We start from the raw sequence: 108,807 nt of genomic DNA on the forward strand, positions 1-108,807 counted from the left end.
CAAATCTAGTTTCTAAGAATATCCCAGCTAAAATATCAATGGTTACCACCCTGCACAGGTATCTTGGCTGGTCTAAGCACACTAAATTGGACATAAAGTGATCACTGATCTCAGTAACAAAATATCAGAGCCCCAGGTACAGCTGTGACTTTTCATCTGTCTCTGCCATGGTTTGTAGAGAAGCACAGAAGGTGAGCACATACACTTTTTTCTCTGTTGCCCTCAAGTTATTCCTGTGTTACTTCTAATTGTCTACATTAACTTCCAGGTTAGAACAAAGTAAAATTCTGGGATATTAGAGAAATAAAACCCCAACAATAAAAACAACCTCTGGTGCAAGCCTGTCCCACAGCATTCCTTGGGTGGCAGAGCAGGTGTGAGCAGTGGGATGGGAGTGCAGGAGAACTGGGGTAATTATACACTGTCTACCAACTGACTCGCACCTTCAGCTGGGTACGCCACTGGGGCATGACAGCAGGTCCTGTCACTGGTCATGTGTGTGTTTCTCCCCCAGACACAGCCACAGTGCAAAGACATGGACGAACTGAGTGACTTTTGAAGCTTTTTTCTTCCTCAGATTCACCAGAGCTACACAAAGGTAAGAGCTTTCAAATTACTTGGTGTCAATACTATGTTTACTCCTCAGGAAGTAAAGAAAGGGAGGTGGCAAGGACTAAGACAGACAGTGAGCCCGAGGAGTGTGATGGCTCTGGCTCTCCGTTGTAAATGCTAACTTAATATGATTAAATTGTCAGACTCTCAAATCTGCAAGCTTCTCTCATGTTCCTAGAAACTGAAGGCATGGATTTTTATCAGGATATTTTATGTTTCTCCTAGAACAGATCAGAGATGGAAAAGAGGAAAAGGAGTTTTCTGATAAGGTGGAAATGAGAACAGTAATAAGAACGGAAAGTCAAACTAATGAAACTATTTTCACTATAAGAAAGGGCTTAGCTCATACATAAAAGCAGGGCACACACCTGCTCTCTTCAAATGAATGTTTATTCATAATAACTTTGTAAGAGTTGCTAAACCAGCTCCAGATGCTGTGTGAGACATTACTTGAGCTGTTCTATCAGTTTTCAATTTAAGGACAAGTTATGGACACTGTTTTTAAAAGGGCATAAATGATTCAATGCTGTCAGTATAGGAATATAAATCTATAAAGGAATTAAATGAAAATATGGCAAACATCAAATTTTAAGGTAATGATGAAGTGCTGAAAACAATTGTGTAAGGCTGCCCTCAATTCTGACAGCTAAGAGGTTAGTGAAAGACAAAATTGTGTCAACAGAGGACAAAGGCTGAATCTAAAGTAGGCATTTCCTATCTCCTGTTTGCTCAGGTTTTAAGGCATAACCAAATGTGACCATGGCAGTGCAGAACGGACACAGTGTCTCCCTGATACAGTATTTCCATACATAACAAAGCAATGCAAAACCAAGACTAATTAATTTGCTCATCGTCACTGTTGCAGAACAGGAACTGAGCCCATCTTTTTTTCCCCCCAGTCCAGGTTAACGCACAAACCACTGGACAAGACTTCCCTTGAGTGGTTAGCATCTATTTTTGGAATGGTAATTAGGGAGGGACAAGTTCTAATGCAATCCCAGGGCTCAGCTGTGCTCACCCTTCAGCGTAAGTACCCTTTAAATGCGAGTGAAGTTGGTCATCTGAAGGGAAGAAGGGACTATACCTCAAACAGTAAATTAAGGAACAAGATTTAAGAGATGCATCTGGTTTGCATCAAAGGTTGACACAGGAATCAGTGATGGATCTTATTCAGTATTTTAATTAATAACCTTGTCAGAAATATAGGAGTGGCTAATAAAATGTATGACTGAAGAAACAAATTACAGAAGCAGAAAATCTATTACACAGAATAAGAACATTTAGAGACCTGCTGTGACAGTATTTGTATCTATTATAATGCTACAAAGCACTGCACTTAGAAAAGTGTATCAGGAATTTCAGCTCCAAGCTGGGAGTTCATTAGTGCAGAATGACATTGGAGGGGAAAACCCACTACTGGTTAATAACAGCACAAATACAAACCATCAGCACGTTGTGCCTGTGGAAAAGGAAGGATTGCTACTGGATTATCCTACAGACAGCATTTCCACTAAATACAAGATGATATTCATACCACTCTGTAAGCTGAGGACAGAGCTCTTTGGCCACTCCTGGACAAGAAGGATGAATTCACTGAAGAGAAATGAGGAGGACTCAAACCTTGCTTAGCCCTGTGAGGAAAAAGCTGCAAAGGGACAGGGATGCTCTCTGGGCTGTCTCAAGGGGAGTAGGTTTCTCTGTAAAAGCATGACAATAACACACAGAGATCAACTACCATTAATAATTTTAGACTAGAAGGCTTGTGAAAGTTTACAGTACTTTGAATTGCTTAAAGGTGAGAGCAACAGGAGCAGTAAACGTACTGAATTATAGACCAGAGCTCCCTTCATGAAGGATTAACCAAACAGAAATGTCTGATGTGGGACAGGACTACAAAATCCAGGGAGTCTCTGCCTATCCAGCAGCCCTGTGAGCCCAGGGAGGCAGGGCCAGGCTGCTGATCTGCCTGCACAGCCCCAGTCAGCAGGACACCAGCCCTCTGTGTGCACATCACAGCAAACAAACACTGGATTGCACTTTACAAAACAAACTAAAACAAACCCCCAAACCTTCCAAATCTCTGTGTGCCTGTGTCACCATCTACAATACCCTGGAGAGAAGGTTGTCTCCAAGGTGGAGAAAGCAAAGAGCTCTTTCTTTCACACTAAAGCTCAGTTCACCAACATTTCACTCTTCAGTAGATGCTTCCTCATGATTTTGTGAACAGTAGTTGAATTGATTTTACTCTAAACTTCCATGTAAGCCATGAGGACTCAGATTGTACACAAATATCTCCCTTTCCACACAAAAGCAAGAGAAACAGTATCTACACAGTGACTTTATGTGTTCTGCCCTGCTCCTTGGCTCAATGACAAAAGCATTCTGAGGACTTCTACAGATCAACAACCAACTTCTTTCACTGACCACTTCCAGTATCTTAAATATTGGGTAGTGAGTCCATGCAGTCAACAGACAAGCCAAGAGAACTAGGTGAAGAGTTTGCAGTGAGAAATATGGTGCATATTCAGTTGAATCCCACAGTTACATCCTCTCTATTTGAAGAGGCTGGTAAAAAGCCAGAATAGCTGTAGTATCAAAACTGAAATTCAAGAGTAAAGAATGGGGAATTCATCTCCTTGAAAAGCTTATCTACTTCAGACATCCTAAATAGTGTTTGATGGCCAACTTCTAATTTGCTGCCAGCAGTAATCTCTCTTAGCTTCTCTCTTAAAACCAAGAATAGACAAAAACCTGGATGCTGCTCCCCAACTCTGTTTGTCTGTATTAGAGCTGGAACTATTCCTTCTTGAATGTCTGAAGAGCCTCAGTACACTGTGAGTGTTACCATAAATGATCGACTCAGGACTAAAGGAAAATATCTCTCCATTAAGGAATTCAGTGTTTTACTGCTAGCCAAAAACTAAAATTAACTGCTTCAATCAATTAAAACAGACATTTGATATTGTTCAAGCCACAGATGCAATTTCATGCCAGCAATGGCATTTTATGGTCCCTCTTTAAAACACTGGAAATTTAAATTGTCTCATAAACCCAGGTGGAAGGGCTAAATGCCCAGGAAAACATTAAATTAATGATGACAGGAGAACAAGAACACATTACAGCAAACTGAAAGCCTTTGGACCAGTATCCTACAAGCCAACAGGTCACTGGTGAAAACTGCTATACCTCCATGGAATTACTATGACGTTTTAAAGTTAAACTTCCAAAACACAAAATTTTTGAATTTATTACCTTATTTTCTTCAAATACCTGAATCACTTCATGTTTTCTCCCAAATTCCATGTTCTCTTTTTTTCTGTTTCTGAACACATGCATAATGAATGGCAAATCCCACACTGATGTCAGCTGGAGCTGGAATGGAGATTAAACACTTTTCTTATAAAGTGCTTTCACTGCTTTCTGTCCTGCCTAAGATACTGAATACCATCCTTGATAGCCAGATATGAATCTGAAAGGAGAAAAAATTAGTACTGCCTAGAATTTCAAAGGAACCCCCTTTACAAGCACAGATGACAGTGCCTGTGCCTCTTTGCAGGCACACAGAACTAATCCCCCCAGGGATTATTTAGCCATGGGGCATTGAGGAGGGAACATGCAGAGGTGTGGGTGAGAGCTGGAGACGGGGCCTGTCATGGAATTTCGCAGTTCATCAGCTTTGCTTGCCTGCATGAGACTGCTCTTGACACCAGAACACAAGACCCTGGAGCAAATCCAGAGAAAGATGATGGAAACTCCCTGCCCAGTCTTCCCTAGGATATGTCATTCCTGGAACATAAGTGCTTTGTCATTTCCACTTTACTTTCCCTGAGTTAGCTCTTTATGTACATGCCTCAGAGTGTAATTTGCTTCTTCTTTTGTAAAATACTGATTTCCACAAGACTTAAAGTGAGTTTTATTTTCCAGTGCCAAACCAGTTATACCCATATGCAGAAGAGACTAAAATTTCAGAGAAGAGAAGGCACTGAATTGTTTTGGTGTCTCTGGCATTATACATTTCTGTCCACAAATCAGGCTGTTTGCAGTAGTTTGAGTCAATCTGCTTCAGATAAACCAAGGCCCCAGTTCAGGAGAGGACAAGGGTCTGTCTTGCCCTTGTAGAGAGCTCTGTTTGCTCAGTGTGACTGCAGAGAAGACAACTCACATCACCTCCAAGCTGGTTTCTGTAGGGAAGTTTATAGGGCATTTTTCTACTCTTCGGGAACTGCTGCCTGGTATTTCTCCTTATAACTTTTTCCTCCAGAGCTACCAACACTGGTCTCTCCCATACTTTCCTCTCCAGCAGATGATCACATCTGAAAGAGAGAACAGTCTCAAGCTCTAATCTATGGCAACAACACTTACAGGTTCGGAGGTGGCAGCCCCAAAGAGCATCACAGACATGATTGCAACCAAGAACTGAGAGTAACTACAGATGTGTCAAATTAAAGGATCTACTGAGTTGCATAAAACACTCCAGGAAATGCCTTTCCTGGACCTCTGGACTTCCAGCATTCAGGCCCAGAGGGTATCTAACCCCTGGTACTTTTCCCCAGATGGACTGAAGAGGCTCCTGCAGAAGCTGAGGCACAGCTGCCCATCCAGCTCTCGGGCAGGTCCTCCATCCCAACACACAGAGCTACTGGAAGCACTATCAGATGCACATAACAAGACACTGAAAGTGAGCAAATTCAGAGTACCAACTTTATCAACAGCCTGTGACCCAGAGCTCCCGTGCTTGATGGCTCCAATAGATCAAACACAAAGCCGGCATCCAGAGGGACTCCCACACCATTCCCGGCTCTGCTGCTTATTCACTTCTCTTGTGCTACACATTTAACTGGTGATATTATCCTAACACCTCACTGGGTGGAGCCAGGATTAGTCAGTGTTTGCCTGCACTCAGCAGTTACCTTGACGTGCTCTCACTGTGTTAGCCATTATTATTCCCTCCTACTCTGTGCCTCATGCAGCTCTTCTGCCTGGGCCTACAGTCACTGCATGGAATTCAAAAGCCCGTTCCTCTTTTTCCTCTTTCACAGCGAGTGAGATGAATTCTGCACAAGTGTCACTCAAACTGACACCACCCAGTATTTAGTGTGTGGTGTCTCAGCACCACGATAGCAATAAGACAAAAACTTGGAAACTCCTTGTAATTATGCCCACTAATCCTTGTCCCAGGGGAACAGCTCTTGGTCAACATTGGCTAATGCAACATTGTCTATCATCACACTCTTGAACTCACAGTTACTATTGACACACTGTCTTTCTTCTCTGTATGTGATCACTTCCCCTTGGCTCTCAAAGCTTCATTCCACCCAAGCTCCCTTGAGTGTCAGCTTTTCTTTCTTCTCAGTGGGATGCTCATGAAGCTTCAACGAAATCCTGTTCATACCTCTGACCTTCCCAATCACCTGTTTCAGCTCCTTTATAACTAGTGCCATGCACCTTTCTCCAACCCTTTTATCCAATCTATGTATTAGCAATTTTTTCCAGCATCTTTGGCCAATGCCGTATTTCAGATTTTTTCTTCGCACCATCCTACTTTTCCCCTTTATTATCCATTCTGCTACTATTTTCCATAACACTTCCCGTTCATACAGATTTGTGAAAATTATAGCACTTCTTCCCTAGGAATATTTTCAAATTCCTCCTTTTCTTCCTCCCTAAAGGACTGATGTTTTAACTCAGCACTATTAATCCACTGTCTTTTGTCCTCCCCCTACATATTGCCCTCCAACTCTCCTTGAAAACAGACCTGTTGAGACCATCCTGCCTTGTACAGCAATTCCTGACTTGCTCTGTTTTGACTTCACACCTTCGGGCACTTTGTGCCCACTTGTCAGATACCAAGCTTCTCAGTCTATTTGCATCTCCCCCAGTATAAGCCCTCAGTTTGTACCACCCGTGAGTGACACAGTTGTTGACCTGAACCTGCCCAGCTACACGGGACATTTAGCTGGGATTCAAAAACATATGTGGAGGTACTTTAGCAACCAGTAAACCTGCCCCAGGGTCATGTAGCAGCTCCTCACAACCATCTGTGCTCCTTTTTCTCCAGAACTTCCCTTCCTTGCTGACCCGTGCAAAAGGCTGAAACTTTCTCCTGCAAAGGACTCTTGCAGTTCATGTTAGAGGGAAATCAACTGGTTCAAGGGGCAGCTAGGAATAATTAACACCTTTCCATTTACAGTAACACACAACGTGGCCTCTTCCTCCTGCTCTTCATTGTGAGGAACAGCTCCTGCTAACACCTGCAAAACGCACATTTTGTGGCCTGATCTTGTTCAGAGCCTCAGGCAGTGCAGCCATAGGTAATAATGACATTTCCCAACAAAAGCCTGTCACCTGCCGATGAGACAATAGTTTCACAGAACAAAACTGGGCATGATAACAATGATGAGAAGGTTGCACAATAACCCAAGGAAGGACTGATCTGAATTGCCACTGATTGCACTGACTTAATGACATGAAGGTTTTCCACAGGTGCTGCAAAGTCTCCTCTTCCCCTCCTTAATTATTTTGACAATCTACAGAAAGAAAAAAAAAATTGTTAACTTTTCTGAAAAGGTAACACTTTCAGCCACACTGTGGGTGACGTGTTTTCTGGGAGACCATTTCTAGCTTTCCAGCAGAAAGAAATATGTAAAGATGGTATTTTCTGCTCTACCTTTCCATCATCCTCATCATGAAGTGTATGTAATAAGAACTGACTGCACTTCAGTCTACAAAAAGCCAGAATACGAGAGCTGCTAATTTGCCTCTAAGAAAAACCTGAGTGTGAGAACTAGGAACTACAGAGGCAGGCATTGACAAATACAGGGCACCGAGAGTCACAGACAGTAGATTTTAATTTGCACTCCTTTTGGCAGGTGAACTGCAGCCATGTCTAGTGAGAAGGGACTTGTGGAAATTCCTATGGTTATGTATGAACCGCCGCAGGAACGCTACAGGCAAGAACCTTCAGCGCCAGAGTTCTGCAGCCAAGAGGGTAAGGAGGCTTCACTGCGGGGGCTGGAAGGAGCATCCCATGGGGGCTGTGTCGCAAACTGGGAGTTGGTTTCCAGCACACGACTGAGCTGGATCATTCAAAACCCAGCCTTGCCAGGATATGATGGGTTTAGAAAGCGTCTGTGCTGGAGTATAAACCCCAGGGTTGGGGTAGGCAAGCTGGTAGGACCTCCTGACAGAAGCATCGCTTAAAATCGCAACAAATATTTTCGTTCGTTTAGTTAGTAATTTTTCAAACAACACATGCTTTACTGGAAAAGGAATTGCCGCTGTATCTCTATAATAATTCCATATTTCAAATGAGCAAATGCTCAGCCAGCAAACTTTGTACATGGATGGGCTGTGTCTTGCTTAAATTGACTTGTAGTTTTCCAGAGGACTGGCCTTTTCCCAAACAATCCTGCTGACCAGAGCTGTCCTCTCGAGGTGAGTCAGTTTTGCACCAGGTTCTCCAGGGGATGAACAACCCCTCCCCACGAGGGAAGTGCTGACAATTCAGCTCAAAGACTGCAAGTGGGTGCGACAGCTGCTGCTCTGCTGGGTTGGCTTTTCTCTTTGAAACCAGGCAGTGCTTTCACACCTACACAAGTATCTCACAACGCTCCTTTGTCTTCTGCCTGTTGGAGCCCAGACTCATTGAAAGACACACAGATATATCAGTGATTGTAACTTTGTTACCTTCCTGCTATTGAGGGCATAGCCATTTACCGGACAGGACTGGAGGAAAAAACCAGAACGGGAGGTGAGGTGTGACTAATAAGCCTCGATGTGTCAACACTGGGTCTCTAAACCCGACTTTTTTCAGCGCATTTAACTCTGATCAGCGTGTCTCTGTAAATATTTTTGTCTTCAAAGACATCTCTGTCCTCTTTCTAAACTGAGAAGAGATTAGAAGAAGTTGGGGGTAAAAGTCTCACTTATGAGCTACTCAGACAAGGGACAGGGACCTTACACATCTAACCCTGAGCTGCAGTGTCTTGTATTTATGCAGGAAGCAGGTCCTGCACAAAAACACATTGAGTGGCAACTCCCTCGTACTAAGCACATTCCTTTTCTAGATAGGAAGGAAATTCTTTAGTTTGTATTTTTTTACAATTTCCCCCCATGAATAACACCCCCTAAAAAGACCCCAAAACCCAACAAATTAAAAGCTCCCTCAAAGCCAAAAACTAAACGGCCCAACACGACCAGGAAACCCAAATGCCTTTGTACATCTCTATCACTTCTGGCAAGGCATTCAAGAAAACATTGCTAACTATTTTTTTCAAGTTTGCCATTGTATTTTGTCTCACTGTGGAAAATACAAGCTTTGTATTCCACTTGGTATCCTTGTGAACTTGACCAAACCAGACTTCTCCTATGGACTGTCCTAGTCTGGTAGTTTGATACCACATCCATGCTAGTTAGCTGCAAACCTTTTAACATTAATTTATTTTTAATGTATTCATGAATGTATTTTTATACAGTCATTTATTTCACCTCAGGTATGCTGATCACATTCTTAATTTGTAAAATGAGCAAAAGAACTAAAAAAAAATCAGGTGTCTTAGTCACCAGCTTTCCTTTTCCCCAAACAAAAGGACTTTTTCCTAGAAAAAAGAGTAACATGCAATTACTCGTCTGGAAGCTGAGGAAAGATAAAATTCAAATTAGAAAAAAGGTTTAAATACTAATAGCAAGGGTAGTTATCCCTGAAGTTAAAGGTAGTGTGGGTTCTTTATCAGTGGAGTCCTTAACTAAGACCAAGTATCATTCCAGCGTTATGCTGCAACAGAAATAGATTCAGTTATTGCCTTTGTGCTGAAAAAATTATTTGGTTTCTCAGCTTATGTTATAAAGTGAGACCAGCTAGTTGCTGCAGGCTCTTTTGGCTTTAGAAATCCATGAATCAGTTAAGCAGCTTTTTCTCCCTGTCCTGTAGTCTGTATTCCATGTCTGGCACCTCCTTGTCGGACTTCAAATGGAGCTTTCAGGAGCCAAAAGCTGTTTGCACTTTGACATTCTGCCCTGCTTTTCTTTGCACAGGGGGTTACGAGTATCCTTCTCCCCCACCTTACTCCTATCGAGAAACAACCACCATTGAGCAGCCAGGTAAGTGCATTTCTGACCACACCTGTGGTTCTGCGTGCTAACAAAAGTGAAACAGCTTTAGTTTTAAAATCGATAGGAAGATGGGAAGTTTCTGATTCAATCACAACCTAAGGAGCTTGAAAATTTCCCTGGAAATGTTGGATGATAAGCTAAGGTGAGAGACTCAGACTTGGCTTTCCAGCATTAGGCCATCTACAGAAGTACACAGTTTTTTAAAAACCAGCTGGAAGCCAGGACTTTCAGAATAAATAATTTTAAGCCCAGCATTCCTCCTCTAGTCACCTTTATGGAAGTGGAGAAGCTCAAAGGAGATGCCGAAGAAAGACTTCAAAGAATAGTCAATAACATCTCATAGAGGAGAAGACATGTATTTTTAAAAAATCCCTAAGACCAGAAGGCAATTAAACTCAGACATGCTATATCCTATCTATCTAACAGATGATACCTTCCCACTCCTCAAGTTTTGCCTCAGGCTACAGTGTGAAGTTGTACCCTAAACTTGTTTAGGATCATTAAAATATTTTTTTAAATGAAAACACTTCTGAAAAAATATCTTTCATGTACCTACAAGGGCCATGGCCCCCAAGGACTACAACAATCAAGTTCAGAATGAAAAAACATGAGGTAGAGACTTTTCTAACCAGCACCTGACTGATCACATTTGTATGTTAAAGTAGCTGCTTTGATGAATTTCTTATAACTACTGAAAAGTTGATCCAGAAAGTTCCTCTGTATCCTTTAAATCTCTTCTTCAGAGAAAACATGCTTTCATATGAAATGCTTTCATATTATTTTAAATATCAGAAGATAAACTCTCAATGTCAGAGTACATCCACCAGCGGGTGGGGTGGAGACTGCCTGACTGTGGGGATTATCCCATAGGTAATTCCCTGTATTTGGCCTTATCCCAGTAAATACTGGCTGCTTTTAGAAGGAGCATATTGGGATACACAGAACAAGCAGTACAGTGGCTCTTAAAAATATACTTGAAATCAGCAACAGTAACGTGGGTGCTGCATTAAGCCATGTTAAGAACCTGCATTCTCCAACTGAGACTTTATATCTTGTAAAATATTTCTTGTGCTTCTAATTTTGCTGCTTCTCATTTCCTCTTGAACTCAAGTTTACTTGGTGTCTCAGCCCCCAATCATCGTAGCAGGGATCTTCTCAAGCAAACCAACATCCACAATATGTCCTTCCTGCCGCCAGCACATCACCACCCAGGTCACCTACAGACTGGGCAAGCTGTCCTACCTCCTGTGCACCAGCCTGTGCATGGTTGGGTAAGTTTTTAAATATACTTTGCAATGTTGAGTAGCAGAAGGCTAAAAAAGAATCATTAAAAATAAAAGTTCTAGTTGTAGCTTATATAGTCTGCCCTTGATAAGAAATCACTCTCTCCCTTCTAGATACAGTCATCACAGCTACATAAATGCAAACTTGCTAAATTTAACCCAGTATGTTAATACTTTCACAAGATAAGCAAAAACTAGTACAACATTGTCTACTTCCCTATTGCAATTTAGAATCAGATTAATGCATAGGATGCCAGTGGCATAGAGGATTAACTTTTTGGAAGATACTTTAAACATTAATAGACTTGGGAGAGAAGTGGATTCATGCAATGAAATGACAGACAGAATAAGGCAGAGAAAAAACACAGACGTGACGAGCAGGAAAAAAAGCCAGTAATGGATTCCATGTGCATCCTTTGGCTGTAGGTGCTGTTTCGGATGCTGCTTCGTGCCTTTCTTTGTGAAGATCTTCAAGGATGCAGACCATTACTGCCCATACTGCCAATTTCATATTTATAGATACAAAAGACTATAGAAACAAAGTTTATGCAACCAGATGATGTGAAATGTCCATTTCCTAAGGACATAAGATTCTACACATAAAAACTACTGCTAGAAAATACACAGGAGTATGCTTAGGTTCTACAGCTCCACTGCTGCTGAATCCACATGGTAAACTCCAGTTTACCATCAGATGGTTGAACTGACTTTAAAACAAAGCTTTGAAGACTAATTTACAGTGTCACTTGAATTTATGCTCTACTTGATTTGCTGCCCTGATCTGTGAAGTTACCAGCTCTTGAGTACTTCAGTACTACTCGTCTCAAACCTCCAACCCACCTGGACACAGACTCCTCTGGACCTTCCAGCCCACCAGTAACCAAGAGGTTTGGACATGCACCTTTTAGAGAAGCACTTACCTTCTATGCACTGGAACTGACTGGTGGGGATTTCATTTCTCTCTGCTCTTCTTTGTATGGGACCTACCCCTGCAGGGCTGTGGGTGGTACAGTGTAGCTGATTATTTATTAACAAACACTGAGTTATGAGACTGTCTTTACTCTGCTATAGATGAGGTAAGAAAATAAACGTGTTATTGTTAACAATACTGGCAAAACATCTCCTGCCTGCATTTCTTCCATGACCTGGTGCACCCAGAGCAGGGATGCAGGTCACACATCGACACTCTGTTTACATTAACAAATCAAGGTCCAAAAGGCAAACACATAAATAAGAAAAATCAACACTCACATCTTGAAAAGAGTCACCACAACCACAAGGCCCTCATTTTACCTCCTTGCCCTCCCACTGCAGTGCATGATCTCCCAACCAGGACTTAGCAGGCTCCCAACTTTATAGAGAACATTCACAGTTCTCACCTTAAGTCACTTATCTTCTGAAATCAATTATGTCCAATTACATGCCCAGGAGGTGCCCAAACCCTGATCAACACTGAGAGCAGCAGCTGCTGCTCATTGCTGGCTGGAAAAACAAACAGAAGAAACCCCTGTATTTCAATATTTTAACAACATAAATAATTTCATGTGGGTACATAATTGCCACGGGCAGGTGGAATGTGTGGTGGCATCAGTGGGCTGCTCCCCAACCCTGCTCTGGACACAGACTGTGAAATACCAGGCACTTTCTAGCTTCAAAACTTCCTTTGCCTAAACTTAACATGACAGTGCTCGTTCAAACTCCTCGTTTGGGCTGGTGGGTCAGTTTAAGCCATGAACAGAGCACGATGCTCGGCCCTCGCCGTCTCTTCCTCGCCGCGTCTGAGCCGCCGGCACCGCACCCTGGCGGTGGGACCGGGGCAGGGACACCGGACAGGGACATCGGGGCAGAGATGGGAACCAGGGCAGGGACACTGGGGCAGAGATGGGAAACAGGGCAGGGACAGGGGACACCAGGGCAAGGTCGGGAGACTGGGCAGAGACAAGGAATAGTGGGGAAGGGTCAGGAACACCAGGCAGGGACCCTGGGTAGCGTCAGGGACACCAGGCAGAGACAGGGACACTGGGCAGGGTTAGGGGACATTAGGAAGGGGACCCTGAAGGACACCGGAGAGGGATTCAGGGTCAGGCCACCAGATAGGGCAGGTCAGAACTGGGCAGGGACCAGAGGCTGGGCATGTGAAGGTGGCGCAGAAATGAGCTCCAGGAATGGCACTGCCCACCAACCCCGTCATCCTAAAGCACGTGGCACCGTCCACATCGCAAACTGCAAGTTGCTGCCACAGCTCAGAATCCACAAACCACCCCTCTGAACTGGTCCCACATTTTAGCTAAACTTGGGTGGGTACCTGCACTGCTTTTTGCTTCAGTAAGTAAAGAACTGCAGCCTTTGGACTATACAAATTCTAGTCATCAAATTGAGATGTGAAAAAGCACACTCGTGTCAACATAAGTAAAGACTATTAAACAACAATTTTCCCAGCTCTAAATGACATCAAGAGCCAACACCCCCCAGACTCTTTAACCCAGGCAATGCCCAGAGCAGCTGCCCCAGCTTTCACTCCACACCAGTGCCAGTAACTCTCCCTCTGGTCACCCAACCTAAAATAACACCACAACGATTATCTCCACAGGCAGCCACACAGATGTCAGCCCAACAGGTTTTGTACTATTTCACACATTTTTCCAAGATGTTTTTCTCTATTTTAAAATTTATCTGTGAACAGCAAGCTCTGATGTTAAGTAGTGGTAAGTAACACATTACGTCAGTAACATTTACCAGGAAGGGTGAAAACCCAAACCCACATGAATATACAATGAAATTATATATATAATGTGCAGGAGGTATTTAACAGAAGTAGTTAGGTCATTTTTACACCACTCTTTACAGGTACAATAGTTTCCACAAGTATTTAATAAAACATAAATGCTTCCAGTCACAGGCTGGAGGTTGGCAAATTTAATTTCCTGCTGTGCTTGGTACACAGCAAACTTCAACATCACCTGGGTCAGAAATTAAGTTGAACACAGATTTGAAGCCAGATTCTGATATATGACAGGTGAACATTTCCCCCTTTTGTGACCCTAAAGACCAGGTGGTTGTAAAAGGCAACAGTAAATGACATCTCACTGATCACACACTAAATGTCAACAATCTCCACTTCAATATACAAATGTTTCAGTTCCTTTGAGAAAAAATGAGGGTTCAAAGCCTGGAAATTGATCAGAAAGTCAGTATTTACCTTCTAGCCAGCTCTTCCTACACTATTAATGTCATTCCTAACACACAAATTGCCTGAATTTTGCAAAATTTACCTACTTGATCTAAGAAAAAAATCACCCTGACTTCTCAGCGACTCATCAACAACCACTCCCAAGCTTTTCCAAAATGAAGGAGCAAGACACCAGTGCAGCGTTTACCCTGGGCTATTTTATTTACAATATATACAAGTTCCTACAGAAAACGACTTCTCACAGAGGATATTAAATAGCACAACCACGGTGTAGCTTAGTTTGGGCACTGCCGCCTGCAGCCAGCACGGCGCCTCGGGCTGCTCCAAGCTCCGGTGGGATGCCGGGCAGGATGGCGGGCGGGATGCCGGCACGTCAGCTCCGGAGGGGCAGCAGCTGAGGTAGATCCAGTATGCGGGAGGCACTCGCGCTCTGCTCATCGGCCGGGCCCTCCGACGTGTCCTGCGGCAGCACTGACTTGTCCCGGGGGTGCCACGCAAGCCTTGTCATACACAGGGTGCTTGAGCTGGCTGTCACTCTCTAGTCAGCAACTATGTCACTGGTGTGATTTGCTCAGATTTCACAGAATGCTTTGGACTCCTTTAGGATAAAAGGCACTATGTAAATCTACAGGAACAACGCTGGCTATTTGCGTAGGGAGGATTCAAGATGGGCCATTAACATCATGTTGCTCTGATGCTGTGTACCATGAAATTACATCCTTATTGCTTAACACTTATATTACCATTAACTTAATTTAATGCATTCACTGTCTATTATCCAGATAATTCCAAAATCTCAATAAGGAAATGGAAAACATGGCAATTTTGAAGACTGCTCTTGTAAATTTTTTAGAATCAACTCAACAAAGATACTGCACCTGAGAAAACCTCCTGTCTTCCTCTTCACTTCATAGGTGTGTTTCCACATTTGAATAACAAGTTTACTTGTGCTCCAAAAAAATGTTTTTCATACAATTCTTCAGTTATTGAAAACTGCATATGGAATGCCTTGAACTATTGGCTTCTTCAAACTAATGTGGGAATAGCACAAATACTGCAGCACATAAAATCTAGTCATCTAAAAACCAAAAGGCACCCACAATCTACTTTGTTAGTGGCATGTTCTTCTGAAATAGGAAGGATTGTGGTTTCTGAGGATATTCCCTAAAAACTGCCAACATCCCATAAATTAATGTGAAAACTTAATGACATTCATATAGAAGCTCAATTTTGTATCAGTCTACTAAATACACAAAATATAATTGGGGCTTATTACTGCTGACCAGAGCCTTTGATTTCACAGAAAAAGTCTGAAAACAAATCCTGACATTTACTGAAAGCCTGTAGAGACAATCCAAGTATCAGTAAAAACACCACTTGGATGGTGTGATTCTCACCAGCTTGATGGAAATACAAACCAAAGGAAAACTTTCTCCCCTTAAGGCATGTCAGTCAAGCACCTCTATCTAACCTACACACTCGGAGACAAAAAAAGTAAACAACTAGTTTGCTTTGACTGGAAATAGGAAACAGTTAAAAGCACTGCAAGATACAAACTAAAAAGAAAACCAAACATACCTAAAACTTGCACTTTCTGCTTTGGTTATGAATACAGGGAACACATTACGGAGGGAACCTATTACTCTATGAAGAGACCTTACCTTTAGAGACTCCAGATTTCACTTTACACCATTTATAATATTAGACTTGAGAATCTGGACCACAGAATTTTGTACAGGCAGGCAGAGTCCAGTCTACCACAAAGACTCTACTACAAGCTTTACAAATGAACTAGTAAAATAATTTTTCCATTTGTCTTATTTGTACATGGCTCCTTCCTGGAAAACCCTTTATTTGTTAAGCTCAAATGTGACTAGTTAGGAGGTAAAAAAACCAAACCCCAAAAAAACCTCCAAACCCCAAAACTATTAGACAGAAAACCCCACAAAATTTCCCCGAAACAACCAATGAGGATTATACAATTGTCAACACTTAAGGAAAAAAACCACACCTTTAGCAAAATATCATGAATGAAAACGTTTCCCAAAACTATTTTCAAGGAGAGGAGAAATCTTCCTCAATGTCCATGTCATCACTCATCAAAAAAAATTTTATAGAAAATTTTATTCAACATACAACATTTTCCAGCAAAAAAAGGCAATATACAGGAAGAGGAGTTGTACACTGCGGCTACAGAAACAAAATAAAATACTGAAAAAGAATGTAAAATTAAGTGTGAATTGCTGATTCTATCTTTACTGCACTCAAAACTAGACACGCGGCTGGCATTAGCTCCAAAAGAAAAGGAAGCAGTCTGGGGACTGAAATAAAACTACACACAATGAATATCAACATCAGTGAAATTCACTTGCAGACTCACCCAATAAAATTAACCTCCAAGTGTTAAATTGTACATGTTCATTCATTAAATATACAATTTCTTTTTTCTTTTTTTTCTTCGTTTTTCTTTTTTTTTTCCTCCTTTTTTATACAAAGTCAACAGCTTACTAAAACACTAGTGAGCATGCCCTCTGTGCTAAAAGGCTAGTTCTTGTGTTTTCCCCATCTCTTCCCATGGAAACTAAATTAATGATATTTATAATCTTTTCACTTGCTTTTGCCAACTTTTGAGTGTCATTCTATCTGCCAGAAGATGGCATAATAAACTGCAATGGTTTGAAAATTTTATAAAAAGATCCAAATATATCTGTTTAGGACTCAGGGCATCCACTTGGCAAAACGGGATGCAAAGTATCGACTAAATTAAATGAAAACTAGTTTATTAAAAAAGATTCTATGAAGCTGGAGGAGACAAAAATCCCAAATAAGTGCCAACAATGTACACAATGAAGTAGAGATTGCTATTTATTGATGATGTGAGTTTTCTTTTTGCATTTACAAATGCACAAAAATGTCATTTAAAGTATAACTGAAGGAAATAAATCTGATGTGAGTCTAAACATAAGACTTACTAGCTGCAGTGATGGTGAACACCACACTGGGAAGGGCAGCCAGTCAGCTTATGCCATCTATAAACGTACTACAGACAAATAATTTTGCCAATGTCAACTGTTTACTAAACTCTTCCCTCATTATGCTGACAATTGCCTTGCATTACGTTTACCATAAAATAACTCTCATTGGCATCCAAGCTTTTATAAAAACACCTTCATTTTGCTCAAAAAGGGCAGTCAATAGATACAGAGAAGCCAAACTGAACAGCCTCAACAAAATAAAATTAACATCAGCAGCAAATCCTCTTGCTGAAGACTTCAGATATAGTGCACGTGTACCAAAGTTCTACAGTTGTTAAAAAGGTGCACTCACACACTTATTTTTGTCCCTTGCCTTGACAATCTGGTTAAGTAAGTCAGTTATGGATTTTAATAGCTTTTTCAAGGTAAGTGTAGCGACTTCTCTTTGGGGCTTTATTGAAATGGTCAAGCCCTAGCCATGGCCTTGGATGAGACATGTTGCCTAGAAAAGAAAAGAGAGAAAAAATAATGAAGTTTTAAGACTAAATTGGAACTTTTCTGTTACATAAACACCTCCTGTGTGCCCTGTTCACAGTTTGCTGGGAATCACAGGGGAAGGGAGGAGACTGCAGAAGAGCCCTGCAGTCCACAGCCAACAGGGCACTTTCCTGACCACACTTTCCTTCCAACAACACATTTTACAGCTGTTTCTGGATCAGGTCGCTGGTTTGTCCCTTCAGTCCCTTACAGGAGTTTACAGCAGTGAAGTGTGTGCTAAAGCAAGAAAACTACTGTTATAACTTATGGCCACAGGCACATCAAGGTACCAGCTTTCACCAGAGTGCTGAAGCTGTTTCAGACAGGGAGGTTTCCATCACCGAAATGTGGCAACCTACAGCATTCACTGTTATCTCTGCTGTTTTAAACTGTTCCTATCACCTGGCTGAAGTGGGAATATTTGTTAAATTCACGTCAAATGCAAATATTGCTAAGAAAACATGTAACTGACTGTTGTCTGTATTTTTTGAGAAAAACAAAGCAGTCAGATTTAGATTGCGAAGAAAACATACAGATTTTTTTTACTTGTTCAACCCAATATGATTTATTCTATGCTAGTTCTCATGAAAAGCCACAGTCCACATACTTCTTGCAAATGGGAGAAACACTCTTCTAAGTACTCAGTTCAGAGCATGAAATGCTCTTTGTAGTGAAATGATAAAGGCAGAAACTAAAGAGCCCCCCAGCAAGAAAAGCACACTCTCACTCAAAGCCATCAACTGCAACCAATAAAGCATAAAACTCTTGATGTTGTTTGTTACCTGCAACTGCATTTTGGCATAGATTTTCTTCGACCAAAATGATTTGGTTTTTTGTTTAACATAATGGTCAATGTCAAATAAAAGCAGAACTGCTAATCTTACTGAGACCACTTGAATGTTTTCAGAGAGAGAAATTAAGTCCTACATGATTAGTGCCAGCACAATCATTTCTATAGTGCACCTTGGCAAAAGCAGAGGAACAGTATTGACATCAGCTATGTCAATCAGATTGAGAAATGCCAGAACTCTGGTTCTATCAGTCCAGCATGTGTTAAAATCTGGTATTTGTAGAAATTCATCCTATTGAAGTGTATTATATCAAAGGGGCAACTTCCCATGAACTCTAGAATTAAAACCTTTTACTCTTTAACATTCCCTACAATTGCTATAAACAGTTCAAGTTCTCCCTTTTCCCCTTTCTGACATGTTCTGTACTTTTGACCTGGTTACCTGGTTAGTTTTTTGCATTGTTTTGGCAATACTGGCTCTGCCTTGTTCACAAAGTCCAACAGTTCATTTCAGACTATTGCCTTTCCCTCCCCAACCCTGAAGAGATGACTCCCAGCAAACAATCTGGACTCTCCCTGCTCTGAGTTCACAAGAGAGCTTTTATCTGTCCATGGAGAAAGGTCACCTCTAAGTTCATCACCTGGAGACCCTTCCCAACTAGTGCAGGGAGAGAGGCCCCTCCAGTGCTCACAAACTCATGCAGCTGGAGGCACTCACAGCTTTGGCAAATCCCCTCACAGCCACAGCCACAAACCTGGCTGTGCAATACAGAAGAAGAGGATTTTTTGCTGGGTTCCTGCAAAGCACTCAATAATAGCACAGGTCTAAGCCTCTGCAGGTTTTGAATTAAATGGACAGTTAAAGGATTTCTTTACAACTGTCACATAAATCCAGAGCACAGCTGGAAAAAATCAGAGAAAGCCTGACCCTAGCAAAACCTCCCAGCAAAAAACAGTTCCTAATTGTAAGAAAAATAGAACTGCAGCGAGTAAGTTGTCCTCAAACTTGCTCCTATTAGAAAGAGCAGCTCATAAACAGGAACACTCAACTAAGCTAGGACAGAAAAAACGCAATGAATTCAAGGCTTTCAATGGATCTCTGACTGTGCATTCAAAGGGGCCATTCCCAACCGTAACTCTCAAAAGAGGAAAAGAAGAGATTTAGATTAGATGTTAGGAAGAAATTCTTTACTCAGAGGCTGGTGAGACCCTGGCACAGGCTGAGCAGCCTGGGCTGGTGGGTGGCATCCCTGCCCATGGCAGAGCAGTTGGAACTAGATGGTCTTTAAGGTCCCTTCCAGCCCAAACCATTCTATAATTCTATGAAAGCACTATTGTGGTGGAACTCCTGAAGGATGAAACTGGTTTCTCCCATGGGTAAATAAATTCCTCAGAGAATAAATCTTTCTGTCAAGTAAACAAGATAGTAGACCATCCAGAGACAAATTTAGATCAGAGTTGCATTTGTAGCTTGGGGAATCATCTCTCAAGAAAAGGTAAATGGGATCTTATTCACATAGGTAATGTCCTTGTTAGATTCTTCAGATTCACTGAAGATACCAAGAAAGAACAAGAAGAATGCTTCCATAAGGAACAAATGTATAAGGGAGAAGATGCAGGAATTCACTTCTGTCAAGTGCTATACTGATATTTGACTCATTTGGTCACACAAATGCAATTTTTAAACTCACAAGGAAACAGATTATTTAGTTATTTATATGCCTATAAAGTTAATATCCTTCTACTTCACACTGCTCAGTGTGCACACAAGTGTATACAAATACTGGATTAGTTACTACATATAATGTATGTCATGTACAAAGAACAAACTTTCTCTGCATCCTGAGCTAAGGATAATCATGTTTCAGCAACTGGCAGAGCAACTTCAGCTGGTCAAAACAATAGGAAGGCTGTCTAACAACTTACCAGGTTGGGACTCAAAATCTTTCAAGTTCACTTCATACTCATCTTCATTGAGATACTGGTGTCGGCCCATCATTACAATGGCAAATTTAAACTATGAAAAGAAAAAAAAACCAACTGGTGGGATACCACATTAAAATACAGCTTCAAGTTTAAGGTCATAGTCTAACTCACAGCTGGCTATAAGTAACATTCTTCAGGGGTTGTAAAAGGCCAATCCTCTTTAAAAGTCTCATCAACAACCTGAATAATGGGACAAAATGATTGCTTGGGAAGGCATGAACCCACACATGGAATGCTGTGTCCAGGTTCAGATCTTTTAGGAAAAAAGAGGTGGCAACAAATTGCAGCAAGTGCAGCAAGTGCAGCAAAGGTCCAGTAAGACCGTGACAGGACTGGGGCTCTGATGCACAGGAAGCTCTGGGAAATGAGTTTGTTTAGCCCGGAGAGAAAAAGGCTGACAGAGTGTCAACTTTTCCACCACCTGAAGGATGGCACACAGAGGCAAACTCCTCTCAAAACCCTGCACAGAGGTGACCATCACAAATTGCAAAATGAAACAGTCTGATTATGTGTCAGAAATGAAAAAAGTCTTTATGATGATGGTGGTAATGCTCTAAAATAGTATCCAGGTCATGGCAGAATTCCCATCCTTGGGAGTTTACAAAGTGCAATGAGGTAAAACCCTGCACAACCTGACTTTGAGCCAAGTTCTGGTCTGAACAGGAACATGAAGTGGCGGGGGCCTCCAGAGGTCCCACACCAGCTACACTTTTCTGGGTCACTTTAATGTTTTGCTGAGTATCTCTCTTGATGCAGTACTGAAATACTACTCTTATCTATCCCATCTAATTATTCTTAGAAAAAGCATTATTTCAATCAAGCAACTGTTTCATCAATCAAAACCTACATTTACCCCAAGTCTCTAGTTTTACCAACTTATTAAAATAAACTCATTTAGGGTCTACAGTCAACAGTTAAAACTCTCCTAACTTGAAATTACCTTTTCAAATTCTTTTTCTTGTATGTCCAGCATTGTCTGGATCCGCTTCATAACCTCTCTGAAGTGTTCACCCTAATAATTACAACAAGATTTTTAATGTAAAAAAATCTAGGAAAAAAAGGGAAGCTGTTAATATTTCCTGCTTTGAGCTTCGATGAAAGACACTGCCTTAATCTCTGTTATTTACAAAATTACACAAATGTCAACATCATTCACTATAATATGAAACAACAGCAGACAACTTGCTATCAATTAAGCAACTTAAGTTAAAAACTTTTAATTTTTTTAACTTATGTTGTCAAAAGTCTTATTGATTCATCATAATGCAAATTGCCCCATAAAGTGACCAGGCACTGCCAGTGATATGTGCTTGTCAGATCAAAGGTAAGGAACAAGGTTAGAAAATTAGCAGCAAACAGGAATTTGGGAAAAAAAAATCCCACAACATAATCTTGCTAAGCATACTACTATTTTTTGTAGTATGTCTTTGCTCATTATCTGTGTAAACTGCCTGAAAAAGTGATGGATACCATCAGCCTAAAGATGAATAACATGGATCAACTGTCATACACAAGGAAATGAAGTGTAAATTGTTTCCACCATAAATTACAACAGTGCAGAGTTTTACTCTTAAGTGATCAAAAATATGGAAATTAGTAAAATGAGGAAGATGTGGATGCATTTCTCATTGCCAAACTTTTAAAGGTAGGCAATTTCATACGAACTAACATACATGAACCAGAAAAAGTTTAGAAGCAAATGGTCAACTGGCCCCAGAAATACACTTTGATATTCAAAGAATCAGTGTGACATTCAGCTGGAGCAACACCACACACAAACTTGAGAATATAAATTAAGCTTTCAAAATTAGCTTTCACTCTTGTATTGATTTCCAGCCCTAGAAGATAAAGCACATCAAATTACAGAAGTTATGAAATGCAAAGTCATCTCAGAAAGCAAACTCATTTTCCATAATCACCTGTCTCAGTAAGAGGCTGAGCAACCATGGCCTGGCCACTTCTGTCAGTGAGTTTGCATTGCAGTCACTTAAGTATTATTAGAAATAGGATTCTAGGTTTGCTGGGGGTTTTGCAGAGAGCTGGGGAAGGATACTATTGATTTGACAGCATTAAAATTCCTTGTATGAGGCCAAACACCTACTTTCTGGATATTGCACAGGCTCACTGAAACACTAAACAATTTGTATATGCAAAAGAGAACTGGGATGGTAAATGATTTAACCATAAAAAGGCAGAGACAGGGCAGAACCTTTCATACAGGAGCTGTATTTTGCCATACACTTGTTACACTAATCCATTTCTTTGACAGTACTTTAACAAGGGAGAAAAAGGGAGGCATACTGTACCTGGTGTATCCTCAGCAAGAATGGAATTCCAAATGTCCCAAAAACCTCTTTGTGGAAATGTGCCACTGTGATTAGCATCTCATTTTCTTTATCTATATCTACCTGGTCCAGAGGAATTTCCTAGATCCAGACATAGAATTAGGACTGCAATCAGCTAAACTTCCTCCAAAAGTACCTTATTAAGTGACTAGAAGCATTACTGATATACTCTTACTGATGTAAAAAATTCTATTTAAAAACAATTAAAAGAACCATGTTGTTTGACAGAGTCTTTTTACAAGAGCCCTCATTACAATTTACATTGGAAACCACTTTTTTAATTTCTGATCTCTAAGGTAGTTAACATAACAATGATGAAATGTTTAGGAAAAAAAAGATCACACAGTAAGTATCAAAATTTGCCTTAAGAAGCTCAAACTTAACAGAAAAGGAAACAAAGTCTTCTAGAATATTTATTTTTAGACTATGCAAGTGGGCTCTAAGCACAAACATTTCTATCCTGAGCCCTCAAACAGACCTTGGAATAATAATTCCAAGATAATAAATGTCCTATGGACTGGCCCTTGCAAAGTCCTCATGTATTGTTATAATAAGCATATAAAAGAATTAAAGAATAAAATCATTATAGGGAAGCAGATGAAACAAAGGAGGATCCTTTTAGAAGGACAACCTTTAAAAATACATATATATTATCATGTAATCTTAACTTGTTGCAGGCATCACAGTATTTGAAAATCAGAATCCAGAAGAAAAGAATTACCACTTGAGAGAGTTTCCAAGTCAAATTTCAAAGTCTTTTAAGAGAAGTAAAATTTACCTCTATTCGAAACGTTCGACTTGTTGCAGGTGACAAACACTCTAACAGCTCATCTTCCTGATGGACACCGATGATTTTGTAACTTACAATTTCTAGCAGCCTTCAAAATAAACAAACAGGAGAAGGATTTTTAAGAAGTAAATAAAAAAAGAAAAATCAATGCAACATTTCTTTCTGAAACCTTGAGAATCATTAGTGAAGTCAGGATGTAAACTGATGCTACTGTTGTAATTGTAAAACTTTAAATCCAGCCTTTAGTAAAAATTAAGCAGTAAAGTTACAAAAGGTTAAATTATTTCTGGCTCATGACAAAAAAGCCAATATATGCCATTACAAAACAAAGCTTTCTAACATAGATGGTTTTAAAAATTCTCTTTACATGACCTCACTTTTAACTCCTGTAACTCTCAAGAACTGAATAGCATGAAATGCTTGAATTGGAAACAAGTATTAAATTAACAAATGCAATTGATGAAACTTATGCAACTCAAGGATTATATTCAACATCATGAAATACAAAATAAATAATGGTATAAAATTTATATTCATAGTTAATAAGCACTCATTTTAACCGTGGAAATCTGGAAGTTTTTTATTTTTAACACAGTACCAGACTTAATTTGATATTAATGGTTTTTACAGTAGTTTAAATTCTATTGATACTTTTCTGCACAAAATCCACACAATCACAAAAAAGAAATCAAAATCCTCCAGCTTTACCTTAATTTCCCTGAACCTTTTTCAGAGAGTTCTACAACTTTTTTACATTCTTCTAACAGGTCCCGCACACACCCATGCTTATCTGGATATACTGTTATTTCCTGGGGAATTTGAAACACAAAAATTGTTAGAAAAGTTGAAAACGTAAAAAGCAACATTAAAGCACCTCCAAAATTCATCTTTAAAAGATAACAATTACTAAAGCCAACACCTATGTTATCTTCAAAATTTCTGTTAACTGACATAATTTTTTTCTTGTTTGCTTAGGGTTCTTTTACATAAGGTACAACTTTGTTCTGATTTTGTGTTATTTGGGGTCAGAGTGTGTGACCCATAACCACAGCCATACCAGCTTTGAGACAGAAAGAACAAGTATGTAAGGACCTCACTCACCTCTTCCCTAAACTGGCTATTTAGCCATATGCATTTAAAACTTCTTCTGTTTTCAAAATCAGTTATTTTCATTTTGAGCTTAAGAAAGAAAAGAAAAACACTTTAGGCATACTTTGAATAGGGCAGAATTATTTTTTAAACTTACACCAGTAAAAATAAAAGACTCTTACCTGCTGATAGTAGAGTTTTTTTGGTTGCCTAGGCTTGAAGAACTGCAGAAGATCTCTTAGAGTACCTTCATAATTATGTCTAAGAGGGTTACCAGGGCCATCCCTATAACTACAGAAGGAAAGAGGAAAAATATGAATGTGTTTTTACAATCCATCTCTCCAAAACCCATCACTGATCAGTAAATTGAAGTACTGAGAACAGTTTTATTACTGGCTTCCAGTTTCAAGTAATTGCTAACACAGCCCACACAGCACAACATACAGAGCTTTAGTGGTTTTTAAACACAGCTGAGCTGTGGGAACAGAAAAACCATTCACTGTGTGTGTTAACTCTCTTAGATGTTTACAAGCTCACCATCAGTGCTGCAGGATAGCAGACCTGCATTCCTCTGAAATTACTGGTATAGCAGCACATGCCTGAAGATTGTGAAAGGTTAATTTGTGGAGCCATATTACAAAGCACATTCCACAGCGACCACAGCACTGTAAACTACAAAGAGCTACTCAAATTCCATCTCGGTTGGTGATGGAGATACCCTCAGGTAAGTAAAGAGCAATCTACACTTACAGGAATACAAGTATATGTAAGCTTTGTGGATGCATTGTTGCTCCAACATATACAGACAGCTACTAACACACTGTTTTCTGCTAGTTTTACAGAGATCAAAACTAGTTTTACACAACTGTGCCTAAAACAACACTTTAACCAGAAATACCCCTTTGAGCACCTGTGAATTTGTTAAGATTGTCATCTTCAGAAAACCTCATTTGTAGACTTTGAGGGAGGAGAGGGGAAATCAGTTCTTCCTGCATTTAAACTTGTAAATCAGCAAGAATACTGCTTTTATGTGTACTTGTTTCTGCCCTCCTCCATTCTAGAAATCTGCACTCACTGAAACAGCACTTAGATTAGCCTAGTAACTTATCCCATAGCACAAGGCTTTGAAGTAACTAATGTTTTTTTCAATGACACTTACTAGAACTCCTCTAAAACATGCAAATCTTTGAGGCTCTAGAGCCACACACTGCAATGTCCACAGTGCCTCTGCAACCTGCTGAGCATGCCAGAACACTGACATCTTACTGGGAAAGAGTAAGTTAACAGTCTGGGAAAGGCTACAGAGTAACTGCTATCTATCTACCTATATTTAGGCTAAATATTTTAAGGAATAGTTTAGACACAGAACACCAAGGAATTCATCTTACCCTTGGGACTTGAAAAACTGTAATAGCATTGGATCCGTGTTAAGCCTTTGCGCGACTGTCTTTGCAACCTGAAAATAAATTTTTAGTAAGTTCTGAATTATTTCAGACAGTTATGACATTGCTCCACAATCATACATTCAATTAATTCCATAACAAGGTTGGATCTGTTAGTGTCACTGAGCATTAAACTGCATTGTGTGAAGAAAGAAATACAGTTTGCTATACAAAATTAATATTGCTGGTGACACTACAAGCACAAAATATGTATCACTAGATCCCCAAAGTATTTTCCTTCTAATAGCTAAATTTTACATGTCACTTCAAAGGTAAATGCATAAATTCATTGAATATAATTTCTCTGACCGAGTAGACTGGCCTACCAAGAAAGAATCCTACTATCAAATAACTCATTATTAATAAAACCCTGGAGTTTAGAGTATTTTCTTTTCACAAGCATTAATAGCTTAAATTTTTCAATGCAGAAAGTGTAGAAAAACACACCTACTCTTCTCTAGAAGTATGTGTAATGCACTTGTGAAATAGTGCACAAGTTACTTTCCGAACAAGGAAACAAAAGCAGAGAAACAGGACACATGCCTGAAAGTAATTCATCCTATTGGATAAAGTAACAACAAAGCCTGGGTCATTGGGGATGGTTTTATCACAGAAAATGACATCCACTCGATGATAGAGGTCTCGGAAGTATTCCTTAGCTGTTGGTAGTTCGCTGTTATCATTTTCTGGGTCATCCCTACAAGAGCAAACAAATGGTAACAAACCATTACATATCACATTGTTACACACACAACAGCTTGGGCTTTTAAAAACATGTTCTATAGTAAGTCAGCAACGGCTTAGAGGTACAGAAATAAAGTTTAGAAACCTTTCTAGAGAGCCACCACTCGTACACAGTAGGACTAATGCAGTCAGTAGTGACCCAGAGCCCTGTGCAGTGCAAGGCCCATTGCCCTCACCTGCTGCACTCGCTCACTTGGCAGTGTGGCCGTACCCTGGATCCTGTGGTTCCACAGCACCTTTCCAGCAGGAGCCATCCCTCCCTCCCACCCTGGCACAGCACTGTGTGTCTGTATTAATGCTGCACAGCTTGGCATATGCCCCTGTATAAATTGCTTTGCACAGAGGCCAGATGTACAACAGCATTCCTTGACCCACAGAAGCAGAGCAGTGGGCACAGAGGCTGGTTTGGGTCACTCCTGACTGGTACCCCAACTTCTCAGCAGAGAAATAGCACCAGGGTACAAGCTGTGCACTTACCCAGCAGTCAGCAGCCAGCCAAGGGTGCATAACACCAACTGGGTCAACTGGGAATGCGAGTTCCAAGGCATGACATGAGAAATACATTCATCTCACATAATCTGGGGTAAGAGTGCTGAAGATAGACTAGCTGGCTTCCACCCACTGTCAGCCCATGGAGAGAAACACAGCAACACAGTTGGGTGTGACCATCAGGAGCGAGAGCATAGAAATGCTGATTTATAGCCCTGACAAGATTATGAAAGATCCCTTTAATGGATACAAGATGCAGGAGTTCCCCTTTTGCCTTGGAGAAAACTCCAGCTGAAACACCAGTACACCTACAAGTTGCATGTGCTCAGGCAAACTGGGAGCATCTCATCACCGCAGATCAGTACCCCAGTAAGGAACTTACTGTGAGTAAGTAAAAGGGAAAAAGGGAAAGCAGTTTAGTTCAGTTCTAAGCTGAAAGGAGCTCCAAGCCAAGAGCCTTGTACAGTGACCATGGTACTGAGCCCGAGATCTGAAACACTGGAAGGCTCTTCAGTGGCTCCACTAAAAAGCTGCACACATCAGACGCATTGCTGAACCATTTTCTGGCAATATTAGGACCTATTTCAGGTTATCAGTTTTCTAAACTAGGATGGAACCTTCTTTTCCTTAAATAACATGGCATGTGATAATTAAAGTACTACTGGTATTTTTTCATTTCCCCTTGGAATAAACAAATGTGAACTGCTGAGAACACATCTACTGTTGGGAACATAATATTTTGCTCTGGTTAAAAATCCTTAAAGGGAGTTCTGCTTTCAAAGTGAAACATGATTTAATTGCAATGATAAGCTGCCCCCTTAAAATACATACTTCTGAAACACTATGATGTCGCCATCCATGAGTTCATCTAGAGCTTTATCAAGAGATACATCATAGTCTTGAATCCTTTCTGTTAAATTGGGTTTAACTTCCTGCAATAAAGAACAAAAATTATTGATCACGGAATAAACAAAAGACAAAAATAAAGGTCACAATAGTGAAGGAATCTTCACATAAGGTAACCTGTTATCTTCTTTTAACAAATGTGTATATAAATATATAAACAAATTAAATGCAATCTTAGCTAAGGTCCAGATAGATTTAATTGCTATTCATAAAACTGGATGCTCATTTTAACCTTTGGAAATCTCACTCAGTTATCTTCATTTTCAGAAACATTTTATCATTACCATGTTAGCACTGAAATTTTTCCAAAATTCAGAGTTTAATTTTCTACTGATTCAGCTTCCAGGAAGCCTTTAGAGCAGTGATTATGATCATTCATTTTACTAGTGCAGAACTTTTGTACACAAATTCACTTGTCTTTAAAATAAGTTAAAAAAAAGAAGACAAGAACTCCAACAAAGCCATAATAAAAATGCATGTATTCTAAAATATCTGTGCTTATTACATATTTACATTTGTAGGTTGATTTCTTAGGATACAAGCACCTGTCTAAGCAAACTGGAATCAAACTAACTCTGCCCTGCACAGAGCAGGAGCACCTGACAGTTTTGCTCTTTAGGATGGCAGTGTGTGTGCTGCCCTGGAACCACCAGAGAGAGCAGCAGGACTGCTAACAAACTTCGCAATAAAAACCCAGTTCCTTGTTCTTACTCTAGCCAGGAATTTGCCTTGGCATTTTCAGCCCTCTATAAATACAGCAGTTATGAAGATTTACTATTTGTGTATTTGGGCAGAAACATGCTGGCAGACTAAGGATTTTGTTCACTGACTTCTGATTTAAGGAAGGAGGGAGAAGATGCAGCATTTTCTCAACTTCATTGTCTAAGGGGGGGCACTGAAAATACAATGGCCAATAACATTAGCAACATTAGCTTCTCTAACGTGGCAACAGAGATTTAGCACAACTAAGCTACCCATGTAGGACTTCACAGAGACATTTTCTTGGTTTTTAAAACTTCACACTTCTAGTTGCTTAATATTGAATCTGTTTTGAAGGTAACTATCTGCTGCTACACTTTTGCAGCACTATAGACTTCAAAGCTACAGGTTACAGTGCTGATGATTGATAAATTATGATCATCATGAGCAGCTTTTTTCACGAATGAAGCTTCTTTTTCTTTAGCATGTAAGAGACAAAAGTTAGAAGAAGTCTGTCAATGCAAACCTCATAGAGGATAAGGTCAGTTTCTTGTGGAAATCCTGCTCTCTCACACATAACCGGAAGCAAGTCACCTATTGAGAAAAAGAAAGGAATGTGAAACACGTTGCAATAACTGATAATGAGATCAACTGCAGAAAGAAGAGAACCTATTTTTCTACCTTGGAGAGGTAGAAAATGCCTAAGAATGAGCCTTCCAGGCTAATGTTGTTGACATTCAACCCAGAGACATATTTGCACTTCATTTGAACAACAAAAATACGTTTCGAGAGGTGAAACAACACCGCTCCTTTGCCAGAGGAAAAGTTTAATCTTTAAAAAAATTAAATTAGAAAACATGTGCAAGTCAAGAAAATCAGACATTCAAAATGAAAAACTGGAGCGTTTTTACTCAGTGGACATTTGCTGAATTCATTAAATGGACCCTTATGAAAATCAAGGCTCACACCAATCCAATCCAGTCTGAGCAACTGCTCAGGCTGCCATAGTTAAAGATTGCAGAAGAGTTATTTTAAAATCTATTGCAGAAATATATTTCACAAAAATCCCTGAAATAAAAGGGAATAAACCAAACTGGAGAGCAATATAAAATCAAAAAGCTTTACAAGTCTGAAGCAGCTGTTTATGTTCAGCAACACCTGGTGACTACAGCAATCCTGAAACCAACAATTAGCTGACCACCAACAGTGACTTAAGGGAACATGCTTGGTCCTGCAATAAGCATCATGACACAGCACAGGGGAGAAAACTGTCAGGTTCTGGGTTAAATAAGAATTTATTTCTGTGGTGTACCTTTAGTTTCAGTGATAGAAACGTTATTAAAAGAGAAGAAAAAAATATAAGCAACCTACTGTCTTTAAAAGTTTTCAATTGTAACAACAAAACTGAATTTCAGAACGTACGTATTTTACAGGATATCGGCGTGTAGATATGTCCACAATAATTCAAACTCCGAGTCTTCGGATCATACATCTTCAGGAACAACATCACATCATCTGCAAATTAAGAAACAAAACTTAATTTTTAAGTAAGGGGAGGAGATCACACAGATGTTTTTCTTTTATGCACTAACAAATATCTGTCTTTGATTTATTAATTTGATTCCCTTAAATATATATATAAATGTATGCAGTGAGTCTAAAAATATACAAAGCATGTCTTACACTTCAAGAGAAATGAAGTAAAAACTGCATGAGAAAAACTAATTCAGCACTGTAGTAGTTTGATGGATACACCAACGATATCTTTGAAAAAAGGAGTGTACAAAAAGGAGTGTACAAAGTTTTTTGAGATTCCCCCAAAATAAACGCATTTTGTGTTTAGGAAAGGTTTAGTCCATATGCTTACGATCTTTATCAAACTTGGGTAATGTTGCTCCAGTAGCAGCCATCTCTGGATCTACTGTTTCCAAAAATATTGTCCATGGATTCTCATTGTCACTGAGCTCAATCATCTATGTACAAAGATATGAAAGAAAAAAAAAGGTCTCTGGAGAACATGATATAAACTGGTATCTGCATTTTAATCAGATACAAGAACTTTATGACATTCTATGAGTGGGAGAATTTTGCTTTAAGTTGTGTTAAAGGCAGTTTATGAAGTTGATTGAAAGAAACAAATATAAATACAAAACAACCAAAAATTAAATTAAGGACTAACAATTGGTTTTATTTAAAATAAACCCACCTCTTCGTCATTTAAAAATGTACCTACAGATATCTTTATTATGACAAGAACATTATGTCCTTTTAGAAGTAACATGACAGTGACAGGACAGAAACCAATCACTCTTTTCTGTCGTATTTAGACACAGTGTTTTAGCAGCACATTGCATGAAATCCAGAGGTTTTTCCCCAAATACTTGAGGACTCAAAAAGACATTTCTGTTTTAAATCTAACCTAAAAACCCCAAGATTGCACATTTTTTCATGGAAGAAAAATCATGCACCACATTCCTGCTTCCTATCCAAATTAACCCACTAAATCTCAAATCTTTTTAAGTATTAAACTTCACCAGATACAGTGAAATTAATTTTAAATTAAAACCCTGAAAAAAGTCATGTCCAAAACTTAGATATTTTTAAGAGAACTAAAAATCATGAATGAACACAGAAATGTCCTCTGTCAATGACCATTTACCGTTTTATTGCCATCTGCTTCATTATCTAACATTGCAGGTCTTTTTGTTCCATTACTTCTTGCTTGCATTGGCCACAATCTGATTTGATCCTGGGGAAATCCCTATAATAAATAAAAAATGTGACAGGAAACTAAAACAAATTTAGGGGATAAAAAGGCTAAAATACTTTTATTAAACCCAAACAGATCTTCTGTGTTAAAAGATCTAAATTATGGCTGCTGCCAATACCTGGAGAAAATAAGGGCTATGATGGAATCATAATGTCATAAAATAAATACATGCAGGTATTCAGCTATAGAAAACTTACCATCGTTTGAGAGAGGTTTTGAACAAATTCTGTAAGTGTGGAGTTTTTTAATACTTTGAAAACAGTGTATTTCACTTTTTCTTCATCATACATATCATTGCCTTGGTGGCCACAGAACTGATCCTCTGCCACTATCTGAAAAATGACATTTAAAGGTTACTACTCATATTAGCTCAGCTGCACCATGTAATGGGTTCTCAAGATGCTTTCCCATGCAACCTCACTGGCTGTCTGGGTGGTGGCAGAGTGCTAACAGTATTTGTATTTCATGAAGAAAATTTGCAGACATACAGATTATAATTAAATTAAAAGATTGTGATTGATAGTCACATCAGTGCAAGTAATTAAAATACACTAATTCTTACAAATCCCCAACAATTAAAAACCAGTTGTGCTTAGATCCCAGTCTTGGAAACGTGCTCTAACAATCTTGGCACTTAAAAGGGGGAGAAAAGGCTCCATAATTATTTTATAGTGTAATGCAAGGAGGCTGCCTAAACTTTCTCCTCTGTTTCCCAGAGCCTGCTTGCACTCTGTTCATAGAAACACACACACTACTGCAACTCTCCCCAGTGTCTGGTGCAAATGCAGTGCAGAACAAGCTAAACCTCACCAGTGTCTCTACTTTGGAACACCATGAAGAAGATGCTGGGAAACATGGAGGCAAATGGAAAATGGGTTCTATTCTCCTGTGCCAGATGGGCTCTGGAAAGAGCCATAAACAGGGTTCCTTAAGGCAATTCATAACAATCTAGTCCATCTGGCTTTTCCAAAAAAGATAATTGCAAATATAAGCACTCTCTCCTTCTGCTTCTATTAGATGAGCTCAGTTTGGCAGAAGTCCAAGCTTGCAGCCCATGGCTAGATACATTCTAATTTTAGAAAATAATTCCTGAAGGAGATAAAAGTGCAGTGGCAGGGCATCCATTTCAAATAACCTGGTCCTTTTCCTTTCACCTGAACTTACTATTTTTACTTACAAACACATATATTCTAAAGGAAACAGAAATGTCTGTAACACACAGTACTGTGTGTTTCATTAGGATTCACTACATAAGTAAATATACCTACAAGAACGAAAACAATAATTTCACTTCAACTCTTACTTCAGAACAGAAATTTAAAAAAAATAAGGGGAAAAAAAGGAGAGAAAATTAAGGTTTGCCTTGGGTGGCTCAATATTTTGAATTTTCATGGTAAGGCAGTTGCAACTTAATCTGTTTCAAAAGCTGACCTGCACTTGCATATAGAGGTGAGCCTCCTGCCTCTCCTTCCTCTTCTGAGCTTCTATCCTTTTCTCTTCTTGTAGCCTTTCTACAAGTTGTTGAGGAATATCATGGTCGGTGACAGGTTGCAAAACTTCACCTACAAAGCAGATTTTATGATGTCACTTCACGATTTACACCAAACAGCAAGTTTTTTCATACACACTTGACTTTCCTCTGATTTGAAGTCAAAGCCAGCTTTCTTCATCTTCTAATTAAAAATATGGCTTGAGATCATCACACTTAGGCAAAAGGAGCTTCTTCCATCCCAATCCAGAATGCACTACTTCCATGAAATATGTATTATAAACCTCTGAATTAAACATTCAGCTCATAATTGAAAAAATATTTACCACTGCTCCATTTTTTTTAGCATACATACATCTACATATTTATAATCAATTTGGTTTAGATTCCATTACTGAAGTTACCTTACTAAGTTTTATAAAACAGCCAAGGTAGAAGCACTTTGCAGGCACTCAGTCCTGCCCTACTGTGCTAAAAGACAACACCAGATCAGCACATGCTTCCCAAAAGTGAGAGAAAGGCTGGCAAATCCCATGGGGTCTATCAGAAGTAAAATACAGCCCTAAATGCCTGTATGTACATCCACCTCTGAGCACAGCCAGAGGACACATACTCAGTTTGGACTCCCTGATGTAGACCAGCATGTAGGCGTTGGTGCAGTGCCGCACAGACAGGTCATCGTCGTGACCCCCATAGTTGTGCTCAATCGCTTCCTCCTTTGTGCATCTCGATACAACATCGTCATCAAATTTACACCACTAGAGAGAAAATTGTATATATAAATATCATTTGGCACATAAAATCATGTTTTTGAATGATAAATTAATCCTATTTCTGGCACACCTTTCAGCTATTTGAAGTAAGTGAAATTACTCTTCAAGCAGCATCTTGTTTAAAAAAAAATCTAGTTAAGTGTAATTTGTGCTACCTGCTACTTCTGTTCAGCAAAACAAACTCCATAAATACCAAACCTTTACTGAAGTATTTGAACATTTTTACACTGAATATCAGAAGCTTTTCTTCAGACTGTTATTGAAATATCAAGTATTTCTGTATGAAACAGAAAACTAAACTTATTTATTGTAGAATAAAATAACAAGCAATGATGCAGAAGACATCTGGTGGTTATTTGTATATTTGGGGCAACTTATATAATATTCCAAACAAAAACAATAAAGCCAGTTAAGAATAAATTACAAATAGCAACAAATTAACAATAAAATCTGACTTTTGCTTTTACTGTGAACACGTACACACAACAGCACTCAACTCAAGGGAAGAAGTACCTGACCTACAAATGTCTGATCCAATCAAATCACCTCAACCTGTAACAGTGGGACACGTAAACATGCTGAACTTCTGAGTCACAGAAATATTTGAAATGTTCATATATGCCTTGAAGTCAGGCTAAAAAAAAGGTAAAACCTGTTTGTAGTAGAACTTTCAGCACATACACACAAATGAGGGGATTCCCTTAGTCAAAAGTCTTCGGTTAAAAGTCAAATGTGTCAGCAGACTCTTCTTTCAGGGTACAAAAATTCTAGAAGATTTGCTCATTACAAAGACTCCATGTATGTACTTGCAACTCACACATATGTTTGGGTGCTTTTCAATACTCACTTTGCCATCGCCCTTTGGATTTAAGTAAACAACGTAATGTCCACCATGGTTATCTCCACTGTGCACTAGAACTGCGTGGAGAATGTAATTTGCAGGATCTTTAGGATCTTTTCTTTGCAAAAATTCATCTAGTGGCAACTGTTCAGGAAATTCAAACCTAGTTTTGAAAAGAATTAAGGGTAATTGTATTTGTAGTTAAGACACACGTTATCCACCACTATGGAGCATTGCATGAACTTCTAAAGCAAGTTGCAAAAATTGAACATGTTGCTGTTACAACATTATTTCTATTCAGGACATACTGCATACAGTGACAGAATTTATACTGTTTTAATATGGAATAAAAATCATCTTTGAAAGTACCTCTGGAAAAGCATGCCCTCAGTAACATGGGTAAGAGCACTTTAACTGAAATAGGGCTGGTTTGAATTCATTGTGTCAAGGTAAAAGCTTTAAAACCTGTTATTTTCTAGTAGACAAATACAGCTTTCCTAGCACAGGTACTACTAGACTGAAATATTATTTTGAAATGCCTTACAGCTGCTGCAGTCTCACCTTGGTGAGGCTGAAATCATTGCAGTACAGATTTAGTTTACAACCAGCAATGTGTGTCCTTGAGAAATTATCAGCTTTTACTTACAGTGAGGGGGTAAATGGCTCTACCTCCATCTATGGAAACAGATGGAGGGAAAGCAGATAACTAGTTATTCATTCTACTTACTCTTGTGGCAGCCTATCCACACACAACACAAAGAATGTCACACAATGTGTTAAAAGATGTGGCCATTTGTTTCACAGTCAAAACAATTACTACAAATTACCAAGCACTTAATTTGTCATTCAGATCTTTAACATTCAACCTTTTGGGGACCACCACTATGTGTGACTGCACACATCTGCCTCTCTGAGTTAAAGCAAACATGGATTTTGGTAAATTATTTTTGGTAAAACACATTCATAGGTCCAAATTCTAAAATAAAAAACCCCCAACCAATTGAAAAAAACCCCAGCACACACTAAGCCAACCAACCAACTTACCTATCATTTATTTTGATGTTTTGGTCAGTCTGAGGATCATACATAAACCTCATGAGCTGTAGGTGTAATACTGGTGGCAATGTTAGGAACTTCACACCTTTCTCTGCCTCCTAGACATTTTAAAGGAAATAGGGAGTTGAAATAGGAAGATTTTTAGCAACTCAAAATACTTGTTTGCTGCAGACACTCTTCATAGGGACTTTCATAGGCCTGATGACACAATGGGCACCAGCACCAAAGAATGGTTCAAAACTAGGGTGCAAGTTAACTATCCCAGTGCTGCACCAACCTTCCCATGAACTACTACAGTAACACAAGAACTCAGCTAATATAAATTTAGGCCATTCATACGAGTACATGTGGACTGCATTAAGACCAAGTTACCTGTACAAATAAAACTAAAAAGAAAATATGAAGGTAAAACCTCATTTTTGACTAATAAAGAATTTCATGTTCATTGTATCCTGGCAACAAGTATTTGGTCACTGTGCTTGCACCTTCCTAAGAGCAGCAAAATAATATATAGAACATTATTGACAAAATCTGGTGTATCAAAGCTGCAAAAATAAGCTTTGGTAAAGCAACATTAATTATACAGAACTTCAGCTTCCTCCAGTGGGTGAGCAAAGTGCAACTGCAAAGCTCAGAAACATGTGCACACACATAAATGTTTAAAATTCCAGGGTTCATTTGGTGTTCTTGCTGATGATACAAACATGAGCTCTCTGAAGTTACTTCTGGAGCTATGCTGCTTTTTCACTTGAGACATGGAAGAAGAGACTACTCAGAGGAAGAACTTTTCAGTCTTGAGATTGCTAGAAAAGTGAACCATTGTAGTATCTGAAAGACTTGGATCTATAAAACTCACTGCTAATTAGATTGCTATAAAATCCATGTCCCATTTTAAGAAACCTAACAACAATTAAGAGGAGCTATGTAAAAGCACGTCTAAGAAGAAACATCACCAAAATCAGCTGATATAACCTAGAATGGCTTTTGCAACTTTTTTGCTAGTTATTTTACCAAGGATAAAGAAATAGTATTTAAAAGCAGAGCAAAAAAAAAAAAGAAAAATACCTGCAAGCCATGTTCTCCTGCATCATACTTGTTATCACCATCCAACTGTTCCACTGCAACGTAGTCAATGAAGGAATCAAAAACTAAATGAAAAAGGATTGGGGAATTGTACGGAAGGAGGAAGAAAAAAAAGGAAGTTTACTCCAGCCTGCAATGGATTACCAAAAAACATTAGGACATGAGAGTTTATGTTTGTGTATTTCTGTCTTTACAAGTTTTGTATTACTTAAGAATGTCCAGAAGTGCACCAAATTGTAGAGGCAAACATAAAGATATCAACAGATTTTAAAATCATGTGTTTACAACTGTAAATACTTATTACTCCTCACTTCGCAGCTGTCAAGCATCAAGCAAGATGACTGTTTGCTGGGCTCTTACATATCCCTTTTCATGTCTTGTATGCCAAGTACTCAGTAAAGAGATGACAAAGGACCACTGCTATGTGGTTCTGATTAGTTCATCCTTTTATTTGCTTATTACTATAGTCAGGTCAAAATAAGAATTTATTTCCTCCAAGTTCATTTTTATATATAAATTATTACCTACTGGGACAACACCACTGCTGTCACCATGGCACAATATGCAGTTTTATGACATCAGGGAAAACTCCTGAAGTTTGCAGAGTTTTTTGAAAAGGTACCAGTGAGAGAATTAGGGTGGAAGGAGCAGGAAAGGGAAATGAGATAAGGAAAAAAAAAAAAGAAAACACAGGCAAAAACATTCTCTGCAGAAAATATTTTCAATGAGATATCTTAAAGTAAAGATTTCCAAATTGCTTTGCATCAACAAAACCATTTGAAATCATCAGGCACTAAAGTCCAACATGTCAAAGTATTTGATTGTGCATATCACAATGTATCACTTACTATTTTTCTTTCCCTTTATACTTAGCTGGATGTCATAATAATCTTCTATTCGTTCAGACCGATAGTCTACGTGCTTGCATTGAATATAAGACTGTAAATAAAAATAAAAAACCACACAATTTCAATGTATACAAATAACAGAATAAATTTATTTTTTTTAAGAAGTATTAAATACATACCACCATCTTCCCTCTGAACAATTTAGGAATAGTGCCTTCTACACATGTGCCTTTCATTTTATTTTCCACATTATCAAGCAGCTGAAAGAAAAATTAGTTTTTCCATAAGATGAACTTGCAGGATTTTAATTTATTCATCACATACAGACAACTACTTCACTGATCAGACTCTACATCACTTAGACAAAAATGATGCCTGTTTGTACCGGCATCTCCTTTCTAGTCCTTTAAATCCTTCTTTTCCCCCTAAAAACTACACTGGTAACTACTCCAGCTACATTTCTTTGAATCTGGAAAACCCCTCAGAGGTAACAATGTATTTGCATCTTCAAAACTGCATTTCTCTCCATGGCTATAAAAGCACCACCAGCACATGTTCCAGTTACTTTCAAGCATCCCTATTCTTCCTTCAAATTCCTCACCCACAAGCAATGTCATTCCTAAAGAGAGGTAAACTAAGGCAAAAACTCTGTGTTCAAAACCTAATTAAAATTAATCAAGGCCACTATTACTCAGATAGTTAGAAAATTTTATTTTATATATATATATATATATATATATATACACACACACACATATGGTATCAAAAGACAACATTACACTTCACAGATCAGAAAGAAATAGTATGGACTTACCACTCGACATAATTCCTGGACATCATGTTGCATGAAGCTGTCTAAAGTTTCCCACCTTTGTAAGGCAAATAAACACAACATTACTAATTGTGAAGAAAACTTACAGCTCAAAAGACATTCCTGTGACTTCTTTGCAGACTGAGAACCCAATACACAGCAAGAAATAAAGACTTAGCACTGCCTGTGCACAGGTTCTCTAGTTCTGTAGGATTTCCCTAGCAGGAAGAAGGGACACTGAAGTTGTGAGACATTTTGGCAGCTGTTCTGTGGCCACCTGCCTTCTCCTCTGTGGGACAGGGGATAGGGACCAGGAGCCAGCTGGAGAGGCAGGAGAATTCTCCCAGTCTACAACCTAGTCTCAGTTCATGCCAAAAAAACTCTTAAGGAAAGGCCTGGGAGCAATTCAATGCTGACAGAATAGTTTCCACAGCACGTTTCTAGCTGCCTCTCTTCTGAGGGCTCTTCAGGTGCAGTCAAGTACCATTCAGGGATTATTTCAGCACATGAAAGGAAGCAAACGGAGTTACAGGAAGTACTGGCTCCTTTGTGCTCATCTGAACAGTTAATCCTGGGCACACAGCAACTCCAAGGAGGCCTTCAGGGTTCTGAACTGTCCATATACAGACAGGGGTGAGAGCAGCAGTCTGGAGATGCCTCAGAGCCAATGAAGGGACTCAGCACTACTGCCTTCAATGAAACAAGAAACTTAAATGTCTCTGGTTCCCCCATGAAATACTTTCTCCTGTGAGCTCTTTAACTTCAACTCAAGAATGCATTTTAAGTCCCTGGCAACTCCTTTTGCAGCAGCCCCCACTGCTAACTGTATGAAATAAGCTCTGCTTACAGGCTCCAGCTTAGCATGATGTTCCACCCCAGCCCTGGAAGCCACCGGCACAGGGGGAATCGGGAGCACTACTGACTTTATCTTCCCTCCCACTCTCCTCCCCGTGACTCACCCCCACTGTCACAAGGCAGCACACTAATCTCAAAAGTGTGCCAACAACTGTGTGGGGGTCCACACTTAAAAAAGCTGAATGAAGTGACCTGTCAGGTAATTAAGAATGGAAAATAATGTCCTGACTCCCTAGGCTTTAAACAGTAACCATCTTAAAGGACAAAACAAAGAAAAGGTCACACACTAAAATTAGGATTAAAGGGCTCCTTCAGACATGCCATCACTTTCTAATGAAAGAAAGCCAAACTTAGAAACTCACAACACCCACTAAAAAGTGATACACTAAAGAGCAGCTAGGTAGGGCTCACAAGGTCAGACACTACTCTCTCATGCAATGGTGAGGGAAAGGGGAAACCCAGACCTGTTCAAAAAATCCTTCCCAAAAATGAAAGCAGGCATGAACACATTTTTAAAACCTTGCTCTCAGACACAAAATTAAGCATCTGCAACCCCCTCAGAAAAGGTCTCTTCATGCTACTAAAGATGACACGGCTGGGATCTTAATTCAAGATGAAATATTTACACTTTAACCAAGTCCTTCAAATGTAACAGGAGAGCAGAAGCACTGATAAACTAAATATACACTGTGCTAGCAGGAGGAGAGTATAGCCAGATAAACATACAACACTGAGGTTACTGATTTCATCTTAAAATTCCCCCCAGAAGTAAAAAGTAAAGGTTGCAAAGACAGGAGTTAGAAAGAGTCTTATCAGGGCAGAGCACCACAATGAGCTTTAGTAGCAGATGCAGGATAAGCACTAGGACAGCTGTGTGAAACAGATGACACAAACTTCCTAATGTGTTTTTAAATAAAAAAAGTGCTTGTCAATATCACTACAAGACTAGTCTACAAATACAGTGAAGCAAAGTAATGCACAATACAGTATTTTAGAACAGGTTTTATTAAAATCCCACTCCATGCTTACATGATATGCAAAGAGAAAGCTTGTAAAGGTTATGCTAATCTTAATCCTTCTGTCCTACCTTGTGTTCAACTAAAACAAACAAAAACACATCCTCAATGCAGTTATATTGTATAAACCCATCCTCAATGCAGTTATATTGTATAAACCTGTGTCTAGATACTCCAGATTTATAATTACACCCTCTAACACCATCTCATGAGAAATATGACCAGGCTTGAAGAAAATATCAGGCAGCCAACTGGATATGGGGCAAAAAAGAAAAGCAGCAGCAAGCCCTTTGTGGATGCTCTCTGGAGGAAAGAGGGTGCTAGAATGAGGAACTGCAAAGACACCTTTACTTCACGCAGCTGATACTCCTTTCAGGCTTTAAATCACCAAACAGATCACAACATTAAACGGTTTTAAATCATGTTACAGCAGCCCTCAGTGCAGAACTAACAACATAGAAATGCAAATTACAGCTATTCCCTAAATTTAAAACAGATTCATCTTTTTAAAAAGACATTAACAATACATCAACTGCAATGTTTCAACAACTGTGTTGTTCTGAATTTTATTTAAGCCAAATGCATCACACAATTTTCAGGTAACAGGTAAATTATAACCCTGCTACTAACAGCTGTGTTTGTGTACCATACCCCTTTTGAAAAAAATCTGACTTTTGGATCAGCTGGCTTTAGTACTAACTATAAATAAAAACCTGCCCAAGTAAGCTATGAAAAGTTAACAACTGACACTCTTATATTAAGACTTCTCTGCACCTCTAAAAATAACCTAATTTAAGTAGAACCTTTTAAAAAAAAAGCTCTATGAAGCCTGTAAAAATCCAATAAAAAGTCAAAATTTCTGAAACTTACCCAAACGATTTTGTTAACTTTTTAGTTCCAACTGGTTTGTCACTATGTTGCAGCTCGTAAAACACTCTTTGCAATGCTAAAGGAACACTTTTGGATGAGTCATCTCCTTCTGTGGGCATCATGTACACAGCCTGAAAAAGCATTTAGATCAATTAGTATCTGAGGAAAAGTTTATTGCTCATATTGTTTAATGCATTCTTTCCTCTTCAGTAACTTCCTTCATAGAACTCAATTTAATCATCACTTCAAAACAGTCTGAAAAAAATCTTGTGCTGGAGTGTAAAAATGTTAATTGTCTGGAATGTCTTGTCTTTGAGCACAGTGGTTAGAAAGATGTGAACAACAGATTCAATTAACTATTATTTTATCTAAATAGTTCCCTTATTCCACCCTAGATCAGTAAAGGCCCTAATGCTTTGAACACCTTCAAACAAGTTCTCATGTCTGGTATGTTTGTGCAATCAGCACAGCAGGAATGGATATACTGGTCAATACTACAGGCTTTCGAAAATAACTTGTTTTGTGAAAAAGCAACCACATGTAACCATAAAGGGCAACAAGTGAACAAAAAGAGAAATGGTCCACATGGAGAAAGATGTCAGAAGTAGCTTTGAGATTCCCCAACACACTCTTTCATTTCAACTTAACGTCATCACTGTCGGGCAAATAAACAGCTTAACAATTCAATTCACTGATTATACTGAACTGAGGAGGATTGAGAACAAAGAAATGACACAAATAGACCAAATAAGGATTAGGAGAGGTCAATAGGAACTGAAATGAGATTCATTTTTTAAAAGATGTACATCAATAGGGAAGAGGAAGAACAAACAGAAGGTGTTTACAATGAGATGCTCATTTAAGAAGCATAAACATAAGAAGAAAACAGCCCAGGAAGGAGATCAGGTAACACCAATGAAATAAAACAAAATCCAATATTAAGTAACATATGAGAAAATAACCTGTCAAGACACAGAAAAATTGCCACCTAAATTTTTGCCTGTGAAACAACAAAGAATGACCCATTTCTGTGAGTGAAGTGTTGAACTGGATCTTGGTAGCTCTCCCTGTTTTGTGTCTTAGCCTGGATCCCAGAGGGATGCAGCACCTCTAACGTATCCAGTACTCCAGTTCCCCACACACACAGCCAGGGTGGCACTTCCCGTAGGCAGCTGGGAATTGCTGGGGAAACACATTCACTCTTACAGCACAGCTCAATACAGAGGTGCTGGCAACTGGATGGCACAGACATGAGATAAAGACAAAGCTGATATAAAAAGAACACAAGGGTGTGGCAAAAAAAGAAAAGATGATAAAAAAATAGCAAAAGAAGTTACTCAGAAGTTGACAGGCCAGTTTCCTATAGCAATTCTGAACATCCACTACTTTTTTTTTCAAAAGTACAGCATCAGAAATACTTCAAAAAATAAACTATCATCAGACTAGCTACACTAATAGAATGAAATAAGACAAACAATTTCATAAAATAAACCATGTTATGACAGAAAACAAATGGTCAATTATGCAATTGTAAAGCAACATGATAATTCACAAGACTATATATTTAAATTTTTAATTTAATTTTCAAAAGTTAACAGTGAACAGAGATGATCTAAAGCAGAATCATGAACACTAGTACGGTCCAAATTTTGTGTTTACTTAGTTGCAAGCTACACAGTTAAGTAGTATTTACATATATAAGAGGGAAACATGAATAGAAATTAGCTGAAATGTATCAACTTTTAGCTCCAGTTGAGTTCTGGGCACCTCCAGCAATGGAGATCCCACAACCTTTCCACACATCCTATTGTGAAGCTGGACCACCTTAATTAAGACAATTTCTTTCCTAAAGTCAGAACACTGAATTTTGGAATAATTCTAAAAAGCTAATAAAGAGAATAATTTTCAATTGCTATATCTTTATCACCCAAATGCAGAGTTGCAGTTAAACAGGGCTATCTAGGCAAACTCCAGTTCAAATATGAACAGCTAGAATTATATATTTGATTTTACAACTAAAAGTTATTTCTTGTTTTAAAACATGAACATCAAAACAAGTCAGCATTTCACAGAGTTAACTTCAAACCTCTCCCTGCCCCCAGTCTATGAACCCTTTTATGAGTGGGTGTCACCGGCTAAAGGTAGGAACAGAAATAGTTGAATGACCATCTTAAATCTTCCAAAACTCTATAATCAACCCCTACTAAATTTTTAACATCTTATAAATGCTTTTTGAAAAATCAAATATAAATTAAGTTACTTGCTATGTTTAAACAAATAGACTCATGTAATGAAAAAAATACAAATATAGTTGGCAGTGATACATTTTTCAAAAAATTAAATACTAAAATGGTAAACCTACAGCAGGCTAAAAGTCAAACTTGTGTTTGACTCTTCCATCAAAAATGCATAAATTGGAGTTCAGAATACCTTGACAATTAATCAAATCCTCTGCATTTAGTTCCTATTTGTTTTTCTTATAGACCATCTGGACAATTAATTCCTTTCCTGTTTCTCTTAAGTAATATTAAAATAGTAATTCACAATTTACTTGTAATTCTTGTATTCCAGCTGTCATTGAATAAAAAGGTTGAGTTTATTTCTTCTCAAATTCTACATGTGTTACTACAAACCAAACATTTAACACAACCTTTCTTGGTTCTCCATCCTGTTTGTGTATACAGGTAGTACTGAAGCTCATTTCTAAGCTTAGAGTGTTTCTCCAGGCTAAAACAAACCACTTTTCAAATATGATCCTCTACAAACCTTTACTTTTATGCCTTACCCTCCCAAATTCTGAAAGCTTGACCTGAAGATCAAGGAGTAAGGCATTTTGATCCACTCAAAAATGCAGAATCTCTTATTTAACAACTGAGAAGTTCCCTCAGGAAATGAACACAAAAGAGGAATAGGGACATGCATAGGCAATGGCAATAAGCAACAGACAGATATGAGAAAAATTTTAGATATTTACATAATAAAAGGATGCTACATATAACCTTGAACACATTGCTTAAAGCCAAGAATTACTTAAGAATGGAAGAAAATACTGTGTATGAAATTCCAAGGTTGAGTGAATATACTGGATAACTTCAGGAGGGCCAGATCAGGAAGAAATGCACTGGCACAGTAGTTACTATTTTAGTGTAGTTGTATGAACATCCTGCAATGCCATCATGAATTGTAAGGAGTTTTTCAAGGGAACCAGCACAAAGCTTCAAAATGGACTGGATGCAGCCACAAGGACTGAGGGGCTGGAAGCTCTAATGACAGTTCTGGGACAGCTCTAACAGTCAAAGATTAAACCTGGACCCAGATGGGAAGTTACCACTGCTCCTTGCCTGCCTGGACTACAGTTAGGCACATACTCATCAGTCACAGACAAATAAAGACACGCTCAGAAGAGAAAGTTCCTTTGCTTTATTCTCTACCACCAAAGCCACCTGGCTGCTTAAAAGGGAGGTATCATTTCAAACACCCAAGAACCTCCCATCTGTTGTCTGGAGGCAGAGTAAAGAAGAAAGGACCTCTCCATTAATCCTCCCCCACACTTCCCCAGGGTCTCACTCTCCAGAGGTACCTGCTTGCCTTTGCTATTGTTCACTGCTTCCCCAAATCAGTTCCTGACAGCAGCTTCTCTGGGAACAAAGCTCTAAATAACAGCAATAGAAATCTTTATTTCTTCTGAGTAAGGAGGATTCACAGAAATTATGGATATGGTGAGAAGCAATCTGAGGATGCTGCACATTTTATTTTACTCAGTTTTAAGATCAACAAGTTTGCTCAAAATGAAAACAAAATGTAAAAAATACTTTTTTTCAGATAAGATAGCCGCTGATTCCTCCTCATCTGTACCAGTGGCATTCCAGCAGATGTTCAGGAACACTTCCTTAAAGGAAGCTGCAGCTACCAGCTAGTAAAGCAAGCTTCCTCATACAGCCACTATCCAGATATTAACACTCTGGAAAAGCTGCTATTTATTTTAGGGCTGAAAGTGCAGGGAAATGCCTGAAAAGATTAGTTCAGTTGAAACAAATCTGTATCAAAAAGAATTTCTTTTCCACAGAACAAGATCACTTCATGGTACATATTGATTTACGGACTACAAGACTGTTAAAACAAACTACTCAATTGGATTAGACGGAGTCATTACAAAACCAGTTTTTTCTCTGAATAGGAAAGTGAAGTTGCCCAAAACCATAAAATGCACAAACAGTATGAGTTATGAGCTGAGCAAAAAGAACAGGCATTATAATGAATGAAAACCTGAACAAGTGAATTATACCTCTGCAAAAAGAAACAGGGGCATCATGTAAAACAAGTCCAGAATTTATTTCTTGTCCATGACACTGGTAAGATCTCAGTTACAATCTACTGGAGTTTGAAGTGTTACTATTTGCAGCATTTCAGAGTAAACACCGTATTCCAAAGGAGAAAAAAGGAAATGCCAATTGGGACTCTTGCAGGCCACAGTGATGTAAGTAATAAGATGGTGAGAAATTGAGGTAGTGAAAAGCAGGTACATTAAAAAAGGGAAAAGAAAGTTTAACCAAAATGTAACAACTAGTCTACACAAAAGAAAACCTAAATTAGAACAGTTCATTTTCACTACAAGGCATACAGAAATAGGCAGAAGATGATTTAGGATCAATAGGACACTCCAATAAACAAATAGTGTCAAGTTACTCTTTTTACCAGGTATATCCCCTTCTTTAGACAACCATCTCCAATATTAAGTCATCACTTATGTTTTTAATCCCATTAAGGGTACTGCCCTGTTTTAAAATGATACATTATCTAGTATATTTTATAAAAATCATCAATCAAGCAAACATAAAATTAGTTTAAACTACAGAAACTCTAATGCCTCCCACCACTACAAAGATGTTAACCATAACAGAAAATTGAGCTGTGTAATATAAATTACAAGATGGAACAAATGTCGTGCGGGTGGATCTTTTTACACTGTTTATGAGCTGAGAAGCCATAACTGACTTTCCTATTTTAACTATTTCAAAAAAGGGAAATGACTTTCAACTTTCATCTGCAAGATGCAGTCATCCCTTTCCCTCCCCCCAGCAGTTTCTAGCAACATTAACATACAATACTGTCAGAGAAACACCCCTCAAGCTCAGGCCTTCACCAGGTGTGCTCTGCCTGCTTCCATAAAAGATAAAAGCTTATGTTCTACAAACTACAAATTTCCTCAGCCTCCAGGAAGATTTGCATCACCATGAAAGCTGCAACTTTTCTAAAAGGATAAAGGAGGCAAAAGGAACACACCAGTTTTAAAGCACTTATGACATTGGGTATTTCAATTAGCAAGCTCATTTTCTTTCACCTTACCTTTCGTAGCTGATTTGTGAAAAATAAAGTCTGTAACAAACTGTTCATGTAACAAGTTGCTCCCTGGTTCTTTAAGCCAACATATCCTGTGTGTTTCTTTGAATCCCACCTAGAAAACAGTTAGTGGTTTAAAACAAGATAGTTCTGTATTAACTATAAAGACCATTTGTTCTAAGGTACTGCTGCTCGTAGATATCAGCTACTCTTTCACTGCTACAGAAGGTTCAAATAAATACATTTCACTACTGCCTGCCAGTAACAACAGTCTGCAATTAATGCTTTGTGATTTTTTGTTTTTCTCTTTAAATATGTTCTATATGGAAGAAAAATGATGTACTGTGTTAAGTGTGCTGGAACCCAGAGCTGCACTTTTAAGTGCAAGTTTCCATTTCAGTACAAGCACTTTGTTTACAAGTGTCGTGAAGTAGAACAACTCAGATGGAGAAGTTTTACAACACCTGCAAACCAAGGCAAGTTAGACAGCAAAGCCACTTGATTGCATCTTGACACCCCCATCAGCTCCAAGATCACAAATGTTGAGGCCAGAATTGCAGGTGTTAAACCAGAAATCAACTCAGACAGAAGCTGAGGTTCCACAGCATTATGCTGACTCACACAAACAAATTTAAACTATACAAAAATCTCTATGATTGCCATGTGAGAATTCATCAGTTAGAAGTGACAAAGCATGACTGATGAGAGCTACAAATGGTAATAAGACAAAATACTTGAACAACCTCAAGCAACATAAAAACATTAGAATTATGAATTTTATTTGGTTTTAGTCAAAGGTACTTACGCCACTCCATGTGGAGCATCTGCTTGAACATAAACTTCAAAAGTAACTTTGTCCTCTTCTATAAAGCCTTTTTCAGGATCAGTAACTTCCTGTAAAACAGGAATGACACAGGAACATGAAAAGTGCAGCCTGCAACTGTAGTGAAGCATCCTGTTAGACATCAATTTCTAATTTCCACCCTCAGATATCAGTAATAATAAACTGAAGGACACCAAAACAGCTTAATATATTTTAATCCTTTTTTAGTATCTCAATACAGGAAACTTGCTCCTGCCTTTTAAGATTTTGCAGTAGTTTTTCAGTTTTCAGTGATACCTAAACTGGTAACCAAAAGTTCTGCTTCTTCTGGATAATACTCCAAAATCTTTGCAAATGCTTAAAAAGCTGTCACAATTCAAGATAAACCTTAGTAGTATTACTAGGGTATTAAACATCCATGCACATACACAGTGAACACATGGAAATGCAAACAAATTGATGTTGCTTCAGAATGCCATTGACTATCACACAGTGGAAACAAAACACAAGCACTCAGATATGCAGAAAATAATGAGGGAATATTTAAATTACCATGTAAGTAAAAGCACTCTACAAAAACTTAGTACTGAAATTTTTAAGAAATTGAAAAGCAATCCTCAGCAATGATACAAAAAATAACAGCTTGGAAAAAATACCCTTTTTAATTGGCATCTCAGTATGCAGGAGTACAAGTATAGAACTGCTCCTATCTAGCAATAGATTAATACATGTCCAATTACTTACACTCCAGGCCATGAAGTTGGAAAAGCCCCAGTCATTCTCCTTATGAAAGAACAAGTGACTAATACGACGACTGAATGATTTTTCATCATCCTTGTAGTTTATTATCTTGAGAACTGCTTGTGCATGACAGGACCATGACCTATAAATACAGAAGAAACACTTGAAACCTATTCAAAGCCAAGCTTATTATAGTCATTAGCATAATTTTTTTGTTAAGGATTTCTGGTACATTACTTTCACACGTTGGAACTTTTTTCCTCATTAGATGTTAAGATTTGGTTAACAGTTATTGAGAGCATGAACCTCTGGGGCTTTCTGAAGCCACATTATGAATGTGAACTTGGAATGAAAATTTTTCTTAGGGCATCAGTGTTGTTAATAAAGTACTGTCAGGCAATTGCAGGTAACAGAGGTTTAAGAAGCTGATGGATTTCTGAGGTGAACTAGTTCTGATCTGCCTTAAGGCAGGTGGATGAGCCAACTTGAAGTGCTCTTAAGTATCCACAGAGGTATCTCAGGTGGTATCTCAGCAGCCTCTGGCCAAGGACAGGAAGTGTTGCTTCTACCCTCCCTCCCCCAAGATAAAATCCTCAACACCAGTTGTCTCAACAGCACTTCTTTATGACCGTTCCTGTTCCAAATCACCCCACTTGTGTAAGACAATCAGAAATCTGCAGATCAGCTCAGACAAGGTCTTATCACTGACTCACACAGTGGCATTGCTGTGTGTTCAGCTCCACCAGCTACACTTTGGTTGGTACAGCTGAAGATCAAATTATCCTTTTACTGTGACTACTTGCATATGAATCCCTTCTCCTCTGGCTTGTTAATACACTTGCAACTTTTTTCTTTACATCCTGCCCTGAGTGCTCACCTTCTAAATGACAAAACGATGAAAAAGAGCAGCTTACTATTCAGAGTGAACGACAAGCTTTGTGAGATTCAGTGCAAGAATGGAGTTACCCACTGGAAAGGACACCTGGGGGGTCTGCACTCTAGAAGGGTAAGTTGCAGAAATTCCCCAGAAACACAGTTTTCTTTTAAAACTTTTGTATTATTTTAAAAAGTGTTCAAAGATAAGCAATTTTATTTTGCATGCAGGACTCCAAGAACACGTATGTGTTCATGTCTCTCTTGATGAGTCTCACACCCTGCTCTACCTCCACGGGTAGCACTTATCTGCTCACACGCTTCACAGGATTTATAGCTCAGCAGGGTTAGAGAAGCTCCAGTACCACCTCCATTTGACATAAACTCAGAATGTTTCCCATTCCAAGAAAACTGTCAGTCAAGAACTTCCCCCCAGCAATCAAACAGAAATGTATCTCAACTCTACCACAAACTTGTAGCTACAGAAGGTACTTTCAGCTCATCCTAAAGAGCGGATTACGCTTGCTTCAAGATTTAGAAAGATGGGAGGAAAAAGTACTCAAACCTTTGCAGGAATTCTTTCCTGTTGCAGATAACTAGGTAAAATATTTTTTGTACATGTTCGTATTTCTTGCAATAGACTATCCAGTATCAAGTGAGGTCTTGTATAATAAAGGATCTTACGTGGAATCGGATTCAGCATTGCATTGCAGGAAGAATCCTACACTTTTTTGGTGTGGTCTGTCCGGGTAGAGTCGTGGCATAACCATGATTTTCCATGGCAGATTCCGTACAAAGCAGGGAGGACTGAGAACTGACTCGCTCAACCTGTTGAAGCGTTCGACTGTAAACTGAAACGTTGCTTCTGATCGCCAACTTGTATCTGTAACACACAGAGAGTAATTTGAAAAAACTGGTGTTTCTTCACTCTAAAATGCCATTTTCAAAAATTATGCAATGTGAGCATGTTTGATGTAGTGGAATATTGGAAGCAACAAAAACACCCCCATTCCAAAGAGGCACTGAACTACTTTATTACTTAAGTTTCAACTTTTTCATTTTGAAAAACACTGTAACACCATTCAGGCAATTGGAGCACTGAAACTGTTCCTATTGCACATCATTTCCTTAAACACTTCTTTAGCACTAGAATTTGTTACTGGTCAAGCTCCTTCTTCTAAAGCAGCAGGGCAGCAAGACAGACATGAAACACTTTACAATTAAATCACAGTCCACTCATAACTGTTTTTGTGTACCATCACACAGCCCAGTTTAAGTCGGCTCCCTGCATGAACCCACACGCAGAAAGGATTTTCACACAATCTTTTCAAATGCCCTGTTGATACCAAGTCACCACTTAGGTTTTTTGTCTTGCAACAGTGTATTTTCAAAACAGAATGAACCGTGCTGTATTTTTTTAAAAAATCTCCTATCAGTTTGCTGAAGAATAGCTCAAGAGTAGGGTCCTGCGCTCTCTGTGGTAGGCAAAGCCTTAGAGATTTTTAATGGTCTAAAACGAAGTTAAATGAGACACTTCTTCTTTTAAAGAGCTTATTTTGACACACACAATTAAAGTAATTTTGCCTTCTTCCCACATAGCCAGTTCTTCATATACCACAATCTGTTGTGCTTCTGTTGTACACAGCTATAACAGGGTGCTGGCGACTGTGACAGCTTCAGCAAGGCACAGGGCTGGGCTCTCTTTACTGTGACGTGCCTCATATTGCACACAGGGAAGAAATAACTGCAACTTATCCCAGCAACTCTACAGGGCAGGGATGCACAAGATGCTCTTCCGTGGTTGCAGCCTGCCACTTGTGCAACATGGTTTGGTTTGCTGCTGGGTGTGAGGAGGTCCCAACAGCACAGAGGGCAACAGGCAGCACTTGTGGCTATTCTCATACCACCCACAGGGATGCAGAATTGAAGATGTGCCACACATGCAGTGACACCTGAAATGAAAAAGCACTGAGGTACAACACCACCAAACTAGAAACTGCATTGTGAAATTGTGGCAAGGCACACACTATACAACCAAGGTGTTCTTTCTGTGCATGGACAGTAGTGGTTCACTCAGCTTGGCATGGCACCAGAGACAGTATTGAACCATTTTTTCTCAACACTCTTGATTACCACATGCAACAATGTAAAGATTATGAAGTTCAATACAGAAAATGAACAAGTTTTATCCACAGCTGCCAGGCAGCTTTGACAGATTTCATTCTTCTCCCTTGCGAAACAGCTTTCAAGCATTTGTCCTACTTCTGAACAGCAACCCAGCTGATCTAATTTGTGTATGGCCTGACAGCCCTAAGCATTCCCAACCGTCTCGTGACAGTAGTACAGTCCAAACCAGCTTCCTTTGCCCTCTACACCTGCACTGACCTTCCTTGGTGTTACCCCAGTGCTGCCAGCTTCCTCAGCATCACAAGAGTTCAAAGGGTTGCTTTCTGCTTTTTCCCTACATGTAAGTGTAGTTAAATAGTAGTCTATCACTTACTTAAAAACAGTTCTCTACCCTTGTCACTACTCACTCTCTGTTGACAGAGTAGAGAGCTGGTGGTCTGCAACCAAAAGCCAGACAAGCTGTAGCCAGAGGAGCTGTACACTCTCAGACTTGGTTTGCAGGCAGGATAAACCAATCTGTAACATGCTTAACAATCTAAAAATCAGTCTTCTGTCACATGTATCTCAAACCAGTTCAAGTCTTCCTCCCTACTCACAGTAAGATCAGTGCTTCTGAGCACAGTCCAAGCTTCCAAAAAAATGGAGCCAAGTTTGGTTTCTGCCTCTTTGGATGCAGCTTTCAGAGCACTTCAGTACAAGGATGCAGCAGTGCTGCTACAGCGTCAGCTAAAAAACGCAGCCCACGCAGCATCTGCAGATGCTTCAGAGAAAGTTTGCCTGTATTTCTTGATTTCTTTTCAGGAAAACCTGTGCAAGAGACCTCAACCAGGGAAGAACGCTCTTCTCTGTAAAATATTTCAGCAACCACTAGGAAGTACTCCACAAAAATGCAGCCTCATAACACAGGTCAACCCTAAAATAGAAGTTTCTTTAAAAACAATAACCTTCCTTTCCTTCTAGAAAGCCCATTTTTTAGCAAGTATAATCGATTAAAATGCAGTTTACACAGCAAACATGACAATTTTTCTGAGCACATCAACAAATAAAACCTTTTTTCGCCATCACAAACATGTCCACCAGTTTCCAGTAAAAGACTGCAATTGGCAGCAGGATAATTTAGTAGTAAGTGGCAAGTTAGACGTCTATAAATCCCCAAACTACAAATCTAACACATGATCCTGAACACAACGTAGAAAGAACACACCCAGCTGACAGTGCCTGACAAAGTTACATGCAACAGATTGTATTTGCTATGTGGAAAAGATTTTTTCACTGATGAGATGAATGCCACAATCAGCATCTTGATACAACAAAAATCGTTCAAATCAGAGATCAAAATACTGAATATGATCCATTTTAAGACTGAAGCACCTATTGAAATGTTTATACTTTTGAGACAAGCAGATTTCTTTATTCTATTAGCAAATTTTGCTACCATTAAGTTGCACTGAGGTTATTAAAATATTCTGAACCTGCATTATTAATGAGGAAACTGACTGAATATTCTATGAATATTTTAATAATGATCCAAATACAGCATGCAATACCAGCATATGGCTAAGACTGATGCTTCTGAAGGCCCCCCAGCCTCTGCAATTTTTCACAGAAATGGGACTTCAGGAGGTAATTGCAAAGCTGGGAGTTTATGTTTAGCTTGGGACCTTCTGTTTGAACTTTAACTTCTAAGAGAATTTATTCTGTTTGCTGTTTTGAATACTGATGCACTTGCGACCAAAATTCAATTAGAATCTTATTATTTTTCACTTTAGCTGTAGAAGCTGCTATTCCAGCTCACAAAGCCTGGTTCATTAAGTCACTCTCCTTACAAAGCACACCACATTCCTTCAGCTGGTCGTTTTTAATTGCCAAGACATCATACAGAGCAACAACAGGTACAAGTCACTGTGTTTGAGAGAACACAGCCTTATCTGAAAGTCCTGCTGGTGGTCCAGTGCAGCCCCTGCTCCCTGTGCCTCACAATGCCTGTGGCTGCTTGCCAAGCAAAGGGGATGGATGAGAGCTGCACTTTGCCCCCCCAGTCCTATCAGTCATTTCTTTATGTGCTAAACTGGAAGAACAGAATCACCTCAAAAGTTTCTTGAACTCAGAAAATCATCAGAAAGCTGGTTTCTGTGATCCAGCTGCAAGCATCAACCTCTCATCTCACTGTTCACCTCTATCACAGGAACCATTAAACTCAGTGATTTCACTCAAGGGGTATCTAAATTCTCTTCATGCATTCTGTATCAGCTCAGCCTGACACCACTTGCCATGAACAACAGCAAAGGAAAACTGCATGTTTATCAGAGAAGCCCATGTCTCCCTGATTTTCTCATCTTTTGAATCTCCAAGCTGTCCATTACACACACACACATCATGCTGCAAATGGGGATAGCAAGAGCACAAACAGCAAGAGAGCAACTGCAATTGTGTGTAAATAATGCAACAGCAAGCAACTAATCTGATTTATAGGACTTGGAAAAGAGGCATCATCCACTTACGTGATGCAATTCTTCAGGAATGTTTTTGCAATTCTAACATTTTGCAATAGCACCACTTTCTATCTGTGTCAATGCACAGCCAGAACAGAACCAAGATGTAGCCAGACACTCCTTATTCAAATGATAATGAGGAACTATTAAGAGTATTGCTTAATAATCACATTTGAATCCTGAATTATGTCCCACAGTAGAGTGAGCCAAAGCTCCTGACCAGGCTGAAAGTCCACCAAGGCATGAGAAGCTTTCACAGGCCTTTCAACAGATACCTTCAGGTACTTTCTCCCTGCCTTCATATCCAGTTCTGAGAGAAGGTGAACAGTTGGCAATTGACAGAAACTTTACAGTGGTGTTTTTTTGGTTAAAAGGTCCATGTGATTCTGAATGAAGAGGTGTATATCTGATTACTTATCAGCCCTGACATAGCCTAAGTCCCTTTTGTCTAATTTGTACAAGTATACACAGACCAACTAATGGACACATTTTTTTTCCTAATTGACCAATGTTATGTACTGGCTTTCTGTCTATAAACATCACTACTTAGAATATAAGTTAAACAGAGGTGTCCTTGCCAGTCAGTGCCAATCCACATGATCTTCTCTTGCCACCCTCCAAATACCATGGCCTGACAAAGACATTTAACATCTTTTATAACAGCTTTTGGTAAGAATAGGATTCTCTGTTTCATTCTCAGCTAGTTACTCTGAGCAATAAATCAAAGCCCTAAATGAGATTAGGTAATCACACAAATAAAATTCATAGGCTATGCAGAACACATTTTTATTTTACTGTGAGACTCTGATCATAGGAAACTATCTTTGCCAATGATACAGAGGTGATTCAACCATGAGGGGTTTTTGTCCTGAATTTAAACCCTATTCTCTTCATGCAACATTACTATTTTCTATCAGTGTTCTATGTTCCTTAAATACAAGAAAGTAAGAATGTTTTGGACCTTTTATCTCACACACTGATTTTTCTCAAAAAAATCACTCATCGTTTTTGCACAAATCTAACTAAATGTTTATGCCTAGTCCTGAATGTATCTCACAAGACAGCAAGGAATATGAAATTGGAGTGGAACAAATCCCATTCATGGGTTGCCTCTCTCCTCCCAGCTCAATTTTATTTAGTTCTTCAAAGTGAGCAGTCCCCACCCTCCTAAACAAAAGAAGTATCACTGCACATTTTCCTCACTAAACAGACTTCAAGAGAATTACAAATGTCACCTTTCTTTAAATAAACCCAGACACATCTCCTGTAACAGAAAAAAACTGCACACCCTTATTTTCATTTAATTGACCAACAAAAATACTTTAAAAACATATGTCCCCTTTTATTAACAGAACATCTATACTTATTTCTTCCTTTACATCTGCAAGTAAAAGTGCCACAGAATTGAAGGAAAAAGATGTTCATCAATGGAATAGTCACCACTGACTTACCATACAAAGACAAACCCAGACCACAGCTGCCACCTGACAAGAGAGCAGGACAGATAAGGATTCTGAGCATCCTGAAGGAATTGCACAACTGACAAAACTACCATTCAGCAAAGCCCCACCTGCAGCATGTTTAAAGGGATGGTCACAAAACATAACAATGGACAGCAGCACTTTCAGCAGTTTTAAAATGAGTACCTAGAAAGAGTATGGGAAAAAAATCCCAAGTCCTCAGAAGTCTAATCCTATTGTACAGTATTTTAAAAGGATGCCTATACAGAAAACCAGCAGCCACAACTACAGACAGCTTCATTTGTTTTTAATGAGCTGCAATTCAGAGCATATAGGTAATAAATGGACCATTTTATCCTCAAAATCATAACAGTAAAGAAGATAAACAAACCATTACTTTTATCAAATATTTACTTACCATCTTCCATATCCTCTTCAGTGTTATTATGCCCGTCAGCCATTGCTACATTCCCATTAATGACAGGATTTTGAGTAATTCTTGGAGGATCATCTGTATCTCCAGCTAAAACAAAAAAAGCATGTAAAAATTAGCTAGCTAATTAATAATCAGAAATTAACATTTTTGTCTCAGGTAGCACTTATGAGACACACCAAAGATGCACACTTGCACAGAACAGTATCTACCTTAATTATAGCACAACAATTATACTGGTGTGAGTGTAACTAAAATTCTTCAAATAGCTGAATATTTATGAATGAAGAAAAAAGTCCACATTAAGGTGAAATATGAAGATCATAAATTTATTTTTAAGTTTCAAAATGGCCTTACAGTCAGCATCTCATAATCAAGTCTCATTAAATAAAAACTTTTGAATTACTTTTTCTGGTGTTCTGGATTTTTACACAGATACAAGTTTCTAATAGCAGACTTTCTAAACTAACAATCTACTTTAAGATTTCTTCCATGTTACCATTTTATTAAGAAAAAAACCTAAACCTTTAATCAAATGTAACGATAAGGTTTAAATCTTACTTGGGAAAACTTGGGAAGAAAATCCTTTAGAATTAAGGAACATTTTAGGACAAAACACTACTCAAAAGACACTCTAAAGAGTCTGATAAGTTTCTTACTGCTGTAGTAGTCCTGCTATTAACTTGTATATTCTGCTACCTCTCAAAAGCCCCAAGATCACTGATTTCTGTGACCAAGAAGAGCTTTATATGCAAAGCTACACACAAGTTACTGACTGTGTGCGCAGCCAGGGATGCAGGTAACTGTTCCCAGGGGACACGGCACGATCCCACCTAAGAGCACCAGCCTGGCCGTGTCCTCGCCCGTCAGCACCCTGGACAGAGCCGCTCCCGCCGCCGGCCCCGCCGAGCTCCCTCCCACCGCCTCCCTGGGCACGCAGGGATGCCCGGGGACTGGGATGCCTGGATTTGCAAGAACTGCCAAGAAGCACAAAACCAGCCAGCCTGGGCGTTCGTGTTCTACTGGACTGCAACTGAATGTCTCCTGCACACAAGGGACAAGCACGAGCGACAACAGGAATCGCTGTGTGATCACCACTGAAGTCTTTTGAAAGCCGAGGAGCTCACAGAGAGTAGGATAAGCCATGGGAGAAGTGCAGTAGGATCAGTCACCAGTTGGTCTTCCCTCTCCTTAAAGCACAACACACTTTTCCATTCATTCCGGTTCACAGCACACAAGATACTTTCACACCCTGCACTCCTCTTCTGGTAAATCCTCAGAACTCGTAACCTCTGCCCTCACCACAAACAGAAAGAGATCAGGTTAGAGACTTCCTTCTGGATTAGAGCTGTGCAGATCACGAACTCAACACTCCAACATGGCTATCGGAGCTTACCAGGGTGCTGCAGATCTCACCAAGGCACGAGCAAAAGGGATGTTTCAAGTGTTCAATATGCAGCACCCATGACAACATGTGCACCTTTCTCATTTCTCAGAATTAGAACAAAAGCAAAATCAAGAATGACTTAAAGTTTTGATTTTGTTAGAAAAAGGTTTGCAGAAGAAGATTGCCTCCTGTGTGGCAGAGCTGCACGAGCCTCCAAGAGCACTGACAACAACAGTGCAGCACAGAACAGCAAGTGAAAATAAAGATTAACTACAACAAAATTGTGGGGAGAACAGGTCTGAACTGCTGCAACACAAGAGCACGAAAAGTGAAGAAGGAAAGATCCCCAAGTTCATTTCCATACACTGCCCTCTTTTTTTGCCACATTTTAACCTTTTAACCGGGTGGTGCTAGTCTAAGCAGGAAGCCCTCTGAGCACACAGCAGGTCCTCAGCAATGCAACAGTTGCTTATGCTAAATTAAAGTATAGAATTTAAGTTTGTTTTTCCTTTTCAAAGTTACCATCAGTGCAACTTGGTATTTAGGAACTAACTGAAGCAAACACCTGAGGAAAACTTTGGTTCTTCACTAAAAGCTCATCCAAACGTTACTTTTAACAGGGAATTTAAACATTGATAACCATGTTTTGTGGGGAGAGAACTCAACTAAGAAAACAGCTTTCTATGATATTGCTTTACATTCTCCAGAAGTATGAATGGTTACAGAGGAGAGAGAAAATGCAGAGAGATCACAGTAAAAGCAATCCACTTGAACAGAAGCAGCTTCTGAGAGCTATTACTTAATGATAAGACAAATGAACCATGATGAATGTCCCTGCTGCTTTTCCTGACATATCGACACAGTTTGTGGTACAGCTTCAGATATGGAACCCAGATAACACCAGTCAATGGTTTTGGCTTCTGTAAACAAAGGATAAATAAAAATCCAACTGCTAATAAAATCCAACTATTACAGCAAATCCTTTACACAAACAAAACACAATCTCTTTTCAACAGATGTACTAGCAAGTACTATGATAAAATGTATTTTCTACTATAGGATTGAAACCCAGTAATTTATGCTTTCCTCTGTTGTCCTAAGAGCTCATAGGGAAGAACTGTAAAATCATACTAAGATTTAATTAAGAAACATGTTTTCCTTTGCCTCAAGCAGAAGCAATGCCAAAGAATTATTCAAATTACACAGTACAAGATTAAGAAAGAGAAAAAATACCTGTCCACACTGGCCAGGAAAACCTTCCTACCAAACATGCTATTTAAGACACTGCTGTCTTTAATGCAGCTTAAACCACAATGTGTCAACATCACTCCAGTCATGTCATCTGCCCATTCCCAGACCAGAATACCCAGTTTTAATCATATCCCTGGAATAAATTAGAGATGCAGTCTATTAATCAACTGAAAGTTAACACAAGCCACATCAATTAAAGAAGTATCACAACAAAGTATGACATGATGTTATGAATAGGGAATGTTTTTAACTCCTTAAATACAGTACTGAAAAATATGAAACAAATACAGCTTTCAATAGCAAAATTTTAGAGAAAAGCATTCAAGTTGTTTTCTACCTCCCCAAAATGCAACACATAAACCTTTGTGGATATTCTTTCATTACAAAAGGGAATGCAAAGCAACATGAAAAACAGCGATGACTATTTCTTCTGAAACATTTAAAATCATATTTTCTGTCTGCCCATGCCCCTGTATTATAAACAAAAGATGCATATTGAAGAGTTTCAAGGCAGTGTCTGAGTCTGGAGATTAAGACAACTTCCAAAATTAGATATACTAGTGAGTTTGTGCAAAAAAAGAGCTTTCACTTATTTACTGAAAGATCACAAATGCTGAAATGAAATCAGGTCTAAACAGTGAGATATGCAACCAGAATGGAACTGGAGCATGGCAACACAGACTGAGAAGCTGCTAAGAAGTGCCAGTCACCTTACACAGACAAATTACTGGATCATATATAAGCGCACACTCTGCAGATGCACACTCCTCATTGCTCATTAACTAAGTCTGTTACTGAAGTGTTGAGATGAAAGCCTGAAATCAAACCAGTTTTTGCACTTGCTGCAGGGGAGGAGAGAAGGAAAAAAAAAAGCCTAAATTCTCTGAAACTACAATTGTGCCATGCAATGACAGACCTTAGAGAAAGGATAAAAAAACCTGTCGTTGTTATGGACTATAACCTCAACATTATCATATTCAAATACTCATACTGTTAAGCAATCAGAATAAAAATAGCACCAATGCTTTAAAAAGACTATTAAAAAAACCCTGTTCCAATGGATTCAGCCTGTTTAGTAATATGAACTCAGTGTCACTCAAAGATGTTGTTCTACTGTTTGCAGTAATTCAAATCTACAAGGAAGGAATCTCAAAAATTGCTACCTTTTTCATATTAATGAGAAAACAGAGAAGATTTTATCAAGTTCATGTGCCTTTCAGCATAACTTAAACCCTGTTTTGAGACAGGAGCACTGCAGAATGTGATCCCTCTTCAAGGTGGAGGACACAGTTGCTCAGTTGCTCACATATGCTTGCACTCACACGTGGACAAAATGTCTCCACAATCGCAGCAATTCAACTATGGCACAAACTATCACTATTTGAACAATGATGACAAAGAACCACTAACTTTAATAGCTTTCAGTCATGAGTCATAGCACACCAAGCAGTCAAAGCCTGAAAGATTATCTGTGATGTCTTGTCATTAGCTTTAGGCCTGGCTGCCACAGAGGGGAAACTGAAGTTTCTCCCCAGCAGGTTAGGAAACATTTGTTTCCTTTTGAGGTTAGAGAGACCACAGCGGAGCAGTAATAGTGATACTACAAACCTGGTTACAATTATCACACACATCGACCTCACAATGGAAATCATCAGTGCTGAGGGCTTTTACAGTCCCTATGGTCAGTTTGCACAGACTTCCACCAGAATTGCCATAGCAATCCTCAAAAGGAGGGGGGAATTGCACCCAGAGCAGCACCAGCAGCCCCCAGGGCAGTCAGTCATTCACTGCCGGCAGGAGCTTGAAGAGTATCATGAACCAAACTTCATGTGCAGGGTTCTGCTTCAGTGGGGGAAAGCTGAAAACACTCAACTTTCTCCTCTGCTGCTGGACTAAATGGACATTCCAGAAACAAAGCCTTCATCAAAGTTTTAAAAGAGTCTTCTAATACTTTTTTAAAAAAATACAACAGTATGTACAGATGTGATGATATGGAGGGTGTGTGTGTGAATTCCAGTGAATGGGTGAATCTGCAATAAACACTAAGAAAAGGAACATTCTCAGCAAAAATACAGGGTGGCAGAAGAATAAAGTCAGGGAATGTAAAACTCACTGAAAAATGAGTCAAGTCCATCCTGTAGCAGTCAAATTACATCACCAAAGGATATTCACTGCATGCAGAACATACAGTCCAAAACCAGCTTTGCACCTCAGTGTCAGAACTCAAAGCTGTAATATCTCCCTGGGGCAGCTCCTCAGCACCCACCCCAAACAGCTCTTCCATTGTGGAACAAACTATAATCTCTTCAAAAGATTTTTAAAAAAATAAATATTTGTCAATGTATCAGTATTTTAAATAAATCAAATAAACCTCTAAAAGCTTACTTCAGTGCATAATTCAGAATTAAGGTGTGACATGGATAATAGCATGAAAGTTAAAAACCCCACCATTGCTAGAAGTCATAATAAATAAACATTATGTGACTTCAAATGCTATAATAAATTTTCCCTCTTCTACCAGCAAGTTGCCCTTGTAACTGTTAGGCAGCATATCAAAATACATAATTGAGAAATTCCTAAAGCAAGCAGCAAACACTGCACTCTGGAGCAGTTACCCAACTGTCGTAGTGCAAAGAAGACACTGATGGGACTCGTTTAGAAAACCTTAAAGCAAGAATATTCTTGAAAGCAAACAAGAAAGTTAGAATAATGTGAAGAACAAATGTCTGTCTCTAGCTAGAAAAAAATGATGGCAACAGGTTAGTTCCTAACTCTGTAGTAAGAGCTCCCCAGAACGTGCCTGTAAGTGGCTGCACACACTCCAGTGAACCAGTGGAACTGTTTTTCATGTGGCTGTAACAGCTTTTTCCTTCTCCCAAAGTCTGAAAACCACTGCTACTAAAGCCAGATGAATAGGCAATACTCCCAGGAGGCAGGGTTTTAAAAAAATCCAAACAAAACCCAAACACAAAAACAGTCATTCAAACCAAAAAATGAAACCAAAACAACCACACACCCCAAAATTAGCCAAACAGGCTCCCAGCTCCATGATCGGAATGAAATTAGGTTACAGTAGTCTTTGAACCATTAGAAGTGTTCAAAGCAAAAATTTCCCCACACTTGCTCTGAAAGAACTCAGCTTTCTAAAGTAAGAAATGATTTGGCCTCTAATCCCTACCTGCATTTAGAATAAAAACACCACTTATTGCACAAAGGGACTCAAGAGAAAAGCAATTAAATGAAAAGTGTTCTACACAGTTTCACTTCTCCAAGACAGTCCAAGGTTGCTGTAATGAAAAATCTGAAGACGTATCAAGCACTTTCTGTAGCGTGGCTGCCTTTCAAACAGCATCCAAAACCAAAGCAGTTCACCTAAAACATTTTAAAGGGATGAAACAAGTAACAGAATGAGATTATTTGGCCAGTGGAATGGGAAGAAAGGGAAAGGGAAGTACATAAACCCAAAGGATACTGGAACTGATGTCAAGGTATAGATAACTGCTACCAAAGATGTGTAAGTATCATGCCATTTGTTTTTACAAAATTAACAAAATTGTGGGTAATTTACTTGGGTTTCATTTATTACTTTTCTTTCTTCATGGTTCATTACTTGATCTGGTGCCCAAAGGTGTATCCAGCAATGTAAGACCCTTAACAAGAAAGTTAAGAAGCACAATGACCCAGTCTTAAAGCGAAAAGGCTTCTGGAGAAGTTTCAGGAGGCAGGAGCCAAGCTTGCAGACTAAGGAAGAGAAGTGTTAGGAGCATAGGAAGTGAGCAGGCTTCTAGCTAGGGAGACACGGTTTGAAGATCTTCAATGCTTCCAAAATTTTCCTTAGCAATTTAAAAAGAAAGGAGAAAAGACATTTGTTTACTGAAGAGCAAGAAGCCAACGTTACATCTTAAAAAAATAGCCAACAGTATTATATGGCAGTCTCTTGCTCTCTAATTGTCATCTGAAACAAGTAATTATGGCATTATTGACTGGGAATTGCAAATCCCTCACAGAAGATGATGCTACACGAGACAACAAATGAACTGGGATGGGATAACTTCCTGAAAGCAGAGTCATCATCCCTGCTGTGCCTACAAATATGCAGCAATGACTAGACAGACAGTAACAGTGCAGCCATCACTTATCACACTGATCAATCACTGTATTGCTGCTGCCTTGCATTCCCATCACTGCCTGCCTGGCCAAAGAGGACATTTTGACAAACCACAGGATGGCCAGACAGGATTTTAATTGTGCCAATGTAACTAATGAAGGGGGGGAAAATGGTATTAATACATCACATGTCTGTTCTGTTCTTATACAGAACAAAGCAGTTATACTCCTGAACACTGAAAAACATGAACAACAGCAGACCATAAGGTAAATAGTATTGGAAACTTCATCCCACTGAGACAGTTACCCCCATGTGAAAATAAAAGAAAGGTACAACATATCTTTATGGATGGAAAAATAGCTGAGGAGAAACAGCCCACACAGAACCTGCTCCATAAACTGGGCAGTTTGCCACAGCAACTCATTTATCTGCTTATCTTCGAATAGAGGAGCAGTCCAATAACCCTTTACAAAAAAAACTTCAAGTCTTAAAAATGTTATTAACTTCTTATAGACACATATAAAGCATTTACAGTATTACCAGTAAAATTACTCAGTGAACTTAAAGCTGCCATTTAAGAAGTCAACCCAAAAATTTACTAAAACAGTGATTAAATTGCAGCCTGGTTTCAGCAGTTTTAACCCATTGCTTTACGAATAATGCAGTGTTAGATGAAAGACTGCAGGAACCAGAGTTCATTTTGGACACCAATAACATACCTGTAATTATTCAACAAATTTACAACTTTATCTCCAGCTTAAGGAGTTTGTATACACAGCCTTCTCATTTTAAGGGATCTTTCAAATGCTTTTATAGCTCCAGGTGTTTAATAACTGGGGTACACAGCAGCACCAGGATGAGTTTTATTTCAGCACTGCGAAATTATTTATCAGAAAGACACCAACCTGCCTGCCTCACAAACCTGGCTTTACCCATTATACAGTGTCACAACCTCTTGGCAGTCATCAGGACAAGAGAAGGTCTGCTGAAAAATCTTTCACAGTTCCTTTTCTTAATCTGAAGAGCTCTGTTAGCTTAGATTTTGTTTCTAGAAAACTATCAGATCAGAAGAAAGGCAGAAAGGCTGCTTCTGGCTATCCTGTAATACTCAAAAAAACAGTAACTAGAACAGTTGACAAGACAAATTATTTTCTACCATGATAAGGAAAGGCTGAAACATCAGAAGTGTCATGACCTATTATGGCAACAGCTCCTGGACTTGCACTACCTTCTCTTTGCTGTATCTAGAGCAGCAAGGCTACAGAAGCAACTCCCCTAACTCGTCATGTCTTGTCTCCGCACATTCCAGAGATGGCAGTGTGATTACATCTCTGCTGAGGACTGGGCACTTGGTCCCAACCTACTGAACACACCCTAAACAATGTGTTTTTCCAGTATCACACCCCTCTTTATGTTTTACTGCTCTACTGAGTAATGGATTTCTCTATTGCAACAACAAAGGCCAAGCTCTGCGGCATCACCACAGAGGCTGCAGCTCCTCACAAACTGAAGTTCTGACAGAGGGAAGAAAAGGCTGCACACTCAGCTGGAGCCAGGGCAGTCCAAGGGCCACAGAGCACTGATGTCTGCGCACAACACGAATACTCAGCTCTGTGGACATGTTCTTGGTGTTTTAAGAAAGACAATTAAAGAGTAATTAAAACGAGTTTGTTTGGATAATAATATGAGCACATTATGGAATTGGTGATTCTGGTCTAATTAGCATCTCTCTCTTTCCTTGTGAAAGTCTAAAGAGCACCCACCTTCACCACCTGGACCAGCATGGTTTTATTACTCAGACTCATCAACTTTCAGCACTTACTTCAGTAGCATTTTGGATTAGTGTAGTCCACCATTTCAGCAAGTTTTGGGGTACATATATTGAAGCAAATACTACAAGTGAACAGTTCCTATATGCTTATGCTTCAGCATCAGAAAGGTTTTGTACATTTAACAGTAGCATAAAATGTTGCCTTACATGGGTATGATCACACACACCACTTGCCCAAACTAGCTCTGAAGGAACTGCTTCTGCGCAGCTACTTTGTTACAAAGTCAAAATATTACTCGTCATTATTTCAGATTCTGCAATTCTGTTTGAGACCAGATTCATCCTTACAGCAAATGCTAATTGCACTGCTCACTCCTAAACTCAGCTAAGCTTTGGAGTAGCATGGAAAGGTAGCAGGAATATATTAATTCTTTTTCCTAATACTGACATGATTTTTAAACTGTTGAAATGCTGTCCATGTTGGAGTTTGAATGCAAGAATAATTTCCTAGCAAAGAACAACGCTGAATAATAATATGGATTTGTACTGAAATTAATTTTATGGGCATTAGGAGGAAAAAAAAATCATCTATCTAAGCTCCAACCTTTAATTTACCTTTAAAAGGAAAGATGACTCCAAGCCAGAGAAACTTGTGCAATGTGCACAGAAACCTCACATTTAGAGATCTAACACCTTCAGCATTTCTTCCTGTTATTTTTAGGAATGCTTTTAAAGGTCTTCCTTTATCGTTGGAGGTTTGCTAAGACTGATCTTGTTTTACCTCTTCTTCCTTATGCTTCTTGCTGTGCAGAGAAATGGATAGATATATAAAGCAGGTTCACAGGAATTTGACTCAGTGGTTACAGGTGGCCAGTAGTTTTGAAACTAGGCTTTGGTGAGAAGAGGGAAAGGAAAATATATCAGAATCAGGAAAATAACGTTAAAAACTGTGTGCAACTGTGAAAAAGAAAGCAAGCACAGTTACCAGTATTTCCTCCTCATTTGATAGCACAAATGAGCTTAAATTCAGGCTTCTTTGCTTCATAGTAAAGGCATTAAAACAAATATGCTCACAAGAAATTATTCCTTTTAAGATAACTACGGAACCTGTTTCAAGGGTGGCTGTTACAGCAAAGCAGCATGAAATGACAGACCAAATCATCTTTAAACTTCATCTGGTAGTCAATGGTGAATTCAGTAAAATGCAAAGCTGTGTCCTTGAGTTCAGGAAGGGTGGTGATCTATCCCATGCCACTGGGTGTATATACTGCCCAGCTGGGATGCACAACTGGAACATCTTAGAACTTCCTAAGCACAGTATCTGAGGCTGCTGTTCTTGAAGGGGAGCTTCTATAATGAAGAACCACTACAGGCTCTAATTAGCACAGTGTACCAAGTACTGAAGCAACTTGAACTGTAATATGGAAGCAGAAAGATATTATTTGTACAGAATAACTGTAAATAAAGCCTGTTATGTGTGCTGGTTTGGCTTCTTCATCTAACATATTAACAGGTCAAGAGTGAGGACAGAGAAAACACACTGGATGCATTCACATCAGAGAAAAGGTGACTAGAGGGGGACTATGGGATTTTCTACTACTTAAAATACCCAAAGGGCTTTATATTGAATCACTAGAATGCAAGTTTAAAGAAACTAACTCTGCTTGCCAGACTCAGCACGTCTTTCCTCAGTTGTCCAGGGTATTAGAGCCAGATGGATCCTTCCCTACTTAGTCATTACTACTACAGTAGCTATTTGATACCTTTTATGATCTTTATTTTCTTTGTTGTCACATACCTTGTCCTATACCTTTTTAGGATGGAGGACGGAAACCAGGCTGCACTCGGTGTGCAAGATGCAGGAGCACAGTGAACTTACACAAAGCATATATTATTCCCTGTTCACTTCCAAAGCCAAAGCAGTGAATGGAAGAAGACTCTATGAGAAACATTGAAAAGGCACAGAGGCAGCATGGCCAGGCTCAGAGACCCTCGGGGTGTGCACAGCAGGGAAGGGAAGTCACCATTCCTTCCCTGCACTCATCAGCACCTGCTACGCTACCAACAGGCCTCAAGACACCAAGTTAAACAATTTTTGCCCAATCCAGGGTGTCTTATCTTGTGCAAATATTCAGGGTTTCCATAAAAAGCTTTTGAACATTCATACTGAAAAACCTCTTACAAGCCTAAAGTTTAAAAAAAAACAAAACCCACAGTTTTGTACCACTTATAAAACCAGACAAAAATGCCTGTTGCCAAAGTGTTTATCACTTTAACTCAAAGTAAGAGGAGGCCCCTGTCGTGCTCCTCTTCCACTCCAAGAAAAACAACCCCAGTTGCTGAGGAGCACCCAGGTGGTGTGGGGCAGGACCAGCCCGGCACCCGCGGCTGAGGCGGCGGCGCTTTGAGCGTTCCCTTCGCCGTTTGAGGAGCCGCTGACGAACCGCTCCGAGGGCAGCGCTGCACCAATGAGCGGGGGCTGCCCGTGCTGATAAATCCTCACCTCATGTCAGGGGCGCTTTTACAAGTCGAGATTAACCGTGGGGAAAACGACAACAACAATTAAACCATTCAAGCTTTGAGGTTTGTTGGTTTTTGGTGTGCGTTTTTTTTTGTTGTTAAGTCCTTTATGTGAACTGATACACAGTCAGTCACACGTTCGGCCTGGGAACACGGGGACATTTACAGCCTCCTGCCACTGACACGGGAGCACTGCTGACAAAAGCATTATTTTCTACTGAAATTCAGTTTTCATTATGTCTAGTAACAGATACATTTCAGGCATATTAGCAACCCATGATTTTCAAGAGATTCCAACTACCCAAAAAAACCCAAACCCCACACTTCTGGTTAATTTTACCATTTGTTTTCACTGTAATTAACAAGAAGTAATTATGTTCTCACCTAAAATTAACAACTGCAAAAACAGCAAAATAAAAAACATTCCTTTTTCAAATTAGATGCTTTATAATGAGCTAGAAAAGAAGCTGCTGCTTTCTTGTTCTCTAAGACACAGATTTCAGTCTTCTATTCACCACCAGTTTCCCAAATTCCTGAAAAACATGGTTCCCAGGAGCTTTTGAGGTTGTTACTTAATAAGCTCAATCTCCTGCCCTCACCTGTTTCCACTGTCCCATGTTCTACAAAAACTTCACTGACCAAGTAGGACAAGCAGGGAATGCCAAGGAAGTGCCCAGATGAAGGGGGAGATTTGGTGACGCCCTTGCCTTGAACAGGCCAAAGGCCCAGGGGCTGGCACTGAGAAAGGAGAGGCTGGGGGGTGATTTGCCCCAGCCTGATCCCATTTGGCACAGAAATCCCCTCCCCTACATCAGTGTCACCATTCTGACTGGAGTCTCCATGAAAATTTTGGAGTCTGGACACTCACACGAAACCAGAGCCATGAAATTTCTGGCCAGCCTTAATTTACTGCAGCATCTGCCAGGTGGCCACTCTCTGCCTTCTCCTACTTTGTAGCATGAACACTGGCATTCATTAAAATAATTTTAAAAGCCTGGACAGAGGACTAAATCAAGAGTCTTCCTCAGTCTTTACAAGAGAACCATTAAAACCCAAAGCAGTTTAGGCTTTCTTCAGCTTTAACCTTTAAATAAGATTTAACCTTTATTGTTCCTTTTCTTTCTGACAGCAACCTTTCTACCCCCAAGTGTTAATGCACGGAAATAATTATTTAGGCTCTGAGAAGAACTGATAATTGTGGTACAATGTTCTGAACAACAACTTCGCTTTACTGCTTTGAAGATGGAAGTTGCTGCACCAAAAATATCCAAATATTAGCAGGCACCATAATTAGAAATAAACTGTGTTAATTATTTAATGCTGCCTACATGGTGAGCAACTTTCTTTAAACAAGGAACAGCTGAAAAACTGTTTTGTACAGAATCTTGGGTGTTGGTCTCCATTATTTATCAAGGAACTCTTAAAAGAACACAGAACAGGAACTTTACAATCCTCAGTTAAGTACTCACTGACAATTTTATCATTTCTTCTTTGTCAGCAATTTTAAGTCACTTTTTGTTTTTCACTGAAAAAGAAAACTCTCAAGTGACTAAAAAAGCTTCTCCTGTTAAACTATTCTGGTGTCAAAAAGGCTGCCATGGGACCATGAAACCAAGTCCATGTATTAGCTAAGCAATCGCAATCAAAAATGAAGCTATACTTTGTATTCTAGAGCAAACAATATACATACCAAAAAGGCCAAGAATACACACATTTTGAGGCTAACTTGCTTTACCAAATCCCAACACAAATGCACTGAAATCCATGAGGCAAAGAAGTTGCCATGTACCCCTGCAAACAGTTGAATTCAGACCTCCAAACCAAGCTACTTGGAATACAAGCAATAAAACAGAACCTACTGATAAACACTGGAACACCTGTAAGGCAGCAATCTTTTAAAACTCTATCACAGAGCTTCTTGAACCCTGTACATCACACACTAACATTTGCACCTGCAAACTTCAAAACAGCACAGTTTATGCAAACAACTATTTCAGAAACAGAAATTTGAGAGACACATTCAAGAAATGAGACCTCACACCTCTGTAATTTAGATTTCATCTTACAGTGCAACCAACTGGCAAGGGTGGAGGGATGATGATGCTTTTGATGGAGTTTATTGCATATGCTGGGGCTCTTGGGTATCTCAGTGCTCTAAAAATGTCCTGACATATCACCACCCAAATAAGTTTTTCCCCTGAAAAGGGAGACAAAACAAACTGTTGAAAATTCTGCTTTTTCCTTGGAAAACCAGTAACTTCACATGTGTTAGCACTTATAATTAGCACATTTTTCATCAAAAACACATTCTGAAGAGGAAATTGTACTTCACTGCTCACATGCTTGTTGCATATTTACTTTCTTACTACATATTACATTTTACTTTTTGTTTCATGAGCCAAATCCTCAGACAATATTTCAATGGCTTTCTGGTCAACTATTCTTAGAGCATAAAAGCAACAAAACACTTGCAAATGCATCTTAGAACAGCTGACTGTTGCGTGTCACCCAGTGAATTACATCTTTCTTATGCTTTGCAGAACACCCTCATTCCAGAAATACATTCCCAATCTCAATACTCTATTCTTTCTGGCAAATCTTCCCAACTACTTCTATTTTTGCTCCATTGCTAGTGCCACTCATCTGAAGCAAATTTTGAGGACTTCCAAAATTAATTACTGCCTTCCTGCCTTGCCTCTGGCTAAGAGCTGGTATAAACACCACCACTGAACTAAGCTGTATCTCAAATTCCTTATTCTATTGCTGATGAAAGATTCTTCCTTTGTCTCAGGAAAACCAAAAGTCCCTTAAGTTTTCTCCACACCCTGTTATTTTTCTCTCTAATATTGTGGTCTCTGCCACCCTCAGCCACTACAAACTCACACACAGCTGGCACAGAAACCCTCACTACTCACACTTCTTTTGCCCGAGCTACTCCATCTACATTTCCTGCTATAACTTTTATCCCACAAATGCTCTCACAGTTTTGAGTATATTCCCAGAGAATACACAAACAGATTTTTTTTGTCAATCCTCCCCATTACTGGATCCTTATCTCATTTCCTCTCTTTTTCCTGGACTACTCTTCCAGGACTTTAAAACTTCTGCTTGAAGGGGTGTGAGCCTGGGACAGTGCATGGCAGTGGGTCACAGGGGAGGAGAGAAAAATAAACCCAAACACAGAGGTACACCACAAACTGTCTAGTATGTAATTCTTGGCACTTCCTCAGCTCCAGACCTTTTTCACCAAACAAATTTAATTAAGAAGCCGTAAGGATGTTTCTCCTTTTAGAAGCAGAGAGGACACAATTGGAGAGATCTTGCTTAAGAGACAGCAGAACGTACAGAAAAAAAAAGTATCTGCAACCAATGTGCACTATTTGCCAGTTTTTAATCTAAAAGTCACTAATTTAGTACATTAAACTGATCAAATTGAAGCAGAGAGCTCCAATTTAAATACCATTAGTCAGGTCTGACCCAAACTTGAAACAAGATCCAGATGTTACTGGGCAAAGTCAGGATTTAAGAATTACTAGAGACAGTAGCAATTTAACTGCAACTGTTCTCCTTTCTGGAAGGGGAAACCTTTTTTCTGAAAGTAAGGAAGAGACATGCTGTGCCTTTGCAACGAAGAATAAGAAGACTATTAAAAACCAAAGACAAAACAGACAGGGACAGAAAACAGAATTCTTATTTTAATGGTAGTTACCAGGGAGGAGAAGCTGCTCTCTGGCACGCAGCACTCAGACCAGCAAAGGAACCAAACTAAACCTTTGAAACAATATTCAGTTGTTTCACCCACAAAAAGCAGGTGGCTACAAGTGGCAATGTGCTGAGTTTATCTGTCTGGTAACACAACACTGGCACACTTCTAACAGCTATGCTACACAAAAGAAAATTTATCTGTGCACATTCAACATGAGTGTCTTTACCTGTTTAAGCTTGTTCACAAACCCCATCAGACACAATACATTGTCTAGATTTTTACCTCTCACATTTTCCCCCATTACATCCTTTGACCAGAAAAATGTTAAAATAAACGTACACGTTTTGATTTGGTCTAATCCATATGGCCAAACTCAGGTATTTTAATGTTCCTGCGGATGCTTCATTATTGATGCATTTTTAATACACTTTAAGATCAAAGAAACCCCACAAGACCAAAAAGAGAGAAACACAGACAAGGGATAGGGTGAGTACATGTCTATCTCACTTTGCCTTGGACAGTCTGGGTAAAAAAGAGACTTCATTAAACATCCAGAGGATAACCTGTGGGATGCTTGAGATCTCAGGGATTTTATCAGACAACTTCTATCAAGCTGTAGGATCTCCCCATGCTGCCCTTCTCAAGGCAAGGCCCTGGGATTTAAGCCACTTGCAGCTGTGCAGGAGAGGAAACAGACACTGCACACACAGAAGGAACAGCACAGCCACTACTGCTGGGTTGCACAATGCCAGACAAAAAGGTGTTCCTTCATGGTACAGGACACTGCAAATGTCACCTTCTCTTCTTTGAAAATGAAAATATTTACTTCAGTGCTGACACAGAATAAATGACCCCAGAAGCAAGAGAAATACCTTTCAACATAACTTACAGGCACCTGAATTCAGCTTTTACTGTTGTTTCTGCCATCCCACCTGCCTAACAATGAAGCGTTCACAGCCAAATTTGCTTTGAACGTTGGTGGAAGGGTATTTTCATTATTTTTTGCAAATCCTGTAGCAACAAACTCCATGAATTTCACAAGCAAACAGAAAGGCCATAAATGTAAGAATTTCAATGCCAGCAGTGTTTACTCCATCACTTAATACAGTCCAGCACTCTTGAAGTCCCAGCATGCTCCCAATTGCTGCAGCCTTCCTTCTCAGGCACGATTCTGATCTCACCCTGCAGAGCTGTACAGGGAACATCCACTTGAATGTTGAGCTCCAGCTACCAGCAAAAAGTAAAGATTATTGCACATCCACCAGTGAATGCACCCCCTGTGCATTTGCACACATGCAAACAAACTCAAGGCACTGGAGTCCCAAGCAGAATCCTGGCATCCCTCTGCAGTGGAGGTCAAGAACCTGCCCTGAGTGACAAACTCTGTTACGTGACAGCATTGCCTGCCCTTGTAACTGCGTGTTACAACTGCTGTTCTAGGGACAGTTTTACACCTTACTTTTCATTTAATGTTTTAGTGTACAAATGCAAAAGTTTTTAGAGAAAGGCATTTTTAATATAAAAAAGCCTGCTGGACATGCACAGTTTCCATGTTATTTTTGTCACCAATTTTAACAAGTATGCAAAGAGACTGGCTCAAACAAGATACAGCTTTCACACTTTCTGTTCTATAAGTGAGAGCTACATCAGAAACAGTAGTATTGGTATTATTTATAGAAATAAGTACTATTTTAGTATTACTGATGCTATTATTGTAAGTCAATTTCCATAAATACTTTATTTGGGATTGAAGAAATAATCCTACACTTTATTTCATATACTGGTGTACTTGGTCTGGCCAGATCTCACACCAAGATCAGCAATTCAAGTGTAGCAACACAGTTTCTCAACATCCAGCAGTCAGAATCCGTGTTTACACAGGTTCACAATCCTCGTGATGCTTTCTCCTCAGGTGGAAACAGAAATGAGAAACAGCAGACAAAAAGCCTGAGTTCTAGGTCATTAAGGATTTTCAAGGCTAGACTGTATTTGAGTTTTGTTCAGGAGTACAGACAGGATCAGTGAAGACCATGGCAGGTACAGGGTGTACAGAGATGGCAGGCACAGGGTGTTCACGCAGGGCTGCTCCTGCCACTGCTGGGTCCTGCTTCCTGCACTGGTGCTTTCTAAACTTTTTATAATGGTAAATGTGCATTTCAGTATAGCTCCAACAACTTAACTCCAATCCTTATATTTGTTTACCACTCCTTGAAGAAAACATCTGACAAAGCTGATGAAGCTCTGTAGAAAGGAGAAGGTGTTTCTCATCAGTACCAGTGGAATATCTACAGCAATTTGTATTGTCTCCTAAATCTTACAACACAGCAAGTGGTTTAAACAATCTGGGCAGGCCACAAATCAAATTACTCAGGTATATCCAGGTGCTGAACTACCATTAAAATAGCATCTTAAAAGAGCTTTTGCTGCTGAAGAAGATCACAGAGACAGTCCAAATTTCTCTGTAGATCAAGGAGGCAGCTGCCTGCATTCTGCCATGACACAACTTAGTTACAGATCCCACTGAGTGAATTAACATGGGAGAAACAGTAGGGTGAGCAAAGGATTGCAGCTCCCAGCAAACTCAAGCCCACTAAACATAATCAAGTTTGCAGCTATCTTTGAATATAAGCTGAACTTCTGAAGTTCCCATATACCACCAGCAATTCCAGGTTACCCATTTGAGTGCTGGCACCACTCCCTGCCTGGAAGGCACTCAACACACCATCTTCTCAGCAGCAGCAGGAGAAAAGGAGCAGATATCCCTCCAGCCTCTCCTCTGCTCAGGTCCAAAGCGCATCTTGACAAGATGCAACCAAGAACAAGGCACTCTTCCCAGCTGCCCACTTCTCCAGCTGCTCTTCTGAACCAGACCAGGAGAAGGTGCACAATGATTCCTTTGAAAGCAGTGGTCTATTTTCAAAGCTACTCCTCTGAAGACACCCCTTCCTCGACCTGTGGTGCACCCTCACCTGGAAACACATAAAGGAGCCTTCTGCCATCCCCACAACAGGTCACCAAGCTGGGAGATCTCCCCCAAGGAGAGAGTGCTGCCAGGAAGAGGACAGTGGCCACATTAACTGGCCTGGTACACCACATGGCTACGGGGGTGCAAAACATCCCCTCTGGTGAAGCAAGTTACCAAATTAATAACCCCTTCCCAAATTTCTGACCATGTAGAAATCAAAATTGCATACTACCAACAACAACAGATTTACAACACCAAGAGTTTAACTTGCTTTTCACAGTATGCAACTGTCCATATTTAGGGTAGAAATGAACCATAATTGCTCAACAACTGCACTTACTTAAAAAGCCTTACTTCAGAAAACACAAATATGTATTTACAAAGCTGCATCCTGCCAAAAATTTTAAATACTTTTATTGTACACCTATGCTTTGATTTAATAAAGCATGCATCTGAGGTGGTTAATGTGCATTTCAAGGTATATTAAAAATGAGAGATCAAAAATTAGCATTAGCCCATTTAATCTCTGCCAGTATTTTGCCCCAGCTGCACTAACTAGACACTGTCTAGCATTAAGCCTGTCAGTACTAAGCCAGTTTTACATTCTTAGGTCTAACCTGTGAACGTGATGCTAATAGCAATAGGCAAACTCTAAGCTGAATTCAAAATGACTAAAATTTCACACATCATTTTCTGTCAACTTTCTAGATCGGGAAACACATCAACTCTGAAACTTCTTTTAACAGACCTGCTAAAAACCTGTATGATCCAAAGACATTCCAGAAAACAGTGTCCCCTGTTTAAACTGAGACCATTACAGTGGCCAGAGCTTGGCTGGTTGAACAGCATCAACTCCAGGTCTGAATGCAACCTGGAAAGTTTTATCCCTGTGCTGAAAATATCACAAGAATATCCAGTTTGGAGGCTAATCCCCCCAGAAATACATTTAGCTTATGATTTGAGGCAAATGTTTGACGTTCAGAATGAACTAAAGTCAGAAAATAGTAACCCACTCAGTACAGGCAAGAAAGCTGAAGATCCTTCAGATGTATCTCAGAGTTGGAAAATGCAAGAGACTATATTTGGCTACAAGGAAAACCCTTGTGAGGGGGGAAAACAAAGGCAACAGAAGTGAAGACATCCAGAAGCAGACCTGTAATGGGAACAATTTTATCCCCAGAAGTGGTTTGCATTTGAACAACATTCAATTTTTATAATGGAAAAACCATGTGCCTGCATTAAGAGCTGTGTAAGCTTGGATTTTATACCCTTGGAACTTTGTTACACCTCTGCAAAGCATTTCTTGGGAGAGATAGTCCCGGGGCCAAATAAAGGGTCTTGGGAATGTTTGTTTGTTTGTTTTAAATTATAGGAGTCATTTATGGCTTAAGAGTCTTCTCCTACTCCTGCCTCCTCAGTCAAGTTGACCCACTTGTTTGTGGGGTCAAACAATAAAGCAGAACAGTGAACTGAGCTAGGTAAAAAATAAATCCAAAATAAGGACGTTATTTTAAATTCAGATATTTTCATTCATCTCCTTATGACCAAGGAGAAAAAACGGGAAGCACAGAGGTCAAAAAAAAAGCTGCTCTGCAAGATACCTCCTCTCTGAAGTAGTGCTAAAGTGAACTAGACATAACTCTTCCCCTGGCTGCTTGCAGAAGATAAAAGTCATCTGATATGATGAAGTCTGGTGCCCAGACCAAAATCCAGGGCCATCCCTGCAGCTGGTGCTCAGTTTTGGGTCAGACTCCTCTTTCTTGCAGGCACTATTCTGTGCTGGACTGCTGCCCAGCCACCTGAGACTGCACCAGTTACAACAGACTCCTTGGATGTGGGAGACGTTTGACACTTCTGGCTCCGCAGGGGCCCAGCACACACACCTGCTGAGTGAGCTTCTGCTACACTGATTTAAGCAAGAGCTACATAACAATAATAATCTTGAAGAAAATGGGTCTTTGAAGGTGTGTTCTGTGTTGAATTCAGTGCTAATACGCCAACATTACTATCAAAACAAGTGTTTACACATTTGGATATGTAAGGCACTGGGAAGGTGCCCATGGCTCGTGTTCAGCCCATGACTAAGCTGTACTTCAAGCCACCACATACTATTCTTGGATTTAACTTCAGTTTTGTTCTTCAAAGGTGCCATGAAGAATCTAATTTTTGATTCATCTTCATTATTAGTTGCAATGGGCAGGCATGATTTGAAAGACAACAAATAAACATACTGACAGAACCACTTCAGGCATGGGCTCTCACTGCACTCACATTAACAACTCTCAGTTCATTACACTGCAGGATGCTGAAAGGTCTTATAGTTGGAATGTTTTTGTAATTCAGCAAGAGAGGTCACTGACCAATAAAGCTGAAGTGTTTTCATCCCAAATTTAAAAGTCTGAATACAGATACTGAGGTTCCACACACCTTTCAATGGCAGTGTCAACACACTCAGTCCCAGCTCTACACCCCGACCTTCCCCAGAGCCAGCTCAGCTCCTGTTCAGCTGAAGGGACTGGAGAGCCCACTGGTTTCACTCCTTCTCTCCAGCAAAGCAGAGAGGACAGAACATTGGTTGCTTATCAGCGGGCAACTAACACAGGCAACACATGATCCGCTTCTGTGCAACTTTGTAATCTTTTTCCTATTAATCTATGCTATCATCGAGAGAGGGTTTCCCCCAGCAGAGCTCCACTGGTAAGCAAAGGAGCTGCAGAGCTTTCCCTCCTTAAGAAGGAAGCCCTAAGAATCCTTTCCAGTAAGTACCATGTACCTCCCACACCAATCCTTTCCTACTTTAGATGATACATGAGCCTGATGAACAAAACAGCTTAAAAAAATTGGACAAATCTGCTGAAGACAAGAAAATATTTTAAAATCAATATGAAACTGAAGCAATACATTTGAAGAAACAAACAACTGTTATAAAATCTTATTGTTAAACTTTTAGAATTAACTACTTTTAAAGAAGTTATTAGTAAGTTTTGATTTCTGGAAGATTTTGTTTGAGTTTTGCTGCTTATTTTTAGTTCTCACTTTTATAAAGAAAAAAAAAAAGAAAAAGCCCAGCACTTAAGCTTATGGTTACTTTCATGGCATGACAGAAATATTGCAAACCATTATACTAGTTTTCAAGGGAACTGTTTTTTGGTCAAGGATGTAAGTTCAAGAAGTATCTGAAACAGTGAGACTAAAACAAAGGATATAAAAGCCACACAGGAAGAATGAGAAGAGGGAAAGGAAAGCAGAAGAAAAGTAAAACGCTGCTACTGTAATTGCTACTAACAGGGAGGGGTTTGCAGGTGGCTTGTGACCTGCTGTTTAATTCATACAATTTAGAGACATCTTTAAGTTATCTCTGTATTCAAACTTCTAATAGTATTTACTGTTCTCCAGAATTAGGTTCACCTCTTGATATTATTAAGCAACTAACACTTAACCAGGTGAAAAATTCTTTAGAAGAGGTCAGTTCCTTGCTACTTCCAATGAAAAAAATGAATCTATCTTTAGCTTGACTTAATGAACAATAAAAAAGGTTCACACAGCCTCTGCTTAAGCAGATACCATTTTAAAACAAGTACACCTCTCACTGTCTTAGGACTTGAAGCCCATATACCCACACAGCACCACCTGAGTGGCCAGTCAGCTCTAACTCCATAACAGAAACAAATTAGATTAAGGGAGAATTAAGACACACACTGAAGGCAAACTTGTGTCTAAACATTGTTACCTGATCATGGTTACCAGAAACATCTGGTGATGTGTAACTGAGATGTATTTCACCACTACCGAACAGCAAAGAGTTGGCTGCACCAAGAGAACTGTCTGGCTTTGCAAGCAGGAAGGGAGAACACAAGCTCTGCCCCACCTCCCAATGAGGTGATCTCAATTTGTGGAAAAAAACAAAGGTGATGTAGAAACCACCACGCTCCAGTACCAGGATTCAAAACTCCACCTTGACTGCCCAAAACAATATGTGTCTTTAGATAAGGGAAGAAAAAATAAATAAATAAAACTAAACCAAACTGTTCACTCCTCAAACATTTCTTAATTCTTTTCTGGTAATCAAAGACTACCAAGACAAAAAACTGCACCAGGTTACTGTCCAAAAACTGCATAATGCTAAATAACAATAGTCATACAGGAGCTGGAGCAGCCTGGTAGGATCAGGTCCATAACAGTCCCTATCACAGCTGATGGATAAAATAGTGATGGGTGGAACTAAGATCCCAGATGCAGGGTGGCCAGCCTTTGGGATCCCAACACCTGCAAACAACAATGTTGGCATCACTACAAGCCACAAGCCCCCCCAGTGCCACCACCATGTCCAGCACAGCAGAACTCCAGAACAGGGACAAGGTTAAAACACCAGCTGAAAAGTCCTCATCCTCTGCTGACGGGTAAGAGCTGAACTGCACAGGGGAGCAACAGGAGGAGGAGGCACACTTGCCCCAGTGCCCATGCAGGGTGGTTTCCTCTGCATCTGGGGGTTGGATTTTCCCCCACTCTACAGAATATCATGAGGCACAGCCAGGTCTGGGAGACTGTGGGCAACCATATGTGAGATGCTCCAGCAAACAGACAGACCCCAACATGGTCCAGTCTGAAACTGTAGCCTAGAACTTATCCAGCACATTCATAGCTCAGAAGTTTTACACCAAAAATTTCCTACCTCAGAATAATGTGTTGATCTTACACTGGAAAGTCTGCGCCTTTTCTTAAAAATGTAATTTCTCTCCTCTTAAGTAGTGTTTTCTTTCTATCTATCTATAAACTAATTTATCTGTCCGAAAGCTAATTTATTACCTTATCTACTACAGATGTAAAATATGTACATTTTAATTTACCAATTAGCCATTTTATGAAACAAATTTACACCACCAATGCCTGATCTATTTATCAGAAAGAATATTAACCCACTAAATTGTATTTGGAATTTAAAACCTTCACCCAGTTTTAATATGCACTCTCATACTTTTACTAAAATCTCCATTCAAATTCTGTTGGATAATATCAGATATTAGAAAATAACACATTGAAACATATGGGAAGGAAAATCTCTGTTGTGGAAACATACAAGCATTCCTTTTTTCAAACATGGCTCAACAGAAATTCATCCAATTGCTGTATTAGTATAACATCATGTTTAGAGCCCTAAAGCAAAATTATCCTTAGATCTTTACAAAAACACACATGCACAGCTGGAAATGCCATATTTCAAAAAAACATCCTTACAGTTGCACCTTGTAAAATCACCAGATGATCAAGCTTAGAGCTCAGTCAACACCAATGATACTCCTACACATCCTTTGCTATTTACACTAGGAAAGGGAAATTATGAAAAATGACCTTAAGAATTTTCACAGATTTCTGCATTTAAAGCACGTTGTGCAGGAGCACATTCAACCCCTTAACACACAAAACATAAAGCTCCAAGTTCTGTTTTCCAGCACCTTTCTGTTTCATATCAAGGAGATGTGACTGAATTAAATAAAACCTCCTCAACTATCCTAGGTTGCAAAACACTGCAGTACTGCTAAAAAAAACAAGTATCTATTTTGCACTTTCTCCTCATACGACATTCCAGCTCACTATTCACATTGTCTTCCTCTGGCTTGCAATATGTTTTGGAGTCCAAGTTGAGGTGCTCATTTCTGTGTGGAAAACCCTGTAGTGTTCAGGACACCTGGAAGATTTTCTGTCTCCACATACCACATGTGTGCAAGATTAAGCTGAGGTACCAGAGTTTTCTCTTCCTGAATTTAATTAGGATGCTCCTGGCACACCTTCTCTGAATGGCATCACTCTGGAGTTCTCCCTGACTGCACTTTACAGCTGCAGTCAGGGAGAACTCCAGGTTTGCAGGCACTGAACATCCTGTTCTCCTAAGATGTTTGATGCTACAAAGCACGATGGTTTTGTTCAAGTCTTCACTATTAAGTAGGTCTGGAATGACTTATTTTGGTAATGTTTAAAACAGCTGCCAAACAGCAATTAAAAACACTAACTGAGCTACACTGTACTGATTACAGCAGGGAATTTTAGTTTTCTCAAAATTTATCACTCAGTTTTAATTTCCACATTTTTAAAGAATCTTGTTTATGCACATGCTGTTATGCTGGACAATCATGCTGTTATTTTAGATGCATATTATATCAAATATAAAGTCATTTATGAATGTATTTTTAAATTCTGACAATCCCAAAGGTTCCTAGGCACTACAGTAAAACACTAATACAGTCTTCCCCAAACTAGAAATAGTCACCATAGTATTTTTAAAATCCATCTACTAATTTCCAGAAGCTTAATTATTTCTAGGTGACAAAAGCTCAGCCTTCCAGGCAATCCAGGCAAATCAAAGTCAGAATAAGACATTATTTCCAAGCTGACCATTATTCATTTTGCTGGCAAGACATTCTAGTTCCATTCAATGTTTCTAAACTTACAGAACTTGTTTGACTACAATCAGCAAGCCAAGCTGAAAAATAAATGGATTAGCAGAAATATTAAAATGTGTTAAATCTAAGCCTGAAACAATATGCACAGATACAACATAATGCTACAGCCTTTGCTACTGATTAGGTGCACCTTCACTCCTTGCACTAGTGCATGAAACTAAAATGACAAAACCACCGCAGCAAAATACTTTAAGTGACCAATGAAAAAAGTTTCAGAAAGCAACATTGTATCTTTAATAACTTGACAAGTAAGACAGGCACCCTCCAGCCCCGCTTCTACTTACCAAAACACTTCGTAATAACTGAATCCTGTTGCCCCTAATGTCAAACTAGCACATAGCAGATTTTGATATATTAATATACATATATATTTGAGGGGAAAAAAGCACACTTGCTATGGATTACTAACGCCTTGCATTGCAAGCCACCAATTTTACTTTTTCTCAACAAATGTCCTACAGCCCCAAGATACAAAGTCAAATTAAAGCAACTGATCAGAGACTCCTCAAAGCACAAACTAATGCTAACAATGCCCTATTTTAAATTTATTATCATTCCAGAAAAATTGGATGCTCTCAAGCTTTAAACCAGTTCATTTTCACCCTTACCCTAAATATCGAATGATGTCATGCAAGATGTACTGGCTAAACTGGTTTAGCTGCCAGAGGCTCCATGTGTTTAGATTTGCTTGTGATAAATTACTTAGCAGCAATGAAACTGATTCCATCAGTTTTAAACAATTAACTTCATCTGCTTTTTTAAAGTAGTTTGTGTTCCTATTACTTTTACACACACAACTTGATAACTTGTTACTTCACTTCCTATGGCTACCTGGGAACAACGAGGAGCAGATTCCACCACTCAATCAACAGTTTGGAACAACTGGGGTGTAGTAAGAGAGTCCAAGACACACAGCTCTCCCTGAGGAGCCCAACCTGTGCTTCCCTCTGACTACTATTCCACAACTTCCACTTCTCCCTCATAGAAAGTTTAACAAATGTGATGACCTACAGAGCACCCAGCCCATGAAGAATGCACAGAAGAAATTCTAGACAGTTGCTACTACTCTTCAGAAGTCATCAATGCCACTTTCCAGTTGGCATGAAGTTGTTATTTGAGAATGATCCAATGCACATCTTTTTCCAAGGCTGAGCCTGCTGTTTCCAGAGCTAATAAACATGACCATTACTGGGAATACAAGGCCAGGCCCAGTTCTTCACTCCAGGTATAACCTCAGAATTCACCTCATTTTGGTTGTTGTCCACTGCATCAGCATTTTTATCCTCCCTCACTTGACCATCATCTACTTATGGAAAAATGTCAAGGCTGGAGAGTGGAAGGGGCAGGAAGAATATAAAAACAGACACCTATAATCCTATGAATTTAGTCTGCATACTCTCTCAAACATACAGTCCCATTTTATCACTACCTGACTAGAAGCCACATAGAAGACAGCAAAGCAGCTCAGGGGAAAAGAGGGATACAGGTCTTCAGGAAAAAGGCATGGAAGCAAGCAAAAAAGAAATGAACACTGTGTTATGTATGCAAATGATATTAAATTGCCAGGAATTGAGAATAGTAATGAGGACAAAATAGGAGAGGGAAGCAAGCAGTCAGAACATAAGCAAAAAATAATTTAAGTACTCAAGACCAGTGTCACACAGTGGGTCAGAAATCTAGCAAATTCTGTCAGTAATAAACAATGCAGGAATGAACAGCAAACACCACAAACTTTCAGCTGCATGGAAACTGCAAAAAAGTGCAATTTTAAACTCTTCACATACATAACACACAAACAAGTCAAGTTATTTCTTGGGATTTTTTGTAAATATCTGGCACCATTTCACCTGAAATTCAAACCTCAATTTTAAGCTGTCCTATAAGATGCCATTGCTTGAGAGGCTGCAGAGCTGACACAAGGAGAGAACACCAGCATGTGACCTCAACCACCGGTCCCCTCTGTGTTTCTGGACTGGGACACTGTCTTGCTAAGCCTGTGCTGGCTCCTTCAGGAAAGAAACTTCCCTAATGGGAAACACACGTACATACCGAACTATGGGCAGAGGCTGAACCTACAACAAAACAGATTCAAATTATAAACAAGGGAAACTTACAGTTATTAAGCTGCAAATGAGTCTTTGCATGAAAGAACTTTTTGAAATATGTAACTGTGGATTTGTGCTAAGCCCAGTTCTTTGAAGCTCACACATTTGTGAAAAGATGTTACAGAGGAAGCACATATAAAGTATCAGACTTGGATTCAATTACACTTTATAGAGTAACTCACTAGCAATGCAAGAGCCATAATTTTTTTGCATGATAAAGCAAACTACACACCCTACTAGCAGTACAGAAAAACTATTATTTATTTATTCCACTAAATTTATTTAGCATATAAATAAACTCTTCAGAATTTCTACAGGATAATTTACTAATCGCCACCCCGAACTGTTAATTTATCAAACACCCAGGCACCAACGGCTCATCTGCACTCCCGCTCTGTTTCGGCCCAAAGGCAGCCACAGCAGCCAGAATCACAGGCTTTTATGCAGCAATGAATAAATGAGGAGTGCACACAAAATCCATGACCAGCGACAGAATTTGGCCAGGTAACTGTCAGCATCTGTGCCACCTCAAGCAGCCCTTCTTGCTCCTTCCTGCCCCAATTCCAAACCTCCACCACATCCATACAACACCAGGCAGGGTTGAAGAGTGAAAGAAATTCAAAACCCAAAGTACATTTTAACATCCCCCTTTTTGTTTGTAACAGTCACAGGGAGGTGCCCTAACCCAACCTGGTGTGGCACACAAGGTGAAAACCAGAGGCAGCAAACCCTGTTTGTCCACGTGTCCTCGGGAAGGGGCTGCCTTCAGCTGCAGGGACACAATCCCTACAGTGCTCAGAAATTTCAAGTTTCTCTGTCCACATATCCCTACTGCCAAGGCTCAGCAAGGCTAAAGCTGATTACAAACAACACCCACATGCAACAACACTAAATACCCAAACAAGATCCTGGTATCACCACAGCATTCTAACAAGTACTACAAGTAGGTGAGGCTGCATCACACCTGGTCCCGCTGAGCAGGGACCTGCCCCTCACCATGGCTGTCATTGCTTCTTTCCTTCATGATGCAGAGATTAATTTTTCTTTTTAATAGGAATATCTTCATAACTCACTAAGTTCGACAGTCCTCTCTAGTACTACTTTCATTTACCAACAGTGTCCATAAGGTCATCAAGGAAGAGTAAATTAGTCATAAGGGAAAGGGGAGGGAAAAAGACAGGGACGTGAGAGCAGATACTCAAAATACCATATCTGATTCAATCCTGAAGAGTTTAATTCCACACTTTGATTACTATGTCTGAAATTATTTGTCACAAAAAACTGTTCATCTAGTGTAGCTTTACAGAGACTAAGCAAACCTTCACATAATTCAGAATCAAGATGTGCAGTTTTCCACTGCACATTCTTCACATACCTCCTAAATCTAACGTGATCACTCACTGAAGAATGGCATCCCACACTGCTCTGTGCATGTTAAAATTAAGCTAACTACATGCTATTAAGTATTTTCCTCACTGCTTCAAAACATCTCTAAAGAAAACACAAACACCCATATATTAAGATGATGAACAATGTTTTACACATTAAATGAATATATACTCATGATGTCAACTTTTATTAAAAGTGAACAATAACCTGATCTCTGCAGTCTTGTAAACATATTTCTCAATAAAAATCAAGTATTGGAATAAAACTCCAAAGGCTAAACTTATTTTGTTTTGTTTTTACATAAATGGACAGTTCTGTGAAGCTTCACAAATGAGCAAGTTTGTCATATCACCTGGAATCAACTGTGTGTGGCCTAAGAGATTTCAAATACATTTCCAAGACAATGATTTATTCTTAGTGTCACTTTGTTGATATGTGTAGAGACTCTTTCCTCACCCCTCCAAAGGAGGGGGCCACCAGTGTGGTTTTCACAACCACCACAGGGACTTCTGCAAGAATTCTGGACTCCTTTATCCCCACTAGCAGAGGGGATGAAATCCAGAGAAGATCAGGACACCTTTAAACTGTATAAAAATGTTCAGCATGTCACAGTGAGCCCACCATGATGGAGCATCTAGCCCATAAAATTCAAAATAAAAACAGTAAACACAGTCAATATTCTAAAGGACTTGAAAAGGACATTGAGAAAATGCAGATTGCTAAAGGCTATCAATCTGCTGGAAACTATAACCCACAGGATGTTTATATTTTTATGCACATAAATATGAGGTATATTTTAAATCACCTCCTTTTATATATTGGTCCCACTGTAAATAAACACCAGCCCGGAGACTTTTCTAAAGCAAAACTATAAACAGTCACTCGGATAGTAAATAAGTTTTGGTTATTATTGTATGAAATAGAGACACATGTTTAAGAAAGCAAAGCTTTATGTAATGACCTTCTAATCTTGAAATGTAATCTCACAGTCACTGTGACAAACTTCCACTAAAACACCTTCACTCCTCCCGGTTTCAATGGCTATTATTTAGCAGTAAGGCACATTTCCTAAGTCGATTGCCACGTTTTCAAGTCAAATATTTTGAGCTGACAAATATTTACTTCGCTGTTGATTAAAGAGGCCGTACTAGAAGTGGCATCTTCAGAGACAGGCATTCTAAACGATATTCAGGTAGCTGGTGAATTTGACCTCCAAGTCAATCGGTACGAGCAGCTCACTGTGCCTGTCCTTCCTTAGGGAACGAAACCTCGCCGTACATTTGCCCGAAATAATTCTACAGCGTTTAATTCAGACGGAAGGTGGTGTTCAGAGGAGGAGGGTGTGGGAAAACAACACAACCATGAAAAAAAAAGGAAGGGAAAAAAAACAGCCCCGCTAAAGGCACCACTGGAACCTACACCGGACGGGGGTAGGGAACATGCAAACGTAGTGCCTCCTTTATGGAGCCAGCGCAACTGCATGACGGTGCAGGATGCGGGCCGCGGGCTGTGCAGGCGCTACACATGGCCAGGCTGCCCGCCGACCCGCGCAGGCCCGGCCGGCAGCGGGTTCTGTAAATAACCCTCGGAGGGTTAATTAAAAATGGCGAGCAGCGTGACTGCCTGCATACAATGAGCGGCCGGGCAGGGCAGGGCTGCAGCCCCCCGGCAGCCGCGTCCCCTCCGCCCGCCCGAGGATAAACCCTCCCCCGGACCCGCCGCAACTACTTTGGCCGGACCCCCCGTTCCCCCCTCCACGCCCGGCGGGAGGCTCGGAGGGTCCGGGGGCTCCTTTTGTAGCGGCGCTTCCCCCGCACAGCGAATTCCTGTGGAGCCCCTCCGGCCCCGCATCGCAACTTTCCCCGCGTGCCCCGCAGCCCGGGCAGCGCTCCCGGGTGAGCCCCGGGGAAGGGGCCGGCAGGAGCGGCCCGGGCACAGCGTGTTTACCGCGGAGGGCGGCCCGGGATCCCCGAGGGGACGCGGCGGCTAGAGAGCCCCCGGGGAGCGGGGCAGAGAGTGGGGAAACTCTCCGCGGAGTTGAGGGCGAGGGCCCTGCCCCGGCTTTACCTTCCATCTCCATGTCCTCGGGCTCGCTCAGCTGCTGCTCCCCGGGCTTCTGGTGCTGCTGCTGCTGCTGATGGTGGTTCATGTCGGGCAGGGGCTGGGGCTCGGCGGCGGGCTGGGCCTTTCCCGCGGGGTGCTGCGGGCCTGTGTCGGGAGGGGAAGGCGCGGAGGAGCGGCGGGGCCTCGGCAGCGGCCGGGACTGGGCGCCCGGCTCGAGGGGCTGCGGCGGAGCTCCGGCGGGCAGGGAGCGGGGCGCCGGCGGAGGCAGCGAGACGCGCACGTATTTGCTCGCTATTCGCCCAATCTCGGCGGCGGCACCCGGTCGGGGAAAAGGGGCTGGGAGGAGGGACCGGCCGGGGGCGGCGGCAGCGGCTTCCCCGGGGGCCGGAGGAGAAGGGACCGGGAGGGAGGGACGGGAGACCCGGAGTCAGGGCCCGGCGGCTCCCGGCGCTTCCCCTTCCCCCGGCGAGGTGTCCGCGGCGCTGCGAAGTCGGGAAGGCGCCGCGGGGCCCCTGCCGTGCCCTCCCGCCCCCCCCGGCGCCCCGGCACCGCCGCTGGCCCGCTCCCGGCTCGCCGCTCCCGGCCCGCGGGCCGCCCCCGTCGCCCGAGCCCCGGCGCGCTCCTGCCGCTCCGCCGCCGCCAACGCTCAGAGCCTCAAAATGGCGGCTGCGGTAACGCCGTGAAATGTCACATCCGCATGAGGGGGAACAGCCCCGCAGCCGGGGAGGGAGGGAGGGAAGAGGGAGGGGAACAGCGCCGCCGCCGCCGCCACAGGAGGCCGGAGGGGCGGGGACAGGGACAAGGGGGCCGGGCCGGCGCTGCTGTTGCTGCCGCCGCGGCCTCCCCGCAGCGCCGCCGCCACCTGCTCGGGGAGCGCCTCGATCGGCCTGGCCCTGCGCGGGGTCCCGCACCTCGGCCCGGCTGCTCTGCCCGGAGGGAGCCCCGCACGGCCCCGGCCGCCTCTTGCCGCCCCCGCGGCCGGACGGGGCCTCGCCTTGCCCCGGGTGTGCGGCAGATCCACGAGCAGGGCAGGGCCGGAGGACAAGGGACGTGTTTATGTGGTGTGCGGAAAGAGAGAAATCTGCTGTAAACAAGATTGCTCCTCGCCTGGATGCCGCTGTTCTGCGTGAGCCTCGTCTGTAGAGTTGTCTGTGTTCCCGGCATGGATGGAGAGGGCAGGGGTGCAGATCAATAAATAACACCCTGGCCCGGTCTGGGGTCAGAGCAATGAAGGAAGGAACTTTGTTTAAGGATGAAAACGTTGGCTGGCTGTTGGAAGGCTGTGGAGAGTTCCATTAAACAATCCGGTGTTTACTTCACGGTCCTGGGAAACAGGCAGCTGGAAAAGTCTCCAGAGGGAAGGATTCAGAATATGCAAAATTGGGCCTCCTGAAGGGACTGAAAATGTACCCAAGCAGACAGTGCTGGTCTGACTGCAAGTGGATGCATGAATGTGAAATTTGTTTTTCTAGGTTATAAAATGACCAAATCAAAACCAATCTGGGGGACAAATTCGACCTCCCTGGGCTCCAGCTTCTCAGCAGCGCAGGAGTCTGCAGAGGTGGGCAGGAGAGGAGAATAATGTCCCAGTGTGAAGTGCCTTAAGAAGCAAATTCCAGGGCTACGAAGAAAAAAAAGAAAGGAAATTGAGGGCTAGGAAGAAGAAAAAGAAAGGAAATTGAGGATATTAGTGGGGAGATCAGGTTTTAAAAACAGTTAATTTGATAGTTTACCTTCCAAAAAGTACACTCTGACTTTCCCTGTTCTTTTGAATTTTCAAAAGCTGTTTAAAGAAGATTTGTTTACAAATCTGGAAACTATTTGTTGCTATTGACCCAGACAAAAGCATGACAAATTTGCCAAACTTGGACTTACAATACCTCAGCAAAAGAGGGGATTAGGACAGAGGTTCAGACAGAGATTGATGCACATATCTTTACTTTCTCAATGTCCTAACCTTCGAGTTCCTCACTGCCAGTCTTTCCCTTTAATTACCTCCCAGAACAATTGCTGTTTCCTAATGACTTCCATTCCAACCTCCTAAATCATACACAGGTTTAAACTCATCCCTCCATCCTCGCTCCACAAGCGATCCCCAATACAGGATGAACGAGTATGTCACAACAAGGAGGTGGCTGTGGGTTATTACCTGATTCCTCAGTCACGGACACTGGGCTTGTGGGCAAGGAACAACTGAGGAAAACTATTGCACTACTCCAAAGTACAAGTCCCTAAAATTAACCATAAGTGGATATTATTATAAGCCTTAAAAACATTTTTTATATACAAAAACCTCTCTGATCTTCAGTTCATTTTAACGTAGCTAATTTTCCAAAATTGTGACACTCTTCTACTGTTTAGGGGAGTAGAAATAATACAAAATGCATCTGTGCAAATCCGTTGCTGTGGAAAAGGTGGTGTGGAAGAGAGAGGCAGGAATTTTCCTGTTGTTTGCACGTGGGAATGATGTATCATCAGTTTGTGGAGGGAGCGTATCACAATCCAACACCTGATTGTATATTCCTAACTTCACTCAGCTTTATTTTTTAAGACTCCAACTACAGTAGGGTCTAAAGTACCTTAAGAAGTTTTAAAAAGACATGTGAAAATGTGCCATTTATATTGTGCAGCACACTCTAGTGAGAATTGATTCAAATATTTATATTTAAGAGGGAATAAATTTTAAGTATGTGTATATGATACTCTCAAATGCATATTTTAAATAATTAAATATCAGGCTTTTTATACCATCAGCCAGTGATTGTAGTACTGTGGTTTGATTTTTTCTAGGCAGGAAATAGAAATCTTCTTAATTGCTGAGTCTAAGGTGAAGTCTGGATCTCAACATATGCTAACACTTTATCCCAACTACATGAAGAATATTTCTGCCGAGTATTCCTGGCCCATTGCCACTCCCTCATGAAACTTTCTGCTGTTCACCTTCCTCCAGTACAAGACACGAAGGCTCTGTCCTTTGAAGGAAAGGATGGTCAACTTTGTATAACTGGCCATATCATTGCTGCTGGCATTTCATGCAGCTTCTACCCCAGTACTGATACCAACTCACTTACTTATCTGTCTTTTATTTTCTTACAAATCTGGTTCTGCACTCCACATCCTCAGCACCCACAACACCCTGTGACTTGCTTTTACTGTAGTTCTGATGGCAAATTCCTTGTGCAGAACAGTTGAGCAAATCCCTAGGAAGGGTTACTGATTTAAAAAAAAAAGTAAAGATTATGAGCATGAAATGATGAATATAGTCTGTGTATCAATTCCTTTCATTCTTGTCCTTCCTTTTCCACTCCTTCCTCTCATTTCTTACACCCACTTACTGAATTTTGTCTAAATCTAGGTCTCTATCCTGTCAACTACTCGATCTCTCTTGATCCTTGTGCTCCCAAAAAAAGCACTGGGGAATCTGGTGAAGCTGCACCTGAGCAGAGGATTTCATCCTCCAGGTCCTGGATAGATCAGCAAGCAAAAGAGATCCCTGACTGTGTGCTCTGGTCAATAGGGCTGTGGGACTGGCTGCAGTCTCCCTGCATTCCCTCTACATTAGTCATCGTGAGAGGTGCTATCATCTTTAAAATGCCATTGAAGAAATGGGCTTTATTTATTTTGCGGGGCTGACCTGCTCCCCAGCCTCCCTGAAATGTAAAAATAAATCCAGCTCTGGCTGTTTATTTTTAAAACACTCACAAGTCAGTGTTTGTGCGCCAGGCTGAGCTGTCAGAAACCAGAGTGATCCCCGTGTCTCCCTGTGTCTCTGCATTCCAGGTGAGAGATCCTGACTGCGGCAGAGCTGGGGAGGTTCCCCCTGCCCTGTTGCTGCCCCTCACACTGGGACACCCCCATTTTCAGCATGATCTGGTGGCCACTGCTTGGAAAACTGTAGGAGTGAACGACAGAAAACGGGGCTGAAGGAAAGGAGGGGGGTGCTTAGCCCATCCTCTGCCCCGTGGCAGAATGAGCTCGACCAGGCGTGTTTCTGCCAGCCTGTTATCTCCTCCCTGCTCCTCAGCTGTTTCAGGAAATCTTACTTGGCTCCATTTGCTGCCTGGCTTCAACCTCAGAGTTGTCCTCTCCTGGCCAGTCTCCACACTTTCTTCCAGCACCACGGATGGTGCTCCATCATGTGTGCAGGTGGCTGTGTCTATAATTAAGAAAATATATAGCCATTTAATGACAGAAGGTCAATTACACCAGCACACACCCTTAATACAGAGGCACTAAACCAGCAGAACTGGGGTTGCTGCTTGTGCAGCTTACTCTACTATGTCTATACATTAATGCAGACATGCCTCTGTGCCAGCAACATCCTTCCTCAAGACACTGAGAATTTCCCTTTAATCAAACAAACATTATCTTTCAAGGAGAGATACAAATCCTTATTCCATAATAATAAAAGGTGGTAAATCCTTTACAACTGAATACATGTCATAGTTCAAAGATTTACATGATTTAAGGTATATTTTGGAGCAGTTTCTCAAAGCCACATCTTTCATATGACTTTTAGAGAGAGTTGAGACATCCAATCCCAAAAGTATTAAAAAAAAGGTATTGATAAACTTTAATTATCACAATAAACAAGATTGTTTTGCTGAAGACTTGCATGTTTACCCCTAAGCTGGTAGGTGGTGACTCAGTCTCTGTTTCCCATCTTTCAAAAATCCAATGATTCCTTTTTCTCATAAAATTTTGTTGCACACTGTAAAGTATAAGGATGAGTGTTACAGTGATAGACATCCAAAGTAAAAAGGGAATGGAAGGCACTTTACAGATCCATCTTTTTCTATGCAACTCTAATTATTCAACTAAGGGTAGCAGTAAAAGTGATGTCTCACTCTGAGTAGAAAGCAGAAGGTGAAGCTGAAAAGCATCAATGCAGTGAGGTATACTTGCACCAGCTCTTTTAAAATAAATGTGTTACTAGTGGAAGATTTGGATTTCCAGTGGGAAGGGAACATTGATCCTCCCAATGCAGCATGTGCAGTTCTGCCGAAGTGCTTGGACCTGCAGAAGTTCTCAACTTGCCAGTAAATGTGGTGTTGGAATGAGCTGTACATCTGCTGCAAGGGAGGGGGGCAGATGTGTGAGATCCCTGTATTTACAAATGGGCAGAAAGAGCTGAAGTGCCTTGTGGTGCAGCATAAATGAGTTTTGTGGTCTTTCTTAGGAAAAAATAAATTTGTATGTTCTGTCCATCCCTGTATCACACACACAAACAAAGGTGGCACAGAGTAGTGGGATGAAAATGATGTGAATTCCTCATGTTTGGCATAGAAATTGATCACTCTGCTGCAAAGTTTCTATTGTTTAAGTCTCCTGACTTTTGACATCAAAAGCAAGGATCATCTGTAATGTCATTTGGCCACTTCTCTATCCAACTGAGGAGGATACCAAAGAATTTCTTTACCCTTTGACCAGAGAGTTTTGGAAGACAAGAACAGAAACTTTCCAATTAAGGTACCAGACTGAGACTTAGGAAATGGGAATTCAATTCTTGGCTTTGTCACACTTGTGTCCCACCTGTGACACCTCTTCTGCAAAGCACCAGGTGGCTGATCCAGAAGATCACATGTTGACCTTGCTAACTAGAGGTGTTAGTTGTGTGTCCACAAATGTATTTCTCTGAATTGTCTGACCATAGGAAAGGGGCACAGAGAAGGGCAGGTATTGCCTGATAAACAAAATGCTTCCTGGTGTTGATTTGGTCTGCCAAGTGTTAGTGCTACTGGGCAAAGAAACTATTAACCAAACTATTATTTTCAAATGAAAATAAACATAAAATATAACACCAAAAAAAATCTGAGTTCTTCAAAATTTGAACCATTTCTCCTCCCTAGATCACCTCCCTTTGCCTGACTGTGCACCAAATCCCTGCCTGGATGCTGAATGTTGTTTTTGTGTACTATGAAGCTGATGGCAGCCCAGGCATCAGCCTGAGACCTGCCCTGCCATCATTCTCCTGCTAGTCCCTTATCTCCTTCCTCAGAAGAAAAACCTGTTTTCACAAATCCCTTCCGTCTTTCAAGAATCCACATTAATGACGACCTCCTCTCTGACACCGGTTCTTCTTCACCCTGGTCTTCACTTTATCCTGACAGTTTAACAAGCTGTGAAAGCGTGGCAGGGGCAGCACAAGCATAGGTGATGCCAGGGCTACAATCTGTATCTGTCATATTAGAATAATCTGTTGTATATTAAGGGGTAGATTTGATTTCTTTTCTAATGTGTTATTTACAATCTGGCAGAGTTCAGTACAAATGTAAGAACTGATCCTGAAATTTGACCAGCCCTGGCAAACCCAATGAAGTCAGTGGAGCCTGCATGGATGGATCAGATTCCAGTACTAAAGATTATTCTTGTAAACTGCTTCACAGGAAAACCTTGCAAAATCTGAAGTCACAAAATGACTAAACAAACAAGGCAACTGATGTCTGTATTTGGCATTTTTATTTCATATGAATGTCACGCATTGGCTGAATTAATCCTTTTTTTGTTGCCTCAGAGAAAAGAACCTAGAGAGGGAATAAAATAAAAGAAATTAAACTAATAACAGACAGAAACGTTTTAAAGATAAGCTTGGGAAGATACACCTTTTGCATTGAAGTGAATAAAACTAGGTCCTAGAAGACAGAACTCTTTATCACTTTCAAATGAGAGCCCTGTGATCCTGCAGGGAGCTCTGGGCAGGCAATGCAGTGTCCTTCAGTGTCTTGAGTTTTGATTTCAGTTCAGAAATTACAAGTAAAATGAATAAAAGTATTTTTCCCCCTTTTTTTTAAATCAGAATTATGAAGCTTCTTTTTTTCCTACAAGAAACTTCTAAAGTGAAAGTCCTTTGGCTTTTGATAAACAGGTCACTGGTGAATTTAGCTGAGTCAGTTCTCTCCTAAGTATTATTAGGAATTACAGTTCAGTAGAAGAAAGGAGTTTGATTAGAACCTCCTGCCCTCTGATTGTTCAGTTATGAGCCCCATTGTCATCCTCCTGGTTTTCCTGTGCTATCTGCCAGCCAGCAAAGCTGGAGAGGTCAAAGTGCAAGCCAGCCAAAAACCCTGGATGGAATAAAAAACATATCTTCAGGCTTTTGTCATAAAGGCCTTAAGAAACAAATAAGATTTTTCCCCCTCCTCTTTAAGATACTTTTCTGTAGCATATCTGAACAAGGATGATTGCTACAGACATTTGAGCAGAAACTGAGAATTAATTGCTATAAAACTGCTCCTGAAGTATGGTCTGAGGAGGAGGAGGAGGAGGAGTTTCTCACCACAGCAATGCCAGGGTTGTTCAGCATGTTGCAGAGAGGAGGAAGATACCAATTAGAGTAATGGAGAGAGCAGGGCTTGGAGCATAGAGATAAACATCTGGAAGGCTCCTTGGGGCAATTACATTTAAAGACTTAAAAATAGGAAGGATTAATTTAAGTGGGATTCTGAAATGGAACTGAAACTGGTAGAGTTATTTGCTGGTGGAATCAAATAATTGCACTTCTTCCCATTGTCAGCAGCAGTTTACTTTCAGAGCAGTTTAGGAAGCTGGACTTTTAAAGAATATAGAAGAACTGACAATAGAGTGTGGGAAGCGAGATCAGAGTGCAAATTAACATTTCCACAGTGGCGAATTCAAAGCCAAATGTGGCATCTGACTACCTTTATTTGTCTTCAGTATTTAGCAATGAATATTAATCGCATATAATACAAGCTGTTTTGCTATTTGAATAGGAAACTTAAACCTTCAGCAGGTGCTGACGCCACAGCTTCGGGCAGGCTGCACTGGTTCAGCATGCCCTGCTTTCTAGGCAACCCCTCCTTTGGCCACTGTAGTGGGAGTGAAGTGGCCTTTCACTCCGGCTACATTTTGGCTGAGCTTGCTTTTTAGCAATAAGAAACCATTTAATTCTATTGAGAAAATTGGGCAGAGGGGAAGATGTTTTGGGCAGTTATAGATATACTGTGTTTGAAACACTTCTGATGCTTGATGAAGTCAGTAGTTGCAGGGTGTGGGGAGGAAAGAGAATTGTCAGTTAAATATTTCAGATCTCCTTTGCACAGAAAACGCTAAAATTGGTAATTTTTCAATATAGCCTCTGGTCAGAATTCACTTCTTAGTCTGGCCTTAGGATAAGATAATTTTCAACAACCTTTTTGGTTTGATCCTGCAGTTGCTGCATTAAACAAAAAGGATCCCTGTGATTCCTACACTCTTTCCACCAACCATACGTGTATGTATATGTATTTTTAATGTCCCCTGTAATTTCTTCCTGACTGTACTGGCAAAGGAAGTCCTTGCTGAATCATCACTGCTTTGCCAATGTTGAAGGCTGTTCCCTGGAGTGTTGTGATGCATGTAGGAACCTGCTTGGACACTTTATTTCCCTGGCTTCTCTGGAGGTTACTTTGCTGTTTTGGCAGAATGCTGCTGGTGGCGCTCCTCAGGTTTCTTGCCTCAATGCTCAAGGTGCATTGATGCTTTCAAAAAGTTTTTCTTTAATGGCTCAACCCTCAGAATCTTCTACAAAAGCATCAATTTGGTGCTTCTACATGCTCAGTAGGATGGCTTTTTCATATTTTGGTCTGTAGGCCCAAGAAATCACCATCAAACTAGAGGTTTCTGCCAAGGGTTAACTCACGGACTCATCTGAATGATTCAGTCACGGCAGGGGAGAGGGATTCTTCTTTATTAATGGGATTTTATGCTTCTGAGTAGCTTCAAGGAAATCAGTCCCAGAGGTCCTCCACTGCAGAAGCTGAAGGAGCAAAAGCCATCTTTCAACACAGCCTAAGCCCCAGGAGGCTGGAATATTTAAAGTTCTTGCAAAGAGCTTTCTATCAAAGGCAAATCTTTTTCCTCTGCCCTCCAATCAGAATGAGGAGAAGATTTTCGAGTGAGGACCAGCTGGGTTTCAAAACTGGAAAGACCTATAGCTGCAAGTGAAGAAGAACTGACACTTTCATTTGATGATCCTTTGGTGATTTAGCCCATTAGAACACAAAGTGAAGGCACTGACCTTCCCCAATACATGTGGGAAGCAGTACGTCCAAGTAGCAGGCTCCTGGATGTAAAAATGCCAACAAGTTTTACCTGAACTGAATTACTCCAAGATAGACTCTTAAGACTTTGTTGGGGGTTCATATGGCAAAGGGTATTTTTGAAACCTCCTACAAAAAGCTCTGCTCTAGGGTCTGCCTTGCTGACTTCTCTGGATCCACTCTTTGTCTGGTTTCTTAAAGACTTTCTTGCTGACATCAAATGAGTTTCATGCATCAGTCACTTCTTTATCTTCTTTTAGATTTTACATGGTAGAGTACTGCAGAGAACACATCTGAGAGTCACTGCAAAGAGGAGACTTGAGCTACTTTGCCATTTCCCCCCTGCATCTTACACTGAAGTCCTGTTCTAAATTTTGATAGAAACCAGCTATAAGGCTGTAAAGGCCACTACAGGCCATGTGGACCTTCCCCAGGCATCTACAAAACCATTATAGTTTAGATTTGGTCTACAGTAAGAAATCCTCTTTTAGTAATCCTGTGCTGTGGAAATTGTTCTGATATTGTAGAAATCAAGCTGTTCAACCCAGTAAAAACTTCATCTGTTGCAGGGTAACATTACTTAGCTCTGAGTTTCTTTTGCTGTAGTCTCACATGCATCTGTCAGAGAAAGCAATGCCATGCTGGAGATTGCCCTGAGCTGCTGTACCTTTTGTTTCAAACATGACTTGGCTTCTGTATCCATCTCTTTCTCCCAATAATTCCATCCCTACATGTTTTTTCTCATTGTTATAGCTCCTTTTTTGTCACCTCCTGATACTCCAGGGATGACAATTCAGGCAGCCCTTTGAAGAGGGACAGTCACTTTATCAGAACTCACTTCCCTGAAGAGACTGTTCACCTCTGTCCTATAACAATAGGAGAGTCTGATAAGGTATTGATTTTGTAACTTCTGTATTGTTCTGTCAGATTTCCCTCCCATTCCCATCCTCTTTTATTTTTTTTGCCCCCCTTAGCTGATTTATTTCTCTGGTAAAGCATTAACACCCACTCAAAATGGGAACTACACGGAACAGCTGATCCAGTTGTGGAGACCACCAGTTTGTGTCTGGCACTCGTGCCCATCCACCACTGTGTGGGCCCAAACCTCTCCAGGTTACAAAGGGCTGTGCTTATCTCATTCTGAGAAGTCAAGATACACAACTGAGAATCTTCACTGAACTGAGAATCTGAATGTTCTCCTCAAACACAAAAATTGTAGGTCACTGACCTTCTTTTTTTTTTAGCCAGTTGATTTTCCACAGTCAGTACTGTTTGGAATGTTGTTGATACAGTATAAGTTGTCATTAGGCATTCACAGCATTAACACTTAACCAGAACTAGAGAACATACCAAGAGCTAGGCAAAACCATGCATACATCAATGCAGAAAGGGATTATTTTACAAATTATTTCCCATTTACACAAGTACAAAATAAAAAAAAACAAGCTGTTATTTGTTCTGGGAATTTGAGTAAATATGAGAGAGGAGACAGAATATTTTCAAAAACTTTAAGCTATGTGAAAAATGTCTTATTAGTGCTAGTTACTAAATCATGCACTTATTTTTAAAGGAGAAAGGTCAAAGCCTGTCCCTTAAGGGGTTTGAAATAGTAGGAAGCAATCCTGTATTTGCAGATAGGATGGACAGAAGAACAGGTTACACAGACACATGGGACTCAAGGAAGACAGTAAGAGCCTTAGCCAGCACAGGTACAGATGGAAGAGGATGAGTTGTGACACCCTCAGGCTCACACAGCTTTCCAGCGGGGATATTCCTATGCATAACTTCACACATACCCACTTGCAGACCTGCAAGTTGATTCCTTCCTCTCTATATCCTATAATTTGAGAGCTGAAAATTATTTATAGTAGAGGGTGTGCCTTCTAAACATGAGAGTAACTTGGTGTTTAAATAGGTTGTTTTTAAAGGATTCTTGCAACTTGTTACTGATCATCTCACAATACAACAATTAGACACTGGTTTCAAGGGAGTAGGATACTTTTTCCAGTCCAATGTCCTCCTTTCCTATGTTCCTGAACAATAATTTATAGCAGTGTCACACAGTTTCAGAAATATTATGTTGCCAAGGTCAGTGTTTAAAGATGTCACTCCTATTAGTCACCTTTCCCATCCTCTTGCCAGGTGTCACTACCCTCAAAACAAGGACAACCATTTGGGAATCAGCCCTGGGGCTGCTGCAGTTCTTTATTAAGGCCAGTCCAGGCTGGAGTTATTTTCCTTCAGTATATTGGGCTGACAGTGGCAACCTAGGACCTGATTCCCCAGAGGATCAGATGTCTCTGTGTTAGAGAGGAGCAAGGCTGAAGGCAGTGTAACCTCAGACTGCTGATTTTATTCTGCTGGCCCAAGCATGCTGGAGCTTGGTTAAGCATCAGATAGTGACAGTGATGAAGAGGTTCTTGGCTACGTGACAGGTACTGGAGGCCAGGTAGATTGCTGGTCTGATTTGGCTGGTTGTGGAGAGCTTGGACAGAGTGATGAGCTATTTTTGAATCCTGACAGGCAAAAGCTTGAGGACTAACTATCTAGAAATCCATGGGACATCCTCAATCCTCTTCTGCCCCAATGGAGGAGACAGTAGAGTGAAGCAGTTTTACACACAGCAGTGAGACAGCAGGGAAATGTGGAGGAGCCACAGCTGGAACGACCCGAGCTGACTTCTGAGGGCTTGCAAGAACAGCCACTGATTTGGGGAATTGGTGACTGAGCAGAGGAGTTACAGCCTAGTGCGGAGGTGGGAGCAAGCAGGAATGGAAGCCCAGACCTGAAGTGAAGGGAATTTCCAAGGGTAGTCTGCAGTTCCTGATGGGGAGGGAGCTCCTGAGAGCAGGGGAGCTCAGGCACACGCCCAGGTGCTGTTCCAGGGTGCAGCTCTGAGGAGGGATCCAGCCATTTGACATGTTCCTCACCCTGCAGGTCAGCAGTGCCTACCAGCTCTTGATTCTCTGCTTGATGGAGGGTCTGAGCACTGTAAGGGAACTGCAGCTCCACAGGGACACATGTGCAAACACACACTCCTTGTGCAATGCCTGTGCTCCCACACTCACCTCCTCTTTCTTGGTCACATGCAGCTTGAGTTCATTAGTTTTCCCTTCCTGTTATTTTGGTTAAAAATCACTTTTTGGGAAACAAAACAAACAAACAAACAAACAAACAAAAAAACACAACAAAACACAAAAAAACCCCAACAACCATTTTATAAGTGTCAGGAAAGCCAGAAATTTGCAAAGCTTAATTCTTTAGAGCACTTTGGAAATTCCCACCAGAAAACATGAGGCAACTGGATGAAGCTAAGGCTGATTTGAGAGTCTTTTCTGGGGATATCAGACTTCCAGGAAGACAAAATAGCAATATCTTGAGAGAAGGAGAAAGGCCTATTGTTGTTCCTGTTCTTTTGGCTCCACCAGCTCTCTGCTGGTTCTTGCCCACAGGAGCTTCCTCATTCTTTCCCTGTTAGTGTTCCATCCACTTCTTTCCATTTCCAAAAGACAGAATGTGAAGCAGATCGATTAATGAAATAACAAATCTCTTGTTTCCTAAAGCCAAGTGAATACTGCCAGAGCCCATCTGACAATGCCCAGGATGGAGGATCCCTCTGGGAACACCAGCCTCACTGCAGGAGAGCAGGAGACAGCCGAGCCCAGCAGCAGCAAGGCTGACAGAGCACTCTCTCTCCTTTTGAGACTGAGGGAATAAGTCTTTTTACAGAACTTCATGTAGGAAATCTTATTTTCATTTGTTTTCCTAGATTGATGGTGTGTGAGTCTTACTGCTTTATTTATGGAGGGATTATTTGGCCACATGATTAACTAACACAACAACCAATTACACACATATTGTAGTAATTGGGAGTTTGTGTACAGAAAAATTACCATAGAAATTATATGAAACAGGCTCATGTCAGTGAAAGGGAGGAAGACAGAGGAAGTCTGGCTGTTAGAGCAGGAAGACTGTAGACCACATCTTCCCATACAGATCCATCATGTTGCTTTGGAGACATGGACATTCTTCCTCAAAAAACGTTTGGTGACATTTTAAAAAAATCTGCAGTTTACTAGATGCTCAGGTTTGGCATTTATTGGATCAAACAGGGACTCAAATAAACTCTTTGTGGCCTATGTTTGTTGCTTAATTCTTTTATTGTGCAAAAGACATTTGAATGGGGATGTTACAAATGAAAGGTGTTTGTGTTGTGGTTTGTAGCCAGCAGCTGATGTGGCCTCTGCTGCTTGGGACACTTCCTTAACCCTTACACTGGAAAAGAATACACAGAGCTATTGCAGAGGCCCTGTCGGAACAGCTGCTCCCAAGAAATACAAGTCTTCAAATATCAATTACTTCCCTGTTAGGAAATTTGAATCTTTCCTTGAAATACTGAATAGCCTTTATAGTTGAATCCAGGAAGCATTAAAAATAGGTTAAGTAAGTGACAGAAGCACAAAAGAATAGAATTAACCTGTAGACAGTCTCAGTTTGTCCCAGAGGAATGTTGTCACAGAAAGGCAAAATGGTTTTGAAATGTAGCTGGAATTAAAAATTCACAAATTCAGACTACTTGCTCCCACTCCCAAAATAATTTGCTATAAGGTTTATTATCATCTCTGCACATTGATGGTGAACTGGAAGAAATGGCAGCTAATTCAAGAACAGAGAGGACTGGGCAGCAACATAAAGAAAATGAAGAGTTCTGGATTCTGTATCACACTCCAATAAAAAAGGTCAGCACTAAAATACCAATTTTAAGTCTAATTTTTCTTTACAGATTTAACATCACTGTTGTACACCAATGAGGACAGTACATCTGTATATCTACACTATTACTGTCGATGATGTTGAGAGAAGGAAAGACATAGTCACCAGAAATACAAATATGTAATTAAGATTAAAGAAAGATACTGAAAACTGATAAAGGGAACAAAAAAAATTACTTGAGCATACCCTTTGAATATCCTGGTCTTGCATGGAGAGTGCAGCCTGGAGCAGTCCCAAAGAGCAGCAGAGCACACATCAGCTCATCCTCCAACAGCAGCTCATCCTGTGGGAGAGTGCAGGACAGTGATGGGTGGACACAGTCCCTCTTCCAGGGAGATACAGCAGTCTGGGAACCAAATGCAAAACTAACATAGTTACCATGCTATAGGCTTTGCAAGGTACATCCTCACCTGCTGTAAAATGAGCAGTTCAGCCCAGTCAATCCATGTATGCCTCTTCAGTCCAACAGAAGGCTTGGGACTGTTATGCACCCCAGGGAGTACATCTTGCAAATCTCAGGAGACACCACATTCCTGGAGAAGCACAGTAAAGGGGAAAACAATGTGTCATAGACCATGGTCATGTTCAGCCACCAGCTTCAGGTGGTTTTTCATGTAGTCTTTATAATGGGCATAAACCAGGCCTGTGTCACCATGCTCATGGGGGATACAGACACCTCTCTGCAGAGCCAGTCCTGGCCACTGGGATGTTCATCTTACGTACTCATGAATGATCTGTTCACTGAGGGCTTTAGAAGGGTGAGTGATGCTCAGACTGATGGAGAGCCAGCTGCTGTTGTATTAATTTGGTGATCTGTGTGTGCAGTGCTTGGGATGAACCAGGACTGCTGGGAAGAGCTCTTTGCTTCCCTGGCCAGCCACATGTGCTCTGCACTTCTGGAAAAGGGCCATGGGAAGTCTATTAGGAAAAAGAGTGCTCTTTGGCTTATAAAAGCAAAGATAATCCCCAAGTTAGGCAGGTGGTGTTATTTGTGTTTGCAGGTGTGCCAACCTACTTCCAACAGTGAGGAAGTGCCCTCTGCATTGGTCTCCAGTGTGTCTGTGAGGAGTCAGGCTTTGCCCTACACATAAGTCATTTTTCACAAAAGAAGCAAGGAGATTGGCTCCAAATAAATACATGCAGAGTGCTCCGTGTGTCACTCGTGCTGCACAGAGGAGAACCCCACCTCATCTTCCCAGTCACAGAAGCTGCAAGGGGAGCCCAGTTGTGCTCTCAGACATCAGAGAATCTGCAGGGGAGAACATGCAGAAACCAAGTCTTGTTGTCTCTGCTGTCCATACACCACTGTTTATAAGCAATATTTCTTCCTTTTGTAAGGTACTAAGCCCTAACTGACTACATTTTAAATAGATTCTTGTCTGTCTTCCCTTATTTCTCAGTGGGTTGCCATTCTGAGAGCATAGGAGGCAGTCTCCTCCCGTCCTTTCCCTCCTGCTCCCCTGGGAATCTCTCCCTCCCCAAATTGCAAGCAGATTGAGAGTCTGGCATCCAGAGAAGTGGGAAAACAAACAACTCTCTCACAGTGCCCATTCCACTTTTGCCTCCCCTTTGAGCCCAGCTTAGCTGAGCCTGCTGGCTGGGAGCAGCTGCCCAGGCAGGCTCGGCTGCGCCTGCCCAGCACTGCCCTGTGCCACACAGAGCTTTGTCCCACAGCTCCTGTGAAGAGACACGTGCTTTGACGCTCTCATTCTGGCCCATGTGAGAGAGGTTAAACTTTTGAAAAAGTGCCTACTTGAACTTTGTGGCTTTTTTTTCCTATTCTACAGCCTGCAACATAGTGAATTAAACATCTAGAAAAAAGGGCTGTCGTCATTTTTTGCAGCTTTCAGTGGTTCAGGCGAGGCGAGCAACCAAAGGGCAAGGCAGAGGCATGCCTTTTCATTGCTGCTATAAACAATCAAACTCAGACTTTGCACCATGTAGAAGGCTGTGTTACAAACAAGCACGGCTGCTATCATATTACCATCCTGGGGCTGATTTATATAAACTGCCTTCTGAGCTCTGATTAGGTTCAAAAACACGTGCTGTATAGGCAGAGCAGATTGCTGGAATAAAATTTTCAATAACACTTCTAATTATTCAGGTGCCTACTAGTGAGAAATTTCTGTTTCAGGGGAAGTTGCATTCAGTTTCTAAAGTGTTTCAGGAGGAGGGAAGTTAAGGAAATGAAGATGGACTGGTATTTCTGAGGATGTTGTATCTGTGCTGTACATGCTGTACAGGCAGGAGCAGTAAATGTTCAGTAAATTGCTGGAGGGATAAATAAATGCATTGTAATGTTAAGGTAGCATGCAAGCAGCTGCATCAGGTCTTTTAATTTATTCCATGGAAGGAATATTTACAACTAGCAAAGGCCAAAGAGTTTTCAGGCATATATTCAGAGGTTGTGATCAGGGCTACTATAAGTGAACATGCACTGCTCATTCTTGACTATAAAAAGATTTTCTATCAGGGTGTATCATAAAAAGAGCTCTATTTCTCCCACTCAGAAATTCAGAAATCACACAAGCACTTGATTACAAACTTGTGTTCTGCTCCCATGATAAAACCTCTCTTACCCAAAGATTTTTGAGGTGAAGACTCCTTATCTGCAGAGCCAGACATACCTATGGCCAAGAATATATTGACTCCTGCCTGTTCAAACGGCAGCACAGTAATGCTGAGGACACAGAATTAAACATTGTGGTGGAGGCTTAGCTGCTCAGAAAAATGCTGCAAACGATTAGGAAACAGCTGCCCAAAAATAAACTCTGAAAGGTGCAATTTGTGCCGCAGTTGAGCCCTGCATTACTAGAGCAGTAGCACAAATGTGCGAACCTCTGTCAGTCAGAAGTCCCTGCTGTCCTGGATTCCCGTGCAATTGAAAGCAGAGTCATCTGCAACAATGGGAGCTTTATTTATCCTGCACAATTGCTGCCAAAGCAGTCCCGGGACGTCCATGAGACTGCTATGAATATGTTTGGAGCGGGATGAATCTGGCAGAGCGCTGCGAAACTGCTGCATCACCACTCTCAGGTCTGCCGGCTGGCTGCCCTGACTGGCAGTTTTTGTGCAGCGTTGCTAAGGAAATTTTAAAGCTTTTAGGAGCCTGAAATGGCACTGTTCAAGCTGCCCGCCCCGTTAGAGACTCATGATTGCTCTACCCTCTAGAGGCAGTGGTGAGGATGTAATCGCTGCTGTTCTGAGACCTGGTGGAGACTGGGAGTTAGGACTGCAGGCTGTGCCCATCCCTGCATCCCCAACACACTCTCAGTTCCCATTCTGATGGTGGGTGTTTCCAGGAGTAATGAATAATGAGATAAGTCAAGAGTAAAATGGGAGCCGTTTTCCATGATCTTTCTGATGGCTTCCAGGACCCCATTATGAGATTGGGCTTTTTTTTTCTTTATTTGAGGTAGAAGTAGGTGTGTACCAAAGGAACAAGAATTTAAGTTTTCCCTCTGTGAGGGACATTCATCACTTTCCAATGTGCTGCCCGGTGCTTGTCAGCAGGGCAGAAATCTGTGGCCTTCTGAGTGTCCTACTGAACTGCACTTAATCCTGTTAGCCTCCCTAATACGACCTACTTCTTCCCAGAACTAAGAGTCATCCGGCTTTGATAGGAAACAATAATGAAACTAAATCTGCTTCCAACATGTGGGACTCCTGAAAGAAGAGCCACTTATTGACAAGCCTGGACTTGATACTAGAGAGGTAGCAGGGCTGATAAATTCCCACTGAGGGGCAGCTTGGCAAGTTAGACTTTTCACTGGACATAATTACCAAGCTTGTAGGACTTAGGGAGCAGTGAAATTTGGGGACATCAAATTGTTAACATAGCTGGAAAGCTCACTGATTGCATCAGAGAGGATGGAGCCATTACAGCAGCAGGACTGAAGCACTGTATGTGCTACAACACCTTACAAAGAGACATGGGAAAATATTTCACTGCCTTGTAGGCAGAGTTTTCATGTAAGGAGAATTTTCAAATCTTCACTGAAAATAAAAGAACAGTAAGAATTTTATGGAGAACAGCCTTTCCTGTTTTGTGAATGTGCCTTTTTTTATGTCGTCTTCCTGAGTCCTCACTACATGAACCCTCCAGATGTGAGGGCTGAAGCAAAGCTCAGACTAGATCAGGATGGCTTTTGGTGAACAAAAAGAATTAGAGACAACAAAATAGTGTGGAAGGTGTTCTCTGAGGTGATGCTGACTGTATTTCCTAATGGGCTGAACAGAGGTAAGCAAGGAGCAAATATAACAGGATAAAAGGAAATTTTATATTAACTGCCTACTTGAACACTCCCCAGAGTGAAGGTGAGAACCTCCTTGACAGTCATCTTCCAGGTATCCATGGTTCTGCTCCTGGGTAAATGTAAATGATGCCTCCTGGAAAAGCCACTTGATTCTACAGTTTAAATTTGGTTAATTAAAGGATTCGAGAGGCCTAATCCTTAACATATAACCCTTCACAAGCGAGGAACACACTCAGAAACTCTGGTACACCAGAACAAACATAAATGCCAGGTACACTCTGAACCTGAGAGAGTCCTCAGTGCCTGACCTTGTTCCTTAAGAAAGAGGTTTCTGTTCTGCCCTACACTCCAAGTCACGAGTCAGGTGGAGTTTATAAAGTCAAACTTTGAGATGTGCTGGGCAGGCAAAAGGAACTTGTCATAGATCCAGAATTAGAGCCCAGCGTAAAGCCCAGAGTATCACAGTGGCAAGCCCCGCACATGCCTCATGTCACAAACTTCTCAGCCATGCACAGGGATGTCACCAAAGTTTCTGTGCCACAGCCAGTTGTTACTTCCCTCTCCAGTTATGCAGGAAGGCACTGTCACAGCCTGCAGGGCCACCAATGTGAGCTATGCAGTGCGTGTGAGACCACAGAAGAGTCTCCCTGGCTATCAGATGCCTGAGAGAACCTTTGTCATTCTGATACTGAGAGCAATTAGGTGATAAATCAGTAGCAAGCAAAGCTTTTAGGCTGACAGAGGCTCAAAAAATATCTGGCCATTTTCCAAAGTGTTCAACTCCCCCTTCCAGCATCACCTCCTCTTTGCTTAGTGCTGTTAGCTTTTCATTTTGGTTTAAACTTCTATTAGCTCTGCCAGGGTGTCACACTGCGAGACCCTTCAGGAACAGCCTCCTTATGTCTTGCCACAGTTCCTAAATCCCAAAGTGTAGGACATCTTTCAGGGAGATGAACAAAATGTACTGTCCTGCTTTATTAAGAGACTGTAAGGATCTACAGTGTTCCAGAGGAAAAGTAAGAGGCAAAGCTCAGCACTGGAGGAGGGTGGAAGGGCTGGCAGGAGGTCTTGGAAAGGCTCTGTAGCACAGAGAACTGCTCCCATCTCCTCTCCCTTGTTTTAGCCACATCACTCTCTAAATGTGTATTGCAGTGTTGTCCTGAGAAGATCACAGTTGGTGTTAGAGGCAGCTGTGATACAACACTCAAATATTAAGGTGGTTGCTTGACAGTGATAACACAGCTCAGTGGTGGAAGGCTTTCAGTGGGGAAATGGATATAGTGGAGTGTAGTGGGAGACAAAAGGTCATGAATGTTGAACTACAAATGTTGTTATTAGTATGCAAAAAATACATGAAACAATCTGTTAATATGGCAACATGCTAATGTAATGTTCTTTGAGCAAAATAATACAAGAACCTATCTGAAACTTCTCTTCAGTCCTCCCAAATTCAGAAGTATTAAACAAAGAATTTTATTTCCCTGTCACAGCTCATTATGAAAGGACACGGCATGCTCTGCATCCAGTCTGGTTCTAAGATTGGTCTTTATCTCATAATGCCCTGTATGTGAAAGTATCCAGTTCTTTGATCAGCACTAGACCTACACAAATAAAGTTAGAGCAATTTCACTGGATGTTATCTCCAGAGGAGGAAGGATTAGGAATGAAAGGCCAATATGAAGTGCACTGACAGAGCTGGATGCTGAGCTGTGTCTGGGGGCTCCTGCAGACAAGAGCAATGCGCAGCTTCTAAGCTGTATTTCAGCTGGTTCTGCTCTGTACACTGAAAAATGTTACATTGATCTGGTGGGATAACATAAAGGGTCATATGAAAATAGTCTTTCAAGTACAATTTGTTACCACTCAGGTTACAAATGGGGTGAAAAGCTTGGAAGAAACATTGACTCATCAAGTCGAAGTGCTGTTTGGTTTTTGCACAAAACTTTCTTTAAGAGCAAGAGCTGCATGAAGAGTCAGCAGATCTTTAACAATATACCTCAAATTAAGAAAGAGTATAACCCAGAGATCCAGGCTGTGCTACAGCAGGATTTCTTGTGTGTGTATCATCACTGCCCAGCAGCCACACATGGGTCTTGTGCTTCTGTGCCTGCACGTGCTCTGACTCTCCCACCCTGCTCTGAATAACGTGATGCTGCCCAGTGCCTCAGATGATGCTATCAGGGACTATGGTGAGGTAAGTGTGATGACTCAATCCTCTGGTCTGTTAAAGAAGGTTGTAAATATTATATAGATTGTATTGATTCTAAAATAACAACAAAAAAAGAGTTTTTTAGAGTTTCTGAGCACAGTGCATGGCAGAATCACCACCAGACTGCATTATATTCCTGTGAACTGGCTGTTTCTTTTGGGTTTTGGCTTTTTTTTTTTTATAATGGGAGTTATTTTTCATTTCTTTCAGCAAGACCTGAGAGTCCCATCTTCCTGTCCACCTCCCTTTCTGTCTTCCACAAAAATGTTTCACTAGAACTTTTCTGATGGTGCCCAAACCTGATATATGGCATGTAAAATACAGCACTATCAAAACATGAATCAGTCACAAAGCTCCTCACTCCTGGTGAGGTGACACAGATTAAAAACTAGGCTGGGGAATTCCTAATAGATTTTCTGAAGCCTCATCCTCCCAACCTCTTTACTGTTATGCATAAAACAAAGAACATTTTTATTTGTGGAACATATCAACTTGCTTAGAACAATACAAGCAAATGAAAACACAGCCCTGCCTCCCTTTTTTAGTAAGTTTGCAAACCAGCATGGTCTAACAATTCATCCAAAAAATTCAGAGGATTCTGAAACCCATTTCTTTGGCAGCAGAATGGAGGACTGAATTAAATGGGAAAACCAGCTCTTGACAGCAGAGAAGTTGCTTTCCTAGGTGGTGACAAGACATACAGGTTCACATCCTCAACTGTTAAAACAGAGATTTATACTACATGAGGAACCATCTCTTTCTTTCTCAGGTTGATCTGGACGGGAAGATGAAAAAAAACCCCATGAAGTAGGAACCAAAATACTAAGAGTTATTATTTAAAGCACTGACCTATGACTGATTTGGACAAATGAACTCCTGTCACCAAATGGCTCAGGTGTCATCTGCCAATGAAAGGCCACTGGCTTTAGATTGGGAGCTGTTTGTAACCAGAGGCACAACAAGCCATTTGAGAGACCTTGAACACCCACAAGCAGGGCCCGTGGGTGCCCTCCTGCACACTGCCAGGGGAGCAGCCTCTTCTGGGCAAGGGTGAGGCTGTTCCTCATTGACAGCAAATAACACTGGTTGCATGTAGACTATCAGGAAAGGGATATAAAAGCACTGGTAATAACAGTGCAGTGAAATCTCTGCTGGAGCCCTGTGTGTTAGGTCAGCCATGGACCTCACGTGCCACCACCACCAGCCACCACCTCACTGCGGTGACATGGGGCTGGTGAGTGTCTGAACAGAACTGGCAGTCACTGCTGCCCATAAAGCCTCACTTGCAGTCTCCTCTCCTCTCCAAAAGCTTGCTCATAGATGACACAGTGGATGGCAGTCATCAGGCCAGGCATCCTTACTCACCCTTACGCAGTTACAACCTGATTGATTTCCATCTGGTGACTTCAGGAGTAGTTGCTATACCCAGAATGCCTCAGGTGATACATTTTGTCTATTTATATCCTTGCAAAAGAGAAATAAATACAGGAAGATGACGTGAGAAAGTGCCCTGAACCAAGCAGAAAGCTTTAGTGATAGCAGTTTTATTATGTCTATTCCAAAAGAAGCTTTAATATTGCAGAAAGTGCTAAAAGTGAGAAGAAATGAAAACAATTTGTATCTTTATGGATGAACTATAAACCACAATACCAGGACAGTTCTATCCAGAAAAAGAAAACTCACCCCCCTAACTGCTTTCTATTACACTCAATAGCTCAAGAATGATGATGGAGGGTAAATTTTACTTGAGATAGAGTGAAGTGTGGCCCAGCTGCACCACAGAGCTTGTTTTCCTGTCTGTGTGTGCACAGCCTGCACTCTGTGTAATGAAGGATAATTGTGTCAGTACATAATTAGAGATAAAAAAGCGTGTGAGTGAGATGCCAGTGATGAGATCAGCATGGCAATCCTCCTAAAGAGATAGATATCTACTTGCCACATGGTTTTGAGGCCAGGTCTGGGACTAGGGTCAAGAAACTCAGCTCTAACTGGGCTGTTGCATTACCCTGAGGAAAGCGTTTGACTTTTCTTGGTCTCATTTCCCACATGATACAAATTAAGGATGATTGTTCAGATGGATGTCACCTCTCTTCAGAGGACCCATGAAAAATTTAAGCAGTATTTGAATCATTTAAAGATTCTTTCCAAAATGTACTGTAGCAAAGTTTACAGATAGCCCAAAGGCTGGAAAACTTGCAAGAAGAGTTTAAAGGGACTATTTACGAATGAGTTAAGCATTGATTAACAGACAGTGCACAAAGGCAGCCAGGATGTATGTCTGCTATTTTTGTACTGTAAAGGTGCAGAAACACCATGAAAAATAAGCAAAATAATAAAAAGAAAGAAACTCTCAGGAGAGTGCAGTCAAGAGTTGGCTGAAAATGTTGAGCTTCATCCTTAGTTCAAAAAGATGGGACTCAGCCTATTTGCTCAGGATGGGACTTGGGAGACCTGAGACCTTTACAGGAGAGGACTCCAGCTGAAAACAGCCTCAGCAGGTGCTTCAAGAGCAGGTTCCTGTCAGACTGTCCAGGGCTAACCCATGGAGGCCCCATCCTTCTCCTGCCTTGGGTCATTTTCAGAACAGATCCTCTTTTCCTGAGATGCAGAGCCAACACCTTTCCCACTCAGTAGCTGATTAGTGAGGAAGACGAGGGAATGGGCAGTGGAGCGTTGTAGGTCTGGCCTTTGACACAATGACTGGAATGAGTCTAAGCCCTGCTTTAAATTGTGGCACTGATCTAATTCTGGACACACAGTGGAATAAGGGATTAAGGTAGGGAGAGATATTTGGGAAGAAAAGGGGTTTGTCAAGAGGATAAGGTGGGGGAAAGGGATTGCAAAAGGGGAAAGGAGCCACTAAGGGTCAGACAGCAGGGGCAGAGTTGGAAGAGGCCTTCCCTAGGCACCAAGGGCAGCAGAAACCTCTTCAACCAAGCCCAGTAGGTGATGGGACCTCAGAAGTGAGACCTGAGCATGGCTGGGGTGCTCTCTCCATGACTGAAGTGAGTTAACACTTGATCTGGGCAGCACCTGGATGTAAACTCCAACATCCTGTTGGAAATGTGCCCCTGAGTGCCAGGTAAGGACCATCAGTCTTAGAGCCCCAGAGAAAGAG

At 40.7% G+C, this 108,807-nt stretch overlaps 2 protein-coding genes across 2 annotated transcripts; one reads left to right on the forward strand and one right to left on the reverse strand.

Moving 5' to 3' along the window:
• The first annotated feature begins 416 nt into the window (after positions 1-416).
• LITAFD (LITAF domain containing) lies at positions 417-12,114 on the forward strand. The gene is made up of 5 exons (XM_071571080.1): positions 417-598; positions 7,482-7,600; positions 9,646-9,711; positions 10,835-10,994; positions 11,433-12,114. Exons 2-5 carry the CDS (start codon positions 7,495-7,497, stop codon positions 11,539-11,541), a joined length of 441 nt encoding a protein of 146 aa, XP_071427181.1. The 5' UTR covers positions 417-598; positions 7,482-7,494; the 3' UTR covers positions 11,542-12,114.
• A 4,187-nt stretch (positions 12,115-16,301) lies between these two features.
• On the reverse strand, positions 16,302-86,078 carry USP7 (ubiquitin specific peptidase 7). Its single transcript, XM_071571580.1, has 31 exons — positions 85,417-86,078; positions 55,675-55,779; positions 49,862-50,060; positions 48,308-48,446; positions 47,546-47,634; positions 46,747-46,855; positions 41,401-41,531; positions 38,663-38,717; positions 38,028-38,108; positions 37,849-37,939; positions 36,983-37,065; positions 35,906-36,015; positions 34,868-35,024; positions 33,861-34,005; positions 33,190-33,320; positions 31,956-32,090; positions 31,648-31,749; positions 30,856-30,961; positions 30,411-30,503; positions 29,515-29,582; positions 28,215-28,315; positions 26,694-26,847; positions 26,097-26,164; positions 24,891-24,999; positions 24,721-24,798; positions 24,328-24,428; positions 23,608-23,707; positions 22,791-22,910; positions 21,425-21,496; positions 20,425-20,515; positions 16,302-17,673 (listed from the first exon to the last, which is right to left on the reverse strand). The coding sequence occupies exons 1-31, from the start codon at positions 85,496-85,498 to the stop codon at positions 17,567-17,569; spliced, it is 3,312 nt and encodes a 1,103-aa protein (XP_071427681.1). The 5' UTR covers positions 85,499-86,078; the 3' UTR covers positions 16,302-17,566.
• Positions 86,079-108,807: the final 22,729 nt, after the last annotated feature.

Source organism: Pithys albifrons, chromosome 16 (genome assembly GCF_047495875.1).
Source record: "Pithys albifrons albifrons isolate INPA30051 chromosome 16, PitAlb_v1, whole genome shotgun sequence".
Lineage (NCBI taxonomy): Eukaryota > Metazoa > Chordata > Aves > Passeriformes > Thamnophilidae > Pithys > Pithys albifrons.

Excerpts from the sequence above, each read along its gene's own strand:
- LITAFD (XM_071571080.1), top strand. The coding sequence starts at position 7,495 with ATGTCTAGTGAGAAGGGACTTGTGGAAATTCCTATGGTTATGTATGAA. Across the intron at positions 9,712-10,834 it reads AACCACCATTGAGCAGCCAG|TTTACTTGGTGTCTCAGCCC; the intron begins GTAAGTGCATTT and ends CTTGAACTCAAG. Across the intron at positions 10,995-11,432 it reads ACCAGCCTGTGCATGGTTGG|GTGCTGTTTCGGATGCTGCT; the intron begins GTAAGTTTTTAA and ends CTTTGGCTGTAG.
- USP7 (XM_071571580.1), bottom strand. The coding sequence starts at position 85,498 with ATGAACCACCATCAGCAGCAGCAGCAGCACCAGAAGCCCGGGGAGCAG. Across the intron at positions 36,016-36,982 it reads CAGGAGAACATGGCTTGCAG|GAGGCAGAGAAAGGTGTGAA; the intron begins GTATTTTTCTTT and ends TAAAATGTCTAG. Across the intron at positions 30,962-31,647 it reads AAGCAGATGGCAATAAAACG|ATGATTGAGCTCAGTGACAA; the intron begins GTAAATGGTCAT and ends CTTTGTACATAG.